This window comes from Silene latifolia, chromosome Y (genome assembly GCF_048544455.1).
Source record: "Silene latifolia isolate original U9 population chromosome Y, ASM4854445v1, whole genome shotgun sequence".
Lineage (NCBI taxonomy): Eukaryota > Viridiplantae > Streptophyta > Magnoliopsida > Caryophyllales > Caryophyllaceae > Silene > Silene latifolia.
The window spans coordinates 477,702,841-477,847,019 of NC_133538.1; the positions used below are offsets into that span (position 1 = coordinate 477,702,841).

The 144,179-nt window shown below is 37.5% G+C and overlaps 3 protein-coding genes and 1 non-coding gene across 4 annotated transcripts; 2 read left to right on the forward strand and 2 right to left on the reverse strand.

Annotated features, from left to right (window-relative positions):
• Positions 1 to 50,633: 50,633 nt before the first annotated feature.
• Positions 50,634 to 91,969, reverse strand: LOC141633000 (uncharacterized). Its single transcript, XM_074445497.1, has 2 exons — positions 91,965 to 91,969; positions 50,634 to 51,714 (listed from the first exon to the last, which is right to left on the reverse strand). Exons 1-2 carry the CDS (start codon positions 91,967 to 91,969, stop codon positions 50,634 to 50,636), a joined length of 1,086 nt encoding a protein of 361 aa, XP_074301598.1.
• A 3,221-nt stretch (positions 91,970 to 95,190) lies between these two features.
• On the reverse strand, positions 95,191 to 95,297 carry LOC141636746 (small nucleolar RNA R71). Its single transcript, XR_012541334.1, has one exon. It is a non-coding gene; the product is annotated as a small nucleolar RNA R71 (small nucleolar RNA).
• Positions 95,298 to 139,676: 44,379 nt separating this feature from the next.
• On the forward strand, positions 139,677 to 140,844 carry LOC141633001 (uncharacterized). Its single transcript, XM_074445498.1, has 2 exons — positions 139,677 to 140,364; positions 140,477 to 140,844. Exons 1-2 carry the CDS (start codon positions 139,677 to 139,679, stop codon positions 140,842 to 140,844), a joined length of 1,056 nt encoding a protein of 351 aa, XP_074301599.1.
• Positions 140,845 to 140,889: 45 nt separating this feature from the next.
• Positions 140,890 to 141,312, forward strand: LOC141633002 (uncharacterized). The gene has a single exon (XM_074445499.1). The coding sequence runs from the start codon at positions 140,890 to 140,892 to the stop codon at positions 141,310 to 141,312; it is 423 nt and encodes a 140-aa protein (XP_074301600.1).
• The last annotated feature ends 2,867 nt before the right edge of the window (positions 141,313 to 144,179 follow it).

A 144,179-nucleotide genomic window follows, 5' to 3' on the forward strand; every position in this document is an offset into this window, starting at 1 on the left:
AAGTCGATTGATCGTTGTTCAACACCATAAGGTCATACGTGATGACTAGTTGATTACATAGGCAGAGTGTGTGACACTTTGCCGGACAGTGACCATTTAGATAGTCCCTAAGTTCTATTATAGGCACCTGGTTGTGGCGGGGATCTCTAAGATGTTCTAATGAGTCGATTCTTTTGACTCGAGACTATTATCTGAGCAAGTGCAGTTTCTGAGTGACTGTTGTTTTTGTCCTAAGTCGTGCCGTGAAAGGAGGCCAAAAGGGCATTTACTAGGTCATGGTGAGCTGTATTGTGCAATAGGATAGATAGGGCATACAGGAATTGTCCACCCACGTTGGGTAACTATATCTCAAGGCCACTCAAGGAATTAATAACTACAAATGCGTGGCCACGCTCGGAAGTAATCTGTGAGAGATTTTTCCGGTTAGGTAGTCACACTCCCGATCGAGAAAACCACTCGCAATATGTTCGTGTGCAAGTGTGATCTGAAAGACACCTTGCATTGAGTGGGAGATTAAAACGGACAAGAGAATTGGTAGCACATACCTTGTGTTGGACAAGTGGGAGATTGTTGGAGTTAGTGTCCTCCACAATAGTGCGTTAACATAATAAATATCATTAATGGAATATCATCAGATATTTAATTATTTGATCCTCGTCAGTTGATTAACGTAAATCGATAACGGTTGGCTGACTAGAGTTTGACGTTATTGTCGTGAGACGGCAGTGATCAACTGACCCCTTTCGGTCACACCTATAGGAACGAACCCCAATAGATAACTAATTAATTGTATGAGATACAATTTATTTAGTCGCTTGATTTGTAGACTAAAAGGTTAGCCAATTGTTTTAAGAGAGAATTCGAGTTGCGAACTCGAGGAACGGCAGTTATTATTTAATTATGTGATAATTGAATAATAAATTTTGGGAGACGGGTTTTAGTTAATTAACTGTTAATTTACTAAAATTATACTAATTGATTAATGTGATTAATATTAGTACGTAAATAATATGTATAGTGGTACACATATATTTACGGAGTGATTTAGACGAAATTAATTGGAAACATTTAAACATGATACGATGTTTAAATAAAATTTACACGTATTTGTGCGACAAATATAAGAACCAAAATGGACCCGTAAATGGGACATTGGACCGTGTAAATGGAGTGTAGTGGATGATTATAGACATAATCATTTCACTTTACTTGTTGTTTCTTCCATAAGTCATCTTATGATCACTTGCATGTGATATAAGATTGGACAAAAATAAAAACAAGTGCACTCCCTCACTCCATATATTCCACCCGCCACTTTATCCCATCAACACTCCAATTGTTGTTCATTTTTACACTACTTCTTTTGGTGTGTTTTGCATGTGAAAAATAATTGGTCTTTCTCTCTAAAAATCATAAGTATCATCTTTACTAATATTGTTAGTAAATCAAAATAAATACTAAGAGTGTTAGTATTATTTTACATAATATTCAAGGGGTTATATGGTTAATTTCTAGTTAAAATTAATCATATGAGTTGGAGGTTTGTTCTTGGGTGCAACTTAAAGGAGCTCTTCTAATTTGAAGATTGGATGATCTTGTCATTCTCAATAGCTCAAGAACAACCAAGATGGGTGATATTGGTTGTGCCCAAATACTACCATTTCTCAATGTAAGGAAATTGTTTTTCCTTAATCTTTATGTTAATAGGCTTTTATATTGCATGCATGTTACATAGATCACATAAACTCAAATTATGAGATAATTTGTCATTTAATTATAGTGTCTAATTAGGATCTATGATCTTTCACCAACGCCATCGGAAACGCTCTGGTTGACCAAGTAACAAATAAATAGAGGCCGTTTGAACTTCAGTGCGCGAAATAGGAATTGTGCGCTGGAAAGTACTCGATCGAGTACTATCTTGTTCGATCAAGTCCTTTTTCGACTGGATCGAATGTGCCTTTTCGATAAGTGTTCGATCGAGTATCTAAAGTCTTCGATTGAGAGGTTTTAGCTTGGATTTGTTCGATCGAGTGATATAAAGTTGCTCGATCGAGTGACTAGCTTATTTACTCGGGATTTTTATTCCGTGTTAGGTTTATTTTATGTTAATAATCACCTCCCCATATAAAGGAAGTCGGGATTAGGTTAAAAACATCTTATCATACTGTTTTACTCTTAATTACTGCTTTCTCTCTTAATCTCAGCTGCTACCTTAATCCTTTTCCGGATCTTAATTTGTAATTCTCTCTTTACTCTCCCTTTAATTTGCGATGTTCATTATTTCTTCATCTTTTATTCTTTTTATGTTTATGCATAGCTAATCTCCCTTGCTAGGACATAGGGGAGTCATGATTTTAAGGAAATTGTAAAATAGGTGATTAGAATTGAAGCGAATTTGATCTATGTTGTTAATCGCTACATATAATTGTTCTTGTCTATTTGAGTCAACGCTATTAGGTAATAAATCAAGGTACACCTTAACCTAGATCGGAAGATTGGAAAAGGTAAGACATGTAGCGAACATTAGGGCATTCTAGTGAGGGCGGAAGTTAAGCTAGTAGTGTCTTAGGGTGAATTGAGACATGAAGGAGATATTCGCTACCCTGTAGATTGAATTTGCATTAACCTGAGACCCTACCCTGGATTACGTTTCCTAAAAAACATGGTGAACCAACTGTCTTAGCTACTCTCTCTCTGTTTATTATTATCGACTCTCTCCTTTATTTCTCTTATTCTCTTCCTCTCTTTTAAACTCATTAGATTAGAACAATCATTTAACAACGACCCAATTGTGACCTTAGACAGACTAGAATTGACAGTAGATAGTGACCGCCTCTCTGTGGAGATCGACCCTACTTACCGCTGACTTCTGTTAGTAGTACTTAGGTGTTTATTTTTGATACTAAAATGACGGTATCAAATTTTGGCGCCGTTGTCGGGGAGGCAATTAGCCTATTAATCTGTTCATTTTCGTTTGTCTTCCGCCTCAAGGGATTTATTCCATGAGGCAGTTCTTATCTTTTTCCTTTAAGTGTTGTTTTGATAGGTCCTACAGGTCCTACCTAGATAGGATTTTAGGAGAAAGATTGCCATGTTGGAATATGTGTCCTCCGACAATAATGCGATCACAACTGTCGATCATGATGATCACATGTTTATGTCTCGTTTTAAGAATACATGTGGGAAGTATTTTTTACAGTCAACTGGTCCACACATATCGTTAATGATTGGCTGACTAGAGTTTGACATTACTGTCGTGCGACGGTGGTGATCAGTTGGTCCCCTTAGGTCATACCTAAAGGGTAACACTCTTAATTGATTATTTAATTGATCGTATGACGATACGGGTTAATTAAATTACTTAAAATTGACGGACGATTTTGGAAGTAATATTTATGTGTCTCATTGTAATTTAATTAAATAAGATACGGTCTAAGTAATCGAATTGTTTTATTACTTAGATGAAATTATTGTTTACAGAAACAATTAAAAAGGAATGAATTGATTATTATAAATACAGAATGTTGTAATTTATGACTCGGGAACCCATTACGGTACAAGTAATTATGAATTACTAGGTTAACTTTATAAGTGACATATTTTTTTAATATGTTGATTTTTAATTGTTAAAAATACATTTTATATACCTAATGTCATGAAACATGTTACATGTGACAAATTGACAAACTAATGTGTAAAATGGATTTTCCATTTTACACTATATGTGCCGAAAATAAGGAGGAAGTATTAGGCTTATTTGTGTTAATTATGTTTAAGTGGAAGGCACAATCATAAGACCTAATACATAGCCTTACATGCCTATAATTCTTGGAAAGAATTGAAGCTCATGCATTGACCATAACCACCCCCCCTACCCGGTTTTCCTAGTGCAAGGCCAAGGGTTTTTGCTCTTTATTTTTCCTAATATACACTACATGCATACTAGTGTATATTCATTCATTCTAACACATCTAAAATATAGAGTTCTAGAGAAAATATTACTCCTTCTTCTCCCTTCTCTTAACCGAAAATAAGAGACCAAATTCAATATTTTGGGTCATTTTTATTTAGATTAATATTGTTCTAGTATTAATAATATTAATCTTTTAAGGGATTACTTTGGGTATTCATTTTTGAGAGAGATTCTACCCTTGAATCTTTCTTCATCCATATTAGGAGAGCTCAAGAACAACTAAGAAGGAGATTTTACTTGTGCCCTTTGATCCGAAATTTTATTGTAAGGAAAACGATTTCTTCTCTATATTTATTTATGTTTGCATGCATAAGATCTAAATTAATTTTATGACTAAATTAAATTGAAACATATATGAATATGTTGAGTATTATGAGATATAGATTTTCAACAAGCGGTATCAGAGCCTTAGGTTGTTTGCATGCAAATCGGTTATTGTTCTTCCGAGTTATACGATTAACAAACAAAACTTGTAAATTTGTGTTTATTATGATATATCATGAAATTTATTATGCATGCTAAAGTTTATGGTCCTAAAATGTATTTAGGATATTTTGGTTAATTTATGGATTTTTTATTGTTCAATTTATATTATAATGGCGTTAAAATGTGATTTTATGATAAAAATATCATTTTTGGACTACAATTAGCTAAACTTCGTTTTTTCTAGTGGTTTTTGGATATGTTTTCACATATACGTTATTTTGATGACCTGTAATATTTCATAATTTTAGGAGTTCTTATGCTCGAAATATGGATTTTTCAAGATAAAATCGAATTTAAATGGAAAAATAGGTTAATATGAGTTATATTTCGAATCTGGTCATAGAAATTTAGTATGTTGTCAAATTCAATTTTACAAAATGTGTGTAAAATAATTGGCTATAATGAAGTCTTTATGCATGATTTATGAATTTTTGATGGAAAATCGCATAAATAGTGACTTTAATTAGTATAAATTGCTAAAACATACTTCATGACTAAGAAAAAACGTCACATGTTGCATTTTATCACATATTTCAGATCTAAAACTGAAAATTTGATAAAAACAATTTTTCTCATATTTTTTATGGTTTAATTGATAAATCCGATAAACCGCAACATTGTTTTTCTCGATAATTTTCGAAATTTTTAACCTAAGTTTTTGAACATTATGAGTGTCATGGTTTTTTTTCCAGAATATTCATGAGTTTAAAATATCAATTTTTGAATTTATTTTAAATTTTTTATGATTTATTTGAAGTTTATGGCATTATATTGTAATTTTAAGTCTTTTATGAACAATATTAAGAAATATGAGTTAATTATTGTCAATATGTTAGTGGAAACTAATTTTGAGTCCTAAGATGGTTAGGGTAATTAACTAGTACATAAATATGATTTTATGTAATTATTGTGATTTTAAAAGATTGAATCACGCAAATCCGTAAAAACCGATTAATATACGATATTGGCTCCTTAAAGGCGATTTAGCATAAAATTGGGCATGTTCATACATATTATAATGCTGCATTTTATTTATGATTGTCATAATGTTATTTTATGTATTTTTTAAATTATGTAATTTTACTTAGTATGGGCTTAGTTTTTAATTGATATTACCCGAAATGTATGGGAATGTCGATTCGGTTGTAATTTATTGTGATCTCGTATCACCGTTTTGTAATATAATAGATTTATTTTAATTTTAATTACAAATGTATAATAGGAAATTATGTAATTTGTTATGTAATTTATTTATTACGGAGATCCTTGAAGACGGTGCCACTCAAGAAGGTGATCCATTAAGACGGTGTTACCACGAGATGTGTGCCAAAACCGAAGTTCAAGGGACCAATGGAGTTGGTTTCCGAATTTGTAATAGTTTATTAGATTTACTATTCTAGGAAGGTCATACTAGGATTTTTATGCTTTGCATTTTATTTATATGTCGCATGCATCGCTAAATCGCCATAACTAAAACATGCATTATCATTATATCGAGTATATCGACCGTTCAATTACAATTATCGTAGTTCACCGCTTTAGTTCACTTAAAACGTGATAGATAATAAATTGACATGACCTCTCGCTAAAAATAAACAATTGAGACACAGCCTTACCAAAAAGTAGAAACCATGAAAACCTATTTTGTGAGGGAGTGCACTCGGCCACACCGGGGTACAAACCTTGTTACGTAGGGGAAGTGGGTGATAAATGTCTATCCACTGAATTTATGTTAATAAAGGGTATTTCGGCACACCGTGCCATAAGTTAGTATAAATTTGGATAATGGACACATTTATTCGAAATTTGGGTTGAACTCAACGAAAGTATTCACGACGATTTCCGGATGTGTTTCGGGCTAGAGATAAATATTAATGTAATTTTATCGACCAAGAGTTCTAAAAGTACAATCGATTAAAAGGTTAATCCACCAAGTTATGTTAATAAAGGGTATTTCGGCACACCGTGCCCAAAGTTGATATGAATTTGGGTCTTGGAATCATTTATCAAGTTGGGTAGAGGTCACTAGATAAATGCAATAAAACTTGTTTAAATTAAATTTTTACGAGTGTTTTTATTATTTTGAAAACGACAAATGTTTTATTCCTTCTATCTCCGTTTTGTAGACCGCTTTTATTTCTCATAACAAATGGCCGCTCCAAACACCAACGCCACACCTCTCACTAATGCTTCATGGCTCCGATCCTTCATGGATCGTTGTAAACTTGAAAAGAATGGGTCAAATTTCTCCGATTGGGATGCCCAACTCAAATTAGCCGCCCAAGGTGACGACAAGCTTCGTTACCTCACCGAGGCCTCTCCACCCGAACCTAATGCTAGGTCGAGTGCCGCCACTAGGGAAGCATATGAGGCTTACCACAAGGAGTCCGCCGCAATGAAAAATGTGTTGATTTTTGCGATGGAGGCGGATCTCCAAAGGAGAGCCCTTAAAATGGGCACCGCTAATGAAATCTATTCCAAGATTGTGACAATGTTTTCACAAACTCTGAGGATCGTCCAATACGAGGCGGCCGCGACATTCTTTGATCTCGACTTTAAGGAGGGCCAAAAGGTTAGCCCTCACGTGCTCAAATTGATGGATCTAGTCGAGACTTTGAAGATTCAAAAGGTTGAAATCCCCAAAGAGCTCATTGTAGATAGGATTCTACACTCCTTATCCAAAGTCAAAGCGTATGTTCAATTCCGGGTGAATTTTAACATGCAAGACAAGCACGTGTCTCTTGAAGAGTTGCACAAGTTACTTGTGCAAGCCGAAAGAGACATGGGGTTAAATGTTAACCCACCTAAGGATGTGCTTAACATAAGCACCAAAAGCAAGGGGAAGTTCAAGAAGAATTGGAAGAAGGGTAAGAAGCAATCTCCCACATTCACCAAAGCTAAGAATTTTGAAGCTAGCACTTCCAAGACCAAAAAGGGTCCTCTTGACAAATGTCATTATTGTAATGGTGTTGGACATTGGAAGAGGAGTTGTTCCAAGTATCTTGGTGACATCAAAGCTGGAAAAATCACTCCAGTAGGTAAATGACTATCCTTTCTTTTATGTTTCTAATTCAACTATGGTATTGTGATACAAAGTTGTGATAATGTATCCCCTTTTTATTGTAAATAGGGCCTCCACCAAGCAAGGACAAGGGAAAAGAAAAGCAAGCTTGAGAAATCATGAAGGAGCTAGGAGTAGCTACCGATAACGCTTGGCTTTTATTATTGTCTTTATTTTAATGTTATGGATTTTTAGAACTATTTTGAATTCCGTGTTCGACATGGAAATGGTTGATCCTTTCTAAACAATTGTTGTATTTTGGATTATGGTGGCTTGGTTTGCAACCCAAGTCACCCGTTTTATTGTATTTTCTTTGTTCTAAAAATTCGTCTTTATATGCTTGCACATAGAAACATATGATCATCCACTTAAAGTGATCTAATAGACAACTATAATGATGGAATTCATTATATGTCCACAAGCTTAAGGCTTGTGTATGATCAATTATAAAGTGATGTTGAGTTGATGAACTCTCTTAAAGGAATGTCAATCACCAAGTACACTTATCAAATCTAAAACAATTAGTCGACCTATGAGATAGTCCTCCTTATACTTCAAAAATCATTATTTGTGTCTCATAAGCTATCTTTGAATCTTTAGTGTATTTATTCTAAAGATAGAGTGGGAGAAAAATGAAGGCACAGAGAACACAAAGCAAATTTGTATACTTGAGTAAATGAGATCTACGCAAGAAAGAATGATTTGTATACCTATATTGATAGTGTACACGAATAGATGAGATCTATGGTCTTGTATAGATGAGATCTACATGACAAAAGAGACCAAGTAAAGTAATCAAAAGAATATGTTCTCAAGATAACTACACGAGGAGACCAAAAGAAAGTTTTGGAAGAAGAATGACTAATGTAAAGTCTTATCAAGAGATTTGGCTAGTATATGAACAACCTTTGACCAATAGTTTCAATATTGATATTTACTTAAGAGCCTAAATGAAACAAAGTTCCATCCTCGAAAGTAAATATGATTTATAACTAAAAGTTGCAAAGAAAGATATGACGATATCTACAAAAGCTAAATTAATTTTTAACCACGCTAGTGTCATTACTTAACCTCATTATGAAAATGAAATGGTTAAACCTCCTTCCGAAAAGGGTATTTTGAGAAGGACGTGTATTAGATGTAATTCACATTTAAACAATGACATTGCTACACATCATTATAAAATGAATGAGTTAGAGATTAAAAATCTCTTTCCATGAGTTTAAGATTGAAACCTTTTTCAAAATAGGTATTTTGAAAAGATATGTTGGGAACATTTGGTTTTATCTTAATAACTTCACAAAGCAAAATATATTTCAATTTTTGAAATGTTTCGATTGAGTAGTCAATTACGAAACATGTGGAATTAAGTGGGAGTTGGAAATTATCATGTGAAGACATGGAATTTAGTGCAAGCAATCATCTTGTTAAAAAACTTTATAACTCATTACTAATTGAGAATGACGAACTAATACTATCTTTCAGAAAGAAGTATTTGAGTTTTCAATTCTGGATGAAAATGGACTATGATGAATCCAATCACATCATGGGATGTGGGATAGGTATTGAGATATACACATAGAATCAATGTGAAACATAGGTTATTCATGTCAATGAAATTGGAATTGCCATAAGCAGTCATGGTCATTCATTGAACCTAAGAATGGTTGATCACATGATTATAAATTAGTAATGTTTCCGCCATTAGAATAATCATGCACATGTCCAATAATGAATCATATGCATAAGAGCATGATGAATCATTGGCAAACCATAGAAGAATCGTCATGAATTCTCGACGAGAACCAATGAGCGATTCCAGTGTTGGACAGAACACTCTGTTATGTGACAAGAGGTTGCACATATTGAAGTTCGAACACACGTAAGGATTTATGAAAATCATAAGCTATTCAAGCTAAAAGGAGAAATAAGAAGTTTGGAAAGATACTTAGTTAAAGTAAGAAGTTACTCAAAACTAATATTTTCTAATATGCTAGGACTTATGAGAAGCGCTAGGCTAATCATCTTGGCAATTATTGCAAGACCCTACAAAATGTATACCTAGTGCATTGTGAGTTGATAGAACACTTGACCAGTGCAAGTTATATCATCCACCACAAATTCGTTGGTTATGTGATAAACAACAAGAAAGTTCTTTCAAGATAAAGAACTCAAACCAAGGTTGGGAACCTATACGTGTACTTGGTAAGGTTCATGATATGAGAGATAACATGAATATAAAGGAAAATGCAATTCAAGAAGTTTGAACACATGGACACATGGTATGTTAAACTTCTATTACAATCGACTAGTGTTTACACACTTACGATATACATCACAAGGTTGTAATATGGTATTAACTACCCGAATGTGATGTTGACATTCGTCGTTTGAGTTATTATTAACTCACCTTATACTTTGTTACATCCAAACGGGTTGTAGAGACAATTGAACCCCGTTAAAGTGAACACGGATTAGCATTTTATTCGCCCATAGTTACTTACATGAGGTGACGTCTCGAAGTGACTAGAGTGTGATGCGATTGATGGCAAGTTCAAGTGCCATGGAGTCTTGTGTGATGACTAGTCGATCACATAGGCAGACTGTTAGGAACACTTTGTCGGGCCTTATGATCGCTTATAGAGTTCTGGCAAATTTATATAGCCTGGACGTGGCGAGAGCTACTATAGTATTCTAATGAGTCGATCTTTGATTTGTGTTACTACGACCTTCGTAAATGGGGTCAAATGGGCATATTTTGGGTTATGATGGCTGTGGCTAGTCGAAGGGAATAAGTGCGATAGGAATTGTCCACCCCTTATTAGGGTTATAACAATATCTCAGGGCCACTCGAGGATTAATGAACTGGAAATGCGTGGCCACGCTCGGAAGATATCTATGGTAGATAAATCCGGTCAATCAGTTATTCTCCAGATCGAGGAAACCACTTTCGATATGATCACTTGCAAGTACGACCTGAAAGACACCTTGCATTGAGTGGGAGATAGTAATAGGACAAGAGAATTGGTGACGCACACATGTCGAGGACAAGTGGGAGATTGTTGGAATATGTGTCCTTCGACAATAATGCGCTCACAATTGTCGATCATGATGATCACATGTTTAAGTCTCGTTTTAAGAATACATGTGGGAAGTATTTTTTACAGACAACAGGTCCACACATATCGGTAATGATTGGCTGACTAGAGTTTGACATTACTGTCGTGCGACGGTGGTGATCATTTGATCCCCTTAGGTCATACCTAAAGGGTAACACTCTTAATTGATTATTTAATTGATCGTATGACGATACGGGTTAATTAAATTACTTAAAATTGACGGACGATTTTGGAAGTAATATTTACGTGTCTCAATGTAATTTGATTAAATAAGATACGGTCTAAGTAATCGAATTGTTTTATTACTTAGATGAAATTATTGTTTACAGAAACAATTAAAAAGGAATGAATTGATTATTATAAATATAAAATGTTGTAATTTATGACTCGGGAACCCATTACGGTGCAAGTAATCATGAATTACTAGGATAACTTTATAAGTGACATACTTTATTAATATGTTGATTTTTAATTGTTAAAAATACATTTTATATACCTAATGTCATGAAACATGTTACATGTGACAAATTGACAAAATAATGTGTAAAATGGATTCTCCATTTTACACTATATGTGCCGAAAATAAGGAGGGAGTATTAGGCTTATTTGTGTTAATTATGTTTAAGTGGAAGGCTTAATCAAAAGACCTAATACATAGCCTTACATGCCTATAATTCTTGGCCAAGGGTTTTTGCTCTTTATTTTTCCTAATATACACTACATGCATACTAGTGTATATTCATTCATTCTAACACATCCAAAATATAGAGTTTTAGAGAGAATATTACTCCTTCTTCTCCCTTCTCTTAACCGAAAATAAGAGACCTAATTCAATATTTTGGGTCAATTTTATTTAGATTAATATTGTTCTAGTATTAATAATATTAATCTTTTAAGGGGTTAATTTGGGTATTCATCTTTGGGAGAGATTCTACCATTGAATCTTTGTTCATCCATATTAGGAGAGCTCGAGAACAAGTAAGAAGGAGATCTTACTTGTGCCCTTTGATCCGAAATTTTATTGTAAGGAAAACGATTTCTTCTCTATATTTATTTATGTTTGCATGCATAAGATCTAAATTAATTTTATGACTAAATTAAATTGAAACATATATGAATATGTTGAGTATAATGAGATATAGATTTCTAACATGTCAAAGGGAAGGCTTGAGTACCTTTGATTCTTCTGCCAAGATGTCTAGCGTCTCCAGAATTATAGCATAGTTTGAAGCTCAGACTTCAAGATCTGACCAGCTGGAGAGTAGACAGTCTTGGGGTAGTCCACCTCAGTCCCATATTACGGCGCAGCAGGTGGTCCACTGTGAGAAATGTGGTGCTGCGGGGCACGATGCTGTCATTTGTCTAGAGGATGACGATGTAGTCTATGCGTTTAGGTGGCGTAGACAATCTAATCATCCCATTACATATGTGCCGCCACATCCGCTTCAGCAACGAGGCTATCAAAAGTCTCCATTTATTTGGCCGTCGCGACAACAAACTCCTCCTCTTGACAAGTAGAAAGAAGAGATTGCTGAATTGAAATCTTCAGTAAAGGCATGTGCACTGCAATTGCAAGAGGTTATGCAAGCTAAAGATGCCATTATCAAGAGACTTGGGACTCAGTTGGCTCAAGTAAGTGCCGAGCAAACTTCTAAGCAACCTGAGACAGTCTATGCTATTCGCACCTGGATTGATACTCCCTATGAAGGACCGGTTCTACCTATTGATGCTGAAAATGATAGCTCAAATGCTGAGGATACTGTTCAAGAGGGAGAATATATTACAGTCTCGCCTACCCATGTCCAAACATTCGATAGAGAGCCCTACTTTGCTCGATCGAATGGAATTACTGAGGAAGTACTCGATCGATAGGATTACTGTTCTCGATCGAGCAATGAGTAAAATCAGGTCCTCGATCGAGTGACACAAGTTGCTCGATCGAGTATAAATGCTGAAAAATTACTTCAATGGGGTTATATAAGTGCTCGATCGAGTAATTGTTTTGCTGATAATAACAAATGGTCGTTTAAATTTATTCCAGACGACAATTCTGCAATTAAGGTTAATTCCTTTGTTACTTCTTCCCCATGTACTGATAGGTTGACGGACCTAGGAGGTGGGCATCATACATTGACTTTGGAGACTGGAACAGTGTGGATTGATGACCCAGACGAAGGATTGGACGACGCTAGGCAGTAAAAGAAGAAAGTGCGTGAGGGAGCCAAATGTGGAGGCCATTACGCTGTGATAAGTTGTTGTTCTTCTGTTGATGCGATGGTATGAAGCCCTAAGGTCAAGCTGATGGATGCTGAGGGGACCTCATTCAGTCAACAGCCTTGTTGTGGGCCATTAATTATGTCGGGCGATGATAAGAAGATGGTCGAGCTAGGACCTGTCTGAAACTAGCACTGTCCGGGAGGCAACCCAGAGTTTAAGTTTTTAGTTTATTTTTGAACATTTTAGTTTTTTTGTGTGCTTAATAATTGGCTTACAAACCATAGACTGTAAACAATTTTAGACTTGGTTTTTGTCGCCATTTGTAGTTTGCAGGTACCCCTTCGATCGAACAATTATTGCTCTCGATCGAGTGATTCATATTTCCTCGATCGATCACTTTCACAGCCATTTTTACTCGATCGAGTGCCTTACTTTATCGGTCGAGTGCGCTTGTTTTGATTCGCTTCCAGTGATGCTGTTATGAAGCTGTTTGCGACCTCCCTTGTTGCTGGCTGGTTTGGGGAGGTCCCTACTTCGCGTTATCTTGTAAGTTTTCTCCAGCTTCACTCTCTCCTTTTTAGTTTGCATTTCTTTTCCCTATTTTTAGGTATAATGAGGACATTGTACGGTTTGGTTTGGGGAGGTTATGCATCCATATTTCTATCTGCATGTTGTTTTTATTACATTTATGTTGTCACGTTTAAATTCTGTATGCATTGTTGTTTATTTTTATAAAAAAAATCAAAAATATCATACAAATTAAAAATTAAAAAATCTCAAAAAATTTCACGTTTATTTTTGCATATAGATTGAGTTGGAACGGTGGATTTCAATGATGAAATCGCACTGCAATTGTCCTTTTGCTTAAGCATTGCATAAACTAATTATCTTTAACTTTGTCTTCTGCATATCAACGAGTTAATGTTAAATTAAGCTGAACAAATAGACTTGACCTGAGATTTTGGCAAACTACTTAAATTTCTAAGGATTAGAGCCTAATAACTGGTATCATTTATGACCAGTTTCAGGTAGGATTGTGAGTAGTATACTCCTTGCATAACATATCCATTAATTTGCACGTATATGAAATTTAAATGCTTTTTGCCTACATACATTCGGGTTAGTGGTTGGTGTCACATGCAGGGAGGTGCTTACATTCCCCTTTCTTTCAGTTTTACCCATTTAACTCCACTATTAGCCAAATTTGCCTTTTTGACCCTTAACTAAATCCCAAATTTAGCCTGTCTTGTCAAGCTAGTTAGTGTATGTTGTGCGGTATATAGTTTATTATGTGCCAAGTTTGGTCCGTGTTTCATTATAGGGAGTTGGTAATTTATGGAAAAAGGAGGATGATGAAAAAAAAGAATTGAAAAAATGAAAAAAACATGAATTAAAAAAAGAAAAAAAACCGAGAAAAAAAAAAGAATGAAAAAAAGGGAAGTTTGTTTGATGAGACGGTTTCGCTCCTATTCTTTATCATTATCTATTGAGGAGTATGTTTGATTTGGTTAGTGAGTATTTGTGCCAATTCAAGGGCACTTGTGCTTAATTTTGAGATGATTAAGAATCAGATATTGTTTAGTTTTGTTTTAATTAGGTTGCTAGCTTGACTATTAGCCTCACATTCCCAAAAACGTTTTGCCTTTTCTTACCCATTGCCTCACTTTTCCATACTTTTATAAGCCCTCGGCTGTGACGGGACCTTGTTTAGTTTGAATGTATGTGTACGGTAGCTAGAATTGTCTATCATATTAGTTGCATGCATGTTTATGTGGGTCATAGTTTACGTGAGCGACTATATTTCCTTCTCTCTTACACTCATTGTTGGAAAATGTGTCCTCCGACAATAATGCGATCACAACTGTTGATCATGATGATCACATGTTCAAATCTCATTTTAAGAATACATGTGGGATGTAATATTTTACAGTCAACTGGTCCACACATATCGGTAATGATTGGCTGACTAGAGTTTGACATTACTGTCGTGCGACGGTGGTGATCAGTTGATCCCCTTAGGTCATACCTATAGGGAAATACTCTTAATTGATTATTTAGTTAATCGTATGCCGATACGGGTTAATTAAATTGCTTAAAATTGATGGATGATTTTATGAGTAAAGTTAACGTGTCTTATTGTAATTCGATTAAATTAGATACGGTCTAAGTAATCGAATTGGTTTATTACTTAGATTAAAATATTGTTTACGAAACAATTGAAACAAAATGAATAATTTATTATAAATACAAGTTGTTGTAGTTTATAATTGTATGACCCATTTTGGTACAAGTAATTGTGAATTACTAATTATTTTTGTATGTAACATATTTAATTAATATGATGATTTTTAATATGTTAAAAATGCATTATATTGTAACATGTCTTGTAACATGTCACATATGTCACAATTTGACAATGACAAAATAAAATGGATTCTCCATTTTATGCATGTACCGAAAATAAGGGTGGGAGGATAGAGTTTATATTGTGTTGTATATATTTAAATGGAGACACAATCATAACCCTAGGTTGTAGGCATGCAAGGCTAAACATCTTGAGAAGAAAAACCCTAAAACTAGGGTTGCATGCCTAGTCTCTTGTGAAGAGCAAAAATGAAAAACATTGGGCATACTACCCAAGGCTATTTTTTCGGCCAAACAAAAGAAATAGAAGGAGTTTTCTCTTCTATGATTATTCATTCAAAAATCTATAATTTCTAGTGTAAGAAAGATATAGACTACACTCTCTAATTCTAAGAAACTTAGAGAAATAAAACTCAAAATCTCCTCACCTCTTAGTTTTAATTGATATTACCCGAAATGTTTGGGAATATCGATTCGGTTGTAATTTTTGAGATCTCGTATCACCGTTTTGTAATTTAATAGATTTTTTTTTATTTTAATTACAAATGTATAATAGGAAATTATGTAATTTATTATGTAATTTATTTATTCCGGAGTTCCTTGAAGACGGTGCCACTCGAGAAGGAGATCCATCAAAGAATGTTGCCTTGAAATGCGTGCCAAGACCGAAGTTCAAGGGACCAAAGGAGTTGGTTTCCGAATTTGTAATAGTTTATTTGATTTACTATTGTAGGAAGGCCATACTAGGATTTTATTTATATGTTGCATGCATCGCTAAATCGCCATAACTAAAACATGCATTATCATTATATCGAGTTTATCGACCGTGTCAATTACAATTATCGTAGTTCACTGCTTTAGTTCACTTAAAACATGATAGATAATAAATTGACATGACCTCTCGCTAAATAAACAATTGAGACTTAGCCTTACCAAAAAGTAGAAACCATGAAAACCTATTTCATGAGGGAGTGCACTCGGCCACACCGGGGTACAAACCTTGTTATGTAGGGGAAGTGGGTGATAAATGTCTATCCACCGAATTTATGTTAATGATGTTGGAATATGTGTCCTCCGACAATGATGCGATCACAACTGTTGATCATGATGATCACATGTTTAAGTCTCATTATAAAGAATACAATTGGGAAGTAATATTTTACTGTCAACTGGTCCACACATATCGGGAATGATTGGCTGACTAGAGTTTGACATTACTGTCGTGAGACGGTAGTGATCAGTTGATCCCCTAGGTCATACCTTAAGGGCAACACTCTTAATTGATCATTTAATTGATCGTATGAAGATACGTGTAATATCCCGTATTTCGTTGACTCGATTTGGTATTAACGATTCGATATTGACTCAAATTTTAACGAATGAACTTCGATTTGACTCGATCTTACTTGTATATTTATATGTCGATGTCGATTATGAGTCGAATTGCGATATAATGTTGTGTCGGGCTTGTATGGGGGTTTGGGTCGAGTCATAATAGGTGGAGTGTAGACTTTGGGCCTCGAAATGCGTGCCACACTTTTTCACAAACACAAAACCCTATTCCTAACCCTACCTCACCACCCCATCTCATACCCTATTTCGAACAAACCCTAGCAGCCAACTACTCACAAATCATCACACATTCATGAGAGGGCAGTGAGAGGTGGACGTCGGTTGTGTCTTGAGGGCGGTGGTGCACTGTACTGGTGTTTTGCAGGGCGGTTTTAGGCAGTCGCGCAGGTACAATTTCATGTAATACCTTTCTTTGTCTTTTTCTTGTTTGTTTGCGTCTTATGGGTTGTTGTCGCCCAGGGGGTGACTGTAGTAGTTATGGGGAGTGTGGTGGTGGTGTTCATGGGCGTCTGAAGTGTGGTGGTCGTCACGGTGGTCGTCGATCTGATTATTGTTGCTCCTGTTATGATTGTCGCGTGTCAAGGGTAGAATGGGGGCACCACCGTCGACTAGGGGGAGGTCGACACGGTGGTGCTAGGGTCGTGTGAACCACCGTGTGCCAGGCAAGGCCACGGTGGTGGTGGGTCACATGGAGAGTCGTGTCTGGGCCGTGGTTGCTGGTAATATCAGAGGGAGTCAAGGGGTTTTGAGGGGTTTTTGTCTGCGTCCGGTGGTGTTGGTGACCGTGGTCAGACTCACCTTCCTGAGTCGACCACGGTGGTGAGGGCCAGTGGGGTCCATGGCATATGGGGGACCACGGTGGCAGTGGCGGCAGCCACTGCCGGTGGCTGCATCCGGTCAGGGGTTAGGGTAGTTGGGGCCGGTTTGAAATGGGTTACAAAGCATTGTTTTCAAGTCGTAATTTGAGTCGGGACGATAACCATTGTGATAGTTTGTAAACGTGCTTAATATTAGTGCATGAGTCGGGTTTTGTTATTTATAAAATAAAGTGTTAATATTATTATTAGTGAACAAATTAATTGTCCTCGCTAAATTGCTTTTATTAATGTTTTCGTTATTACCATTATTAATAATGACGGGTGAGAATTTTAAATACGAATTTGTTAATAACATTTACTTAACTAAGAATCTCTGTAAAGTGGGTTAGTAATTGGATATTATTTATATTATTAGGTAGTGAATTCCGAGTCGACTATTTTTGAGCTGTTGGATTAAATTCTTAAAGCTATATATCGAGAGGGCGAGTTTGTTGTGGAATATTACTGAGCACCGACTATTTGACTGCAGTACTGAGGTAGGGGAATACACTGATTGAGTTCTTACGACTATAAAGAGTTGGCATTGATGCGTGTCTAAAATATGATGTTTCACACTTTATTCTACACGCATTTCAGAGCTCAAATGTGCAATATATGCCATTATTTCCCTATTTTCCTCTACTTTTGTGTTTTTGTCTATTATTGCAGAAATATGAAGAATTGAGCGGAAATCGAGCCAAATCTGTCCCCGAGTAATCTGCATTGCAAATGACGTAAAGGAATTGCTTAAGGAACGAGCTTGGTGCGCGATCCAAGGCCCAAAGACGTATCCACGAGAATAAAGCAGTCAACTAGCAGCTCAGCGTCGATCGACTAGACCCATCGATCGATCGACCAACTATCGGATCCGAAGCTACTCATTCTTTGAGATCCGGTCGATCGACCTCCTGCTTAGTCGATCGACCACATACTTGCCAGGCGAGAATTAAAAGATCGAGGAACTTAAAGCCCATTGTGTTTAGGTTTTGGAATAAGATGTTACGTATATTTCCTATATAACGTAACCTAGATCATCAGTTTATGAGGAGGTCTTTTATTCAGAATTTTACATCAAGTTTTAGCATTAAGTTTTCATTCAAGTTCTTTATCGAATAGTTAGGGTTTGGGATTATTGTGAGCATCGGAATTTCGGATCTATGGCACTGCCGTATGGGACACATTAATGAGAAACGCGTAAAACAGCTCATCAAACATGGAGCTATCTCGGCCTTTGATTTTCAATCATTTGGCACGTGTGAATCATGTCTCATCGGTAAGATGACTCGAATTTCCTTCAAAGGTGTTGGAATGCGCGCTGCTGACCTATTAGGGCTCATACACACGGATGTATGTGGTCCTATGTCAATCACCGCACGAGAAGGCTATAGGTATTTCATCACTTTCACGGATGATTTAAGTAGATATGGCTATGTCTACTTAATGAAGCACAAAAGTGAATCCTTTGAGAAATTCAAAGAAAACCAAAATAGGGTGCAGAACCTATTGGGTAGAAAGATTAAAACACTGCGTTCGAATCGTGGTGGCGAGTATCTTTCTCACGAGTTTGATCAACACCTAAAGGACTGTGGGATTGCCCTACAGTTAACTCCACCTGGAACACTTCAGTTGAATGGTGTGTCCGAACGGAGAAATCGAACACTACTTGATATGGTTCGATCCATGATGAGTCACACCGTGTTGCCTGACTCGTTATGGGGTTATGCTCTTATGTCAGCTGCTCTAATACTTAACCGAAGTCCGTCTAAAGCTGTTGACAAGACTCCATATGAACTATGGAAGGGAACGGTCCCTAACTTGTCCTTTATACGGGTTTGGGGCTGCGAGGCTTATGTCAAGTGGAGACCTGAAGATAAGCTCGGCCCGCGATCGGTCAAGACATACTTTATAGGTTATCCTAAAGGAACACTTGGTCATTACTTCTATTCGCCAACCGAACAACGTGTTTTTGTTGCGGCTAGTGCGACATTCTTAGAGAAGGAATTTCTCGAGAATGCAAAGAGTGATAGAACCTTCGACCTGTCGGAGATTCCCAGAACCAAACACCCCGAGCAACCATTGAAGGAACCTGTTCCTTCAATCCTGGCTGCGGTGAATATTCCTGAGGAACCTAGGAGGTCGGGAAGAGTCTCTATTCCTCCAGACAGATACATTGGTATGGTCGAGGAACATGACATAGATGACGTTCTACTCTTAACGAGTAGTGAACCCGCAACCTATAAAGGTGCCATGACTAGTTCTGACTCAAAGCTATGGCTTGAGGCCATGCAATCCGAGATGGACTCCATGTATGAGAACAACGTGTGGGATCTTGTTGACTTACCTGCTAAGGTTCGTCCCCTTCAATGCAAATGGCTTTACAAGATAAAGCATTCTGTGGAAGGTCAACAAGATATCTATAAAGCACGACTAGTTGCTAAAGGTTTCACCCAAGTGCCAGGTTTGCACTACGATGAGATTTTTGCACCCGTAGTCATCTTTGCGTTCCATTCGGATTATCTTAGCGATCGCCGCTTTTCATGACTATGAAATATGGCAAATGGACGTGAAAACCGCCTTCTTAAACGACTTTTTGGAGGAAGAGTTGTACATGGTACAACCCGAAGGTTTCATCGATCCACAACATCCTAAGAAAGTGTGCAAACTTAAGCGTTCCATTTATGGACTTAAGCAAGCATCTCGGAGTTGGAATCATCGCTTCGACCAAGTGATTAAAGAAAATGGATTTACTCGATCGGTCGAGGAACCATGTTTATATATCAAGTCGAGTGGGAGCAAGATTGTCTTCCTAATATTGTATGTTGACGACATACTCACGATTGGGAATGACATACCTCTCTTAACGGTGAAAGTATGGTTGAAGAACCACTTCCGGATGAAAGATCCGGGAGAGGCACAAAGAATTGCAGGCATCCGTATCTATCGAGATAGATCACGAAGGATGCTATCTCTCGATCAGAGTCTTACATAGACAAAGTCCTAGAGAGATTCAGCATGACTAACTCCAAGAAGGGGTTCCTTCCCATGGCTCCAGGGGTGCATTTGAGCAAGTCTCAGGCACCAGAGACACCGGAAGAGAAAGAGCGCATGACACGGATTCCTTATGCTTCGGCTATAGGATCAATCATGTATGCCATGATATGCACACGTCCGGACGTGGCATATGCATTGAGTATGACAAGTCGATTCCAACAAAGCATCCGGGTGAATCACACTGGTTAGTTGTCAAGAACATTCTTAAGTACCTACGGAGGACTAAAGATTGGGCATTGACTTATGGAGGCGATCAAAAGCTATGCGCAACCGGTTACGCAGATGCTAGCTTCCAAACGGATCGAGATGACTCGAAATCTCAGTCTGGATTCGTTTTTACTCTTAATGGCGCTGCGATCGGTGGAAGAGTTCGAAACAAACTGCTTACAGCAGATTCTCGACCGAGTCCGAGTACTATGCGCGTCGAAGCTACAAAGGAAGCGATATGGATGCGTCAATTCTTACATGGGCTATCGTAGTGCCTAGTTCGAATGACCCGATCACCATCTATTGCGACAATAGTGGTGCCATCTTCCAAGCTAAGGAGCCAAAGTCTAGCAACAAGTCTAGACATGTACAACGGAAAGCTCATCTAATCCGGGATTACGTGGAGCAAAAGGAAGTAGTGATAGAAAAGATTGCTACCGATGATAACATAGCAGATCCTCTCACTAGAGCATTACGACAAGATAAGCATGAAGGGCATGTTAATTCCATGGGAATTAAACGTGTTCCTAAGTTGTAGTACTCTTTTATGGATCAGATTCATTCGCTTTTGTACTCTATCTGACATCATCGTTTTGATACTTTATATATATTTTGTTTTTCATGTGGATTTGTACGACAAATTTTGAACACCACAAAGTGAACTGAACGAACATTATATTTTTCAGTCCTTAATTGCCCACATGAGCTGATAACTCTGGCAATTATTTTGTGACGTTGGTTGATGGTGGGTTCAACGAGCCATAAGTCAACCGGTTGAATGACCAATCACAGAGGCGATTTATACGGATATTTCGTAGGACACATTTGTGACATCGACGTGGAGTCCTAAATGTTTTATAACATTCGTTGCCCGGTCGTGGATAGGACTTCCATGGTGATCCTAAGAGTCGATTCTTTTGACTATCGACTGTCTCTTGAGACTACGGCAGATTTTGGGTGACTTTGGTTTCTTTCTCACGGTCATCCGTATAAGAGGGGGCCAAGTAGATTTTTTTCGGGTCATTCCATGTCTTTGTGCTTAGATCGGAAGGAGTCGAGTTGTAGGAAATATTCAGCCTTTATCAGGTACTCGATATTTCTCGGGGCCACTCGAGGAGTCAGAATCGAAATGCATGGCCATGCTCGGATACGGATTCGTTTTATCGGTTGAGTTACTCTCTAGTCGGGGAAACCACTCTAGATACAGATCGATTGTAAAATACGACCTTTGTGGATCCAGATACGCATGAAATTGTTTTACATTGAGTGGGAGAAATTTTAAATGAATATGAGAATCGGTTATCGCACATACACTTGTACGGACAAGTGGGAGTTTGTTGGGGCTGTGTCCTCCAGTTAGTGCGGATAACGTCATTGCACATGCACTTGTACGGACAAGTGGGAGCTTGTTGGGGTTAGTGTCCTTAACTTGATTAGTGCAAGGACTTATAAACCTCTAAAAGGATCAAAGGGCATACTTTTGGTATTATTATCAGTTGATCCACGTTTATCAATAACGGTTGGCTTGCTAGATAAGTTTGACGTTATTGTCATACAGATGGCGGTGATCAACTGGTCCCTAAAAGTCACACCTATAGGATACGTTTGAGAGATGTGACAAGTATGAAAATACGATCATGTAGATGCCAAATTTGACTAACCGGTTAGTCGAGTTACTTGACTAATAATTAGTCAAAATATGATCTTTGAGATATTATATTTGATACGGATTAAATATCATGGGCTAAGGCGAATTAACTTGATTAATTCGTAAAATTAAATATAAGCGATTTATATTTAATTAATGTATATTGAATATTAATTATACAATATTGTCTTTGTCGGACATGTATTAATACTTCAACTAATCCGTGTTATTAGTTGATGTATTAATAACCGATAACCGATGACAGTTTATAATACAAACCCGTCATATACATTTTAGCATTTGGCGAACTGGACCTCGAGCTAAAAGTAAGAGGAAGTGGAAGCCCACTTCCCCATGAGGGCTCTCGGTTTTGGCCGAAACACACAAAAGGAGAGCTCCTCTCCTTTTGTGACCTAGACAATTTCATTTTACAGAAAACTAGGGTTTTAGAGATTATTGCTCTCTGAAACTGAGATCTCACATCTCGAGAAAACCTCACATCAGTTCTCCCAATATTGCAAGGCAATCGGAGAACACCATCTAGCACAAGGGCATATCTCGGACAAGTCTTGGGTGCAACAATTAGGAGGGAATCTCGTTTGATTTTACATTCTTTACGCCGTGCATCAAGGACCCGAGGTTGATTCTTGTTCCTTATCGTTTCTCTATTGTATTTATGTTTTATGACGATAATCGCATGCTAAATTTACGTTATAGTCCTAAATTTAGAGGGTCTTATACGGATATTACCCCACACTCCCTGCTTAGTCGATCGACCACATCGCTGCTTCAGACGAGAATTAAAAGATCGAGGAACTTAAAGCCCATTGTGTTTAGGTTTTGGAATAAGATGTTACGTATGTTTCCTATATAACGTAACCTAGATCATCAGTTTATGAGGAGGTCTTTTATTCAGAATTTTACATCAAGTTTTAGCATTAAGTTTTCATTCAAGTTCTTTATCGAATAGTTAGGGTTTGGGATTATTGTGAGCATCGGAATTTCGGATCTTAATAATCAATCTTTCCCCTGCAATTCGGTATTCTTCCTGTTTACTTTCAGTTCATTTATTTTGCTAATAGATTAGAATTGCTAGTAGATTCCCGAAACCATCTTCATTATTGCATGTTAATTGCTTCCTTCCATGTTTTAAGCATGAATTCAGTAGCTAGTTTTATCGTTTATGTTATTGTTTCTACCCTTAGCATGAGTAGCTAAATCTATAGTGCTAGGATGTAGGGGAATTGTAGCATAGGCGGCATTAGATTGAACACGGACTGAACCCGCGTGTCAGTCGATCGACTGACATTGTTGGTCGATCGACTGACCTTGTAAGGTTATCCTTCGTTTTAATTGTTCTTAATCTTGTATTTAACAAATCGAATGCATGCGACCAGTTAAATACCTATTTTGTGACCTACCCATTAGATCGAAAGATAGGGAAGGTTATTTGACCGTCAATTAAATCGACTAAACTGTGCTAAGATCGAAAGATAGGTATAGTTTAGACCGTTAGTCACTTTTCAGGACGAAAGTTAGTATTAGTGGCATTAGGGACCTATAGCGAGATCGAGAGATGCTATATGTTAGGAGTGGACCGAGAGGACCTCTTATTTCCTGCCTTACCCGTGTTTAATTCAGACCGACTTAGTTTCTTTGCCGCCAAAGCTATAATGACCTGACCATCCTAGTACCCTTTCTTTTATCTGTTAAATTCGTATTTTTAGTTTATTATCTTTGTTTGCTCTTAGTCGTAGACCAATTCAAATCAACCCCCATAATAGTTACCTCAGACTGAACATAGATCAACTAACGTTTACAACTGCCTCCTTGTGGTTCGACCCTGTTACCACTAGCCTAGGTTAGTCTTAATAGGAGATTATAAATTTTATCTTTGGTACTCACAACGATGGGTATCAAATTTTGGCGCCGTTGCCGGGGAGGCAATAGTCCTAATTTTAGTTGTTTTTATTTTTAGTCTTTCTTAGTTTAAGGAACATCCGTTCCTTAAACCGTTCTTATATTTTGTTGTAGTTTCCTCTTATGCGCAGGTCACAGGGTGGTCCATTACTGCCATTTGATCCAGAGATTGAAAGATCTTTGCACGTAAAGAGGAGATTATTTCAAGAACAACAGCTGGAAGAGCCAAGTTTTCATTCTAGCTTTTACGAGAACGAGTACATTCGAGGAAAATCCACCATCTTCACCCGTTTCTACATCTTCAGCCGAGACAGTTACTTCTCCAGAAATTTCTGTCATGGCCGAGGAAGCAAGTATAGCTAGTTTTTCCGAGCCGACGGCAGTGACAATTTATACAAAGGGTTCGAGCACGGGAGATGCCGGGAAATTCGAACCAAAGCCGCTTACATTACTATGGTCGAGAGAAATCGGTTCGGGGGAGCTGCAAATGAAGATGCAGCAAGGCATATGGAGACCTTTATTGACTCCTGCTGCTCCATTCCCCCACCGGTGGCGTGACCCAGGATCAAATCAAAGAGACCATGTTCATCTTCTCCCTTCGTGATTCTGCAAGGGAATGGTATAGAGATTTGGACCGGACCGCTCGGAGATCACGATTGGAATACATTGGCATTGGCGTTCTACAAGAAGTACTTCTCTGCTTCAAGGACGATCGCTATTAGAGCTCAAATCACGGGCTTTAAACAAGGGCGGATGAAAATTTCCATGAAGCATGGGTCCGATTCAAGAAGTTGGTGCGAACCATACCGCACCATGGGTTTGAAAAGTGGAGTTTGTGCAACCATTTCTACAATGGGTTGTACGACGATCAGAGGGCCATTTTGGATCTGCTTTGCCAATGGAAGATTCGCATTTGAAAATTTGGGAGCAACTAAGGGGCGGAAGATCATTGTGATCTAGCTACCCACAAGGCCGAATATGGGAATTCGAGAGGGAACCAAAGGAGAGCTGCTGAATCTTCCTCTGTTCTTTGCGCTTGAGGCTCTCACCGCGAGATTTGACAAGTATGAGCTAGGGGAGCTTCTAAAGGTGGGATATACCAAGTTAATGCCGTGTCGAGGCGGTCCCTTCGTCTGTGAAAGGTGTGGAGTTGAGGGCCATGTCTCGAAAAATTGCCCTAGCCCCTTTGAATCTTGTCGCCTTTCAACACTATAGGCGGACAAACACCTACTACGAGCCACCGCATCCGAACTTGAGTTGGAGAAGCCAAAATGTCCAAAATCCAACCCAACATCCGCCCAAAGCAGCACCATATGTCCCGCCTCATCAAAAGCAACAAAGCAATACCGAAGCCTCCTTATGTGCCGCGGCGCAGCAACAATCACAAAACTCGAGTTCTCGGGCTTAAGAATCATTTGCTAAAGGAGTCCCAAGCAAGAGAGGCCGGGATAAAGTTACTTGAGAGCCAAATTGCTCAACTGGCTAGTAAAAGTAACACTCGAGCTCCCGGACACTTACCCACTCAACCCGAACAAAAGGAGACCCTAAATGACATCACTCTGAGGAGCGGGTCCACCCTTGACGGTCCTGCCATGGTTGAGGATGCTGTCGAGAAAGATGAGCCAGAAACAAGTCAAGAGAAAGCTTCAACGAACAAATCAAAGAAAAAGCGTCGCCAGGCATTTCGGTCGATCGATCAGAAGTACCTAGTCGATCGTCGACTCACGGGTTCTGGAGCTTCTCGAAGGCTGTACATCTCGTCGATCGATCGAGGAGAGTGGTCGATCGACTGAGATCGCTGCGATCTTGAAGAATTTCGTCCTTTAATGCCAAATAATCTACGAGACCACTTGTTTCGGGAAACCACCGTCCCGAAAAGTTTGGGGCGGACCGAGTTGATGGGTCGATCCGGCTCAAGTTCGATCAATGACGGTCAATGGTTCTCATTTGAGACAGTTTGAGGAGGGGTCTAGCTTCAACAAAGAAAAGGTGACGGACTTTCAGCCTAAGTCCAAGGATACCGGCACGCGCGACTTAGAGGAGAGGGCTAAGGTACTCCTTACAGCCCCATATCCGGAGAGACTCGTGCCGACGAAGGAACAGGTATCTTTTAGTAAATTTGAGAAAGTTATTCGTAGCTTGAATGTTCAGGTACCCTTCCTTGAGTTAGTTAACCAAGTGCCAAAGATACACTAAATTCATGAAACGATTTTGTTGTCAAAGAAAAAATCTCTTGAACATGTTCACACTGTTGCGTTAACTAAAGAGTCTTGCTCCTACTTGTCTCACACTGCGCCCCATAAGTTAGAAGACCCGGGCAGTTTTTCAGTTCCTTGCAGCATAGGTACCTTTTCTATCGAAAAGGCATTATGTGACTTAGGAGCTAGCATAAGTGTCATGCCCTTGAGTCTAGCTAGAAAGCTTAAGTTGACCAGGTTTGCAATAACTGAGATGACAGATTCGGATGGCGACCGATCTGCGGTCGAGCCTATAGGAGTCCTAGAGGACATACCCGTCCAGATAGGGAAGTTTTTCTTCCCTGTTGACTTTGTTGTCCTTGACATGCCTGAGGATGACCATATTCCCATTATTTTGGGTAGGCCATTTCTGCACACTGCTGGTGCAGTTATAGATGTCGGTCTAGGAACCTTGACTTTTAAAGTGGGAAAGCACTCTATTGTCTTTGCCCAGCCGGCTAAGAAAAAGGATCCCATGTGGCCTGTTACATGTAATACGGTCTCTGAAAAGAGATCGTACTTTGTACTTCCCGATATGCCTATTTCTATTCCTGTTGTAACCCCTCCGCCCCGGATTGGGAGCAAGAAGGAGGAAGAATCTGTTATTTTAGATAATGCAGGAGCTGGTTTGGGGAAGAGCAAGCTGCAAGTTATTCCAGCCGCGAGAGAGCCTATCACTCAAAGAGGAGGTCTTGGATGCCTAAGCTATGGGACCGATGAGGAAGTGGAAAATGAGCCAGCCAAGGTGAGATGGTCTGATTTGGAGTCTAACGATCCCAAGGAAGTCCTTGATTGGGAGATGACGGCCGATCGGTGAGTTCTCCATTATTGAAGCTAAGAAGGGTGCGGTGATGAGATGAGCACCATTGAGGCTACCTCTAGTAGTAGCGGCCGACGAAATGGGCCATACCGTGGTCCTTCTTGATCAACTATTAGTTGATCATGCTCGTTATAAACTTCATTCTTTTTGCTTTGTTAAGACATTTTTATTGCTTTTGTGTGCGCGAAAACTTCGCTTTTATTTTATTCTGCTTAGGATTTTTAAGTACTTTAGACCTCGTTAAGGTTTTGCGCAATTTTGGGCGCGTATTATTGTGCTTTTGCAGGTATTTAGAGCTTATTAGCTCAAATCATTGAGCAATTACGAAGAAATAAGACACTGCGGAAGATGTGTTTTGATCGATCGACGAGCGTACCTAGTCGATCGGCGAATTGCGAGTTTCTGAAGCTCTCGTTCACGTCAACCTGGTCGATCGATTGATCTCGGTGGTCGATCGACTACCGCTCTTTGCTATATTCGTTCACGACCTCTCCCCTGCTTTGTGTTTGGTCGATATGCGGACCTAGGGAGTCTTCTACTCCACTTTATTTTCCGTCGCATTATCTATTTCTTCGCTTGTCTCATTTGTGCACAACTTTTACGTTTCAAAATTGTTTCCTTCGGTCTTAAGCATGGTTTTGTTTGTCTTTTCGGTCTTTTTTATTGGTAGCTTTGCTAAGCTCTTTGAAACCTCTTAGCTAACTTATTTGGTTTGGGAGGTTTCCTTTGCTGCGCTCAAAGTCTTGTGAGTTCCATATCTTTCCTTTATGTCTTGCTTATTTAATTTCTCGCAAATTCCCATTTCTCTTTTCTTCATTACATGATTTTGCACAATGGGGACATTGTGCGATTTGGTTTGGGGAAGGGTTTTGCGTCGCATATCATTTGCTTGCATTCACGTTTAATTTTGTTTTGCATCGTTTCATTTCATTTCTCTTATATATACAAAATTCCAAAAAAATTGAAAAATTTCAAAATTTCAAAAAAATGCACGTTTATTTTAGCATATAGGTCGAGTCGGAACGGTAGTATTTCTATGATGATATTGCATTTGCACCTGTTTTATGCCTAAGCCTTGCTTGATTAACATGTTATTAGTAGAATCGTATATGCATATCTACGAGTTTTTGTTACATTCTTGCTGAACTTGAGACTTGACTTTGATAATTGGCAAACTACATCATATTTCTGAGTTATTAGAGCCTATAACTGGTGACATTCATGACCAGTTCAATTAGGAATGTGAGTAGTACTCCTTATGAGACATGTTTCCTTAATTTGCATAATTATGAATTTGATCTACTTAATACCTGTATGCATTCGGTTTGTGGTTTGTTGACACATGTGGTAGAGGTTTCCTTTTCTCATTTTACCCATAAGCTTCACACTGCCAAAAATATCCTTTTTGTCCTATTTACTACATCCTACACATAGCCTGCCTTTGTCAAGCTAGTAGCCTAGTTTTTGGGATTGTTACTCGTTTTTGGTAGCATTTGCTCTTATGAGATTTTGTTGGGAGAATGAAAAAAAAAAAAAAAAAGTAAAGAAAGAAACAAAAAGAAAAAAAAAGATGAAGAAAAATGATTCGGAAAAAGAAAAGAAAAAAATGTCCTGTACTGTTCAAAGCAGTCGATCGACTGCTCCTTTTGGTCGATCGACTGAAGATCCGAGGAAGAAATCAATTCGCATACTTTAATCCTTATCTTTTGGCGATTTTTGCTCCCATGTTTTATTCTTATTTTATGGGGAGTTAGTTGATTACTTTTACATCTGGAGATTGTGAGATTTGTGCTTGCTATAGCACCGTGTTGTTTGCCTATGAGCAAGAAGTTGGATGTTGTCCTTTGGTTCCGTTCTGGTACTAGCTTGATCACCTGTACCCTCACTTTACCATAAAATGTTTTGCCCCTTCTTACCCATACCTCACATATCCCATATTTACCTCAGCATGTGTCATTGGTCATCTGTTTGGTTGGAATGCATATGTACGGTCATAGAGGTCATCTTCATAATTTATTGCTGGCATGTCTTCATAGGTCGTAGTTAGGTGAGAGTCTTTACAAATTTAATTCTTTCTATCTTTCACATATTCACCTTTTCTTATGAGAGATTTGAGCGACCCGCGAGAGTCCAATTTGATAAGTCTCTACAGTTGACGATTCAGCAGTTTTTAACGACTTTATAATTCGTTTGCATGATTCACATTACTAATTGATTGTTGGTTGTGCATTAAATTGGTTTGGGCTTAACAGTTTGCATTTCACTCTGAGATCGAACTCGTTCCGTTAGGTCATTAGATCGAGTCTAGTTCTTGCTTGGGGACAAGCAAGGTTTGGTTTGGGGAGATTTGATGCGTGTCTAAAATATGATGTTTCACACTTTATTCTACACGCATTTCAGAGCTCAAATGTGCAATATATGCCATTATTTCCCTATTTTCCTCTACTTTTGTGTTTTTGTCTATTATTGCAGAAATATGAAGAATTGAGCGGAAATCGAGCCAAATTCGTCCCCGAGTAATCTGCATTGCAAATGACGTAAAGGAATTGCTTAAGGAACGAGCTTGGTGCGCGATCCAAGGCCCAAAGACGTATCCACGAGAATAAAGCGATCAACTAGCAGCTCAAGCGATCGATCGACTAGACCCATCGGTCGATCGACCAACTATCGGATCCGAAGCTCTTTGTTCATTTGAGATCCATCGATCGACCTCCCGCTTAGTCGATCGACCACATCGCTGCTTCAGACGAGAATTAAATGATCGAGGAACTTAAAGCCCATTGTGTTTAGGTTTTGGAATAAGATGTTACGTATATTTCCTATATAACGTAACCTAGATCATCAGTTTATGAGGAGGTCTTTTATTCAGAATTTTACATCAAGTTTTAGCATTAAGTTTTCATTCAATTTCTTTATCGAATAGTTAGGGTTTGGGATTATTGTGAGCATCGGAATTTCGGATCTTAATAATCAATCTTTCCCCTGCAATTCGGTATTCTTCCTGTTTACTTTCAGTTCATTTATTTTGCTAATAGATTAGAATTGCTAGTAGATTCCCGAAACCATCTTCATTATTGCATGTTAATTGCTTCCTTCCCTGTTTTAAGCATGAATTCAGTAGCTAGTTTTATCGTTTATGTTATTGTTTCTACCCTTAGCCTGAGTAGCTAAATCTATAGTGCTAGGATGTAGGGGAATTGTAGCATAGGCGGCATTAGATTGAACACGGACTGAACCCGCGTGTCAGTCGATCGACTGACATTGTTGGTCGATCGACTGACCTTGTAAGGTTATCCTTCGTTTTAATTGTTCTTAATCTTGTATTTAACAAATCGAATGCATGCGACCAGTTAAATACCTATTTTGTGACCTACCCATTAGATCGAAAGATAGGGAAGGTTATTTGACCGTCAATTAAATCGACTAAACTGTGCTAAGATCGAAAGATAGGTATAGTTTAGACCGTTAGTCACTTTTCAGGACGAAAGTTAGTATTAGTGGCATTAGGGACCTATAGCGAGATCGAGAGATGCTATATGTTAGGAGTGGACCGAGAGGACCTCTTATTTCCCGCCTTACCTGTGTTTGATTCAGACCGACTTAGTTTCTTTGCCAAAGCTATAATGACCGACCATCCTAGTACCCTTTCTTTTATCTGTTAAATTCGTATTTTTAGTTTATTATCTTTGTTTGCTCTTAGTCTTAGACTAATTCAAATCAACCCCCATAATAGTTACCTCAGACTGAACATAGATCAACTAAAGTTTACAACTGCCTCCTTGTGGTTTGACCCTGTTACCACTAGCCTAGGTTAGTCTTAATAGGAGATTATAAATTTTATCTTTGGTACTCACAACGACGGGTATCAGGCATGCTCGGTGATTATGTGACATATCTGTTTATCTTATTTATCTCGTTGAGCATCATTGTTTCATACGTCTCATACATTTCATATGCATCGGAGTTGGAGTTGGAGGAGATGAGATTATTGTGATTAAGGCCCAGGCGGGTTCTGCAGGACTTGCCCTGGTGACCTCAGCTACGAGCTGGTATATCGACGACGGTCGATTGATATAGTCTGCCGGGGATCGGTATGGCTGGGCGTTCCGGGGATGTGTGTGTTAGAGATGGACTTGGAGGAACATATCATTGCATCCCTTATTTATATATCGTATTACCTACTCAACCTCGCGGTTGACCCTGTGTATTCGTGTATGCCTGTGATGATCCATTTATTGGGGAGAGTTGATTGACAAAGTTGTTGAGACATTGGGAGTGGCGGGGAGAGAGCATAGATCACCTGACTTAGAGCTAGCCCACTTTTATTTCTGTTTAGTTATCAGACTTTATTTCCAGCTTGAGACATTCTTCATTTCAGTTATAAACATTTATAAACTTTTAATTTAAAGTACTGTTTATCTTTCCTTTGTTATCTACTGCCTCGGGTTCCGAGATGGTAACACCCTTCTTTATCTGAGGAGACCTAGTCCAGGCCTTTAAATAAATGGGGGTGTTACAAAGTGCTATCAGAGCGAACGATCCTCAGGCCTAAAACAATGAACCCAATGAATGTAGGAAGAGTCTAAATAAAATGAAACCCGGATAGAACTGTTAGGTGCCCTATGAAGGATTGGGATGAGTTAGAGGCCCCCTCACACCAAGCCAGTGGCCCTTTCAGTGTCGATCCGGGAACCCTATGGGAAAACTTGAAGAGTGGGGTAGCCAAGGAATGAATGAATAGGTCTGGTATGAATTGTACTAACCGTTGTGCAGGAGAAGATTGAGGTAAGTAACAAATGTGGTACTGAGTTGGACTAGTGAATGAGATTTGGATGATCATGTGATTGGATGTCTTGGAAGTTGTGTGGTCTTTGAATTTGATTGTGATATGAGCATGTCACGATTCGTGATTTAATGATGGTTGTGTGAAAATATGTGGTAGCATCATGTCTAGTGATATGCGGCTACGTGAACCCCAAAACCATGTTATATGTAATGTAATGCTTAGATTCATGTTATATATGCTTAGAGTAGATGCAAGTAAAATGTAGAAGTGGTGACTAAGTTGGGAATTTGTGATATTTTTTTATGACGTATCAATGAAACCAAAGATATGTTGGTGTCTATGATAAAGGAGTTCTATTGTGGTTAAGTATGGGTATTTAGTGTAAAATGTTAGAAATAATTGAAAATGATAATGTGACAATATAGGTTTAATGAATGTGTCGAAATTGGGTTAGAAGTAATATAAAGAAAGAGATTATGTTATCTATTGGGTGATGAGAATTATTAGTTGATCCTATACGTGTATGTATGTATACGATGGTAGCTTATCTGTAATATGGTCGGAATAGCAAGATAGACGGGTATGTGTAAGGATGGGATGACATGTATAATGTTGATACTAATAGATTAGTTGTTGATATCATGATTATTACTACGAGTAATAAGTGACTTAATTAAATGAATATGGTAATATGATAACATAAATATGTGATGACAAGGTCGGTTGATAGGAATTCGTAATTTGTACTCGTAAATAGTAGATGTGAGGGAGTTGTGATAATATGATCTGGTAAAATAAGTATTTAAGCGACCGTCAGTAAATAGTAATTGAAGATTTAAAGTTGCATATGGTCTATATTGTGACATGAATTGGCATATGGTGTAGGATTGAGTGAATGTGTGATGTTTCGTTGTTAATATATTATTTAAATTGTATGCTTAAGATGTGGCACATTCGTACAGGATAGTTCCTGACAATAAGGATTAGATATCACCTAATAATGAATTTCATAGTTTAAGAATAAAGCTTGATATTTGAAATGATGAAAAATGTTTGGATGTTTGTTGGCTCAAGGTGTTGGGTTCTGGTCTAAAGGTAGTAGTTATTCTGATTGGTGTGATTATTAAATATGAGTATGCATAATTAATCCCGAGAGATAACTTCATTTTGTGTATATTAAGGATGTTTAACTAGTTTAGAGACCTCGAAACTTGTCAATTGTGATGTGGATGTTAAAGCAGCTTGGTTGGTTATAAATTTATATGAAGTAATGAGGAATGTTAATCTTGGATTTATTGATAAAATGTTTGACATGGACAGTGAAAATAGAGTGTAGAGAAGAGCAAACCGCGAGTCACGAGTCAAACTGATTAATTTGTATACCAATAGTATACCATGTTTCGAATTGATAATTGTGATCGTTATAAGATATCGTGAAGCAACAAAGAACTAAGTTGTATTAAGCAAGTATGTGTAATATAACTATTAATACTCAATTGGAATTTCAGTTGTTTGACTTCTACATTATTAAGTTAATTACTCATGACGCACAGTCGATGGTTCCGTAAGGAGTTTAACTGGGAATTTTATAATGTGCCTCTGATCTAAACTAATAATCCTCTTATATTGACTATATGGTTAGACTCTTGTCTATTTCTTATGACGTGATAAATCGTTTTAAAATTTAACATGTGATTGAGTTGGTACTTATACTTTTGTGTGACCATGCAACCTGTGATAAATAGATCTGTAATAAAGAGGTAAAACTTTGATTGAACACAGTTAATTTGTAGTTACTTGCTTTACATTATGGTACGAATCGTATGCTTTGATGAGACGTCACCAGGGAATGTGTACTATCTAAAAGGTCTCCGATTAAATGATGTAGTCGTGTTAGCCGTGAATATAACTGAGTAAAGAAGTGCAACTAAAATCCTGATGTTGATGTAATAGTCGTTCATTAGTAAAGACAGGACTGAAATGAATAAGATGAACCGGTAAATTATGAAATATGAGTCGACACCTAAGCTTTTACTGTTTGAAGGAATTGAATTAAGTTTATCTGATTTTGAGTTTCGTAGTAAGCTGTAAATGGATTCTATGGACGGCTCTGTTATAAGATTTATGTAAGAAAGTTATTCACCGTCCAGTATAAAAGTAAAAGTTTTGAAAATGAAGTTAAATTTTGTCGTGTGAGTATAAATTCGGAATGAGATTTCCAGCCAGTGTCTGGTTGTATGGTTTCATGATATTTGCTAGTCTAGAGGAATGAAGCTAGAACGGAGTCACAATTTGTGGGTTAATTTAGTCATGTTGTTCGTTCATATAGTGAATTGGTGGGTTGTGGTTAGTTACGAATGTCAAAACGGGAAATGTAATTTGGTGATTTACGTGAGTTATGTGTTAACATGGTATGTTGATATTAGCATGATATGTAATGAATATTTGTAAAATTGGTGTAGTTTAAATACATTTAATCTTTTATGTCATTGTGTTGGGTGCAGTTTAAATATATTTAACACCAGGAACAAAATTTTATGTATGATAGTCTTGTATGTTAACTTTCCAATATCTCTGTTTACTCGCTTGATTGACTCGACCAATAAGTTTGTAAAATTTGCCAATCAATGTGCATTCGTCATTCGTGAATAAATCCCAAACCCTTTGTTATGAGGATTACAAATATTTCTAGGATGATAATCTTTTTAAACTGGTTGTCTTCATTTTATTGGTGATTTTGTGTCTTGACCTAAATCATACGATTATGTAAAGGAAAGTCGATTTGGACCTATTAGGTTACAAATTTTCATAAATCGATTTATTAGGTTTTGACCCTAATTCTTTTCTTATGTTGATTGATTCCCTATGTTTCTAAGGTATGAGATTACAATGATTAGTGAAATGAATAATTATTAATGATTTTTACTGGTAACCTTATAAAGCATTGTTCCATTCATAATTTGATTACTCACATGAGTAAATGTTACCAATATTTCTTGGAAAATATGCTGCCACGAGAATACGCCGGATAGGATTATCGTGATATGTTACGTTAGTGATCTTGCTTAGTAACCTTGATGAAACGATGTTATTTGACATGAACCATATGTGAGCACCTAGGCATCTTCATCTTTGTAACCTGAGTAGTAATGTATAAATTAGATTGACAAGCAGATCCTATGAATGTTATTGCATGTATTAATTGATATGAAGAGTGTTTAGATTAATACTGAAATGTCTTAAGTTATTCAACGTGGCTTTTGCTCCGATCCGTGGCGATGTGCTGTTGCAGCAGTAACTGTAGCTTCCTTGACAGGGCTTGTATATTGATTGTCTTTAGTAAGGATTAGTTAACTTGAGCGTGAGTTGTGAATCTTTTATCCTCATTCACTTGTTAGCAGTAGTTGGAGAACTTTTGTTATAATAATGAAGGTTACGGGGACGTAACCATGTTTAAGGAGGGTAGGATTGTAAAATCTTTATACCTTCATGTGTGATTTCTCAGTTTGGCTATATTGGTTATGCGTTGTGTGGGTTATGTTGGAGTGTTTCATGATGTGTTTCTGTTATGGTTAAACTTCGGGGACGAAGTTGTCTTAAGGAGGGTGGAATGTAATACTGCGTTTTAATACTTAATTTGGTGAGTGCATTTCATACTTTTGTATTTGCGTTTCATAAGTTCGACTGAGTTGGTTGGTAGGAGCGGGTACACTTCGGGACGAAGTTTCTTTTAAGGAGGGTAGACTGTAATATCCCGTATTTCGTTGACTCGATTTGGTATTAACGATTCGATATTGACTCAAATTTTAAGGAATGAACTTCGATTTGAATCGATCTTACTTGTATATTTATATGTCGATGTCGATTATGAGTCGAATTGCGATATAATGTTGTGTCGGGCTTGTATGGGGGTTTGGGTCGAGTCATAATAGGTGGAGTGTAGACTTTAGGCCTCGAAATGCGTGCCACACTTTTTCACAAACACAAAACCCTATTCCTAACCCTACCTCACCACCCCATCTCATACCCTATTTCGAACAAACCCTAGCAGCCAACTACTCACAAATCATCACACATTCATGAGAGGGCAGTGAGAGGTGGACGTCGGTTGTGTCTTGAGGGCGGTGGTGCACTGTACTAGTGTTTTGCAGGGCGGTTTTAGGCAGTCGCGCAGGTACAATTTCATGTAATACCTTTCTTTGTCTTTTTCTTATTTGTTTGCGTCTTATGGGTTGTTGTCGCCCATGGGGTGACTGTAGTAGTTATGGGGAGTGTGGTGGTGGTGTTCATGGGCGTCTGAAGTGTGGTGGTCGTCACGGTTGTCGTCGATCTGATTATTGTTGCTCCTGTTATGATTGTCGCGTGTCAAGGGTAGAATGGGGGCACCACCGTCGACTAGGGGGAGGTCGACACGGTGGTGCCAGGGTCGTGTGAACCACCGTGTGCCAGGCAAGGCCACGGTGGTGGTGGGTCACATGGAGAGTCGTGTCTGGGCCGTGGTTGCTGGTAATATCAGAGGGAGTCAAGGGGTTTTGAGGGGTTTTTGTCTGCGTCCGGTGGTGTTGGTGTCCGTGGTCAGACTCACCTGCCTGAGTCGACCACGGTGGTGAGGGCCAGTGGGGTCCAGGGCATATGGGGGACCACAGTGGCAGTGGCGGCAGCCACTGCTGGTGGCTGCATCCGGTCAGGGGTTAGGGTAGTTGGGGCCGGTTTGAAATGGGTTACAAAGCATTGTTTTCAATTCGTAATTTGAGTCGGGACGATAACCATTGTGATAGTTTGTAAACGTGCTTAATATTAGTGCATGAGTCGGGTTTTGTTATTTATAAAATAATGTGTTAATATTATTATTAGTGAACAAATTAATTGTCGTCGCTAAATTACTTTTATTAATGTTTTCGTTATTACCATTATTAATAATGACGGGTGAGAATTTTAAATACGAATTTGTTAATAACATTTACTTAACTAAGAATCTCTGTAAAGTGGGTTAGTAATTGGATATTATTTATATTATTAGGTGGTGAATTCCGAGTCGAGTATTTCTGAGCTGCTGGATTAAATTCTTATTGCTATATATCGAGAGGGCGAGTTTGTTGTGGAATATTACTGAGCACCAACTATTTGACTGTAGTACTGAGGTAGGGGAATACACTGATTGAGTTCTTACGATTATAAAGAGTTGGCATGTTCGGTGATTATGTGACATATCTGTTTATCTTATTTATCTCGTTGAGCATCATTGTTTCATACGTCTCATACATTTCGTATGCATCGGAGTTGGAGTTGGAGGAGATGAGATTATTGTGATTAAGGCCCAGGCGGGTTCTGCAGGACTTGCCCTGGTGACCTCAGCTACGAGCTGGTATATCGACGACGGTCGATTGATATAGTCTGTCGGGGATCGGTATCGCTGGGTGTTCCGGGGATGTGTGTGTTGGAGATGGACTTGGAGGAACATATCATTGCATCCCTTATATATATATATATATCGTATTACCTACTCAACCTCGCGGTTGACCCTGTGTATTCGTGTATGCCTGTGATGATCCATTTATTGGGGAGCAGATTGACAGGTTGTTGAGACATTGGGAGCTGGTAGGGGAGAGAGCATGGATCACCTGGCTTAGAGCTAGTCCACTTTTATTTCTGTTTAGTTATCAGACTTTATTTCCAACTTGAGACATGCTTCATTTCAGTTGTAAACATTTATAAACTTTTAATTTAAAGTACTGTTTATCTTTCCTTTGTTATCTACTGCCTCGGGTTCCGAGATGGTAACATCCTTCTTTATCTGAGGAGTCCTAGTCCAGGCCTTTAAATAAATGGGGGTGTTACAATACGGGTCAATTAAAATATTTAAAATTGACGGACGATTTTGGAAGTAATATTTACGTGTCTCATTGAAATTTGATTAAATGAGATACGGTCTGAGTAATTGAATTGTTTCATTACTCAGATGAAATTATTGTTTAAAGAAACAATTGAAATTGAATGAATTATTATAAATACAAATTATTGTGATTTATAATTGGTAAAATATTTTGGTACAAGTAATTATGAATTACTAAGTCGATTTTTGTATATGACGTATTTTTATTAGTACGTTGATTTTTAATATGTTAAAAATTCATAACAAATTTATGTTAACATATGACATGAGACATAAGACAAATTGACATTTTGACAAAGATAATATGGAGTCCATATTATCTTTGTGTGCCGAAATGAAGAGGTGGATTAGGCAAAAATTAAGTTGATTTTGTTAGTGGTAAGCACCATGATTACCTACTAAACTAGCCATGCATACTAGTTGTCATTGTGAAGACAAACTCAAGCAAGCATTATAATATTTTATCTCTCCCTTCCTCTTACCCGGTTTTGGACAAGGGTAAAACCAAGGGTTTTGCCTTATAATTTAAGATATACACATGATAATATCTTAGATATTTTTTTCATTCACTCATCATTCATCATATAATATTTTAGAGAGATAAAATATTTTCTTCTTCCTCCTCTTTCTCCTAACCGGTTTTAGGAGATAAAAACCAAATATTTTGGGTCAATTTTTCCACAAAAATTAATATTGTACTAGTATTCATAATATTAATTTTATTAAGAGTGTGCTTTGGGTATTAAACTTTGGGAGAGATCCTATACTTAGATATTTGTTCATCCATTGAGGAAAGCACAAGAACAAGAGAGAAGGAGATCTCTCTTGCGCCCTAATAAACCAATATTCCAATGTAAGATAAAGATTTCTTCTGTATATTGTTTAATAGTTTGCATGCATAAGATCACCAATTAATTTTATGACAAATTAGATTAAAACATAAATAAATATGTTATTATATAGATCTACTTTTCCTTCAATCGGTATCAAGAGCCTTGGTTGTTTGCATGCAAATCGGTTAAAAGTTTTTCCGAGTTATACGATTAACATATAAAACTTGTTAAATTTGTGTTATTATGATATATCACGAAAATCATTATGCTTGTTAAAATTTCTGGTCCTAAAATGTTTTTAGGATATTTTGGTTAATTTATGGATTTTTATTGTTCATATTATATAATAATGGCATTAAAAATATGATTTTATGAATAAAATGTCATTTTCGGACTAAAATTAGCTAAACTTCGAATTTTCCAGTGATTTTTGGATATGTTATCACATATATTATTTTAAGATGACCTGTAAATTTTCATAATTTTTGGACTTCTTATGCTCGAAAAATGGATTTTTCATTATTAAAATCGGATTTAGATGAAAAATAGGTTAATATGAGATAAATTTCGAATGTGGTTATAGAAATTTAGTATGTTGTCACATGCAATTTTATAAGATGTTTGTAAAATAATAGGCTATATTGAAGTCTTTATGCATGATTTATGATTTTTTGAAGAAAAATAGCATAAATAGTGACTTAATTAGTGAAATATTAATAAAACATACTCTATGACTAAGGAGAAACATCACATGTTGCATTTTATTATCTTTTTCAGATCTAAAATTGAAAACTTGATGAATATAATTTTTCTCATGTTTTTATGATTATTTTGTTAAAAGCGATAAACCGCAACATTGTTTTTCCGGATAAATTTCGAAATTGTTAACCTAAGTTTTTGAACATTATGAGTGTCATGGTATTTTTCCAGAATGTTCATGAGTTTAAATTTCAAATTTTGAATTTATTTGAAATTTTGTGATTTATTTGAAGTTTATAGCTTTTTATTATAATTTTAAGTCCATTAATGAACAAATTTTAGAAATATGAGTTAATTATGGTCAAATAATTAGTGAAGACTAAATTTTGAGTCCTAAGAGATTAGGGTAATTAACTTATGCATAAATATGAATTTATGTAATTTTTGTGATTATAAAATGTTGAAATCACGCAAATCCGTAAAAACCGAGTAATATATGATATTGGCTACTTAAAGGCGATTGAGCATAAAAACCGAGTAATATATGATGATCACATGTTTAAGACTCCTTGTGCAAATCATTTGTCCTTGTTAATTAGTCCTTGTGACTCGTTGTGTGAACCATTTGTCCTTGTTCATTAGTCATTGTGACTCCTTGTGTAAATCATTTGTTCTAGTTCATTAGTCATTGTGACTTGTTGTTTAAATCATTTGTTCTAGTTCATTAATCATTGTGACTCGCTATGTGAATCATTTTTCCTTGTTAATTATTCATTGTGACTCGTAGTGTGAATCATTTGTCCATGTTCATTTGTCCTTGTGACTCGTTTTGTGTATCATTTGTCCCTGTTAATTAGTCCTTGTGACTCGTTGTGTGAATCATTTGTCCTTGTTAATTATTCCATGTGACTCGTTGTGTGAATCATTTGTCCTTGTTAATTAGTCCTTGTGACTCGTTGTGTGAACCATTTGTCCTTGTTCATTAGTGGTTGTAACTCGTTGTGTAATTCATTTGTTCTAGTTCATTAGTCATTGTGACTCGTTGTGTGAATCATTTGTCCTTGTTAATTAGTCCTTGTGACTCGTTGTGTGAATCATTTGTCCTTTTTCATTAGTCCTTGTGACTGATTGTGTAAATAATTTGTTCTAGTTCATTAGTCATTATGACTCGTTGTTTAAATCATTTGTCTTTGTTCATTAGTCTCTTTGACTCCTTGTGCAAATCATTTGTCCTTGTTAATTAGTCCTTGTGACTCGTTGTGTGAACCATTTGTCCTTGTTCATTATTCATTGTGACTCCTTGTGTAAATCATTTGTTGTAGTTCATTAGTCATTGTGACTTGTTGTTTAAATCATTTGTTTTAGTTCATTAATCATTGTGACTCGCTATGTGAATCATTTGTCCTTGTTAATTATTCATTGTGACTCGTAGTGTGAATCATTTATCCATGTTTATTAGTCCTTGTGACTCGTTTTGTGAATCATTTGTCCCTGTTAATTAGTCCTTGTGACTCGTTGTGTGAACCATTTGTTCTTGTTCATTGCTAATTGTGACTCCTTGTGTAAATCATTTGTTCTAGTTCATTAGTCATTGTGACTCGCTGTTTAAATCATTTGTTCTAGTTCATTAGTAATTGTGACTCGTTGTGTGAATCATTTGTCCCTGTTAATTAGTCCTTGTGACTCGTTGTGTGAATCATTTGTCCTTGTTCATTAGTGCTTGTGACTCGTTGTGTAATTCATTTGTTCTAGTTCATTAGTCATTGTGACTCGTTGTGTGAATCATTTGTCCTTGTTAATTAGTCCTTGTGACTCGTTGTCTGAATCATTTGTCCTTTTTCATTAGTCCTTGTGACTCATTGTGTAAATAATTTGTTCTCGTTCATTAGTCATTGTGACTCGTTGTTTAAATCATTTGTCTTTGTTCATTAGTCTCTTTGACTCCTTGTGCAAATCATTTGTCCTTGTTAATTAGTCCTTGTGACTCGTTGTGTGAACCATTTGTCCTTGTTCATTAGTCATTGTGACTCCTTGTGTAAATCATTTGTTCTAGTTCATTAGTCATTGTGACTTGTTGTTTAAATCATTTGTTCTAGTTCATTAATCATTGTGACTCGCTATGTGAATCATTTGTCCTTGTTAATTATTCATTGTGACTCGTAGTGTGAATCATTTGTCCATGTTCATTAGTCCTTGTGACTCGTTTTGTGTATCATTTGTCCCTGTTAATTAGTCCTTGTGACTCTTTGTGTGAATCATTTGTTCTTGTTCATTGCTAATTGTGACTCCTTGTGTAAATCATTTGTTCTAGTTCATTAGTCATTGTGACTCGCTGTTTAAATCATTTGTTCTAGTTCATTAGTAATTGTGACTCGTTGTGTGAATCATTTGTCCCTGTTAATAAAATTTGCACAAGGAGTCGTAAACATGTGATCATCATATAAAGTTGATCAGTTGACAGTAAAAATACTTCCCAATTGTATTCTTTATAATGAGACTTAAACATGTGATCATCATGATCAACAGTCGTGATCGCATTATTGTCGGAGGACACATATTCCAACAATCTCCCACTTGTCCTCGACAAGTGTGCATCACCAATTCTCTTGTCCTATTACTATCTCCCACTCAATGCAAGGTGTCTTTCAGGTCGTACTTGCAAGTGATCATATCGAGAGTGGTTTCCTCGATCTGGAGAATAACTGTTTGACCGGATTTATCCACCATGGATACATTCCGAGCGTGGCCACGCATTTCCAGTTCATTACTCCTCGAGTGGCCCTGAGAAATTGTTATAACCCTGACTAGGGGTGGACAATTCCTATCGCACTCATTCCCTTCAACTAGCCACAACCATCATAACCCAAAATATGCCCATTTGACCCCATTTACGAAGGTCGTAGTAACACAAATCAAAGTTAATCTGAAACTGTGCCATCTTAGGCGAATAGTCTTTAGTCAAAAGAATCGACTCATTTGAATACTATAGCAGCTCTCGCCACGACCAGGATATATAAATTTGCCAGAACTCTATAAGCGGTCATAAGGCCCGACAAAATGTTCCTAACAGTCTGCCTATGTGATCGACTAGTCATCTCACATGACTCTATCGCACTTGAACTTGCCATCAATCGCATCACACTCTAGTCACTTCGAGACGTCACCTCATGTAAGTAACTATGGGCAAATACAATGTTTATCCATGTTCACTTTAACGGGGTTCAATTGTCTCCACAACCCGTTTGGATATAACAATGTACAAGGTGAGTTAATAATAACTCAAACGACAAATGTCGACATCACACTCGGGTATTCAATACCATATTACAACCTTGTGATGCAAATCGTAAGTGTATAAACACTTGTTGATTGCAATAGAAGTTTAACATGTCATGTGTCCATGTGTTCAAACTTCTTATAATCGCATTTTCCTTTATGTTCATGTTATCTTCTCATAACATGGACCTTACCAAGTACACATCAAGGTTCCCGACCTCGGTTTTGGTTGTTTATCTTGAAAGAACTTCCTTATCGATTATCACATAACGAACGAATTTGTGATGAATGATATGACTTGTACTGATCAAGTACTCCATCCACACACAATGCACTAGGTATATGTTTTGCAGAGTCTTGCAACAATTTGTCAAGATGATTGACCTAGCACTTCTCACAAGTCCTAGCATAGTTAGGAAAGATTAGTTTTGAGTAACTTCTTATTCAACTAAGTATCTTTCCAAAACTTCTTATTTCTCCTTTAAGCTTGAAAGGCTTAGGATTCTCATAAATCCGTACAAGTGCTCGGATTTTCTACAATATGTGCAAACTCTTGACACATAACAGAGCATTTTAACAAACACCGAAATCGCTCATTGGATTCTACTCGAGAATTCATGACGTTTCTTTTATGGCTTACCAATGAAACATCATGCTCTTATGCATATGTTTCACCATTGGACATGTGCATGATTATTCTAATGGCGGAAACATTAGTTACTAATAATCATGAGATCAACCGTTCATAGGTTCAATGAACGACCATGACTGCTAATGGCAATTCCATTTTCTTCTACATGAATAACCTATGTGTATGTTGATATGATGTGTGTCTAACAATACTTATCCAACATCTCATGATGTAGTTGGATTCATCATGGTCCATTTTCATCCAGAATTGAAAACTCAAATGCTTCTTTATGAAAGAAGGTATTAGCTCGTCATTCTTCAATGTGTGATGAGTTGTAAACATTCAAAGGATGATAGCTCCCACTAAATTCCATGTCTTCACATGATAATTTCCTAACTCCCACTCAATTCCACATGTTTCGAAATTTATTACTTAATCGAAAACATTTCAAAATTGGAATGTATGTTGCTTTGCAAAGTTATTAAGATGAAGCCATATATGTTCACATCATATCCTTTCAAAATTCCCATTTCGAAGTGGTCTCATCTAAACCTTATGGAAAGAGATTTTAAATCTCTAACACACACATATCATAATGATGTGTAGCAATGTCATTATAAATAATATCTAGAACACGTCCTTCGAAATACCCTTTCGGAAGGAGGTTTAACCATTTTATAATGAGGTTAAGTAATGACATCTGCGTGGTTTAAAACTTTGGCTATTGAAGATATCGGTATATCAATCCTTGCAACCTCTAGTCATAACTAGTATGTTACTTTGGTTTATTTAGGCTCTTAAGTAAATCTCAAGGTTGAAACTATTGGTCAAAATTTATCATAAACTAGTCAAAACTCTTGTTAAGACGTTCCAAAACTTTCTTTTGGTCTTCTCGTGTAGTTATCTTAAGAATATGTTCTTTCGATTACTTCACTTGGTCTCTTTTGTCATATAGAACTTACTTGAGACCATAGATCTCATCTATTTGGTATACTATATAAATAGATATACCTTCATTCAAATCATTCTCTCTTGCGTAGATCTTCATTTACACAAGTACACAATTTTATCTTGCCTTGTGTGTTGTGATCTCATTTTTCTCCCACTCTATCTTTAGAATAAATACTCTAGAGATTCAAAGATAGCATATGAGACACAAGTAATGATGTTGAAGTATAAGGAGAACTATCTCATAGATTGACTAATAGTTATAGATTTCGTAAGTGTACTTGGTGATTGGCATTCCTTTAAGAGAGTTCATATACTCAAAAATTACTTTATAAATGATCATACACAAGCCTTAAGCATGTGGACATATAATGAAACCCGTCATTATATTTGTCTATTAGATCACTTTAAGTTATATGTTTCTAAGAATAAGCATTTAAACATGAATTTTAGAACAAAAGGATAAAATGATAAAACGGGTGACTTAGGTTGCAAACCAAGTCACCATTATCCAAGATACAACCCATTATCCAAAATACCTTTCCATGTCGAACACGGAAACTTAAGGTTCTAAAATCCAAAACATGAATAAAATAAGACAATAAAAAGCGAAGCTCCATGAAAGTTATTCCTAGCTCCTTGATGGTTTCTTATGCTTGCTTTTCTTTTCCCTTGTCTTTGCTTGGTGGAGGCCCTATTTACAATAAAAAGGGAGATACATTATCCCAACTTTGTATCATAATACCATAGTTGAATTAGAAACATAAAAGAAAGGATAGTCATTTACCTCTTTGGAGTAATCTTTCCACCTTAATATCACCAAGGTATTTGGAACAATTTCTTTTCCAATGTCCCATACCATTACAATAATGGCATTTATCAAGAGGACCCTTCTTGATTTTTGAAGTGCTAGCTTCACAAGTCCTAGCTTTGGTGAAAGTGGGAGCTTGCTTCTTACCCTTCCTCCCATTCTTCTTGAACTTCCCCTTACTCTTAGTGCTTATGTTAAGCACATCCTTGGGTGGGTTCACATTTAACCCCATGTCCCTTTCGGCTTGCACAAGTAACTTGTGCAATTCTTCAAGAGACACATCCTTGTCTTGCATGTTAAAATTCACCCGGAATTGAACATATGCTTTGACTTTGGACAAGGAGTGTAGAATCCTATCTACAACAAGTTCTTTGGGGATTTCAACCTTTTGAATTTTCAAGGTCTCGACAAGCTCCATAAGTTTGAGCACATGAGGGCTAACCTTTTGGCCCTCTTTGAAGTCGAGATCAAAGAATGCCGCGGCCGCCTCATATTGGACGATCCGCGGAGTTTGTGAAAACATTGTCACAAGCTTTGAGTAAATCTCATTAGCATTGCCCATTTTAAAGGCTCTCCTTTGGAGATCCGCCTCCATCGCAAATATTAAGACATTTTTCATTGCGGCGGACTCCTTTTGGTAAGCCTCATATGCTTCCCTAGTGGCGGCGGTCGACCTAGTAGTAGGTTCGGGAGGAGAAGCCTCGGTAAGGTAACGAAGCTTGTCGTCACCTTGGGCGGCTAATTTGAGTTGGGCATCCCAATCGGAGAAATTTGACCCATTCTTTTCAAGTTTACATCGATCCATGAAGGTTCAGAACCATGATGTATTAGCGAGAGGCATGGCGTTAGGGGTTGGTGTTGCCATTTGTTATGAGAAAAAGAAGTGGTCTACAAAACAAAATAGAAGGAGTAAAACAAATGTCGTTTTAATAATAATACTCGTAAAAATGTATAATTTAAACAAGTTTTATGCATTTTTCTAGTGACCTCTACCCAACTAGATAAATTATTCCAAGACCCAAATTCATATCAACTTAGGCACGGTATGGCCGATGAAACCTTTATCAATATAACTCGGTGGATTAACGTTTTAATAGATTCTACTTTTAGAACTCTTGGTCGATAAAATTACTCTAATAATTATCTATAGCCCAAAACACATCCGACAAGGGCACGGTATGGCCGATGAAACCCTTATCCAAAACCTTTTGTTGAGTTCAATACAAATTTCGAATAAATGTGTCCATGATTCAAATCCACATCAACTTGGGCACGGTATGGCCGATGAAACCCTCATTAACATGAACTCGGTGGATTAACATTCATCACCCACTTTCCCTACGTAACAAGGTTTGTACCCCGGTAGGGCCGAGTGCACTCCCTCGCGAAATAGGTTTTCATGGTTTCTACTATTTGGTAAGGCTATTGTCTCAATTAATTGTTTTAGCGAGAGGTCATGTCAATTTATTATCTATCACGTTTTAAGTGAACTAAAGCGGTGAACTACGATAATTCTAATTGACACGGTCGATAAACTCGATGAAAGAAGATGCATGTTTTAGTTATGGCGATTTAGCGATGCATGTGACATATAATTAAAATGCAAACATAAAATAAGTCCTAGTATGGCCTTCCTAAAATAGAAAAACTATTTAACTATTACATATTCGGAAACCAACTCCATTGGTCCCTTGAACTTCGGTTGTGGCACGCATCTCGAGGTAACACCGTCTTTATGTATCGCCATCTTGAAGAACTCCGTGTTGGGGAACTCCGAGATAAATTAAATTACATACCAAATTACATAATTTCCTATTATACATTTGTAACTAAAATAAAATAAATCTATGAAATTACAAAACGGTGATACGAGATCACAATAAATTACAACCGAATCGATATTCCCATACATTTCGGGAAATACCAATTAAAACTAAGGCCATACTAAGTAAAAATTACATAATTCAAAAATTACATAAATTAAATTATGACAATCATAAGGAAAATGCAGCAATATAATATGTATGAACATGCCCAATTTTATGCTAAATCGCCTTTAATTAGCCAATAACGTATATTTCTCGGTTTTTACGGATTTGCGTGATTTCAACATTTTATAATCACAAAAATTACATAAATTCATATTTATGCATAAGTTAATTACCCTAACCTCTTAGGACTCAAAATTTAGTCTTCACTAATTATTTGACCATAATTAACTCATATTCCTAAAATTTGTTCATTAATGGACCAAAAAATACAAAAATAAGCTATAAACTTCAAATAAATCACAAAATTTCAAATAAATTTGAAATTTGAAATTTAAACTCATGAACATTCTGGAAAAATACCATGACACTCATAATGTTCAAAACTTAGGTTAAAAATTTCGAAATTTTTCCAGAAAAACAATGTTGCGATTTATCGGTTTTAACTAAAATAATCATAAAAACATGTGAAAAATTATATACATCAACTTTTCAATTTTAGATCTGAAAAAGATAATAAAATGCAACATATAATGTTTTTCTTTAGTCATAGAGTATGTTTTATCAATATTTCACTAATAAAGTCATTATTCATGCTATTTTTTTTTTCAAAAATCCATAAATCATGCAAAAAGACTTCAGTATAGCCTATTATTTTACACACATCTTGTAAAATTGCATGTGGCAACATACAAAATTTCTATCACCAGATTCGAAATTTATCTCATATTAACCTATTTTTCACCTAAATCCGAATTTAATAATGAAAAATCCATTTTTCGAGCATAAGAAGTCCAAAAATTATGAAAATTTACAGGTTATCTCAAAATAATATATTTGACAACATATCCAAAAATCACTGGAAAATACGATGTATAGCTAATTTTAGTCCGAAAATGACATTTTTACTCATAAAATCATATTTTAATGCCATTATTGTATAATATGAACAATAAAAATCCGTAAATTAACCAAAATATCCTAAAAACATTTTAGGACCAGAAATTTTAATATGCATAAATTAATTTCGTGATATATCATAACAACACAAATTATACAAGTTTTATATGTTAATCTTTATAACTCGGAAAAACTTTTAACCGATTTGCATGCAAACAACCATGGCTCTTGATACCGATTGAAGGAAAAGTAGATCTATATACTTACATATTCATATATGTTATTAATTTAATTTGTCATAAAATTAACAAATGATCTTATGCATGCAAACTATTAAACAAAATAAAGAAGAAACATTGTTCTTACATTGGAAATTCGGTTAATATGGGCACAAGAGAGATCACCTTTCTCTCTTGTTCTTGAGCTTTCCTTTTGGATGAACAAAGACCCAAGTGTAGGATCTCTCCCAAGGATTAATACCCAAAGCACTCTCTTAATTAAAATTAATATTATAAATACTAGTACAATATTAATCTTGTAAAATTGACCCAAAATAATTTTTATTTTGTCTCTTAAAAACCGGTTTAAGAGAGGAGAAGAGGAAGGAGAAATCTTTTTATCTCTCTAAAATATTGATGGTGAATGAATGAATAATCTCTTACAATAAAATTATGTATTGTTATATAAAAAATATAAGGCAAAAACCCTTGCCTTTCTTTGTCAAGAAACCGGGTAGGAGGAGGGTAGGGGAGCCAATGCATGCCTTTGTTTGTCTTCACAATGTAAACTAGGTTTGCATGGCTAGATAATTAGGGTAAATGATTGTGTTCTCCACTAATTAAACAAACACAATATTAGCCTAAACCTCCTCCTTATTTCGGCACCTTCACAAAATGGAACCCATTTTATTTTTGTCAAATTTGTCAATATGTCACATGTCATATGTAACATAAAATTGTTATGTATTTTTAATATATTAAAAATCAACGTATTAATGAAAATACGTCATATACAAAAATCGACTTTAGTAATTCATAATTACTTGTACCAAAATATTTTACCAATTATAAATCACAACAAATTGTATTTATAATAATTCATTCAATTTTAATTGTTTCTTTAAACAATAATTTCATCTGAGTAATAATACAATTCGATTACTCAGACCGTATCTCATTTAATCAAATTTCAATGTGATACGTAAATTTTACTTCCAAAATTGTCCGTCAATTTTCAATAAATTTAATTAACTCGTAACGTTATACGATTAACTAAATGATCAATTAAGAGTGTTTCCCTATAGGTATGACCTAGGGGATAAACTGATCACCACCGTCGCACAACAGCAATGTCAAACTCTAGTCAGCCAATCATTACCGATATATGTTGATCAGTTGACAGTAAAAATACTTCCCAATTGTATTCTTTATAATGAGACTTAAACATGTGATCATCATGATCAACAGTCGTGATCGCATTATTGTCGGAGGACACATATTCCAACACAAAGAACTCATTGTAGATAGGATTCTACACTCCTTATTCAAAGTCAAAGCGTATGTTCAATTCCGGGTGAATTTTAACATGCAAGACAAGGATGTGTCTCTTGAAGAATTGCACAAGTTACTTGTACAAGCCGAGAGGGACATGGGGTTAAATGTGAACCCACCAAAGGATGTGCTTAACATAAGCACTAAGAGCAAGGGGAAGTTCAAGAAGAATGGGAGGAAGGGTAAGAAACAAGCTCCTACTTTCACCAAAGCTAAGGCTAATGATGCTAGCACTTCAAAAATCAAGAAGGGTCCTCTTGATAAATGCCATTATTGTAATGGTATTGGACATTGGAAAAGAAATTGTTCCAAATACCTTGGTGATATTAAGGCTGGAAAGATCACTCCAGTAGGTAAATGACTATCCTTTCTTTTATGTTTCTAATCAACTATGGTATTGTGATACAAAGTTGTGATCATGTATCTCCCTTTTTATTGTAAATAGGGTCTCCACCAAGCAAAGACAAGGGAAAAGAAAAGCAAACATGAGAAACCATCAAAAAGCTAGGAATAGCTTTCATGGAGCTTTGCTTTTTATTGTCTTATTTTATTCATGTTTTGGATTTTAGAACCTTTAAGTTTCCGTGTTCGACATGGAAAGGTATTTTGGATAATTGGTTGTATTTTGGATAATGGTGGCTTGGTTTGCAACCCAAGTCACCCGTTTTATCATTTTATCCTTTGTTCTAAAATTCGTATTTAAATGCTTGCTCTTAGAAACATATGATTATTCACTTAAAGTGATCTAATAGACAAATATAATGACGGGATTCATTATATGTCCACATGCTTAAGGCTTGTGTATGATCATTTAAAAAGTGATTTTGAGTCTATGAACTCTCTTAAAGGAATGTTAATCACCAAGTACACTTACGAAATCTAAAACAATTAGTCAACCTATGAGATAGTTCTCCTTATACTTCTTTTTTTTGGTAAAATGTAAGTATATTAATAACCAAATGAACCGTCCAATTACATCAACAACACACTAATCAAAAAAGACTATTGGTGTAACCACTGTCTAATACGTGCTCTATCAGCTGGGTTGCATATGAAATCAACCCTGCTCATCACTTCCTTTCTTACGTGTGAAACGAACAACTCAGGACTAGCTATTACAAACTCAATCCTACAATGATTCCTAGCTTCCCATATTTTATAAACTAGTCCCTGTAAGAGAGCTGCAAGTATCTTCTTCTTTAGTAAGCTTCGAATTCTCAACTTAATCCACCATTGAATGACATCAACAGTGGGAATAATAATATCCACACACAGAGATAGCAGTTTCACACACCTTTTGCTGTAATTGCAGTTAAAAAAGAGATGGCTATAATCTTCATCCACCAATCCACAGAGATAACATAAAGAATCTGAGTGAGTATGGAAATGATTGAGTCTATCATTAGTGAGTAGTCTTTCATTTGCAGCAATCCACCCAATGAAACAATGCTTTGGTAAACACATATTGTTCCAAACAAACTTTGCCCAGCATTTTGGTACTTCCTCTTCACCCAGCCAACGATAGCCTTGTTGAATGGAGTAATCATTACCCTCCTTAAGCCACCAATGTCCATGGAATCCCTCTTGCAAAAGATCCTTAACAGCACAAATTTTGCGCCAGGACCAGCTAGAGTAAGGTTTAGGAGTATAAGACATCCAGTCAGAATTTTTGATGTAAATTGAGTGCACCCATTTGACCCACAAGTGGTCCTTTTTGTGACTGATCCACCAGATATACTTACCCAATGCAGCTCTATTCCACCTCCTCAAATCAATAATCCCCAATCCACCTTCTTTCCAAGTAGACCAAGAAATCAAAGGAGGCGAATGAGCAGATTCCTTACCTTGCCAGAGAAAGCTTCGACATAAGGCTTCAACTTTATTAAGGATACTTGCAGGAAGAATGAAAATCCTTGCCCAATAGCAATGTAAGGTACTCAGAACTGATTTTACAAGGACCAATCTGCCTGCATAAGACAATTTCCTCGTCCCAACACCTCTAATCCTTTCAATAACCCTATCAACCAATTTTGCACATTCAAGGGCAGAGAGTCTTTTAGATGCAATGGGAACCCCCAAATATCTAAAGGGAAAAAATCATTATTTGTGTCTCATATGCTATCTTTGAATCTATAGTGTATTTATTCTAAAGATAGAGTGGGAGAAAAATGAGGACACAACTCACACCAAGATAAGTTTGTGTACTTGTGTAAATGAGATCTACGCAAGAGAGAATGATTTGAATGAAGGTATATCTATTTATATAGTATACCCAATAGATGAGATCTATGGTCACAAATAGTTCTATATGACTAAAGAGACCAAGTGAAGTAATCAAAGGAATATTTTCTCAAGATAACTACACGAGGAGACCAAAAGAAAGTTCTGGAAGAAAAATGACTAATGTAAAGTCTTAACAAGAGTTTTGACTAGTTTATGATAAATTTTGACCAATAGTTTCAAAATTTACTTAAGAGCCTAAATGAATCAAAGTAACATACTAGTAATAAACGAGTTGCAAGGATTGATATACCGATATCTTCAATAGCTAAGTTTTTAACCTCGCAAATGTCATTGCTTAACCACATTATGAAAATGAATTGGTTAAACCTCCTTCTGAAAGGGATATTTTGAAGGACGTGTATTAGATATTATTTAAACAATGACATTGCTACGTATCATTATGACATGAACGAATTAGAGATTAAAATCTCTTTCCATAAGGTTAAGATGAGACCTCTTCAAAATAAGAATTTTTGAAAGGATATGATGGGAACATATATGGCTTCATCTCAATAACTTTGCAAAGCAACATACATTCCACTTTTGAAATGTTTTTGATTGAGTAATCAATTTCGAAACATGTGAAATTAAGTGGGAGTTTAGAAATTATCATGTGAAAACATGGAATTTAGTGGGAGCTATCATCCTTTGAATGTTTACAACTCATTACTCATTAGGAATGACAAGCTAATATCTTCTTTCACAAAGAAATATTTGAGTTTTCAATTCTGGATGAATATGGACTATGATGAATCCAATTACATCAAGAAATATTGGATTAGTATTAAGAAATACACATCGTATCAACATACACATAGGTTATTCATGTAAATGAAAATGGAATTGCCATTAGTAGTCATGGTCGTTCATTGAACCTAAGAACGGTTGATCTCATGATCATTAGTAACTAATGTTTCCGCCATTAGAATAATCATGCACATGTCCAATGGTGAATCATATGCATAAGAACATGATGATTCATTGGTAAGCCATAATAGAAACGTCATGAATTCTCGAGTAGAATCCGATGAGCGATTTCGGTGTTTGATAGAATGCTCTGTTATGTGACAAGAGGTTGCACATATTAATGAAAATCCGAGCACATGTAAGGATTTATGAGAATCCTACGCCTTTCAAGCTAAAAGGAGAAATAAGAAGTTTGGAAAAGATACTTAGTTGAATAAGAAGTTTGCTCAAAACTAATCTTTCCTAATATGCTAGGACTTGTGAGAAATGCTAGACTAATCATCTTGACAAATTGTTGCAAGAATCTACAAAACATATACCTAGTGCATTGTGTGTGGATGGAGCACTTGATCAGTACAAGTTATATCATTCACCACAAATTCGTTCGTTATGTGATAATCGATAAGGAAGTTCTTTCAAGATGAAGAACCGAAACCGAGGTCGGGAACCTTGATGTGTACTTGGTAAGGTTCATGCTATGAGTGATAACATGAATGTAAAGGATAATATGATTAAGAAGTTTGAACACATGGACACGTAACATGTTAAACTTCTATTGAAATCAACAAGTGTTTACATACTTACGATATGCATCACAAGGTTGTAATCTTGTATTGACTACCCGAGTGTGATGTCGACATTTGTCGTTTGAGTTATTATTAACTCACCTTATACTTTGTTACATACAACGGGTTGTAGAGACAATTGAACCCCGTTTAAGTGAATACGGATTAGCATTGTAATTGTCCATAGTTACTTACATGAGGTGACGTCTCGAAGTGACAAGAGTGTGATGCGATTGATGGCAAGTTCAAGTGCCATAAAGTCATATGAGAATGACAAGTCGATCACATAGGCGGACTGTTAGGAACATTTTGTCGGGCCTTATGACCGCTTATGGAGTTCTGGCAAATTTATATAGCCTGGTCGTGGCGAGAGCTACAATAGTATTCAAATGAGTCGATTCTTTTGACAAAAGACTATTCGCCTAAGATGGCACAGTTTCAGATTAACTTTGATTTATGTTACTACGACCTTCGTAAATGGGGTTAAATGGGCATATTTTGGGTTATGATGGCTGTGGCTAGTTGAAGGGAATGAGTGCGATAGGAATTGTCCACCCCTAGTCAGGGTTATAACAATATCTCAGGGCCACTCGAGGAGTAATGAACTGGAAATGCGTGGCCACGCTCGGAATGTATCCATGGTGGATAAATCCGGTCAATCAGTTATTCTCCAGATCGAGGAAACCACTCTCGATATGATCACTTGCAAGTACGACCTGAAAGACACCTTGCATTGAGTGGGAGATAGTAATAGGACAAGAGAATTGGTGACACACACTTGTCGAGGACAAGTGGGAGATTGTTGGAATATGTGTCCTCCGACAATGATGCGATCACAACCGTTGATCATGATGATCACATGTTTAAGTCTCATTATAAAGAATACAATTGGGAAGTAATATTTTACTGTCAACTGGTCCACACATATCGGTAATGATTGGCTGGCTAGAGTTTGACATTACTGTAGTGAGACGGTGGTGATCAGTTGATCCCCTAGGTCATACCTAAAGGGCAACACTCTTAATTGATCATTTAATTGATCGTATGAAGATACGGGTAAATTAAAATATTTAAAATTGACGGACGATTTTGGAAGTAATATTTACGTGTCTCATTGAAATTTGATTAAATGAGATACGGTCTGAGTAATTGAATTGTTTCATTACTTAGATGAAATTATTGTTTAAAGAAACAATTGAAATTGAATGAATTATTATAAATACAAATTATTGTGATTTATAATTGGTAAAATATTTTGATACGAGTAATTATGAATTACTAAGTCGATTTTTGTATATGACGTATTTTTATTAGTACGTTGATTTTTAATATGTTAAAAATACATAACAAATTTATGTTAACATATGACATGAGACATAAGACAAATTGACATTTTGACAAAGATAATTTGGAGTCCATATTTTCTATGTGTGCCGAAATGAAGAGGTGGATTAGGCAAAAATTAAGTTGATTTTGTTAGTGGTAAGCACCATGATTACCTACTAAACTAGCCATGCATACTAGTTGTCATTGTGAAAACAAACTCAAGCATGCATTGGCTCCTCTCCCTTCCTCTTACCCGGTTTTGGACAAGGGCAAAACCAAGGGTTTTGCCTTATAATTTAAGATATACACATGATAATATATTAGATATTTTTTTCATTCATTCATCATTCATCATATAATATTTTAGAGAGATAAAATATTTTCTTCTTCCTCCTCTTTCTCCTAACCGGTTTTAGGAGATAAAAACCAAATATATTGGGTCAATTTTTCCACAAAAATTAATATTGTACTAGTATTCATAATATTAATTTTATTAAGAGTGTGCTTTGGGTATTAAACTTTGGGAGAGATCCTATACTTGGATCTTTGTTCATCCATTGAGGAAAGCACAAGAACAAGAGAGAAGGAAATCTCTCTTGTGCCCTAATAAACCAATATTCCAATGTAAGATAAAGATTTCTTCTTTATATTGTTTAATAGTTTGCATGCATAAGATCACCAATTAATTTTATGACAAATTAGATTAAAACATATATGAATATGTTAGTATATAGATCTACTTTTCCTTCAAATGAAGGGTATTTCGGCACACCGTGCCCTAAGTTGATATGAGTTTGGATCATGGAAACATTTATTCGAAATTTGGGTTGAACTCAACGAATGGATTCACGACGATTTCCGGATGTGTTTCGGGCTAAAGATAAATATTAATGTAATTTTATCGACCAAGAGTTCTAAAAGTAGAATCGATTAAAGAGTTAATCCACCGAGTTATATTAATAAAGGGTATTTCGGCACACCGTGCCCCAAGTTAATATGAATTTGGATCTTGGAATCATTTATCATAGTTGGGTAGAGGTCACTATGTAAATGTTTTACTTGTTATTTACAAGTATTAATAAAACGATAAATGTTAAGTTTTCCACTATTCCGTTATCATATGTACTATTTCTTTACCACAATTCATATACGATATCATTTCGATTTTAGTTCAAATCTCCTTTAAAACATCGTAACTAAAGACAAATATGAATTTGCTTCTAAAACCTCATATGAACCATTGCTAAGGATCTCTTGTGAAGAGTATAGATAAAAGTTATTCGTGATCAAAAGGGTTTTTGATTCTTGACTAACATATCTACTAACAATGAATTGTTTCTCATATGCTTAATTAAGTTAAGTACTTTGAAACGCTATATCATTTTGGTAACTAGAGTTATTTGAAATCAAAATTGACCAAAATACCGCAACCACTTCAATGAAAGTTTTAAGACTAAACAAACGAATGAAGAGTAGTCTTCATGAATTTCAATTTTGCTTCTCTTGGCAAAGACTCATTGAAATGATAGGGAGCATTCTCTTAAACCGTTAAGAAAAGGATAAGGTTTTAAAGAAGTAAAATTAGAATGGAATTGATAGAAGGTAATGTTAAAAGTAAAGTTATTGAGAATAACGATACTAAACCTATCAATCCCAACCGATAAAGTTTCCATTGTCTTAATTGTTGGACGCTAGAAAGGAAACTACCCCAAATTATTGAAGAATCAGCAAGTTAGTTGTGGGACATCTAATGGGACCTTCTTCTTTAAATGTTTATTTGATTAACATAAATTTTGCTAGTACTACTTCGTCAATATTAGAAACCAGTGAAGGTTTTCATCATTGTATTCGATACATAAGATGATTATAATATGACGACTAGCATCAAATAATGTCGAGAGATAGAGTCATTGTGTACTCAATCTAGTTTTTGGGTTTAGAGTTGTACTTAATTGTGACTATTAAGTGCATAAACTCTAAATAAGAATATAAACTTGTTAAGATACAAAAGAGGTTTCACTTTTGTGACCCTATACCCCATGATTTGATGTATGGCTAGCCCATTATCAAGGTGATTATATTCTAAAACCAACTAGAATGATATATCATGAAGATGATGTAAGACTCAAATTGGTAACCCAAGATTAAACCTTAGATTCTGGAATGATGAACGCAAAGAGTTAATGAGTACTCTTGAAACCATTAGATCTTATGGTATATGCGTATCTTGTATTCAAAGCAAGATGTCTCGTGTCTTTTGGTTGAAATAGAGATCGAGGTTGTAAATCATTGATCCAAAATAGGTTGATCATTTTCTTTTACCAACGATTTAGGTTGGCACTAATGTGTTCATTTAATAAGGTAAATAGAGAAATCATTGAAGAAGTTCAAAGAGTTTAAAGAATCACGATTTAGTCGTGATGGGATTATCAAAGTGAAAACTTTGATATAAGCCAAAGGAAATGTGATATAGTATCACAAATTAATCTCTCTTAGCACGCATTATGGGATAATGTGTGGTTGGATAAAGAAATCAAACGCTATTCGATATGGTTTGGACTTCAATCAAGTTACTTTGAGTTACTTGATCCTTTTGGGGATTTTATCATTTTGTCTAAATTATTTTGCCACTAAATCTAAAACGAATCATATGAGATATGAAATGGTAGGGTACCATGTTTGTAAGTTTTTCAAAAGAAACAAATGCTCATTTTTCCTTACTATAATCACGAGTACAACGGGATTGTGGCTCGTGAAGCTGTCTTTCTAGAATAAAAGTTTATTTCTTGAAGACAAAGTGGGAGAATTTATTCAAGAGCCACAAAGAATGTTATGTCGCACGAAACTGGTCTTTCTTGGCTACATGAGACGTTTTGTGTAAAACGTTGTTTCTTCAAAACCTAGGAGGTTAAAGTCATCACTTGTTGAAGATGATGAATTAGTGTTACTTTTAGAAAGTAAATAGCTTGTAACTTACGAAGAAATTGTTTGATTCAAGTTGATTACTTCTGGAAAGTAATGAACATATGACTTACATGAGAGTGTTTAACTCACAACTCAATACAAGGCTTAGAGCCATGAAAATCCGAAATAAATTCCAAGTGAATTGTTAGAAATCAAAGCTTGATTGGTAGCAAAGGGCTTTGCACTAGTTGAAATGCTTAAGTCTATTAGGATCTTCTTAGGGATTGTGTTTCATTATGAGATATATAGCGAGTGATTCTAAAACCCATTTCTTCAATTAGAAGGAATGTATTCAATACATGTCTTGAGTTTTGTAGAGTCTTGCAATCCTAAGATAATATGAAACTTAAGAGAGGGTCTTGAGTAGGTGTAGATACCTAGTATCTGCTAAAACTCCAACAAACACCCGATGATTATCGGACTACAACATATTTTGGGATCACAGCGTTTGATCGACAGTTTGTGTACAACTTTACGTCGGAAAACTTAAAACGATTTCGAAAACAAAACATTTCAAAATATTTCAAAAATACCTGGAGTGTTTAATGCATGACGACAGGGTCGCGATGACACTAACTAGAGTCAAAACCGACACCGGACCAAAAACCTACTCGAAAATTCAAATCCCGACTCCAACAACGAGTCAAACCGAGTCAAACACAAAAACAAAATATCTCAAAGCCTTCTATGCTAAGTTTTCCCGGATTCATGTTGGTCAAGTACCAAACATGTGACTACAAAACCTAGGATAGAACAAATCATGATTGCGTTTGTTGTGAAAGCGACAACACAGCTCGAAGACCCGCGACGTGGCTCGCGCCTCTTTGAGCAGCCCAGGTGGCCACGTCGCTCAAAACTCACACAACCACTCATTCTCCTATAAATACCCCTCAAATGCCACCCATTTGGGATTTACGCGAGTGTTCGCCCCCTCTTTTCTCCCTTAAAATTCTCGACTCGACTTCTTAAGTCACAATCCGACGCGTATTTATGACCTACCGATCGTAAACACGAGCCTTACACATTGTTTGGTACCGTCATCGTGCATTAAATCACTTGACCGACCACTTCGACCACTACACCATCACTAAACTTTTAAAACACTCTTTTACTTACCAAAAACGGTTTTAAACAGAGTTTTTTCCGATCAAACAAGTTGTTACACTTACGTCGTTCACTCGTCATAACCAAACATGTAAGTATGAGGGTGTAAAAATCCTCTTTCATTATGTTTTCATTTGTTTCATGACTCTAACATGCTAAAACATGCATAACATGAACCAAAACATGGAATAAACGAGCCATAACCGATTTTTGGTCTTAGGCAGAAGCCCTTTAGGTCGCCAAATGGCTCGCGCCTAAATGGGGTACTCAGACCAGAGATCAACCGTGTTTGTTCTCGTCATTTCCCTTAATCCATTTTTCACATTTGTAATCGGTTTTTACCATTTCAAGTATTTTCGAAACCCTTTTGTTTAATTACACATGTTTTAACCATAAAACATTTTTCACCCTTGGTTCTTCATACCATGACGGTTAATTCCGTGTTTCAGTGATAATACTTGGTTAATGACATTTAAAAGGTATTTTAAAACATTTTATTTAATTTCCTCACATTTTCAAACAAACATATTAGTCACCAACACAAAATCATCCTTGGTTCTACATACCACGCCGGATTTTAACCCGGGTACGATGATGAGTATCGATTAATTACATTCAAAATGGACTTAAAACAATTAGTCCATAATCATTTTTCAAAACTATTCATGTCAAGTTTGCCAAATCGAACCCGACACCGAATATTATCAAGTAATGATGATTATTCGAGTCTAGTTCTTCAAATCAACAATGCGGTCTAAACGACCCTTTCAAAATCAAACCGGGTTCAAAAACCCATTTTTAACACGTTTTATAACGTTTTCTAAACAGTCAGAACACGGCATACAACCGTTGGCTAACCCGCGCCTCAAGCAGGCCTTTTCTTTCTCATTTTCAAAACCAGAGGGAGACTCCTTACACCGCCGGCTGGCTCGCGCCTCTTATAGCCGTCTGGTACAGGGCCTGTTCCCTTCCAGCATTAGTCTAGGACAATCCCGACTCTGGTTAACCCGGATATAGGACAGATCAGATGACTATTCAAACCATATTTGCAAAATGCCATACTAAGACAAATGGATCATGTTATGCACCCTAAACCTAATACGGTAAATGGATGTTTAATTTCCGTCTTACATGCAAATCAATCATTAATCCAACTCGACAACTTATACTTGATACTTGGATTAAATCAAAGCGACTCAGAAGGCTCTCACATGTTAGGTTTAAATTATTGTATGCGCATTCATGCATTTAAACCGTTTTATCAACTTTTGCATTCAATCAACCAAGATCGATCAGTAGAGGCCGCTAAACGCGGGCGGGATTGGGTGTCTGGTTAAAGGGCTTCCCAATACGTACCTTCACCTCTTACTCAGAAAATTTGGATAGTGGACGACCTTATCTAGGGCGTACGAGAGTCATTCTAGAGATAGGATGCTAAAGAGGGACGATTTCCTTATCTTTAGTACCTATGTCAAACGCTGATTTGTGCTTCGATTTGACCGAGGTATAAAGTGGAATTCGAACGGGTTCCAGGCATCCCACAAATGCTTGGTGGCGACTCCGAACATCTCTAATCGTTTCAAGACCCTTACCGAGACGAAATCGACCGATCTAAAACGATCCGGTCGAAAGCATTTTTACGCCGCCGAGCGTGGCTTTCAAAAGACCGCTGCATGTCCAACAGATCGGCTTGGCGTGCAGGTGGCCCGTGACTAAGGACCGGTAGGTGGCCCCAAATCCACAGGCCGGGACGTGGCCCATGCCCACAGATTGGCGACTCCGCTGGGGACAACTATGACACTTACGTCTTTGTGATCCCTAGATGGTGAGACTCGAACGAGGTCTTGGTTGGAATGCATTAATTGATATTACGGTCATGGTCGGGTTCCTTGTCCGGGCCCACAACCTAACCCTTTTCGACCAATTGGCTCGTCCCGTCGGCGTGAGTTTTCTCATCCCCGCGTTTCGAATCCTGATTGAGTCAAGCATAACATTGACGTTACACGTTTCTGTTTCGTCAAAGAGCTTTCATCACTTTCGAGCACGAGGCTAGGGCACCCTCCTTACACATTTTGTTTGGATTGGTATCCCTCTCGCAAATCGGGGTTTGATTGCTTGGTGTGTTACCCACCCTTTTAAGCCAAAACTCGTGTCAGCATGATGCATAATATAATGAACTGTGAGTGCTTATGTGCTATCTGATCATAAGTCCTTCTGTGTCATTTTCAAACTTTCAAAAACACCCTTTTTGCGCCGTTATAATGCCCATTTCAAACCTCGGTCTTTCGCCGACCGATGCACGCCTTTCTAGGCCGTCATAATGACGATTTTCAAACCCGGTTTTGTATAACCATTTCAACACGCCTTTCTAGGCCGTCATAATGACGATTTTCAAACCCGGTTTTGTATAACCATTTCAACACGCCTTTCTAGGCTGTCATAATGACGATTTTCAAACCCGGTTTTGTATAACCATTTTAACACGCCTTTCTAGGCTGTCATATTGACGATTTTCAAACCCGGTTTTGTATAACCATTTCAACAGGCCTTTCTATGCCGTCGTAATGAAAATTTTCAAAACCCGGTTTTGTATAACCATTTCAACACGCCTTTCTAGGCCGTCATAATGACGATTTTCAAACCCGATTTTTTATAACTGTTTCAAATCACCTTTTTACGCCGTTATAATCGCCGCGTCTAGACACGGATTTTAACCTGTTTCGCGCCGACAATGGCTCTTTCAAAACCCGAGAAAAGCACACACCCTTTTCTCGAGACACTTTCGGATCCCGAGGACCATGCACCGTCCCCGAGACCTTTTCAAACATTTCAAACTCGATTTTCAAAACATACAATTTTGAATTTCAAAACCGTCTTGGGAAGCAACACACTGTTTTCCGAGCCGACTCAAACTCAAACCGTCTTTGGAAATAAACTTAAGACAACCCCTTTCAACTGATCGGCTTGCGGAGATCTTTATCTTCGGAAGCCGTCCATCAAAGCGACAAATGAATCTTTTTGAAAATTCCTATTTTCGAAAACTTCAGTCCACCATTCCAATTCCGCCTCGTGTCTATCGAGTCAAAGCAAACGTACTTATGGGTCTTTACTTATGAGTCGTCTCACCACGAGACCCGTCCAATGGCGTCACGCCGTCATGTTGGACTCGTGTCAAAGGTTCGGTCAACACCGTCACGTCATAAATCGAGTCAGCACCGAGGGACCACACACGGTCACCACATCTTGTTGAGTCGATCTTTGTCTCGTCCTCTGTGTTGCCTGCGTTCAGTCTTGGAACCGTGTCGGATTGAGTTGTAATGTGAGCCGTTTTTCTGCCTCAGAGCCATGGCCCCGTCTTCAACTTAGTCTGTCAACCACAACAACAATGATAACAACAGAGATGTCACAACTGATCAGCTAGCCAGCCTGCTTACCGTTCTTAAGGTCACTCTGGATCGCGTCGAGACCCGTATCTACGCTCTCGAGAACAAGGAAATTGGGGAACATACTACCCCACCTATGGCTAAAACTGAGAAGAGGCTGAAACTCTTGGAAGAACAGCTCCTAGCCCGGGGTAACAATATCCACCTTGAAAATAACCGAAGGTTCGAACCTATTGGGGACCAGTTACCTGACAACTTCACCCTGACTGATGTGCCTAAGTTCAAGGGAGTGGATGACCCACTCAACCACATCCGTGCTTTCAAAAACTACATGGCCATCAAGGGGGTCAAACAGGAGCTCTTTACCCGGATCTTCCCATCCTCTCTGGAGCCGATTCCTCGCCAATGGTACTACTCCTTGGACCCGAAAAACCTTACCACTTGGGATGAGATCGCAGTTGAGTTTGCCAAACAGTATGCCAACAACTTCGAAATCCAGGCCAACACCCGTACTCTCGAGGTGCTAACCTAAAACGACAAGGAAGGATTCACTGAGTTTCTAACCCGTTGGAGGAGGGTGAGTACTCAGTTGGTCAGTAAGCCGAGTGAATCAACTCTGGTGGAAAAGTTTGTCAACAATCTCCGCCCGGTTTATGCCAACCTACTGAGGTATCAGAATATCAAAACTTTCCAAGATCTGATGATTCTGGGGACACGTATTAAGGACGACCTCCGAATGGGTGTCTTAGCAAAGACCACTGGCAGGGGTTATCAGGGATCCACCTCAACCGGATCTCGCCCTTACGGTCATACAAACAAGATTGATGAGGTCAACCTCGTTGAACCATCTGCCAAGAAAATCGAGCGCCCCCAGAGAGTGTTCACCAACATAGGGTCGACTTATGAAAGTGCCTTGAAAAGGCTCATGGACCAAGGGAAGCTACAACCGATCGGGCCCACCCCGGATCCGACCGATGCCAAGAAGTCCCGATTTTGGAACCCCAACGCCTACTGCCAGTATCATCGGGGGAAAGGGCATGATACCAAAAATTGTTTCAAACTCAAGCACCTCATTCAAGACATGATTGAGAAGGGAGATTTGCCTATACCCCCACCATCTAAGCCGAACAACAAAACGAATCCCCTTGGGATTCACGCCATCTCTGACGATGAGCCGACCCTTGACTTCTCTCATCTCATCTTGCCAATTGACGACGAGGTGAATGTTCTGGAAAAGGATCCTTCAGACGGAGTGTTCGTGTTTAGTGCTGCCTCCATGCTCACAATGTTTCAGCAAGTTGAGGAGGCCATAGCCAGCCTCTCAGAGAGAATCACCCGGCTCGACGACGCCTACCGTCGACTCATCTTCAATCCCCCAACACCACGTCCGAGGGAGAATTCCCCAAGCATTCAAAACTACCCACCCCAGGATGGATTGCTCCCGCGACCATTCTGGCATAGACCTCACGAAAATCACCCTCAAAATAGCTACCCTCAAAATAACTACCCCCATAAAAATCGCCCCCACAAAAATATTCCCCACAAGAACTACCCACCGAGGAATACCCCTCCAAGGTATCCTCGAGACCCTGAAATTAACGGCATATGGCGGGACGATGTTGAGGATGTCTATGTCATCCCAGGGAAGGAAAAGCGGACGAAGGAAATCGGACACCTCGCCCGGTCCGGACGTCCCTATCAGAATCCGAGCAACCCAGCGGTCGTTCCAACAACGAATGACCAAATCGTCCCAGAGCTGGACACTCAACCAAAGGCCCCCGAGAACTCAATCCTGAGACAGCTCCAGAAAGCAAAGGCCGAAATCTCAATTTGGCAATTGATCACAATGTCTTTTGAGCACCGACAGGCCTTGCTGCAGGCCTTGGGAAAATTAACCGTGCCCTCCACCTCTTCCCCAAAAGAAATAGTGGCACACATGACGAGAGACGCCCCTGATCTGAGTAACCCGGTCGTCTTCTCCGACGAGGATATCCCCCTGTTCGGAGCCAATCATAACCTGGCCTTGTACATCACCGTACAATGCCTTCAAAAGAATATACCAATGGTCCTCGTGGATGACGGTTCCGCCGTGAATGTCATTCCTCTCAAGACTACCCACAGGCTGGGTATCAAGGAATCTGATTTAATCCCAACGAATCAAGGAGTACGCGCCTACGACGGCACTCATCGCAAGGTCGCTGGGCTAGTCACTTTGACCGTCGCAACCGGACCCTTAGAAAGACAAACCAGTTTTCAAGTGGTCGACATCGACGCGTCCTTCAACATGCTCCTGGGAAGTCCCTGGATTCACGCCGTCAAGGCGGTCACATCAACGCTCCACCAAAATATTAGGGTCCCCTTCAACGGGAAAACGATCATGATCTCCGCTTCCCCAATCAAAGCAGTTATGAGAAGAGGGGTAGCCTCCCAAGCCATTGAGGAGGAGGACAATGAAATGTGGGGTTTCCAAGCCGTAAACGCCATAACTGATGAACCTGCAACCTCTGAGTGTGACCCGTTCACAACCCTCACGATCAACATTCCCTTTGGGCTGGGATACGAACCATTGGGCTGGGACGCGTCAAGGTTATTTCCCGGGTTTGCCGCTTAATCCACTAAAGGACCCATTGCCTCCCTTGAAACAGGCTAAGGTCCCCAACATTCCCTTTGGGCTGGGATACGAACCTACTGACAAAGACATCCAGGAGATGAACCTCTTAATCCGAAAACGCAAGAAGCACGGAGTCATCCTCCGTCCATACCACCTGACTCTCAACGGATACTTTGTCCCCGAGGGAGAGTCCGAACTCTACCATGGCTTTCCAGAGCCGATCTATGACTCTGTGGCAAGGGCTAGATACCCGGGCGTGGAAGTCTTCCAGGACTATTACTTTATTCCCGACAACATCGAAGCTGCATCAACTGAGTCCAAACCGTCACCATGCCTTGACGAACAAGCTGTCACACTCCTCTTCGGGGAAGATAACATCAAACACCTCGACTATGAGGACATCATCAACATCGCCCTGAAAGACAAAAAGTTTAATCCAACCGCCTTGATCTCCGATACTGACCCTGAGAAGGCTACCCAAGGCTGGAGGAAAACCATCAGGTGGACCGATCGCCACGGCCGCATTCTCAAGATAACATTTGGAGAAGGCCCTATGTTCAAGGAGGGAAGTGAAGAAGGATCCGAGTCTGAGTCTGAGTCGGAGTCAGAGTCTGTCATAGCTCCTAACACTCCTGATGTCCGAGTCAAGGTCCCCTTCCCGCTGTTTTATCGCAAAGTCGTGGCTGATTCAGAGGCTGAGTTTACTAGGGTCACCCCCACTCCGTTAAAGGTGACAACCTAAAGCCTGTTCCAGGGGCCACTTCCTCTGTCGTGTCGCCTCTGACTGACCACGAGATGTCTGTCCTTTCCGAGCTTTTCGCTCGTGTCAACTTAATGAACGCTAAGTTTGCTTATGACTCGTCTCAATTTAACTACAATGCAATTCTGAATGATTATGAGGAATTTGACTTGAGTGACTACTCACCTCACTTAGCCAGAGAACTTGACAAGCGGGAAACCAGAACCCTCATCATTGAGGAAACCGGGCCTATTAATGTAGGAACCGATAATACACCTCAAGAACATAGGATAGGGACAACCCTAGACCCCTCGGAAAGACAACAGTTCATTGACCTCCTTCACGAATACAATGACGTATTCGCCTGGTCTTACAGAGATATGCCTGGGATTGACAGAGAAATTGCAGAGCACCGGATACCCATTAAACCCGGGGCTAAACCTGTGAAACAGAAGCTACGCCGGATGCGTCTTGAATGGGCCCTAAAAATCAAGGAATAAGTGGACAAACAGTTCAAGGCTGGGTTCATCAAAGTGTCTGAATACTCTGATTGGGTGGCCAACATTGTTCCTGTACCAAAGAAAGTCAGGAGAATTCGGGTTTGCGTCGACTTCAGGGATCTGAACAATGCAAGTCCAAAGGACGACTTCCCTTTGCCACATGTTGACGTTCTGGTGGACAACACTGCCGAGCATGCTCTCCTATCATTCATGGACGGGTATGCCGGGTACAACCAGATTAAAATGGCTGAGGAAGACATGCACAAAACCGCGTTCACTACACAGTGGGGTACATATTGCTACACGGTCATGCCTTTCGGCCTCATCAACGCCGGAGCAAGCTATCAAAGAACCGCTACCACTCTCCTACATGATATGATGCACAAGGAGGTAGAGGTATATGTCGATGACATGATCGTCAAATCAAAAGAACGGGACGGCCAAATCAATGCCTTTCGGAAATTCATCGCTCGTCTGCGGAAATATAACATGAGACTAAATCCTCATAAATGTGCATTCGGGGTCACCTCCGGAAAACTCTTGGGACATGTCGTCAGTGAAAGAGGCATTGAGATTGATCCAACCAAAATCAAAGCCCTTCAACAAATGCCTCGGACTAGGAACGAGAAGGAGATTCGGGGATTTCTCGGTCAGGTTCAATACATCAGCCGGTTCATTGCCAAGCTCACTATGATCTGTGAACCGATATTCAAGAAGCTTCGCGCCTCCGATCACACCGATTGGGACGACGACTGTCAGAAAGCCTTCGACTGGATAAAGGAAATCCTATCCAAACCTCATGTCCTCATGCCACCTCAACCGGGGATTCCTCTATCCCTATACCTGACTGTTACCAACACAGCCATGGGAGCAATGCTAGCACAAACAGTTGGCAACGAGGAGCGAGCCATCTACTACATCAGCAAAAAGTTCATTGAGTACGAGACGAGGTATACCGAACTGGAAAAGACATGCCTTACCCTAGTATGGTCAATAAAGAAGCTGCGGCATTACATGCTCAGCTACACGGTCCACATCTACTCCAAGATGGACCCGGTTAAATACATCTTCGAAAAACCCATACTAAACGGAAGGCTGTCTAGATGGACACCCATGCTGTCCGAGTTTGACCTCAAGTTTGTACCCCTCAAGGTTATTAAGGGAAGAGCAGTTGCCGATTTCCTAACAGAAAATCCCGTCAACAAGGATCCTACGACCGACACATGGTCACTTCCTGACGAAGACATCCTTTATGTCGACTCCGACGCATGGGACCTATACTTTGATGGTGCATCTAATCTGAGAGGCTTCGGGGTAGGAATCCTTCTAATATCACCAGAGGGATAACACATTCCGATCTCATTCAAGCTAGACTTCGCCGTCACCAACAATGCCGCTGAATATGACGCATATCTCATCGGCCTACAGGCAGCCATCACACTTGGCATCAAGAGATTGAGGGTCCATGGCGATTCCTCACTCATCATCAATCAGGTATCCGGATCATGGAAAATTTATTTCTCACTCATCAATCAGTACAACGGGATTGTGGCTCGTGAAGCTGTCTTTCTAGAATAAAAGTTTATTTCTTGAAGACAAAGTGGGAGAATTTATTCAAGAGCCACAAAGAATGTTATGTCGCAAGAAACTGGTCTTTCTTGGCTACAGGAGACGTTTTGTGTAAAACGTTGTTTCTTCAAAACCTAGGAGTTTAAAGTCATCACTTGTTGAAGATGATGAATTAGTGTTACTTTTAGAAAGTAAATAGCTTGTAACTTACAAAGAAATTGTTTGATTCAAGTTGATTACTTCTGGAAAGTAATGAACATATGACTTACATGAGAGTGTTTAACTCACAACTCAATACAAGGCTTAGAGCCATGAAAATCCGAAATAAATTCCAAGTGAATTGTTAGAAATCAAAGCTTGATTGGTAGCAAAGGGTTTTGCACTAGTTGAAATGCTTAAGTCTATTAGGATCTTCTTAGGGATTGTGTTTCATTATGAGATATATAGCGAGTGATTCTAAAACCAACTTCTTCAATTAGAAGGAATGTATTCAATACATGTCTTGAGTTTTGTAGAGTCTTGCAATCCTAAGATAATGTGAAACTTAAGAGAGGGTCTTGAGTAGGTGTAGATACCCAGTATCTGCTGAAACTCCAACAAACACCCGATGATTATCGGACTACAACATGTTTTGGGATCGCTGCGTTTGATCGACAGTTTGTGTACAACTTTACGTCGGAAAACTTAAAACGATTTCGAAAACAAAACATTTCAAAATATTTCAAAAATGCCTGGAGTGTTTAATGCATGACGACGGGGTCGCGATGACACTAACTAGAGTCAAAACCGACACCGGACCAAAAACCTACTCGAAAATTCAAATCCCGACTCCAACAACGAGTCAAACCGAGTCAAACACAAAAACAAAATATCTCAAAGCCTTCTATGCTAAGTTTTCCCGAATTCATGTTGGTCAAGTACCAAACATGTGACTACAAAACCTAGGATAGAACAAATCATGATTGCGTTTGTTGTGAAAGCGACAACACAGCTCGAAGACCCGCGACGTGGCTCGCGCCTCTTTGAGCAGCCCAGGTGGCCACGTCGCTCAAAACTAACACAACCACTCATTCTCCTATAAATACCCCTCAAATGCCACCCATTTGGGATTTACGCGAGTGTCCGCCCCCTCTTTTCTCCCTTAAAATTCTCGACTCGACTTCTTAAGTCACAATCCGACGTATATTTACGACCTACCGATCGTAAACACGAGCCTTACACATTTTTTGGTACCGTCATCGTGCATTAAATCACTTGACCGACCACTTCGACCACTACACCATCACTAAACTTTTAAAACACTCTTTTACTTACCAAAAACGGTTTTAAACCGAGTTTTTTCCGATCAAACAAGTTGTTACACTTACGTCGTTCACTCGTCATAACCAAACATGTAAGTATGAGAGTGTAAAAATCCTCTTTCATTATGTTTTCATTTGTTTCATGACTCTAACATGCTAAAACATGCATAACATGAACCAAAACATGGAATAAACGAGCCAAAACCGATTTTTGGTCTTAGGCAGAAGCCCCTTAGGTCGCCAAATGGCTCGCGCCTAAATGGGGTACTCAGACCAGAGATCAACCGTGTTTGTTCTCGTCATTTCCCTTAATCCATTTTTCACATTTGTAATCGGTTTTTACCATTTCAAGTATTTTCGAAAACCTTTTGTTTAATTTCACATGTTTTAACCATAAAACATTTTTCACCCTTGGTTCTTCATACCATGACGGTTAAATCCGTGTTTCGGTGATAATACTTGGTTAATGACATTTAAAAGGTATTTTAAAACATTTTATTTCATTTCCTCACATTTTCAAACAAACATATTAGTCACCAACACAAAATCATCCTTGGTTCTACATACCACGCCGGATTTTAACCCGGGTACGATGATGAGTATCGACTAATTACATTCAAAATGGACTTAAAACAATTAGTCCATAATCATTTTTCAAAACTATTCATGTCAAGTTTGCCAAATCGAACCCGACACCGAATATTATCAAGTAATGATGATTATTCGAGTCTAGTTCTTCAAATCAACAATGCGGTCTAAACGACCCTTTCAAAATCAAACCGGGTTCAAAAACCCATTTTTAACACGTTTTATAACGTTTTCTAAACAGTCAGAACACGGCATACAACCGTTGGCTAACCCGCGCCTCAAGCAGGCCTTTTCTTTCTCATTTTCAAAACCAGAGGGAGGCTCCTTACACCGCCGGCTGGCTCGCGCCTCTTATAGTCGTCTGGTACAGGGCCTGTTCCCTTCCAGCATTAGTCTAGGACAATCCCGACTCTGGTTAACCCGGATATAGGACGGATCAGATGACTATTCAAACCATATTTACAAAATGCCATACTAAGACAAATGGATCATGTTATGCACCCTAAACCTAATACGGTAAATGGATGTTTAATTTCCGTCTTACATGCAAATCAATCATTAATCCAACTCGACAACTTATACTTGATACTTGGATTAAATCAAACCGACTTAGAAGGCTCTCACATGTTAGGTTTAAATTATTGTATGCGCATTCATGCATTTAAACCGTTTTATAAACTTTTGCATTCAACAAACCAAGATCGATCAGTAGAGGCCGCTAAACGCGGGCGGGATTGGGTGTCTGATTAAAGGGCTTCCCAATACGTACCTTCACCTCTTACTCAGGAACTTTGGATAGTGGACGACCTTATCTAGGGCGTACGAGAGTCATTCTAGAGATAGGATGCTAAAGAGGGACGATTTCCTTATCTTTAGTACCTATGTCAAACGCTGATTTGTGCTTCGATTTGACCGAGGTATAAAGTGGAATTCGAACGGGTTCCAGGCATCCCACAAATGCTTGGTGGCGACTACGAACATCTCTAATCGTTTCAAGACCCTTACCGAGACGAAATCGACCGATCTAAAACGATCCAGTCGAAAGCATTTTTACGCCGCCGAGCGTGGCTTTCAAAAGACCGCTGCATGTCCAACAGATCGGCTTGGCGTGCAGGTGGCCTGTGACTAAGGACCGGTAGGTGGCCCCAAATCCACAGGCCGGGACGTGGCCCATGCCCACAGATTGGCGACTCTGCTTGGCATCACACTTGGCATCAAGAGATTGAGGGTCCATGGCGATTGGGTGGCCAACATTGTTCCTGTACCAAAGAAAGTCAGGAGAATTCGGGTTTGCGTCGACTTCAGGGATCTGAACAATGCAAGTCCAAAGGACGACTTCCCTTTGCCACATGTTGACGTTCTGGTGGACAACACTGCCGAGCATGCTCTCCTATCATTCATGGACGGGTATGCCGGGTACAACCAGATTAAAATTGCTGAGGAAGACATGCACAAAACCGCATTCACTACACAGTGGGGTACATATTGCTACACGGTCATGCCTTTCGGCCTCATCAACGCCGGAGCAAGCTATCAAAGAACCGCTACCACTCTCCTACATGTTATGATGCACAAGGAGGTAGAGGTATATGTCGATGACATGATCGTCAAATCAAAAGAACGGGACGGCCACATCAATACCCTTCGGAAATTCATCGCTCGTCTGCGGAAATATAACATGAGACTAAATCCTCAGAAATGTGCATTCGGGGTCACCTCCGGAAAACTCTTGGGACATGTCGTCAGCGAAAGAGGCATTGAGATTGATCCAACCAAAATCAAAGCCCTTCAACAAATGCCTCGGCCTAGGAACGAGAAGGAGATTCGGGGATTTCTCGGTCAGGTTCAATACATCAGCCGGTTCATTGCCAAGCTCACTATGATCTGTGAACCGATATTCAAGAAGCTTCACGCCTCCGATCACACCGATTGGGACGGCGACTGTCAGAAAGCCTTCGACTGGATAAAGGAAATCCTATCCAAACCTCCTGTCCTCATGCCACCTCAACCGGGGATTCCTCTATCCCTATACCTGACTGTTACCAACACAGCCATGGGAGCAATGCTAGCACAAACAGTTGGCAACGAGGAGCGAGCCATCTACTACATCAGCAAAAAGTTCATTGAGTACGAGACGAGGTATACCGAACTGGAAAAGACATGCCTTAGCTCCCTACCAAGCGAAGATTAGTCAAGAGGCCGAATTCTTCGACCAAGTCGACTACTTCCACTTGCCACGAGAGGAAAATCAATTTGCTGATCCCCTGGCAAAACATGTCGCGCTCGTCAACATACCTGACAACATGACATCGATGCCCCTGTGTGTCGAAAGACGGAGGGAGCAAGCTCACATCTGTGCCATTATCAACGACGAGGAAAGCCATGATGAACCTTGGTACCAAGCCATCCTCAATTACAAAACCAAAAAAGAATTTCCTCCCAACTCTGATCAAAGGGGACAAAGAGCCATCCGTTTACTTGTATCACAATTCGTGATAAACCAAAATCAACTCTACAAAAGTACACCCCAAGGAATTATCCTCCTTTGCATTGACCATCACAAAGCCAAGAAGGTCATGGGAGAGGTTCACGACGGAGAATGTGGCCCTCACATGAGTGCAATGATGCTTACACGGAAAATCATGCGGCTAGGTTACTACTGGACAACCATGGAAGCCGATTGCCGTAACTACGTCAAACATTGCCACAATTGCCAAATATTCGCCAACATACAACACATACCACCATCCCTTTTGTACACCATGACATCACCCTGGCCATTCTCAACCTGGGGCATCGACATCATCAGGAAAGTCAACCCGATAGGCACCAAGGGGCATTGCTTCGTCCTCGTCGCCATCGACTACTTCACTAAATGGGTGGAAGCACAGTCATATGCAGTCTTGACCGCCAAACAAGTGGCCAAGTTCATTCAAAACAACATAATCTGCCGATATGGGGTACCCTATGAGATCATCAGCGATCAAGGCTCTCACTTCCGGGCGGAAACTCAAGCTTTGCTGGTCAAATACAAGATCAAATGACATCGATCTTCCCCCTACCGTCCCCAAACCAACGGAGCGGTGGAGGCAGCGAACAAAACTCTTGTTACAATTATCAAGAAAATGCAAGACAACTACCGCGATTGGCCGAGCAAACTCCCATTCGCACTCTGGGGATACCAAACCTCCATTCGAACACCGACAGGCGCCACACCCTTCTACCTAGCATACGGTATGGAGGCGGTTCAACCGGTAGAGTTAGAGGTCCCTTCTCTATGCATCCTACTAGAGAGTTAAGTCCCTGAGGCGGAATGGACCCGTCGAAGGTACGAACAACTCACTCTTCTAGACGAACGGCGACTCAACGCCTTGCACAACGTCCAGCTATACCAACGACGTATACAACGGGCATTCAACAAGAAGGTCAAACCCAGAAACATCCAGGAGGGCGACTTGGTCCTCAAGTCAGTTCGAGCACCATTACCCGTCGATCCGAGGGGAAAGTTCAAACCCAACTGGGCCGGGCCATACCTGGTCAAGAAAATACTTTCGGGAGGCGCAGTGAGACTGAGTGACCTAGACGGGGAGGACTTTACAAACCCGACCAACCTAGACCAACTCAAGAAATACTACCCCTGAACCCTATCAACCAGCAACCTAGCCTAGTTTTACAACTAGCATCCACCTCAACCCTTTTCAAGTAAAGTTCCTCAATACATTCTGATTTGAAATTGCATGTTTTATCGAGTCTAAGCTGCGGCACCATGCCCGTTTCGAATGTCCTTTGATCCGTCAAAGGCAACGTCCATTTGCACTACCAAAAACAAACCCCCTGAACTACGAGCATGGTTTGATTTCATCTTTTCAGGTGAATACGTAGGCAGTCCCTCTTATGCCCGAGGGATACAACCACAAAACCCCAATCAAATTCACAAATCATTTCGAACTACGATCATGGTTTGATTTCACCTCTCCCGGTGAATACGTAGGCAGTCCTTTCTTACACAAGAAGGATACAACCATCCCCACATACAAAAAAACATCCCCATCAAAAAAGAGAAAGGGAAAACCATTCCCTTTCCCACAAAAATACAAAAAAATGAGCCTTTATCCCTTCCCACAAAATACCACTTTCCCAAGTGCAATTGTTTAGGACAATTCAAATCGAATTGCCTTTACCAAACGGATGGAAGAAACAAGCGTTCACAATTTTCGACACGAGCAATCCTCTTATTTAATTAATAATGGGAAGGATTACAATTTCAACAATAAATAAAGCTCGACAAGTCTACAACTTGTCAAAAGCTAAGGTGTCAACTAACACACCTCACATAATAAAACTAGCACAAAACACACAATAACTAGCTAGTACAACATAATAAAAACCTACAACAATAATACAATATAATAATAAAGTGGGTAATGGAGGTCTTCACTCTTCCATTCTACCCTTGCCTTTTCCCTCGGGGTACATCTTCCCCTTGTTCTTCTTGTTGGCCTGCCTAGCATGGACTTCTTCCTCGGAACGGATCCTCAACGGATCTAAGACGGCGACGGCCTCCGGTCTAGCCAAGACCCCATGTTCGACCCAAGACGAGCCAATGCACGGCCCACCATATTCTTGGAGCCGGAACTCCTCCTCTTCGGTGGTCTCATCACATCGGGGGTAGCTCCATCAACATATTCCTCAAAGAAGGCACGGTTGGCCTTGCCAACCTCACGATACTTCAAATCGACAACCTCGTCCTTACGAAATTTGGATCTCTGTTCCAAGGACGGAGCACGTGACCATTTGACATAAGCGGGAGTCACCCATGTTGTGGTAACGGGGTTTGGCACCTCCCAAAGAGGCCGAGTGGCCCACCACCTTTCAAAGAATTCCACAAGCTCGGAGTTCCGGAAAACATTCTCTTGGACAAGAGTATCTTGAGCGGGCACCTTTTGTTGACGCCCCATTTGCCTCATGAGCCTTTCGGGATAAATGAAGGAAACTACCTTCAAGCCCACCACCATCAAAGAACGAGGGCTAGCACCCGAAGCGGGCAACCCCGTGAAGGACCTCAAGTGCCACCACGGCACCACCCAACGGATATGAGGACCGCCCTCCTCCGCCAATCTTGCGGCCCAAAAGGCCTCGGTGGAAGCAAAACTATCCGGGTACAACTTCTTCCTCATAGTAAGGTGACGGAAGGAGTAAGAAGAAGGATTAACCGGAGGCTCTACATACCTTAGCCTCTACAATAGCCACACTTGGAGGATCCTTGGCGATCCGAAAGAGGGAGCATCTCCACAAGAGCCTTCCTTGTCCAAAGCTTGGATAATCTCTCCTAGCATCAACCATGATGGATCTCTACCATGCTCCATTTGCTCAATCACATGGATAAGGGTCATGCTACCATGGCATCTCGGCCCCTCCTTCTTCAAGACATCAACAAAGAGGTACACATGGACAAGGCAAAATGCAAGAGCCCTTCTCCTGGCCGCCTCCGAGACATTAGCATCTAACCGATTCGAGAAGATGTTGATAAGAGCCAACATATCCACACCATGTGGAGCAAGAAGAAAGTTGATTTGGCTTGTTGATAAGCCCAACATGGAACGGAATTTCTCCTTGTAGCACAACCGAGTCGGAGGAAGCACCGGAGTACAACCCGGCCACCCGCCAATGACTCCAACTTCTTCGGCAAGAGGACAAATTTCACCTTTCGGGAAAACGAAAACATGATGTTTCGAATCCCAAAACCGAGAACATGCTTCAAGAAGCGAAGGTTGCACCTTGACTTGACGAAGCACCAACAATTGACCAACTCCCATGCAATCGAGTTGATACTTCTCGGGAGGCGACAAATCCCGGCACCATTGTCGCAAGGCGTTCTCGAAAGCATCCATGAAATATTTTTGTGGAAGAAGAGGAGGTTTTGTAGAGATGATTTTGTGTTTCGGATGATGAAACAATGAAAGCGCAAACGTCCCTATTTATACAAAATGATAAGCACATTTTTCAGAAAAAGAGGAGAGCCGGCTTCCATCGCCAAGACGCTCGCGCCTTTTTGAGGCTCCTCCAAGATTCCCGCTGTTGACTTGTCTCTTTCAACATGTGTTTTCTCCTGACACCTCAAACCTCCCGCCAGGAAGCTCGCGCCTCTTCGGGATGATTCCGGGAAGTTTTGTGTTTCTTCACACTCACATTTCCTTGTTTTTCGTGTTTTACGAAATCCGACACGGTTTCCATGACGCAGCTTTAAACATACGGATTTTTCTTTCTTTTTTTGAAGGGGGGAAGGCCTAGTCGCCCCGATCCACGATGGATCGTTTCCATGTCAGTCGAATTCCGAAAATTTTTCGCTTTTTCGCAATTCAAAAATTAAAACCGAAAATTGATAACACGACATCAATTTTCCTCAAAAATTCAAGCACTCACAAATTCGAGTCTTGACCTCAAAAGCCAAATATACTCGCAAAAATCCTTTTTTCTAAAAATTCTTTCCCGACGGTCTGAGTTTGAATTTTTCGAGTCAATTTTCAATAATTTCGATGCAATTTAATTCACGACACGAGTTAATTGCTCAAATTTTCAAATCAATTCCTTTTGAATTCCAAACGCGACGATTTGTCACGGAATTGGTGAAAAGGTTTCTTGTTACGTGAGCACACTAAAAAGCGGTCTCTAAGAATGAAATGTGCATGTCCCGTTCCAGGGAGCAATGTTTTTTGAAGACTGCGTATCTGGGTCAAGCTGGAAATGGCATTGACATTATGAAATGCAGAGCCATGTAATAAAAGGTTTGTTTGATAGATAAAAATCTGGAGCTTGTATTTGTGGTGTTTAGGTCGATGGGTTACGGCTTGTAATGTGGTGCGGAATAGGGCCTCAAAGTTGATGTGACCTGAGCACGAAATGATTGGTAAATAATGTGGGATCTGATTCCCATGTCTTGACCTTAAAAGTTAAGGTGTAATATTACGTGCTTGGGGAGAATCCTCAGAAGCCTAAATAGGTCTTCCTGTAGCAGTCTCTAGAAGGACTTAGTGGTGAAGCAGTTTTGTTTGAGGTTTTAGTGTTTGGTGTTTTAGACTTGTCGGTTCAGGATTTGGTATGTTGGACTCATGGGTCCTAGGTTTTGGACTTGGTGTTTTGGACTCATGGGTCCTGGGCTTTGGACTTGTCGGTCCTGGACTTTGTATTTTGGTGTTGGAGTTGTTGGTCCGAAGTTTGAAAAGTGACGGTTTTAATTCCGTTATTTTAAATTGTGGGAAAATAACGAATTTGAATTTCGCTATTTTGTTTTTGTTTGAAAAAGATTTTTTTTTTAATTCCTTCGTTTGGACCTGAGAGGAAAGAACGAATTTGAATTTCGCTATTTTTTTTTTTGTTTGAAAAGGACGGTTTTTAAATCCGTCGTTTGGAATTGTGGGAAAATAACGAATTTGAATATCGCTATTTCAATTTTGTTTGAAAAGGAAGGTTTTTTTTTTTTCGTCGTTTGGAATTTGTGAAAATAGTGACCTTGAATTTCGCTATTTCATTTTTGTTTGAAAAGGATGGTTTTTTAATTCCGTCGTTTGGAATTTGTGAAAATAGCGAATTTTAATTTTACTATTTTGTATTTGTGATTTGAAAATGGCGGTTTCTGATTCCGTCGTTTGGAATTTGTGAAAATATCGAATTTGAATTTCACTATTTTGTATTTGTGATTTGAAAATGATGGTTTTTGATTCCGTCGTTGAAATTCATGAAAATTGCGAATGTGAATTTCACTATTTTGTTTTGGCTTTTGCATTTGCTTTGGTTTTTGCTTTAACTTCGACTTTGGCTTTGGCCTTGAATGGCTATTGGCTTGGGTCTTTGATTTTGATCTTTTGCTTTGGCTTTTGATTTTCGTCTTTATTTTGGCTTGGGCTTTTTGTTTTGGCCTTGGGTAAATGACTTTTAGCTTGGCTCTTTGATTTTGCCCTTTTGCTATGACTTTGGGTGAATGTATATTGGCTTGGGCCTTTGATTTTGGCTTTTCGCTTTGGTTTTCGCCTTTGTTTTGGCTTAGATCTATTGGTTCTTTTCCGTCCGTTGTTCAAGGAAGGTAAAGGTGTAGACGAGGATGTGCCCGTTTGTGAGAGGTTGATACTTGGTGATGGGATGTTTTTGTGGGGAATGGGCTTGCCTTCGGTCATTGTTCATGAACAAGGAGATGTTCTTGTTTCTTATCGGGGTTCGCAATAGAATCCCTTTGATAGGAGCTCGTTCTATATTGGGTGCTAATGAAACGTTTATATTGCCATACATGGAATAGGTAAAGAAATGGGCACGGAGTTTCGAGGCCTCTGCTTACTCGGTACGGAACGTCACTCGAGTGTACATATGTTGAATTGGAACATGTTTTTTGTTTAAGATCAATTCTCAAATCAATTCTCGTTGTCAACAGGAAATGGTAAAGGGGAGAATATATGATAGTTGAAAATCATGCTTTTATTTAGATAATTAAGATGTCAGCACAGACTCGATGAAAACGTGTGACTCATGGGGACAGCCCCCAGTTTGTCACTTAGGTAACAAAAAGACAGACACTAGGACAGATATGAGAAGGCCTAAGACTCGGACTCGGACTCAGACTCAATCGTAGATACGGACTCCTAGTCATCAATTTCCTCCTTAAAGGTCTCCTTTGCAGCATCCAGCGGCTTGAATGTCTGGTCTTGAGCATTGACCCACTTGAGCTCTTCACTCTCGTTGTTTGGGACGATATGAGGGAAATAGTCCATGAGGCTTTCATCTCCTTGCAGAAAGAGATGTTCATTAGGGTTGTTTCCATCGCATGGTTGGCCTAGGGATGAAGCTATCAGTTCGTGGTTGTCGATCATATTTTGAATAACATGTTTCAGTTTGAAGCATGTTTCAGTATCATGAACCTTTCCTTAATGATATTTGTAATAGGCACTGCCATCCCAGAAACGGGTTTTCCTGCTTTCAGACAGGTCCGGAGTGGGCCTGATTGGTTTTAGTTTCCCTTCGGTCATGAGCTTTCGAAGGTCTGCGGCATAGGTTGTGCTGAGGTTGGTGAATGTCCTTTGAGAACTTTCAACCTGGCTGTTTGACTCGAGAAATCCAGAAGGATTGTCCTGACTGAGAGGTACAATTATGATTTTGCCAGCTTCAATCATATCTTGAATGGCATGCTTGATTTTGAAACAGGTTTTGGGGTCATGGCCCTTGCCTTGATGTTATTGGCAATAGGCATTACCATCCCAGGATCGGGCTCTTTTGTGTTCGGGTTTGTCCGGAGTCGGACCAATGGGTTGGAGCATTCCTTCTGAAGCAAGTATCTCCAGAGCGGTGCCATATGTTATTCCCAGATCTGTGAATACCCTTTAATGTTTTCCCATGGTTCCAACATTGGTGTTTTTGGGGATGTTTTTGTGAGTTTTGTTTTTGGTAATCCTGGGCGGAAACAGGAATTGGTCGTTGTCAATGAGAATTTTTTGGGATGTTTCTTGACATTTTGAAGGGGGTTTTGGTGAAGTGATTTTATGTTCTTTGTTGGTGGGTTCATGGATGTGGGAACCATCGGATGACTGCTTATTTTCAATAGTTGTTGGTTGGTGAACCAAGGGTTGGTTTCCTTGATGGTCAGGTTCATTTTCGGTACTACCAAACCTCTTCTCCAAATTAGCCATCCGGGTGTTCAAGTCATCGATAGCAACTTGCAACTTTGAGAATACGTTGTTGATGGAGACGGAGAGCATCATTATAGCGCTTTGTATGCCATCCTCATCAATTGCATGAATTTTCTCATCGTCAGGAGAGATGAGGTGAGTGCAGTCTAGGGAAGATTCCTGACTGTGTCCAATAGGGTTTTCTGAAGGGTTGTTTTTGTCCTTGTTGAAGGAGGTAGTGGTAATTCGTCCTTTTCAATCATATCATTGATGACAGCTTTTAGAGGGAGACACATTTCAGTGTCATGTCTGCGACCTTGGTGATATTGATAAAACAGTTTTCCGTCCCATGTACGTCCTCGCTTGTTTGGTAGAGGGTCTGGAGTTGGACCAATTGGTTTGAGCTTTCCTTTGGAGATTAGCCTTTCCAAGGCTGTGGCATAAGGCATACCCAAATCAGGGAAGAACCTATGAGGTCGTCTCGTTTTGTTTGGTGGAGTTCCCAAGAGATTTGCTTCAGTGGTTTTGGTAGCCCCCAACTAGGGCTGGTTTTGTCGTTGGCAAGTAGCCGTCTTTCAAGGAGCTTAACCCTTTGCTCAATATCAGAAGAGGTAAAATTCCCGGTTATAATTTTGTCCTCAACATGGGAGAGACGAGTGCTCAAGTTTTCCATGGTAGATAGGAGTCGAAGGACCATGTTGTTGGTTTCGGCAGAAGTCATTTTGATTGGCTTCTTGAGTTTCTTGTTGAAGATTGATGGCACCCAAGGGATTCCTATTTGACATAACGATAGGCATTATAACTTGTCTTGGCAAGGTATTGCACAAACAAAGGCAAGTGTGACACATATGTATAAAAGGCAGTTAGGTTGTGAAGACGCGACGATGTGACTAGGTCATGAGTTCATTAAAGATCGTGAATGCCCTCTTGTGTTAGAACTCTTGGTGCATGACTTTGAACATAGACTCGAGCGTCAACTTTGGCATAGTGATGCCTAGACAGACGACTTCTCACGGGATTTGGAGGTTTATTGCTGGCGTGACGCCGTTGGACGAGACATGCACACAAACTTGACCTTTGACCCATAATGTGGGGGAAAGAAGGGTTTAATATCCGAGTGGTTTTGACTCTGATAATACCATTGAAGATATTTCGACAATTAGGGGACACGACCTAGACCAGAAGGTAGGTACTAACTTCGGCGGAGACTCGATATTATCTAAACGACTTGACTTGAAATCGACTAGACTCTAATCGACTCGAGGCAGAATCAGAAAGGTGGACTGAAGTTTTCGAAAAAAAAAAAGATATTCAAAAAGTTTCATTTGTTGTTTTATGGACGGCTTCCGAAGAGTAGGGATATTCAAAAGGCCGGCCAGTTGAAAGGGTTGTCTTAGGTTTTTTTTCAAAAGACGGTTTAAGATGAGATTGCGTCGGCTCTGAAAACAATGTGTTGTTTCCGAAGACGGTTTTTGAAATTCCGAATTCCAAGTTTGAAAATCGTATTTGGAATCGTCATCACAATGGCCATGAAAACGGTTAAATTTGTTTTCAAAGATTGAGTTTTGATTTGAAATTTGAAAACCGTTAAATTTGTTTTCAAATACTTGATTTTGAATTGAAATTTGAATACTGTTAAATTTGTTTTCAAATGATTTGAAATTGGATTTGAAATTTGAAAATGGTTAAATTTGTTTTCAAAGATTTGATTTTGAATTTTGAAAACGGTTAATTTTGTTTTCAAACGGTTTGAAGTTGGATTTGAAATTTGAAAACGGTTAAATTTGTTTTCAAATGGTTTGAAATTGAATTTCAAATCTGAAAACGGTTAAATTGGTTTTCAAAGATTTGATTTTGAATTAAAATTTGAAAACGGTTACATTTGTTTTCAAAGATTTGATTTTGAATTTGAAATTTGAAAACGGTTAAATTTGTTTTTAAAGAATTGGTTTTGAATTTGAAATTTGAAAACGGTTAAATTTGTTTCAAATGATTTGAAATTGGATTTCAAATTTGAAAACGGTTAAATTTGTTTTCAAAGATTTGATTTTGAATTTGAAATTTGAAAACGGTTAACTTTGTTTTCAATGATTTTATTTTGAATTTGAAAGTTAAAAAAAGTTAAATTTGTTTTCAAAGATTTGATTTTGAATTGAAATTTGAAAACAGTTAAATTTATTTTCAAATGGTTTGATTTTGGATTTGAAATTTGAAAACGGTTAAATTTGTTTTTGAATGATTAAGTTTCGATTGGAAATTTGGAAACAATTTAAATTGTTTTCAATGATTTGAAATTGGAAATTATGAGGATTGAATTCGTCATTACGACGGGTTAACAAACCGTTTTGACCTTTGAAAAGTAGTATGGAAATCGAAAATTGTGAGAATTAAAATCGTCATTACGACGGCTTAGAAAAGCCAAATTTGATTTCGAAAACGTGATTTGAAATTTTGAAAGTTGCATGGGTTGAAATCGCCATTACAACGGTTCGAAAGACGATTTTGTTTGAAAACTAATTTTTAATTTTGAAAATTCGAGGGTATAATTTGTCATTACGACGGCGTAAAAAGGACGCTTTGAGAATGTAACGGTCGGCGAGAGACCGAGGTTTAAAACGGCTATTACGACGACGTAAATGGGTATTTTGAAATGGTTTGTGAAAACCAAGGTTTGAAATCGTCATTATGACGGCATAAAAAGGTGTATTTGAAATGGTTATAAAAATGGGGTTTTAAAATGGCCATTATAACGGCATGAAAAGGTGTTTTGAAATGGTTATAAAAACCGGGTTTTTAATTACCATTATAGCGGCATAAAAAGGTGCTTCGAAACGGTTGTAATAACCGGATTTGAAAATCGTCATTACGACGGCATAAGAAGGCGCTTTTGAAACGGTTGTGAAAAATCAGGTTTGAAAATCTCTTACGATAACCTAAAAAGATGTACAACGGTCGGCCAAAGACCGAGGTTTGAAATGGCCATTATAACGACGTTAAGGGGTATTTTGAAACGGTTGTAAAAACCGAGTTTGAAATTCGTTATTACGACGGCCTAAAAAGGGTGCAACGGTTGGCGAAAGACCGAGGTTTGAAATGACCATTACAACGGCGCAAAAAGGTGTTTTGAAAGTTTGAAAATGACACGGAAGGACTTATGATCACATAACTTATAAGCACTCGCAGTTTCATTATATTATGCTGACACGGGTTTTGGCTTAAAAGGGTGGGTTACACACCAAGCAATCAAACCCCGATTTTCGAGAGGGAACCAATCCAAACAAAATGTGTAAGGAGGGTGCCCTAGCCTCGTGCTCGTACGTGATGCATGCTCTTTGACGAAAAATAAATGTGTAACGTCAATGACATGCTTGACTCAATCGGGATTCGAAACGCGAGGATGAGAAAACTCACGCCGACGGGACGAGCCAATTGGTCGAAAAAGGTTAGGTTGTGGGTCCGGACGAGGAACCCGACTTATGACCGTAATATCAATTAATGCACTTTAACCACGACCTCGTTCGAGTTTCACCTCTAAGGATCACGAAGACACAAGTCTCCCGAGCGGAGTCGCCAATCTGTGGACATGGGCCACAAGCTAGTCCGCGGGCGAGAGCCGGCTACCGGTCAGTAGTCACGGGCCATCTGCACGTCAAGCCAAAATGTGGACATGCAGCGGTCTGAAAGCCACGCTCGGTGACGTAAAGATGCTTTCAACCGGATCGTTTTAGATCAGTCGGTTTCGTCTAGGCAAAGGTCTTGAAACGATGTTTGAGATGTTCGGAGTTGCCGCCAAGCATTTGTGGGATGCTTGGAACCCGTTCGAATCCATTTTATACCTAGGTCAATCAAGGCAAAAAGCGGTGCTTGACATAGGTACTAAAGGTAAGGACCCGTCCCCCTTTTAGCATTCTATGCCTAAAATGACTCTCGTACGCCATGGATAAGGCCATCCACTATCCAAAGATTCTGAGTAAGGGGCGAGGTTACGTATTGGGAAGCCCTTTAATCGGAAATTCAATCCCGCCCGCGTTAGCGGCCTCTACTGATTGATCGTGGTTGTTTAAGTGAAAGAGTTGATAAAATGGTTTAAATGCATGAATACGCATCTAAAAGTCTTAACCTAACATGTGAATATTTCCTAAGTCGGTTGTTTATGCATCTACCAACAAATTGGTGTCAAAGTTGGATTTAGATTGATTAGTATGTGAAGACGGAAATTAAACATCCATTTACCAAATTCGGGTCATGATGCTTAACACGATCCATTTATTTGAAAAAGGGTGTCGAATGACAAAGTGTAAAAACGTAAACTTGTCGATCTGATCCGTCACGTATTCGGGTTAACCATAATCGGGATCGTCCTAGACAAGTACCAAAATGAGGCAGAATAGTGCGAGGTAGCCCCATTGGGGAGCGAGCCTATTGGCGAGGGAAAGGGCTCTGTCCAGGTTTTAAAATACGAAAACAGACGGCCTATTGGGGCGCGAGTCAGACGACGACCAAAGGGGCGTCTCCTGGTTGTTAAAAAGGTTGTTTAAAACCGTTTTTGGTGATTAATGATTTGCAAGTATGATTTCCATGACTCGGAATAGTTACTATTATGTTAGTACTATTCGTTGTCGGATTTGCAATTTTGAAAAGCATAGTAAAAATGTGTAAAAGGAAAATGTTTGATTTGATCTAATTATGTTAAGTTTAATTATTTGAAATTAGTAAAGTTTGTTATCGTACTCGGATTAAACCGATATGGTATAAAGAACCAAGGATGATTATGAATTATGACTAATATGTTTGCAAATGTAAATAAATGAGAAATATGCTAAGTAAAATAAAAGGGGGTTAAAATACCCTTTAATTTATAATTAACCAATAATATCATCGAGTCACGGAATAAACCGTCATGGTATAAAGAACCAAGGATGATTTTTATAATGGTCAAAATATGTTTATCATAAAAATTAATTAAAATGGTAAATAAAAAAAAAGAATTTCCTTTAAAATGTAATTAACCAATTAATATCACCGAGTCACGGATTAAACCGTCATGGTATATGGATCCAACGGTGATTATGATTTATGGTTAAAAAGTTTGTCATAAAATTGATTTGTAACATTTGAAATGGTAAAAACCAATTGCAAATAAGAAATGAAGTAAAGAGGAAAGACGAGAACAAACACGGCCGGATTAAGGCCCGAGAGGGCATTGAGGCGCGAGCCTCCCTGCTATAAAAGCAGCCCCTGTCTCAGGCCAAAATCCAGTTTTGGTTCGTCTAACCTATATTTGAATCGTGTTATGCATCATTCATGCTTATAAACTCATAAAAACAGCAAAGACATGAAGTAAGTGTTATATTTACACCCTTAAACTTACGTGTATTGATGTTTGCGACATAGACGTCTTTAGAAACGGTTTTCTCGTAGCGACTACTCACGATCAAAGAAGTTTAATAGAGTGCCTTAAAAAAGGATTTTGTTTTGGAAATGAGTTTAAAACATGTTGTTGAAAAACATATTGATTAATGTTGAGTTGGTCGAATTGATCGGTCGAATGCACGGCGACTGGACCAAGCAAAATATGTAAGGCCTCTGTTTTCGATCGGTAGGTCGAAAACACGTGTCGATTTTGTGACTTAGGAAGTTGAGTCTAGAAGTTTAAGAGAGAGGTGAGGGGGCGGACACTAGCGTTAATATTATGGTGTGTGAACGTTGGTATTTATAGAGAAATGTGGGATGATAGGTCGGTTGAGTTTGCTTAGAGGCTAAGCAGACACCCCAAAGAGGCGCGAGCCATCTATTGATTGAAAGGGGTGTACTGTCCCTTTCAATTTGGACGTGGCCTTTGCTCTATCTATTATTTGGTTGGTTTGATTTGTGTTAATCAAATGAGATATCGTGTAACAATATGGGCATCTAATAAGATGATTTTAGGTGTTACTTGAGGTAGCTATTTTGTGTCCTTGACTCGAGTTTGACCCGTGTGAGTCGGGATTTGAATTTCGAGTCGGTTTTTGGCCCGGTGTCAGTTTTGACTCTAATTAGGGTCATTTTAATCAAAATGACATGATAAAGACATTCATGGCATTATTTTTGACATTCGAGACTCGGGTTGACTCAGGTTGACCCGAGTTGCGGGTTTCTGAGTCGGTTTTGGGTCCGAAGACGGTTTTAACTTTATATAGTGTTATTTTAATGCAAATGAAGTTAGAAAACCATTTATGAAATCATTTTTCATATCCGAGTAGTGCATCAAACCGTCTCATGTATAGCCAATCCACGCACGCATATAAAAAACACGTTATAGTCCGATCATCATTGGGTGGTTTTTGGTAGGTGCAGATAGTCGGTATCTACTAGGACGCGAATGCTCAAAATGTCCACTATAGCTTGAACTCGTAGGACCATGGTATAAATGTCTTGGAGAGACATGGTGATTGTGGCTTGAACTACTTCGTGACCTTGTTGACTGACGGAACTTATTGGATTCCTACTCGACAGAACTGACACGCATTACAACTCGATTCGACATAGGATCACGCATACTAAGGCAACAAACAAGGAGCACAGGAAGGGACAAGTAACCACGAGGGTAAAACGACAAATCCAGACTTGATTTGTGAATTCGTGAAACATCATGAGCTACTTCTCGTGTTTAAATTCACGGTGCTTGACTTTAAATTTAGACCCGAGTGTTGACTTTGACAGAGTGACCCTCATATGATTGACCTTATTGACGGGATTCATGACCCATGTTAATTCTAGACTCGAGGTTTGCATATAGGTGTTAAGAAGACTGCTGTAGTTTAGACTCAAACATTAGGCCCATTGAGACTTCTGTGTTGAGCCTTAGAACATGTGACTCGAGGTGTCGAAAATGTTTAGATCCCTAACTGAATTGGGGTATGGGGGTCCAAAATGACGGCGTGACGCCTTAGGACTTGATTTGAATTTTGAAAAGACCCAAAATGTAAAGTAATACGGGTTTATGACTCGACAGAGTTCCGACTAGGACATAGTCGATTTTGAATTTTGACTCTAACTTAGCCCAACTGAATTTACATGGTTTGAAAATATTTTTATTTTTTTTTTTAGCTTTTTGGGTTTGTTTTGTTTTTGCACGGGTTTCGACATGGGTTTGAGGCCCGAAGTTTGACTTGACATTTGGACAGAGTTTCGGCTTATTTTGCGCTATTTTGAAAATTTTATATTTTGAAAAGGATTTTATTTTACAAAATTTCATCATGGTTTTGTATACAAAAATGGTGATCACGTATATGATACAAACATACATATGGGCATTATAACGGTATGCTGAGTACATTTAAAGGGTTTTGGCTTAAAAGGTGGGTTGCCATACCAAGCAATCAAACCCTGGTCTGTGGAGAGGTCCGTCCCAAACATGAGTAAGGTCGGTTCCTAGTCCATTCCCTCGAGTAGTGAAATCCCTTGATACAAACACGAGTATGTACCACGGTATGGTTGACATCAATCGTTATCTATCCTTAGGCCCAGATAAGAATTTGGACCATCCAGACGGGACAATTGGTCCAATGGGTTCGGTTGGGCCTAAGAAGGTCGAGTAATGAAAACCACAACTGTCTCATATAAACTATTCCCTAACCTCGTTCAAGTTTCGCCCCGGGTAACACGTAAGTGTATCTTCCCAAGCAGGCTTGCCAAATTATGGACATAGGCCACGGGGGCGCTCGGGAACAAGCGTTTACATTTGTGGAGTCGCCACCAATTTTTATGGGAAATTGGAACCATTCGAATACCTTGTGTTATGTCAAGACACAAAGTAAATACATGAACACTAAGAACTCGTTACCCTTAGCATTCTATATCTATAATGACTCTCGTGAATGCCAGTGAGCACAGATGTTCACATAGATCTGAAGTAAGGGGTGAGGGTACGTAATAGGTAGTCCTTTTACTGAACACCTAATTCCGCCCGCCTCGATAACGGCCTCTACTAATGATTAGGGAAATCGTTTGTATTTGATATGTTGACGATTATATGCATGCAATGCAACATCCAACGTTTTGATCCGAGCATGTGAGAATTAACTAAGTCAGTGAACATGTAATTTAGCACTTATTAATGTCGAATTAGGGTTTAGAGTTGATTACATGTGAAAAAAAATAAACATACATCCATAATAAAATACAATAAATAAATTGCGATAATTACAATAAATTACAATGAATTAAATTGATTTACGTCAAAAATATACTTAAGACGGACGATTTGAGAAAAGAAAGAAAAATAAAATATGGGTTAGAAAATATGGACAGATTAAGAGTGATATTACAATTAATAGTCGATTAATTGCATAATTAAAGAATTAGGTCAAAGCAAGAACGGAAATTCAGAGACAGAAATCACCCCGGAATAGGGGCAGCATTGCTGCGTCCCTTGGAAGAGGCGTAGTGGTCACTGCGTCTGTTCTTGAGGTGAGTTCTGGCTGTGAAGTCAGAACTGCGTGTTATTTATATTCGTTTGTCTGTTTAACGATTGATTATTAATATTCGACTCGGATGAAAGTAATTTATCGTATTATTAACATATGAAATCGTCATAAGAGTTATAAAATGAATTAAAATGGATTAAAACTAATTAAAGATGAATTAAACTAATTATGTCAAACTAAGTTAAATTTATGAAGGCAGAAACGAGTTAAAGGGTGTGACAAACTGGAAATAAGCGGTAAAAATATGTACAAAAGCGAACCTCAGAAACTTGATATGAACAAATCGAGTCTCTAAAAATCCGGGTTTGATTTAATGACGAAAACCCGCAAATATGGATTATAAGGGATCTACATCGAAAGCAAAACGTGATAAGTATGAAGAGAATATTGAAATTTATCATGTAAGAAGAAAAAGAGAAGAAAATAAGAAACGAAAACAAAACGAACGAAATAACAGAAAACCGAGGAAGAAAAAGAAAGGCATGAACTGCGGCAGCCTCTGGAAGAGGCGCAACAGATGCTGCGACGCTTCGAAGAGGCGCAGCAGTTGATGCGTTTCTTCTCGACGTGTTATTACTGTCAATCCGTAAAAACAGTTTGATAAAAGGGTTTTAAAAGTCGATTTTAAACATACTTTTGATGTAAACCTTACATTAATTAGTACGAAAATAAAATACAATAATAAAGATGGGATTTACACGCTCAGACTTACATGTTTGACGAAACGAGATTAACTAAGTTATTGTTTAGTGATTGCTCGACTCGAATGTATGTATAAAGTGCCCTCGTTAGAGGATTTAGATTAAATTGATTTATGTGTTGTTGTCAAATTGGTCGGTCATGCAACGTTACTGGTACTCAGAATGATCTAAGCTTACGTGGTCGATTGATCAAGCACGTAGACATCAAAAGCTTAGAGCACGATCTTAGAATGCAAAGGGAGAAGTGAAGGCCGGACACTCGCGTGAAAAATATGTGGAACGAAGATCCCTATTTATACTAGAAAATATGGACAGTTATGGAATGACTCAATCTTTGGAAACAAATCACGGAAAAATCTGAAAACACGCAAAAAAGAGCTAGGGCAGAGGCGCAGCTGACGCGTGTATTTTATATAAGGTTTTTACCTTATTTTTACATGCATTTATGTACTATTTATGTAGCATCTAGCTACAAATACCCCAGAATAGTATACTTTGGTTTGTCTTGTGTAAATTGTAGGTACGGACCAGAAAGAAGATAAACCGAGCCTAAACTTGTCTCATTTGCATGCATTTGTGGAGAATAAGGAATCGGAGCTTGGAATCTATCACTTGAAAGACGCGTGAGCTGACCTCGGAAGGTGTCAAGGAGTCCTACGTGCTAATATAGCTCGATAGACCACTTTTCAGTCGATCGAATGCTCTATCTATTGAAGATTCACTCGATCGAATTGTTTTGATACTCGATCGATAGGTCTAAAACGAGAAGTACTCGATCGAACGGTTATTCTGTTCGATCGAGAAGAATTGCTGGATTTGATCTCGATCAAGTGGTTTGATTTCACTCGATCGAGAGGTTTTATCATTGTATACGTTTTTTTGCCTTATTTCGAGTGGGCTTTTGTTTTGTATGGATTTTGCGCAAGGAGAAATCAGGTTAGGGTAGAGTTGTGCAAGGTCATCTAGCTCTAGATAGTCTCTTGGTCAGGTCGTCAAGGTACAATAATAAGCTGTAAATGAAATAACAACAACAACAATAAGACAAGTAATTTTTGTGGGTATACATCCGTATAATACCCTTTAAATTTAGGACTATAACGTAAATTTAACATGCGATTATCGTCATAAAACATAAATACAATAGAGAAACGATAAAGGTAAAGAATTAACCTCGGGTCCTTTATAGTGCGGCGTAAAGAACAGAAATCAAACGAGATTCCCTCCTAATTGTTGCACCCAAGACTTGTCCGAGATATGCCCTTGGCTAGATGGTGTTCTCCGATTGCCTTGCAATATTGGGAGAACTGATGTGAGGTTTTTCGAGATGTGAGATCTAGGTTTCAGAGAGAAACTATCTCCAAAACCCTAGTTTTCTGTAAAATGAATTGTCTAGGTCAAAAGGAGAGGGAGTCTCTCCTTTTGTTTGGTTTGGCTGGACCGACGGTTTGCATGGGGAAGTGGGCTTCCACTTCCTCTTAATTTTAGCTCGAAGTCCAGTTCGCCAAAATGCTAAAATGTATATGACGGGTTTGTATTATAAACTGTTATCGGTTATCGGAAATTAAGGCATCAGCTAATAATACGGGTTAGCTGAATTATTAATACGTGTCCGACAAAACAGTATTGTATAATTATATTCAATATACATTTAATTAAATATATATCGCTTATATTTAATTTTACGAATTAATCGGTTAATTAATTTAGCCCATGATATTTAATCCGTATTAAATATAATATCTCAACATCACATTTTGACTAAATATTAGTCAAATAACTCGACTAACCGGTTAGTCAAATTTGGCATCTATATGACTGTATTTTCATACCGTCACATCTCTCGAACGTATCCTATAGGTGTGACTTTTAGGGACCAGTTGATCACCGCCATCTGTATGACAATAACGTCAAACTTATCTAGCAAGCCAACCGTTATTGATAAACGTGGATCAACTGATAATAATACCAAAAGTATGCCCTTTGATCCTTTTAGAGGTTTATAGGTCCTTGCACTAATCGTTAAGGACACCAACCCCAACAAGCTCCCACTTGTCCGTACAAGTGTATGTGCAATGACGTTATCCGCACTAACCGGAGGACACAAGCTCCAACAAACTCCCACTTGTCCGTACATGTGTATGTGCGATAACCGATTCTCATATTCATTTAAAATTTCTCCCACTCAATGTAAAACAATTTGCGGATCTGGATCCACAAAGGTCGTATTTTACAATCGATCTGTATCTAGAGTGGTTTCCCCGACTAGAGAGTAACTTAACCGATAAAACGAATCCGTATCCGAGCATGGCCATGCATTTCGATTCTGACTCCTCGAGTGGCCCCGAGAAATATCGAGTACCGATAAAGGTGAATATTTCCTTCAACTCGAACTCCTTCCGATCTAAGCACAAAGATGAAATGACCCGAAAAAATCTACTTGGCCCCCGTTACGGATGACCGTGAGAAAGAAACCAAAGTCACCCAAAATCTGCCTTTGTCTCAAGAGACAGTCGATAGTCAAAAGAATCGACTCTTAGGATCACCATGGAAGTCCTATCCACGACCAGGCAACGAATGTTATAAAACATTTAGGACTCCACGTCGATGTCACAATTGTGTCCTACGAAATATCCGTATAAATCGCCTCTGTGATTGGTCGTCAACCGGTTGACTTATGGCTCGTTGAACCCACCATCAACCAACGTCACAAAATAATTGCGAGTTATCGCTCATGTGGGCAATTAAGGATGAAAAAGATATAATGTTCGTTCAGTTCACTTTGTGGTGTTCAAAATTTGTCGTACAAATCCACATGACAAACAAAATATATATATAAAATATCAAAACGATGATGTCGTATAGAGTACAAGAGAGAATGAATCTGATCCATAAAAGAGTACTACAACTCAGGAACACGTTTGATTCCCATGGAATTTACGTGCCCTTCATGCTTATCTTGTCGTAATGCTTTGGTGAGAGGATCTGCTATGTTATCATCTGTAGCAATCTTTTCTATCACTACTTCCTTTTGCTCCACGTAATCCCGGATTAGATGAGCTTTCCGTTGTACATGTCTAGATTTGTTGCTAGACTTTGGCTCCTTAGCTTGGAAGATGGCACCACTATTGTCGCAATAGATGGTGATCGGGTCATTCGAACTAGGCACTACAGATAGTCCATGTAAGAATTGACGCATCCATATCGCTTCCTTTGTAGCTTCAGACGCGGCATAGTACTCGGACTCAGTCGTAGAATCTGCTGTAACAGTTTGTTTCGAACTCTTCCAGCTGACTGCAGCGCCATTAAGAGTAAAAACGAATCCAGACTGAGATTTTGTACGTGGAAAACACTTGAATGGGAAAAAACCACGGGCACCAAGCCAGGAGAGGATTTCACTATTTAATTTGGGAGAATAATTATATGATTATAACAATGCTTATTTCTCTCTAGGTATTGTGTATGCTTCTTCTTGCGTGTGAATGACCTGCCTCCAATATCTTCAAAGTATTCCTTATATAGGCTTCCTCCTTGAACGGCTGCCTGATACGGTATTAATTGCGGTTTATTCTCCATAATTACCAGTAATAATTGCCAATTATTCATCCCTTCATTACTGCATTTACTGCGTAATCTTCAAACTTAATGCTGCGTATATAATTCCTTTATAACACGCGTATTTGGTCTAATATCGTCCTCATTTTGACCGTTGCCCTCTCCATGGCCTGGCGCCTATCTTCAAGTGTCCTGATAGCCTGACAGCATGTCAGTCAGGTTCAGGTGAGATACAGATCAGGAAGGTCTGCGGATTTCAAGGCCTAACAATTGGCCCTTATCTCCCCATTTGCAATGTGCCAGGACGAAAAAATGAGGAGATAACTTTATTTTTAGGAAGATTACCCAACGGTTAAGTTTTGCTTAGTCAGTTTCCTGTAACGGCTACTTTACTGCAGTTGCTGACGCGTGTGATATTTACTGCAACTTCCTTAATGATTATCCACTTCGTTTGCGGCTGAAACCCTAATCCTCTTCATTATAAATACATGTGTGCTTCATTAAGTTGAACTGACCAAAGCAATCTCTTCTTATTTTCTCTCTTTGATAGTCTTTTTCTTCAGTTCTCTTAATTCTTCATAATCTTTCAAATAATGGCTGTAAAGAAAAAATCTACCAGGGCAGCGGTTCCTCCTCCTCAGAATCCTGAGAAAACTTCTTCTGAAAATCTGCCTACTTCTTCTGCTGCTCCATCTCCCACAATCAATAAGCCGAGTGATTCTCCATTGGAGATGATCTCAATATTTCATGGTGATTTCCAATTCAAGCCTACGAAGGCTTTAAATGAGGATCAGTCTCCTGCAAACCGTTTGAAGCCTGAGTTTGAGAAGATTTTGAAGGATAAGGGGATCATCCCTACTGATGCTGAAGTCTGGATCCCTGAGAATTCTTCTATCAGGGCCGACTGGGCTTGTCCTGGCTGGTTCTGCATCCATGACTGGCTTTCAGGGCAGGCTGTAAGCTTCCTTTTTCTCCTCTTATGGTTGAGGTTATTAAGGAGATCGGTGTTCCATCTTATCAGTTAATGCCAATGGTGTGGAAGGTTGTTTCTTCCAATGAGAATCTCTGTAAAAAAACACAATATTTCTTTTTTTTCTTGACGATTTGATGACCTGTTATGATGTTAAAACAAACAGTCCTCGCCGTATAAGTTTTAAGGTCAGGGCGTCTACTACTCCTCTTTTGAGTAATTTGGACAGTGGCCATGATAAAGGCTGGGCTGCTGGGTACATGTTTGTCAGGACCAATTCTGTGGGTCCTGACTTGGCGTATTTGAATCATGAGGCATGCGTTGCTGGTGAGTCTTTTGGTTTCTTTCTTTGCCCTGCATGTTTTATTTGTTAGTGAAAAATAAAAATTATAATAAGTCATACCTCTTATGTGTGCAGTTGATGACTGAGTTACTGAAACTGAGTATCCCACTCCCAATGTTTCTTCTTTCCTCGCTATTACTCCTCTGGAGAGTTCCTGGCCTCTCTGTTGTGGGGTTGGTCACCTTCCTTGCTGTTTGAAGGCTGACGGTGCTCCCAGGGCGGCTAAAGCTTCAGGGGCTGCTAGTGCCACTACCTCAGGCAGTAAGTCTATCTTAATCTTTCCTTTCTTTTTACTTAGGCTTTCTGATGATGTCTGGTTTATATTGCTGATACAGTATTTCGTGTTGCAGCCACCAGGTCGTCTATTCGCCTTGCCAGGTTTGGTATGGCTGACCTTTCAGCCAGGCTGGCTAAGATTAAGGAGGAAGGGTCCCAAGGAAGCGGGGATGCTGATCCTGTTATTGACTTGACTGAACAGTCTGATGCTGCTAAGGTCACTGTTGTACCTGCTGCCCCTGCTGAACAAGTTCAGCAGCCCAAAAAAGGAAAATTGAAGATGTTGATGTTTCTGCCCCGGTCAGGGAGGTGAGAGCCAGGTTGGACAATATGGAGGCTGCTAGGGTGAAGATCAGGGATTATGCTGCTTCTAAATCAGATGTCATGCTCACCCTTGACCCTGTTGAGACTGCTACTCAGGCAGTTGCTTCAGTGGATCATTCAGTCAGCCTCTTTTCTGGTGCCTTGGCTGCCGTAAGGGAGGTAGGTTGGAACAATTTTTATGTGTATTTTATTTTGGTAGTTTTCTATTATTAGGGTAAGTTACTCATTCTTTTCTCTCTGTTTTTGATCAGGGTGTTGTGACCTGTCTCCATAATGCCTATCAGGCTACTTCTTTGGTAGCCAGAATTGATCTGATGAGATCAGATTATGATAGGCTAATGTCTGAGCTAGATTTTGCACGAGCTAACCTGGCTGCTAAAGCTGCTGACTTGACAAGGGTGCAGGCTGAGAGGGATGCTGCTAAGACAGAGGCAGTTTCGAGCAAGCGGCTATTGCAGGAGGCCTTAGAAAAAAATGAGGAGCTCACCCAAGAGAGGGATGACTTGGAGTTCAAGCTGGATGATGCTTCCCTCTACTTTTATATCAAGGGAAGGGCGGCTGCTATGTCGGAGCTTGTCAAGGCCAGGGCAAAGTGGAACCCTGAGGCTGAGATGGCTTTTGTTGCCTCAAAGTATCCTGACCTGCATAATATGGAGAATGAACATGAGGTCGACTCTCCAGGGGAGCAGGACGTTGACGCTGATCCGGCTAAAAGTGGGGAGTAGGCTGTTGATGCTGCTGCTGTTTCTAAGGAGAAACAGTAATATATTTTTTTCAGTTGGTATTTTGGCCCATCCAGGGGGGATGTCCCTGGACAAACAATATTTTTATTTTCCTGTCTTGGGTCAGGGAGACTATCCCTGGCCTTTATGAATATTTTGGCGCCTTTGCCCCATGGGGTAAAGGTTTTTATTGATATAGGCATGGTGGCCTTCTTTTGGCTAATTTCACTTTTGACTTTGCTTGATTTGTGAGTTTCATCCTGTTGGGCATGTCAAAGATTTCGTTTGAATGACCTGCACATTATTTTCGTTTTATATTGTTATTCATGAGTAATTCAACCAAGTATCGTTTTTTGCTATAGTGGTTGAAGGGGTGGGGAAATCGGCCTGTCAGGAGGGCTTATGTCCCCTGCCTAGCTGGAGGGCTTGGTATTCGGCCTGTCAAGAGGGCATTTTAGACTAAATGTTTGGGAGAGAACACCCTTACACCTGTCTTGCTGCATCTAGACCAAATTCGATGGGTCTTATTTCCTTTTTCTCTAATTGGCACCACAAAACAATTGTTGAATAGCCTTGATAAGGCTACTCTTGACTCTTGGAAGAAGTTGGCTCTAGCTTTCTATAAAAAATTCTACCCTCCGAAAAAGACTAACATGCTAAGAGCTCAAATCACGGGTTTTAAGCAAAGGGACGAAGAATCTTCGTATGAAGCTTGGGAGCGATTCAAAGGAATTTGTCGCTCATGTCCTCATCATGGACTTAGCGAGTGGTTCTTGGTACAACAATTTTGGAATGGTCTTTATGAAGACTCAAGAAACATTCTCAACAAGGAATCAAATGGTATGTTCACCGAAGTTGACGATAATCAAACGTGGAACAAGATTGAGGAAATGGCGGTCAATAATAATTTATAATATAGTAGACCTCACAAGGCTACTAAAGGAGGAAAGCATGAAGTGGACTCTATTACTCAATTAGGTGCTCAACTTAGTGCTCATATTGATACCATGAACTTGAAGTTTGAGAAGGCTATGGCTAAGCTTGAAGACGCCTCAAAATCACCAAAGCATCATGTTAAGTCCATGGTGGCATCTTCATCAATCCCAAGTGGGATATGTGAGAATTGTGGAACTTTGGGACATGACCAAAGTGAATGTAGGGGAACGAATGAGCAAGTGAATGCTTTTAAAGCATACAAAAGTGGTACCCCTTATTCCAACTATTACAATGAAAACACCATATTCCACCCAAATCTCTCATACAAAAGCAAAAATGTTCAAAACCCTCAACCAACATACACCCCACCTCCCATGAGAAACTAAAATCAAAGACCCTTTTTCAACCAAAACCAAGGTTATCAAAATCAAACTCCATACAATCAACAAAATGACCAAGGTTTTTATGTTCAAAAAGCGGTCCTCCAAATGCAAAAGAATCAACAAGAATTTTTCACTCAAATGCAAAAAGATAGCCAAGCAAAAGACATCACCATCAACAACATCCTAGCCCACACAAAAATGTTCGAAACTCAATTGACCCAACTAGCATCTTAAAACTCTCAAAGACAAAAGTGGCAATTACCACCTCAAAGTAATCCCCCAAGACATGAAATGGTTAGTGCCATTCACTTGAGGAGTGGTACGAGATATGAAGGACCAAAGAAGCAAGTTGAGGATGAAGTTGTGGAAGCTAGTGACAAGGAAAGAGTTGTGCAAAACTCTAAGGAAGAAGAACCCACCAATCAAGAAGTTTCAAAGAAAAGTGAAGAAAAGGCCAAAGAGAAGGAGCCCATTGTGATTAGACTTCCATTCCCGAGTCGTCAAGCTAAGTCTAAGTTTGATGACCAACTTGGAAAATTCATGGAAATTGTGAAGAATTTAGAAGTCTCGATTCCTTTCACGGAATTGATCAATCACATTCCGGCCTATGCAAAGTACATGAAGGACATCCTTACGAAGAAGAAATAAATCCGGAAGCTTGAAACTATTGCCTTCACTAAGGTGAGTAGTGCCATCCTTCAAGGGAGTTCACCTCCGAAACTCAAGGATCCGGGAAGCTTCTCCATTCCATGCACTATTGGTGACACTACAATCAACAAAGCTTTATGTGACCTTGGGGCAAGTGTTAGTGTCATGCCATATTCGGTTAGCAAGAGGCTAGGAATGGGAGAACTCAAATGTACCAACATCACGCTTCAAATGGCGGATAGATCAACAAAGACACCTTTAGGGGTATGAGAAGATGTTCCCGTGAGAATTTGAAAATTCTTCATCCCGGTGGATTTTGTTATTGTTGACATAGAAGAAGACTCCAACATTCCTATTACCTTAGGAAGACCTTTCTTGCACATCGCGGGAGCAGTGATCGATGTGAAGCATGGAGAGCTCACCCTTGAAGTGGGAGATGAAACCATCACTTTCAATCTTGACAAGACCATGAGAGCTCCCCGATTGCATGAGTCGTGTTTTATGGTTGATCACTATAGCCGGAAGGATGATAGGAAGAAGTTGGAATTGCAATAGAAAAAGAAAGTGGATGATGCTCCATCAAAAGAGCAAGGAAATAGCAACAATGAGAGCTTAAAAAGCTCACTCATGACAAGTGAAGAAGATGGCCTCATTGGCCAAGACAAGAAAGAAGGAGAGTTGTCTCTATCAACTCAAGAAATTTTTAATGATCAAGTAGATGAAGTTTGCGATCTTTGAGATGTTGAGTTCGAAGGGATATTCAATCCCTATATTGGTAATGCTATAAACCAAGACCATCATGGAGAACAACAAGTGTAAAAATCTATTTAGGACCTTTATCATGATAATGATCAAGCTTTCGACTACTTCTTCATGGTGTTGAGTAACATCAACAACACCTTGAACATGCCCCCATGACATCTCACATTGGATGAGAGTTTGGTGGAGTCCTCCCTAATTCACCATTTGTAAATATTCTAACTCCCTAACTTGTATTTCAATTATTACATTGCATTTTTGTCATTTTTGGGTTTATATTTTTATACCTTGATCAAGATATTCATCATTTTGAGAGAAGTGAGGGAGGGACTTATGATTTTATTAATGTGTAGTGCTTTACCTTAGTGTGGGGATAGCAATTGCCCAGGCTATTCATGCCTTTGTAGTGCCCCTACAATGAAGAACATGAGAATTGAAGAATGAAAATGACACGGGTTATGATGTACCCACGGATGGACCTGAATCCGTGTGGTCAAGGAGGAATCCGAGCGTCCCGAGAGGAAGACGCTCGTCTAAGCAGAGAATCCGAGTGTCCCACGTAGAATCCGCTCATCCTACTGGAGCTGACAAGCAGCTGTTTAGTTCTGACCTGAAATCAGAGCGTCTAAAGTGCTGATCCGCTCGTCTAGTTGGCAATAACTTATGGGATTTCTCGCTGTAAGAAAATTCGAGCGTCTCCAAGAGAAGCCGCTCGTCCTACTATTGCAAGACGCTCGTCCCGACCTGATGACGCTCGTCCTGGCTGCTTCAAAATTTGGAATTTTTCTATGTAAGGGAATCTGAGCGTCCCGAAAGGAAGACGCTCATCCCAGCACCCAGAAATCCGAGCGTCTCGATGACGAATCCGCTCGTTCCCCTGCGTCTTTTATTCCCGATTTTTGCAATCAATTTTCTCCCCCACCACACAGTTTGTGACACCTCATCCTTCTTTCCACTTACAATATAAAAACCCCCTCTCTTATGACTCCAAAAGATATCCCAAGCTCTCATTCACTCCACAAAAACAAAAAACCCCCAAATTCTAGGGTTTCAAAAAGATTCAAAAGCAAGATCTAATTCACAAAGAGCATCTCCATATTTCAACAAATCAAATTCCAAATCTACAATCAAAGAATGGGATCAAGAGGATCTTCATTTAGGGAAAGAAGAAGACCAAGAGTGAGAGGAAGCTCATCTACTTCTCACATCAACACTCTAACGAGGGAACATGAAGAGATTGTGGATCTCACCAAGCTTGACAATTTTTCCAACATTGAGTTTGTGAACGATGTTCAAAGGCTTGTCTTTCACCGATTACTTGGTAAGAATATTCTTCCTACCAAATTTCTATGCCATGAAACATTAAGAAAGCTTGGAATATACAATCAAACGGAAGCCCTTTTTTAGTTGTTTGGTCTTTCTACCTTGTTTAACTTATATGAGCAAACCTACCGACCTCTTGTTCTTGAGTTCTTAAGTTTCTTAAAGATCACAACTTTGAACAAAACAATTTGCATAGAGTTAGATTGGAGAATGTAACAAGGATGATGACTCTTGTCGAGTTTACAAATGTACTCGGTTTGGATGTTTCGCCTACCCGAACATCAAAACCTAAGAAGTATAGTGTGGCACCATTGTGGATAGCCATGACCGGTCGAGACTTTTCGTATATCAAGGAATGTTTAGCATTTCACATCCAAAACCCTATTCTAAGGCTAACTTACCGGTTCTTATCCGGAACTATTCTTGCACGCCGAGACCCGGCAATTGTGAATGAGCATGATCTGGTATTCATGGAATCATATCTTGAGATCTAAGGAAGACGTGGATATCATTTTAATGCACCACTTGTACTCCTTGAGAAATGGGCTAAGTTTCAAAATGGGGACGACGATGGGATGAAGCATATCGTCAATGGAGGACTCCTTACAAGACTCGCAAAACACTTCAATCCAAGGTTTAATGAGAACAATGAGTACACTCCCCTTCCGGAAAATTCGAGGACAAATGAGGAGCTAATCCTTGTGCAACATCATTGGATAACCCACGAGGTTTTGAAAAGAAAATCAAATGGATAACAAAAGGGAGCAATCCTATCTACTTGCCAATGAACGGTTTACCGAGAATTTCACCAAAGAGGGGTCCTCTATCCCCAATCCCGTCATACCCGAACCAAGCAAATCAAGCGCCGCCAGAAACCCAACAACAACAAAACGAGCCACAACAACAAAATGAAAAGATCAAGATACCTCCCTACCCTTTTCAATACCAACCATACAATCACCCTAACCCCTTCATCCTTCCCCGAGACGATTTTATGATGGGAATTCTCCAAGACATGCATCTCCGTCGATATGAAGCCGCCGTGGATAGCTACTATGCTCTATACCCACAATTCCACAATTTTTTTCAACAAGGGAAGGTTAGCGAGGAGGGAATGTTTCCCTCTTGGGCCCAAATGGACATCGTCTTCCCAAACTCGGCAAGGGCCAATGAAGGACCAAATGGGCAAGAAGGTGAAGGGAGTGCTAAATCTTGTGGTGGAGATACGGTGGAGCTCAATAGTGAGGGAGATGAGTTCATGGACTTCAATGCAAGTGATGCATCCAAAGAGGCTTGGGATAGTGACTTAGAGGGGGATGACGGCAATCTCTAGAGATCTCTTCATAGCTTGATGGAGCGGGCAAGAGGCACCCATCAAGGCTTAAGTGAAGTTTCCCTTATCCCTTCTCTCTTTAACTTTCATGAAAAGAATTTGATGTTTTCTTAATTTATTGTACCATCTTTGTTTTGATCATTTATTTTGTGGAGTGCTAGCAACATTAGAGGACTAACACCTTGGCTTCATTAAGGTGTTCTTTATCTTTGTTCCCAACTTGTAAAATCCAAAATGACAATCTTTAGTTTCATGCATTGCATTCCATGTGCATAAACTCCCCTGAAATTCATGACGTTAGAAATAATGTCTATTTTGGTTTGGGGAAGTCCATGCATATGCATTGGGAACTAATTTAAATTATGCTCTCCGCCATAACAAAAACACATGCATCATGGAGTGTAGCTTAGTATAGTTTGCATTTAGTTTAGAAATCATGCATACTCATTGCATAACTTTCTATCGTATTGGCCATTGAGGACAATGCCCATACTAGTGTGGGGATGGGAAATTCTAACTTGACTTTAATTCAAAATCCAAAAAAAAATCAAAAATTTCGAAAAATCCCAAAAAATTGAAAAATTTAAAATCCAAAAACATGTTCATTCCTTTTTAGTATAGATTTGTGTTAGGTTCATATACCTATTATTAGACTCCTCTAATAGTGAACTAATTAACTTGTTAATTATATGTTCTTTAGATCTAGTGCATGCATAACAAAATAAAAATTTATAAGAAAACATTGTCCCTTACATTGCTAATTTCGGTTTTACGGGCACAAGTAAGGTCTCCTACCTTCACTTGTTCTTGAGCTATGATGAGTATTAGGATGATCCTCCAAAGACCTCAAGTATAGAAGTCACTCCTCTTGATTGCACCCAAGATTATCCCTTATCCCCACTAAATAATATTTGCTAGATATTTGTTTTGTAGTTTACCTTAAAATTGATTACTAATACTCATATATTACACTAATAATATTAGTAATCTTTATGAACAATTTGAATCAAAAACTCATGTTTTGATAGAAAGAAAACCATGAACAATGGAGGTTTTTTGCATGTGAAGATTAGAGAGTAAAAATAAGAACAAAAGTTGTTCTCTCTTACTCTCTAAAAACCGGCCAAATGCTCTAGATAAGAGCATATTTTTCTTCACAAAATTCTCATGCAAGATGCTTTATTGATAGAGTAATTTTTGGTAGGTACAACATTACAAGTGTTGCTTGTGTCATAAACTTTTATGACAAAATAGAAGACTTAGGACAAGTGTCCTATAACCTCCCAAAAATCGGTACCTATGCACTTATTATGGTCCATTTTTGTCTTATAATATTTGTCCCACAAATGCTTATCAGTCTTATGTTTAATTATCTTACATAATTAAATATTAATTTGATCATACAACAATTATGAGATAAATTAATAAACATATATTCACTCAACTTATTGAGTAATATTTTATTATATCAACATATAATGGGTCCCATAATAGCTAGTTAGTTAAATTTACAACTTTTTGTAAATGTAAATAACTAATTACCTCTTCCTCGAAACATTTATAAAACCTCAACATAATTTAGTGAATTAACATATTAATCCACTAAATATGATCTTATTTAATCACATTATAATAAGATACATATTTCCTCTCATAAATATAAATTGTTCATATTTAAGGAATTAATCAACTTGTATCGACATACAATTAATTAACTTTACAGATAAGGGCATCATCCTTTAGGTGTGACCTTAAGGGATCAACTGACCACCACCGTCCCACGACAGTAACGTCAAACTCTAGCAAGACAATCGTTACCGATTAATGTTGATCAGTTGACTATATAATTGAATCATCCCTTACGTATTTATTATATGAGATTTAATAATGATATTTAAATCTTGTGATCGCACTATTGTTGAGGACACATTTCCCAACAATCTCCCACTTGTCCTCGACAAGTGTGCGTCACCAATTCTCTTGTCCTATTACAATCTCCCACTCAATGTAAGGTGTCTTGCAGGTCGTACTTACACTTGATCATATCTTGAGTGGTTTTCTCGATCTGGAAATTAACTGTCTGACCGGAATTATCTATCAGAGATACCTTCCGAGCGTGGCCATGCATTTCCAGTTAACTACTCCTCGAGTGGCCTTGAGATTTCAAACAACCCTGACAAGGGGTGGACAATTCCTATCGCCCTATTCCCTTCGTTCAACCACAGTCCATCATAACCCAAAATATACCCAGTTTGACCTCATTTACGAAATCGTAGAGTATAAATCAAAACTAATCAGAAGTTTTGCCAACTTGGGCGAATAGTCTCTAGTCAAAAGAATTGACTCATAAGAATACTATAGTAGCTCTTGCCACGACCAGGCTTTATGAGTTACCAGAACTCTATAAGCGGTCACTGCCTGACAAAGTGTCATATACAGTCTGCCTATGTGATCGACTAGTCATCCCATATGACTTTATGGCACTTGAACTTGCCATCAATCGCATTACACTCTAGTCACTTCGAGACGTCACCTCATATAAGTAACTAGGGGCGAATACCATGTCAATCCAGTTCACTTTATGGGGTTCAATTTTTTCTCAACGACCCATTCGGATACGCTAGAGTAGCGGGTGAGTTTAATAAAACTCAAACGATAAATGCAATTATCACATATGAATAGTCAATACACTATTACTACTTCATATCTTTTAATATTTAGTGTATTATAAACACTAATTTAGATGCAATAAAAGCTTGGAAAGTAGTATACCCGATATCCATGTATTCCAACTTTTTCAATCGCTATTTCCATCTATCAATGTCATCTCCAATGACATGAATTTTATCTAAGTATTTTTCTAGACTACTTACTAGACTTTGGCTCTTTAACTTGAAAGATGCTCCCACTGTTATCACATAACATGTGACAAAATCATTTGTAGAGGGATTCACTCTTAATCCCTACATTGATGATTTTATCACAATTTACTTAGATTCCTTTTGTAGAATTTGCAACGCGCGAAACTAAAACACTTTTCTTAGTCTCTTACACCTTAGTCAATAGGTCACCCTAGGATTTCAATAAATCCCTTTTGAGTTTGAAAACTAAAGTTTGTGCAACACTTCAACACCTAACTTAGTTTGTCATCCAAACATGTGAACGAATCCTTAATTCTTCTCAAGAATCTCAAGGATGTTCTTTAAGGCTTTCACAAGCCATAATGTGGGAATTATCCCTTTAATTGACTTATTGTGCTCTCAGCATATATCACATCATGGCACGTGCGTCTGTTGGCATACATGATCATTCTAATGGCGGAAACATTAGAATTTGAATTCATGTGATCAACAACTTAATAGGTTTAGTGAATGGTTATGACTCCATCATAGTAATTCTACTTCCATCAATATGAATAGCCTATTTGACCTTGTTGTTGTACAACAGATGTGGAATATCTTATCCTCATAAGACTCTCAACACTATGACAATATTCTCTCACATAGATTCAAAATCTAGAATACTATGTATCCCTTTCCAAGTCTCCAATCACCCTTGCCAGAAGAGAGCATTGGTAGATTATTCTCAATAAGTAATATTTCTTCAATATATAAGACATGGAAACATGATAATGGCTCCCACTTAACTTCATGTATAATCATGATTCTACAACCATGTGAATGAAGACATTCACTATTATCACATGAAAAGTATAATCCTATAACACTTGCTTAAGACCATCCTAGGTTCACTTAAGAAAGCTACACATAAGATGTTAGGATTCTTAGATCTTCATCTAAGATTTTGTGTTTCAAACACTTCATTCTCTAAATTCCCATTTTAGAAAAGCGAATTCTATTTTCCATTCTTCATTAAAATGAAATGCGGCAATTCCTAACACAATTTATCTTGATCAACATCTTCATGTAAATCTTATGCATTTGTGTACTCTAAAGCTCTATTTACCTTTAAAGAGACCCTCACTTTAAAGTAAATCTACTCATGAGCATCAATTTTCGGATTGTAATGCTTCGGCTCGTATGTAAGAACGTCATGATACTATTACTTTCACAAAGTAATATTTTTAAACAATAAGACATGTGCGATAAACTCCCACTGAACTATACTTCCATTCAATCTTCATAAACTATAGTTCATCTACACTCTAACTCTATAATTCTATTACTTTCACAAAGTAACATTTCAACTATAAGAGATGTTTGTGACGATTCAATCTACTCCCACTCTATCTGTCAGAAATACATCTATATGTTAGAAATATATATCTCATTATACTCACCATATTCATATATGTTAAAATTTATTTAGTCATAAAATAAATTGATGATCTTATGCATGCAAACTTAAATTAAAAGAGAAGAAATCATCAACCCTTACTATGATAATTTCGGTCTTATGGGCACCAACAAGATCTCCTTCTTGTTATTTCTTGAGCTTTCAAATAATGGATGAACATTCATGACTTCAAAATATAAGCCCTCCAATAAATAGCACCCAAAACTATCCCTCAATCCCACAAACTAATATGTACTAGATATTTGTAATGTGGTTTACCTTAAAATCGATTACTAATACTCATATACTACTAGTAGTAGTATTAGTGTTTGATTTGTACAAATTAGATTCATAAAAATGAATTTTATGAAGAACAAGAGAGAGAAGGTAGTGTTTTTCATAAACCATAAGAAGAATGAATTAATTGAGAAAATCTCTCTATTCATGCTACAAAAAACCGGTGGCCTCAATGGTATAAAGACCATATTTCTTTATCCTTTTTGTTTTCACAAGACAAATTGTGTAAGTCTTTGTCCATTGTCATGTCACTATCAAGCATATTAGACAAATGAATAAGACAAATGGAAAAAGACAAAACTTCTAACATTTCCCACCTAATTTCGGTATATATGTAGTAATATGGAGTCCATTTTATTTCTGTCAATTGTACAATTGTATGTCATGTGACATGTGACATGTCTTATGTCATGTTTTAATTTAAAATGCATATTTAACAAATTAAATATCATTTACAAATTAAATAAATCACATTTAACAAATTGACTAGTAATTCAAAATTACTTTCACATAAAAATGGTCATTTAATTACTAGTTAGTATAATTCACAACATCTTGTAATTATAACTAACTTATCATTCTCATCTCGCGTGTTTCGCAAACACCGATTAATTTTAGTAATATAACTTCTTAAATTACTAAATAAAATCTTATTTAATCACATTATAATAAGATGTCATTTTCTCTCTTATGATGATAATTTGTTCAATTTTAAGGAATTAATTAATCTGTATCGACATACAATTAATTAACCTTTTTCAATTAAGGGAATCGTCCTTTAGGTGTGACCTCAAGGGATCAACTGATCACCACCGTCGCACGATAGTAATGTCAAACTCTAGCCAGCCAATCATTAGCGATATGTGTGGACCAGTTGACTATATATGTAATGTATCATCCCTTTCGTATTCTTGGTATGAGATTTAAATATGTGATCAATATGATCGACAATTGTGATCGCATTATTGTCGGGGACACTTACTCCAACAATCTCCCAATTGTCCTCGACAAGTGTGCGTCACCAATTCTTTTGTCCTATTACTATCTCCCACTCAATGCAAGGTGTCTTTCGGATCGTACTTGCAAGTGATCATATCGAGAGTGGTTTCCTCGATCTGGAGAATAACTGATTGACCGGAGTTATCTACCATAGATATCATCCGAGCGTGGCAACGCATTTCAAGTTCATTACTCCTCGAGTGGCCCTGAGATATTGTTTTAACCCTGACAAGGGGGTGGACAATTCCTATCGCACTCATTCCCTTCGACTAGCCACAGCCATCATAACCCAAAATAGTGCCCATTTAACCCCATTTACGAATGTCGTAGTAACACAAATCAAAGTTAATCTGAAATTGTGCCACCTTAGGTGAACGGTCTTTAGTCAAAAGAATAGACTCATTAGAATACTATAGTAGCTCTCGCCACGACCAGGTTATATAAATTTGCCAGAACTCTATAAGCGGTCACTGCCCGACAAAGTGTTCCTAACAGTCTGCCTATGTGATCGACTAGTCCTCTCACATGACTCTATGGCACTTGAACTTGCCATCAATCGCATCACACTCTAGTCACTTCGAGACGTCACCTCATACAAGTGACTATGGGCGAATACCATGTTAATTCGGGTTCACTTTAACGGGGTTCAATGTTGTCTCTACAACCCGTTTGGATGTAACAAAGTATAAAAGGAGTTTTTCAGCTTAAAAACTCGAACGACCAATGTTATTATCACATATGAATAGTAAATACCTGATTACTATTTCATATTCTATAATCTAATTTGATCTTTTATGTAGTTATTAATCTCAATCCAATTGAAATGACATGACTTATCATGTTAAGCCTATGAAAAGGCTTTGGTTAGTAGGTTTTATCAAATTTTTGTACCTAACTCAACCTTACTACATACTCGTTTTCCTTTGTAATGTTATACATTTGCATTACAAAAATTTCTGAGTACGTGTCAAGATCCAATCAAGACATAGGCCTTCTAGCCTTGGAATAGCTCCCACTGTTTTCACAGTGTGCGAGACTCATCCTTCTTGCACATCCCATGATTGCAAGTGTACTCAATTTCCGTTGTAAATATTTCTCATCGTTCATTATTCCCTAGAACGATTCTAGAAAATCTATTTCTTAAATAACATAACCACAATGGTATCTTAACCATTCTAATGTGTTTTGATTATGGTTTTGTCGGAAACCGTGTGCAATCTCAATTGTCAATTGTCACTTGTGTAACACCCTTACACAAAATTGCATCAAAAACACTTTGCATTACATCCTTAATGCTTCTATAAACACTTAAGGGTAATCTTTATGGCTTACTTGGTAACTATTACTTAAATTCGATTTGAAACAATTCATCATACTCAAAGTATATGAAGTGTTATACATCATTTCCTATTTAATTGATTCGGCAACGGAAGTAAATGGAATCAATCAAATGTGTTCAACTTGATTGAACTAGTCATGAATCTTATCAACATAAGACTTCTTATTTGACGCTAATATTATGTGGATTTATCTCCATAAATCCGGATATTAAGATGTATTATAATACTCCAAAAGTCTTAAATCATTCCCAATGATCAATATGTCATCCACATATAAGACTAATTAAAATTTCCGTAACTCCCACTAAACCTCATGTATAAACACAACTTCGAGAAAACTTTTATTAACATGATCAAGACAGTGATTCCAACTCATTGATGTCCTACTTAAGACCCTCTCTTAAGTTTCTCATTATCTTAGGATTGCAAGAATCTAAAAAACTCAAGACATGTATTGAATACATTCCTTCTAATTGAAGAAGTGGGTTTTAGATTCACTTGTTATATGTATATCATCATAATGAAACACAATCCCTAAGAAGATCCAAATAGACTTAAGCATTTCAACTAGTGCAAAACCCTTTGCAACCAATCAAGCATTGAAATCTCACTTTATTAGTGCAAAAACCCTTTGACACTAATCAAGCCTTTTAATTCGGAATTTTTTTTAATTTTTTTTTAATGGCTCTAAGCCTTGCATTGAGTTGTGACTTAAACATTCTCATGTAAGTCATATGTTCATTACTTTCCAGAAGTAATCAACTTGAATCAAACAATTTCTTTGTAAGTTGCAAGCTCTTTACTTTCTAAAAGTAACACTAATTCATCATCTTCAATAAGTGATGATTTTAACCTCCTAGGTTTTGAAGAAACAACGTCTTACACAAAACGTCTCATGTAGTCAAGAAAGACCAGTTTCTTGGGACATAACATTCTTTGTGGCATTCTTTGTGGCTCTTGAATAATTTCTCCCACTCTGTCTTCTTGAAATAAACTTGTATTTTAGAAAGACAGCCTCACGAGCCGCAAACCCGTTGTACTCGTGATAATGAAAGGGAAAAATGAGCATTTGTTTCTTGTGAAAACTTACAAGCATGGTACTCTACCATTTTATATCTCATATGTATCGTTTAGATTTAGTGGAAAAACAACTTAGACAAAATGATAGAATCCCCAAAAGAATCAAGTAACTCAAAGTAAACTTGATTGAAGTCCAAACCATATCGAATAGCGTTTGATTCTTATCCAACCACACATTATCCCATAATGTGTGCTGAGAGAGATTAATTTTGTGATACTATATCACATTTCCTTTGGCTTATATCAAAGTCTTCACTTTGATAATCCCATCACGACTAAATCGTGATTCCTTAAACTCTTTGAACTTCTTCAAAGATTTCTCTATTTACCTTATTAAGTGAACACATTAGCGTCAACTTAAATTGTTGGTAAAAGAAAATGATCAACCTATTTTGGATCAATGATTTACAACCTCGATCTCCTTTTCAAACAAAAGGCACGAGACATCTTGCTTTGAATACAAGATACGCATATACCATAAGATCTAATGGTTTCAAGAGTACTCGATAACTCTTTCCGTTCATCATTCCAGAATCTAAGGTTTAATCTTGGATTACCAATTTGAGTCTTGTATCATCTACATGATATATCATTCTAGTTTGGTTTAGAATATATTCACCTTGATAATGGGCTAGCCATACATCAAATCGTGGTGTATAAGGTCACAAAAGTGAAACCTCTTTTGTATCTTAACAAGTTTATATTCTTATTTAGAGTTTATGCACTTAATAGTCATAATTAAGTAACTCTAAACCCAAAACTAGATTGAGTACACAATGACTCTACCTCTCAACATCATTGTTGCTAGTCGTCATATTCTGATCATCCTATGTATCAAGTATAATGATGAAAACCACCACCGGTTTCTATTATTGACGAAGTAGTACTAGCAAAATTTATGTCAATCAAATAAAAATTTAAAGAAGAAGGTCCCATTAGATGTCCCACAACTAACTTGTTGATTCTTCAATAATTTGGGGTAGTTTCCTTTCTAGCGTCCAACAATTAAGACAATGGAAACGTTATCGGTCGGGATTGATAGGTTTAGTATTGTTATTCTCAATAACGTTACTTTTAACATTACCTTGTATCATATCCATTCTAATTTTACTTCTTTAAAACCTTATCCTTTTCTTAACGGTTTAAGAGAATGCTCCCACTCATTTCAATGAGTCTTTGCTTTAGGAAGCAAAATTATATTCATGAAGACTACTCTTCATACGTTTGTTTAGTCTTAAAACTTTCATTGAAGTGGTTGCGGTATTTTGGTCTATTACGATTTCCGACAAATCTAATTACCAAAACAATTTATGTTCAAGGTACTTAATTCAATTAAGTATATGAAAAACAATCCATTGTAAGTAGATGTGTTAGTCAAGAATCAAAAACCTGTTTGATAATGAATAACTTTTATCTATACTCTTCACAAGAGATCCTTAGCAATGGTTCATATGAGGTTTTAAAAGAAAAATCATATTTATCTTTAGTTACGATGTTTTAATGGAGATTTGAATTAAAATCGAAATGATATCGTATATGAATTGTGGTAAAGAAATAGAACAATATAATAACGGAATAGTGGAAAACTTAACATTTATCGTTTTATTAATACTTGTAAATGACAAGTAAAGCATTTACATAGTGACCTCTACCCAACTATGATAAATGATTCCAAGATCCAAATTCATATTAACTTGGGCACGGTGTGGCCGATGAATCCCTTATCAATATAACTCGGTGGATTAACTCTTTAATCGATTCTACTTTTAGAACTCTTGGTCGATAAAATTACATTAACATTTATCTTTAGCCCAAAACACATCCGACAAGGGCACGGTGTGGCCGATGAAACCCTTATCAAAAACTTTTGTTGAGTTCAATCCAAATTTCGAATAAATGTGTCCATGATCCAAACCCACATTAACTTGGGCACGGTGTGGCCGATGAAACCCTCATCAACATGAATTCGTTGGATAGACATTTATCACCCACTTCCCCTACGTAACAAGGTTTGTATTCCGGTGTGGCCGAGTGCACTCCCTCACGAAATAGGTTTTCATGGTTTCAACTTTTTGGTAAGGCTAAGTCTCAATTGTTTATTTTTAGCGAGAGGTCATGTCAATTTATTATCTATCACGTTTTAAGTGAACTAAAGCGGTGAACTACGATAATTGTAATTGAAATGGTCGATAAACTCGATTAAAATGATAATGCATGTTTTAGTTATGGCGATTTAGCGATGCATGTGACATATAAATAAAATTCAAAGCATAAAAATAAATCCTAGTATGGCCTTCCTAAAATAGAAAATCTAATTTACTATTACATATTCGGAAACCAACTCCATTGGTCCCTTGAACTTCGGTTGAGGCACGCATCTCGAGGTAACACCGTCTTTAATGGATTTCCTTTTCGAGTGACTGTTAGAAAACTATATCTCATTATTTAACATATTCATATATGTTCTAATTAATTTAGTCATAAAATTAATTGCAAATCTTATGCATGCAAACTAAAATAGATAAGATAAGAAAATCAATTTCTCACCAATAAATTTCGGTCATCATATGGGCACCAACAAGATCTCCTTCTTGTTAGTTCTTGAGCTTTCCAATAATGGATGAACATTCAAAATCCCAAAGTAGAGATTCTCCTCTTGATTGCACCCAAGACTATCCCTTATCCCCACTAAATAATATTAGCTAGATATTAGTTTAGTAGTTTACCTTAAAAATGATTACTAACACTCATATATTACATTAATAATTTTAGTAATCTTTTAGAACAATTTTGGATCAAGATTTCTCTAATTTTGGAGAAAGATAAAGAGTGTAAGATAGAGGTATGCATCAACTTTTGCATGTATTGAATGAATGAATATGTAAGGGAAATAATTAAAGAACAAAAGCCTCCCTCATAATGTGACTCACGGTTGGAGCACTACAATAATACCAAAGAAGGCATCTTACTTTATTCTTTTGTTCTTATCAAAACCTTAGGCATGTAAGGCTAGGTGTAGACTAGGCATCATTAGCTTATTTTATCCCATAAAATAATTCACCCACTAACACCCATCACTCTCATTATTTCGGTCCATGTACCATAAAATGGACTACCATTTTATTTTGTCAATTTGTCATTTGTCACACAATATGTCACATGTAGTATGATACATGTTATTAATTAATTAAATGCATATTTATCACATAAATATCATTTTATAAATTAATTAAATTACATTCAACAAATTGACTAGTGATACCTGATCACATAAATCAAATGGGTCATTTAATTATAATTCACAACATCTTGTAATTATAATCAACCATTCATTCTTATCTCTATTGTTTCTCAAACAATAAACAATTTTAGTAATAAAGCATTTTATTACTAAAATAAATTTTATTTAATCCCTTTACAATAAGATATCAATATTCTCTCTCAGAAATTGAATTGTTCAATTTTAAGGAATTGATTAACTTGTATCGTCATACAATCAATCAACTTTACGGATAAGGGCATCATCCTTTAGGTGTGACCTTAAGGGATCAACTGACCACCACCGTCCCACGACAGTAACGTCAAACTATAGCAAGCCAATCGTTACCGATTAATGTTGATCAGTTGACTATAAAATGAATCGTCCCTTACGTATTCTTAAAATGAGATTTAAACATTTGATTAATATGATCGACAATTGTGATCGCATTATTGTCGGAGGACACATATTCCAACAATCTCCCACTTGTCCTTGACAAGTGTGCGTCACCAATTCTCTTGTCCTATTACTATCTCCCACTCAATGCAAGGTGTCTTTCGGGTCGTACTTGCAAGTGATCATATCGAGAGTGGTTTCCTCGATCTGGAGAATAACTGATTGACCGGAATTTATCTACCATAGATACGTTCCGAGCGTGGCTACGCATTTCCAGTTCATTACTCCTCGAGTGGCCCTGAGATATTGTTTTAACCCTGACAAAGGGGTGGACAATTCCTATCGCACTTATCCCCTTCAACTAGCCACAGCCATCATAACCCAAAATATGCCTATTTGACCCCATTTACGAAGGTCGTAGTAACACAAATCAAAGTTAATCTGAAACTGTGCCATCTTAGGCGAACAGTCTTTAGTCAAAAGAATCGACTCATTAGAATACTATAGTAGCTCTCGCCATGACCAGGCTATATAAATTTGCCAGAACTCTATAAGCGGTCACTGCCCGACAAAGTGTTCTTAACAGTCTGCCTATATGATCGACTAGTCATCTCACATGAATCTATGGCACTTGAACTTGCCATCAATCGCATCACACTCTAGTCACTTCGAGACGTCACCTCATACAAGTGACTATGGGCGACTACCATGTTAATCCGGGTTCACTTTAACGGGGTTCAACGTTGTCTCTACAACCCGTTTGGATGTAACAAAGTATAATAAAAGAGTTTTAAAGAAAAACTCGAACGACAAATGCGATTATCACATATGAATAGTCAATGCCTGATTACTATTTCATGTTCTATAATCTAATTTGATCTTGTATGTAGTTGTTCATTTCAATTCAATTGAAATGACATGACTCATCATGTTGAGCCTATGAGAAGGCTTTGTTTAGTAGGTTTTATCAACTTCTTGTACCTTACTCAACCTTACTACATACTCGTTTTCCTTTGTAATATATACATTTGCATTACAAAACTTTCTGAGTACGTGTCGAGATCCAATCAAGACATAGGCCCTCTAGCCTTAGAAAAGCTCCCACTATTTTCACAGTGTGCGGGACTCATCCTTCTTGCACATCTCATGATTGCAAGTGTACTCAATTTCCGTTGTAAATATTTCTCATTGTTCTTTATTGCCTAGAACGATTCTAGAAAATCCAGTTCTTAAATATCATAGCCACAATGGTATCTTAACCATCCTTATGTGTTTTGATTATGGTTTTGTCGGAAACCATGCGCAATCTCAATTGTCAATTGTCATTTGTGTAACACCCTTACACAAAAATTGCATCATAAACACTTTGCTTTACTTCCTTAATGCTTCTGCAAGAACTTAAGGGTAATCTTTATGGCTTACTTGGTAAAGATTACTTAAATTCGATTTTGAAACAATTCATCATACTCAAAGCATATGAAGTGTTATACATCATTACTTATTTAATTGATCCGGCAGCGGAAGCAGATGGAATCAATCAAATATGTTCAACTCAATTGAACTAGTCATGAATCTTATCAACACATAAGACTTCTTATTTGACGCTAATATCATGTGGATTTATTTCCATAAATCTGGATATTAAAGATGTATTATATTTCTCCAAAGTCTTAAATCATTCGCAATGATCAAAATGTCCACATATAAGACTATTAAAATTTCCGTAACTCCCACTAAACTTCATGTATAAAGACAACTTCTCGACTTATCGAGAAATGTTTTATAATATGATCAAATCATTGATTCCAACTCATTGATGTCCTACTTAAGATCATCTCTTAAGTTTCACATTATCTTGGGATTGTAAGAATCTATAAAACTCATGACATGTATTGAATACATTCCTTCTTATGAAGAAGTGGGTTTTAGATTCACTTGCTGTATGCATATCCTCATAATGAAACACAATCCCTAAGAGGATCCAAATAGACTTAAGCATTTCAATTAGTGCAAAACCCTTTGCAACCAATCTTGCTTTGAAATCTCTCTTTATTAGTGCAAAACCCTTTGTCACTAATCAACCCTTTTTATTTCGGATTTTCATGGCTCTAAGCCCTGTAGTGAGTTGTGACTTAAACATTTTTATGTAAGTCATTTATTCATTACTTTCCAGAAGTAATCAACTTGAATCAAACAATTTCTTTTGTAAGTTATAAGCTCTTTACTTTCTTAAAAGTAGCATAAATTCATCATCTTTAACAAGTGACGAATTTAACCTCCTAGGTTTTAAAGAAACAACATCTTACAAAACGTCTCATGTAGCCAAGAAAGACCAGTTTCTTGCGACATAACATTCTTTGTGGCTCTTGAATAATTTTCTCCCACTCTGTCTTCTAGAAATAAACTTGTATTTTAGAAAGACAGCTTCACGAGCCACAAACCCGGTGTACTCGTGATAATTGAAAAGGGAAAAATGAGCATTTGTTTCTCGTGAAAACTTACAAGCATGGTAGCCTTACCATTTCATATCTCATATGATTCGATTTAGTGGAAAAGTAATTTAGACAAAATGATAAAATCCACAAAAGGATCAAGTAACTCAAAGTAACTTGATTGAAGTCCAAACCATATCGAATAGCGTTTGATTTCTTATCCAACCACACATTATCCCATAATGTGTGTTAAGAGAGATTAACTTGTGATACTATATCACATTTCTTTTGGCTTATATCAAAGTCTTCACTTTGATAATCCCATCGCGATTAAATCGTGATTCCTTGAACTCTTTGAATTTCTTCAAAGATTTCTCTATTTACCTTATTAAGTGAATATATTAGTGTCAACTTAAATCGTTGGTAAAATATAATGATCAACCTATTTTGGATCGATGATTTACAACCTCGATCTCCTTTTCAACCAAAAGACACGAGATATCTTGCTTTGAATACAAGATACGCATAAACCATAAGATCTAATGGTTTCAAGAGTACTCGATAACTCTTTGCGTTAATCATTCCAGAATCTAAGGTTTGATCTTGGGTTACCAATTTGAGTCTTGCATCATCTTCATGATATATTATTCTAGTTTGGTTTAGAATATAATCACCTTGATAATTGGCTAGCCATACATCAACTTATGGTGTATAGGGTCACAAAAGTGAAACCTCTTTTGTATCTTAACAAGTTTGTATTCTTATATAGAGTTTATGTACTTAATAGTCACAATTAAGTACAACTCCAAACCCAAAAACTAGATTTAGTACATAATGACTCTATCTTTCGACTTCATTGTTGCTAGTCGTCATATTCTAATCATCCTATGTATTAAACATAATGATGAAAACCACCACTGGTTTCTAATATTGACGAAGTAGTACTAGCAAAATTTATGTTTAATCAAATAAACATTTAAAGAAGAAGGTCCCATTAGATGTCCCACAACTAACTTGTTGATTCTTCAATAATTTGGGGTAGTTTCCTTTCTAGTGTCCAACATTTAAGACAATGGAAACTTTATTGGTTGGGATTGATAGGTTTAGTATCGTCATTCTCAACAACGTTACCTTTAACATTACCTTGTATCAATTCCATTATAATCCTTACTTCTTGAACCTCGTCCTCATCTTAACGGTTTAAGAGAATGCTCCCACTCATTTCAAAGAGTCTTTACTTAGAGAAGCAAAGTTGAATCTTATGAAGATTACTCTTCAATTCAATCGTTTTAGTCTTAAAACTTTCATTGAAGTGGTTGCGTTATTTTGGTCAATTACGAATTCTGACAAATCTAATTACCAAAACAATTTATCGCTTTAAGGTACTTAATTTAATTAAGTATATGAAAAACAATCCATTGTAAGTAGATGTGTTAGTCAAGAATCAAAAACCTGTTTGATAATGAATAACTTTAATCTATACTCTTTTCAAGAGATCCTTAGCAATGGTTAATTCGAGGTTTTTAGAAGAAAATTTATATTTGTCTTTAATTACGATGTTTTAATGGAGATTTGAATCAAAAACGAAATGATATCGTATAAAAATGCGGTAAAGAAATAGAACAATATGATAACGGAATAGTGGAAAACTCAACATTTATCGTTTTTTTAATACTTGTAAATAACAAGTAAAGCATTTACATAGTGACCTCTACCCAACTATGATAAATGATTCCGTGATCCAAATTCATATTAACTTGGGCACGGGATAGCCGATGGAACCCTTATCAATATAACTCGGTGGACTAACTCTTTAATCGATTCTACTTTTAGAATTCTCGGTCGATAAAATTACTCTAATATTTATCTATAGCCCGAAACACATGCGACTACGGTCATGAATACTTCCGTTGAGCTTAATCCAAATTTCGAATAAATGTGTCCATGATCCAAATCCACATCAACTTGGGCACGGGATAGCCGATGAAACCCTCATCAACACGAATTCGCTGGATAGACATTTATCACCCACTTCCCCTACGTAACAAGGTTTGTACCCCGGGATGGCCGAGTGCACTCCCTCATGAAATAGGTTTTCATGGTTTCTACTTTTTGGTAAAGTTATGTCTCAATTGATTGTTTTAGCGAGAGGTCATGTCAATTTATCATCTATCTCGTTTTAAGTGAACTAAAGCGGTGAACTACGATAATTATAATTGACACGGTCGATTAACTGGATTAAAATGATAATGCATGTTTTAGTTATGGCGATTTAGTGATGCATGCGACATATAAATAAAATGCAAAGCATAAAATAAATCCTAGTATGGCCTTCCTAAAATAGAAAATCTAATTAACTATTACATATTCGGAAACCAACTCCATTGGTCCCTTGAACTTCGGTTTTGGCACGCATCTCGAGGTAACACCGTCTTTATGTATCGCCTTCTTGAGTGACACCGTCTTCAAGGAACTCCGAAATAATTAAATTACATAACAAATTACATAATTTCCTATTATACATTTGTAATTAAAATAAAATAAATCTATTAAATTATAAAACGGTGATACGAGATCACAATAAATTACAACCGAATCGATATTCCTATACATTTCGGGTAATACCAATTAAAAACTAAGGCCATACTAAGTAAAATTACATAATTCAAATATTACATAAAATAAAATTTATGACAATCATAAAAAAAATGCAGCATTATAATATGTATGAACATGCCCAATTTAATGTTAAATCGCCTTTAAAGAGCCAATATCGTATATTAATCGGTTTTTACGGATTTGCGTGATTCAACCTTTTAAAATCACAATAAATTACATAAATTCATATTTATGCACAAGTTAATTACCCTAACCTCTTAGGACTCAAAATTAGTCTCCACTAACTATTTGACCATAATTAACTCATATTTCTAAAATTGTTCATTAAAGGACCTAAAATTACAATAAAAAGCTATAAACTTCAAATAAATCACAAAATTCCAAATAAATTTGAAATTTGAAATTTAAACTCATGAACATTCTGGAAAAAATACCATGACACTCATAATGTTCAAAAACTTAGGTTAAAAATTTCGAAAATTATCGAGAAAAACAATGTTGCGGTTTAATGGATTTATCAATAAAAATCATAAAAACATGAGAAAAATTATATTCATCAACTTTTAAATTTTAGATCTGAAAAAGATAATAAAATGCAACATGTGACGTTTTTTCTTAGTCATGAAGTATGTTTTAGCAATTATTCACTAATTAAGTCACTATTTATGCTATTTTTCATCAAAAAACCATAAATCATGCATGAAGACTTCATTATAGCCTATTATTTTACAAACATCTTGTAAAATTACATGTGACAACATACTAAATTTCTATGACCAGATTCGAAATATTTCTCATATTAACCAATTTTTCATTTAAATTCGATTTTTAACATGAAAAATCCATATTTCGAGCATAAGAACTCATAAAATTATGAATATTTACAGATCATCTAAAAATAATATATGTGAAAAAATATCCAAAAAACACTAAAAAATTCGAAGTTTAGCTAATTTTCGTCCAAAAATGACATTTTTATCATAAAAATCACATTTTAATGCCAATATTATATAAAATGAACAATAAAAATCCATAAATTAACCAAAATATCCTAAATACATTTTAGGATCAGAAACTTTAACATGCATAAATTATTTTCGTGATATATCATAATATCACAAATTTACAAGTTTTATATGTTAATCGTATAACTCGGAAAAAACTATAACCGATTTGCATGCAAACAACCTTGTGCGCTCATACCACTTGTTAGAAAACTATATCTCATTATTTAACATATTCATATTTGTTCTAATTAATTTAGTCATAAAATTAATTGCAAATCTTATGCATACAAACTAAAATAGATAAGATAAGAAAATCAATTTCTCATCAATAAATTTCGGTCATCATATGGGCACCAACAAGATCTCCTTCTTGTTAGTTCTTGAGCTTTCCAATAATGGATGAACATTCAAAATCCCAAAGTAGAGATTCTCCTCTTGATTGCACCCAAAACTATCCCTTATCCCCACTAAATAATATTAGCTAGATATTAGTTTAGTAGTTTACCTTAAAATTGATTACTAACACTCATATATTACGTTAATAATTTTAGTAATATTTTAGAATAATTTTGGATCAAGATTTCTCTAATTTTGGAGAAAGATGAAGAGTGTAAGAGAGAGGTATGCATAAACTTTTGCATGTATTGAATGAATGAATATGTAAGAGAAATAATTAAAGAACAAAAGCCTCCCTCATAATGTGACTCGCGGTTGGAGCACTACAATAATACCAAAGAAGGCATCTTGCTTTATTCTTTTGTTCTTATCAAAACCTTAGGCATGTAATGCTAGGTGTAGACTAGGCATCATTAGCTTATTTTATCCCATAAAAAAATTCACCCACTAACACCCATCACTCTCATTATTTCGGTCCATGTACCATAAAATGGACGACCATTTTATTTTGTCAATTTGTCATTTGTCACACAATATGTCACATGTAGTATGATACATGTTATTAATTAATTAAATGCATATTTATCACATAAATATCATTTTATAAATTAATTAAATTACATTCAACAAATTGACTAGTGATACTTGATCACATAAATAAAATGGGTCATTTAATTATAATTCACAACATCTTGTAATTATAATAAACCATTCATTCTTATCTCTATTGTTTCTCAAACAATAAACAATTTTAGTAATAAAGCATTTTATTACTAAAATAAATCTTATTTAATCCCATTACAATAAGATATCAATATTCTCTCTCACAAATTGAATTGTTCAATTTTAAGGAATTGATTAACTTGTATCGTCATACAATCAATCAACTTTACGGATAAGGGCATCATCCTTTAGGTGTGACCTTAAGGGATCAACTGACCACCACCGTCCCATGACAGTAACGTCAAACTCTAGCAAGCCAATCGTTACCGATTAATGTTGATCAGTTGACTGTAAAATGAATCATCCCTTACGTATTCTTAAAATGAGATTTAAACATGTGATCAATATGATCGATAATTGTGATCGCATTATTGTCGGAGGACACATATTCCAACAGTGACACCGTCTTCAAGGATCTCCAGAATAATTAAATTACAAAACTAATTACATAATTTCCTATTATACATTTGTAATTACAATAAAAATAAATCTATTAAATTACAAAACGGTGATACGAGATCACAATAAATTACAACCGAATCGATATTCACATACATTTCGGGTAATACCAATTAAAAACTAAGGCCATACTAAGTAAAATTACATAATTCAAAAATTACATAAAATAAAATTATGACAATCATAAATAAAATGCAGCATTATAATATGTATGAACATGCCCAATTTTATGCTTAATCGCTTTTAAGGAGCCAATATCGTATATTAAACGGTTTTTACGGATTTCCGTGATTCAACCTTTTAAAAATCACAATAAATTACATAAAATCATATTTATGCACAAGTTAATTACCCTAACCAACTTAGGACTCAAAATTAGTCTCCACTAACATATTGACAATAATTAAATTTTATTTCTTAAAATTTGTTCATTAATGGACTCAAAATTACAATAAAAAGCCATAAACTCCAAATGAATCATAAAAATTTCAAATAAATTTGAAATTTGAAATTTAAACTCATGAACATTCTGGAAAAATACCATGACACTCATAATGTCCAAAAACTTAGGTTAAAAATTTCGAAATTTATCGGGAAAAACAATGTTGCGGTTTATTGGATTTATCAAATATTATGAAAAAAACATGAGAAAAATTATTTTAATTTACATTTCACTTTTAGATCTAAAATAGGTGATAAAATGCAACATGTGACGTTTTTCCTTAGTCATGAAGTATGTTTTACCAATTTTTACTAATTAAAGTCACTATTTATGTTATTTTTTATCAAAAATTCATAAATCATGCATAAAGACTTCATTATAGCCTATTGTTTTACACACATCTTGTAAAATTGCATGTGACAACATACCAAATTTCTATGACCAGATTCGAAATATTTCTCATATTAACCTATTTTTCATTTAAATTCGACTTTTATCATGAAAAATCCATATTTCGAGCATAAAAGCTCCAAAAATTCTGAAACTTTACAGGTCATATAAAAATAATATATGTGAAAATATATCCAAAAACCATTGGAAAATTCGAAGTTTATCTAATTGTAGTCCGAAAATGACATTTTTATCATAAAAAATCTCATTTTAATGCCATTATTTTATAAAATGAACAATAAAATCCATAAATTAAACCAAAATATCCTAAATACATTTTAGGACCAGAAGCTTTAACATGCATAATAAATTTCGTGATATATCATAATAAACACAAATTTATAAGTTTTATATGTTAATCGTATAACTCGGAAAAACAATAACCGATTTGCATGCAAACAACCTAAGGCTCTTGATACCGCTTGTTAGAAATTTATATCTCATTATACTCAACATATTCATATATGTTAATATTTATTTAGTCATAAAATAAATTGATGATCTTATGCATGCAAACTCAAATTAAAAGAGAAGAAATCATCAACCCTTACTATGATAATTTCGGTCTTATGGGCACCAACAAGATCTCCTTCTTGTTAGTTCTTGAGCTTTCCAATAATGGATGAACATTCATGACTTCAAAATAGAAGTCCTTCAATAAGTAGCACCCAAAACTATCCCTCAATCCCACAAACTAACATGTACTAGATATTTGTAATGTGGTTTACCTTAAAATCGATTACTAATACTCATATACTACTACTACTAGTATTATTAGTGTTTGATTTGTACAAATCATATTCATAAAAATGAATTTTATGAAGAACAAGAGAGAGAAGGTAGTGTTTTTTCATAAACCATAAGAAGAATGAATTAATTGAGAAAATCTCTCTATTCATGCTACAAAAAACCGGGTCCCTCAATGGTATAAAGACCATATTTCTTTTTCCTTTTTGTCTTCACAAGAAAAATTGTGTAAGCCTTTGTCCATTGTCATAGTTAGACAAATGAATAAGACAAATGGAAAAAGACAAAACTTTTAACATTTCCCACCTAATTTCGGTTTATATGTAGTAATATGAAGTCCATTTTATTTTTGTCAATTGTACAATTGTATGTCATGTGACATGTGACATGTCTTATGTCATGTTTTAATTTAAAATGCATATTTAACAAATTAAATATCATTTACAAATTAAATAAATCACATTTAACAAATTGACTAGTAATTCAAAATTACTTTCACATAAAAATGGTCATTTAATTACTAGTTAGTATAATTCACAACATCCTGTAATTATAACTAACTTATCATTCTCATCTCGCGTGTTTCACAAACACCAATTAATTTTAGTAATATAACTTCTTAAATTACTAAATAAAATCTTATTTAATCACATTATAATAAGATGTCATTTTCTCTCTTATGATGATAATTTGTTCAATTTTAAGGAATTAATTAATCTGTATCGACATACAATTAATTAACCGTTTTCAATTAAGGGAATCGTCCTTTAGGTGTGACCTCAAGGGATCAACTGATCACCACCGTCGCACGACAGTAATGTCAAACTCTAGCCAGCCAATCATTACCGATATGTGTGGACCAGTTGACTATATATGTAATGTATCATCCCTTTCGTATTCTTGGTATGAGATTTAAATATGTGATCAATATGATCGACAATTGTGATCTCATTATTGTCGAGGACACTTACTCCAACACTTTATTCTTGAGAGATAGCTTTCTGAGTCACAAACATATATATTTAACAGAGTATTAGGAGTTTACCAAGACTATGTATTAGCTTTCAAGAGGCCATCCTAACATGGCAGCTTGATAATATACGAGTCTTATCCATGTCATTTGTTTAATAGACTCTCTATTCTAGGTATCTCATAGTTGACCATCCGTTTAAAATTACTTGTCCGTATTGGATTGCAAATTCCTAAAATTGAGTTCAACAACTCAAACCAACTCATATTAGTTTGATCTTATGGGTAGTGACACTAGGTCATAATCCTTCTTTAATAAATCAAATTTATTATTTAGATCTTTGCTTCTACGATCGGATCGTAATGCTTTCGTCTTTTCTTCAATTGGTTCTCTACATCATTTCGAAATTTCTCAAATTTCTCAAATGCTTCACTTTATATTTGATTAAGTAAATATATACCCATATCTACTTAAATCATTGTTAAAAGTGACGAAGTAGTCATAAATATCCTTTGCAATGATGCACATTTAGAACACATACATCAGCATGTATTAGTCATAACAAATCACTTACTTGTGTCCCTTTACCACTAAAGGAAGTAAAAATCATATTACAAAGGAGACAAGATTCGCACATTCCATATGATTGAAGTCATATGGTTTATTAAATCTAGTCGACACTAGCCTTTAATGCGTTTCTCTTTTACGTAACCAAATTGAAAAATCAAATGTACAAATCATTTGGATTGCTAGTTATGAGTCTTATGGTGCGTATTTATGTAGATATCTTTTCTTGAGTTGGAAGTGTCTAAAACATGAATATCATTAAGATAAGTGACATGGCTCACATCCATGTCTATTTTCAACAAAATACAACAATTGTCTTTGATGGCAAAATATAAATCCTTTCATATCTCACATAGAAATGAAAATAATGATTTAGACTAAGTGGATACATAATAACAATTATGTAAATTATAACTCAAAGTTATTAGCAAAAACAAGTACATAAATTTCTCTTGAAGTGGCGGCTACCCGAGCTCCATTTCATTGTCAGCGATCCACATCACCCTTGTTTAGCTTTTCCACATTTCCAAGTCCCACTTGGCGTAATAAGTCCAACTTTAATATCTTCCAAATACTTGGGGCAATTTCGCTTCCAATGGCCCATGACATTACAATAATGACATTCCTTATAGGATTTGGCACCCTTCTTGGTCTTGGTCTTGGTAGTCCCACTATCCATTTCCAATTCATAATCAGGTTTGGGTTTCTCGCCCATTTTTGCCTTCCCATTATTAATACCAACACTCCATTCATTTGCAAGGACACTCTAGCTAGAACTCCCACTAAATTTGATATTTCTCTTTGTTTCTTCAAACAAGAATGCCTTGGGTTTTGTAAGATTTTCTTCACAAGATTTTCTTTCCAAGGTGGTGGGCAATAATATTGGAGTGGCTGGTGTGGAGGTGGTAAAGAAGCAAAAATTTCCATCCTGACCAATGCCAATGCGTAATTCTCTAATCGTATCATTGTCATACTCGGAGCATTTTTCTTCAAATGATTGGAGCCATGTATCAACGGTGATTGGTGTAGGTGTAATACTCCGTATTTATGAGTCTTGGGGTACTCTATCGAGTAGGCCTTACTCTGTCGAGTAAGGGAGTTTTGCGAAATAGAATAGTTTCTGACCTGTTGGGTACTCGATCGAGTAGCTGGGGTACTCGATCGAGTAAGGGGGTACTCGATCGAGTGCCTTGGGTACTCGATCGAGTGTCCGGTTTTACGGGGGATTTTCTCGGGTTTTGTTAATTATGCGATTAAGGTATTTAAGTTCGCCGTCATTGTTTTAATTCACTTTTACCAAAACCTAAAACCTGTTTAAGAGAGAAAGCAAGCAGTTCATCTTCCTAATCGCATTCTTAGCAATTCCCGGAGTTCAGACGGTCGGTTCTTGTCGTTGTTTGTGTCGTTGGATTCCTTGCGTCGAGGGTAAGATCTGCGTACCTTTTTTTATTGTCTTTCCCTTGTTTTGGTTAAACCCTAATTTAGTAATTGGGGGGTTTTTATGTGTAGTATGTGATGTGTAGTCTCTGTATGTTATATGATAGGAGGAGGGTTCATAGAAGAGGCTTTTTGAGACAGCTGTTGATACCGTCTGTCTATTGTGCTTTCCAGGTAGGATTTCCTACTCAGTATTAGTCCCATAATGGGATATTGGTGATGTGCTGTAGTTAGTTGTTTGATATGATGATTGTGATTGTGATTGAGATTGTGTTTGCTGATGGTTCTCGAGATGCGTTCTCGGCTGAGTGGGGTCACTTGCGGGAGTGATCTCACGCCCTAGTTTCGCCCTTCGTGGAACCCGCCACGGAAGGGGATGTGCACATTAATGGACGGGGTTATCGCTCGGTATGATGAGCGGGGCTTAGGTGGGAACGGCTGCGGTCCCCCATGGGGTGTCATGGGTCCAGTGGACAGTCAGGATTGAGATGATGGGAATTGGTGGTGTGTGTGTGTGTGTGTGACAGTTCAGCTGTCTGTTTATCTTATTGTATATATATATGGTGAATTGTGTGATTAGTACTGACCCCGTTTAAATGTTTTAAAAACTGTGGTGATCCATTCGGGGGTGGTGAGCAGTTGATTTAGCAGGGTATATCTTGGATACGCGTGGGATCTAGTGGGGTTGGAGTCATCACATATCGTAGTCTTTAGTCTTCATTTGTGTTTATTAGAACAGTTCCTTTCAGTTGGTTTATAGTTTGAGAACAGTTGTATTTTGCTTACAGTTGATTTTGTAATGTAATCACTTAAACTTATTTAATAAAGTATGTTTCTTCATTGTCTTATGATTATCATGCCTCGGGTAACCGAGATGGTAGCATCCTTATACCTGAGTGGTCCTGGTAAGGCACTTGGAGTATGAGGGTGTTACAAATGGTATCAGAGCGACGATCCTGAAACCTGTAACCAATGAATCTAATGAATCTAGGGAGTCAATTAAAATGAACCCGGGGTAAGGGTTGTAGGAGCTAATGCAAAGACTTGGGAGACGTCCTAAAGTCGCGAACTCGCCCTACAATTTTGAACCGGTCACCATGGGATATGTGTCGGGATCGTTATGTGCTTATTGTGTGCTGTGTATCTATGTAGTAGTATGTTGTATGAATTGATGGATGTATGTATGTGGAGAATGGGGAATGTGTAGAAAAGATGGTGATAATGTGATTTCGTATGTTGTTGATTGAAAGCATGTTGCATGATAGTTGGTTTACAATGTTGGTTGGAATTGTTAGAAAAGTATATGAGAATGATGAGTAATGTGTTGGAAATGGATGAATTGATTGGAAAAGATGGAGTAGCAATTGCATGAGAATATGAATTTTGTGATTATGAATATGTTTAGGTGACGAAGTGTATTTGTATTGTTGTTGTATTAGTAACATGGAAATAGGATTTGTAATGTATGAGAATGTTGTGTTACGAAAAGTTATAAAATTTAAAGTATGCGGTTAGTACATGACTAATGAGTTAGATAAATCATGTGCATGATTAATGTTGTTGCTTGGCTTTTGAAAATAGTAACATATGATTATGAATACTGGTTTCATGAGTTTTGGACTGGTTTTGTTTGCTTGGTTGTTGTTTAAGTTGTTTGAAAGTAAAATCAAGTAGTTGTGTTTTTCGATTATAAAGAGGTTGTCTTTAAACTGTTATAACTTGAGATGCATAAATGATTTTGATGTGATTCTAATTGGAGGTGATAGCTTGTCCTTTTACGATTCTAATGATAGGTCACACGCCCAAAAAGACCAAGTAATGAGTGAGTTATGACTGTTTTACGAAAACTGGAAAGTGCTGAGAATTGGGGTACTCGATCGAGTATCCTTGGTACTCGATCGAGTAGGGGGGCACTCGATCGAGTACCTCAGTTACTCGATCGAGTAGCCCTGGCGATTTATTTTACGTGCTTCTGATCTTCACCTACTCGATCGAGTAAGTCCCTTACTCGATCGAGTGGCCTATACTCGATCTAGTGACCCCTATTTTGGGTCATATGCTTATCTTTTGACTTCGTTGCATATTATGTTTAATTCAAAGGCGTTATTTTGCTTCTTTATGCATTGTTTTACATGTAAGTTGGTCTTGATACGTAAGTTACCCAATCTTATGAGGTGGTGAGTGGCACCTTATGGTGAGTATGGGTTTGGTGGGAGGAGATGGGCTATATGTCGTTGTGCTGAGAAGTGGAAAAAGAAAAAGGATATTGATGAACTTAATTGAGGCATAGAGCATGTTGTGTGAGACGAGATGAGTGACATGATTGTATGTTGAGTAATGAAAATGTAAGTGAATGTGGGCAAGGCATGATGTAAGTTTAAGGAACGTGAGAATGAAAAGATTGAAAGAAAGGATGTGGATAGTAGCAACCTGAGATGTATAATAAATTATGGAGGGAGATGGTTCGAAATAGTGTTGAGTAAGAATATATGTAATGAAAGGTCGTTTTAGAGGAATTGAGAAGAGTGGTATATAGCGCATTTAATGGGACATGTCGCGATGTGGATTTGCAGATAGTGACTGAGTTTGGAAATTTGTGTTATCGAGAGACGAAACTAATGTGTGATTTCCTTGGGCAATTAACGGTATAAAAGAATTTTGATTTCTAGAGATGTAAAAAGGGAGATGTAATTGTTTGAACTTTAAACGTTGATTTTTTTTTATGGACAAATTAGTGACAAGTGTGAGTGAGTGGAGTGATGAGAGAGGACCCATGGTAAGGAAGAGTGAGATAATATCAATATGAAATAATGGGGTTTGAGTTTTGGAGCAATGAAAAGATATTCGGAGCACTAAAGAGTTAGATAGAAGTAATAAGGAGTTGAGCTATTAATGGTATTGTTGAGTATAAAGAGAAAAGAAGGATAAAAGTAAGCTGAGTAAAATGTTCACCGGAGTTATGTGAGATAAAAGTAAGGAATCATCGGGATGTGTGATTTTATCAAGAGTAAATTAGTTAATGGTTATAGAGGAGTTTCGGGACAACATGATTAGTCTTGAGTTTGAGGAATTCAGGAAAGTAAGAAGTTGGTAGAATATCTACAAGATATGAGATTTTGGTGGAGATTTAGATGATGATACAGTTAAGAATGGTATTGGGAAGAATGTTGAGGTAATTTTGTTGATGGGTTTGATGTTCGTTATTTGGGATGTTAACCAAAAATAGGAGAAAAACCGTGTTATTTTGATATGAGTGTAAGAGGTTTGATATACGAGCAGTGGTGGTATTGTGGTGTTGTCACTAGTGTTTAAGGGTGATGATAGATAAGAAGTACAACAGTCCCACAGAGGTTGATTTTGTAAAGGCTGAATTGATAAGTATGGTTGTGAGGAAGTATAAGACATAGTCTTGGGAGGCTGTTTCTCATAATGAGTGTTAGCTGTATGGTTATGTATGGCAGAAGCTGTTGGGTATGCGAATGGAAGAATGTGATGAGGGGCATGCAAGTTAAGCTCGGGTGACAGGTAACCTTTGTTGAGTGGTAACTTACGTGATCAGGATTGATTGGTTGGATGTGATTATGGGTCTATGTTATATATAAATGTTTGTGTGAGGTTCTGACCTCACAAGAAGTGGTATGGTGTGATAGTTATAATGTTGTTATCTGAATGTTCTGTAATATATGTTGGATACGGTAATTTAATTGAATGATATTCAAAAGGGTAATAATTTGATTGATCTGGCATGACTGGTTATACTTGTATGTATTCATGATATATGTTGATTCCGTGATGCGGTAAGGGGATGATATTCATGAGGTTATTATCTGTTTAATTCATATAAAATGTTGCTTTGTGGTTTAGCAAAGTGGATTTGAGTAAGTTTTTCTTGTTCAAGAAGTTATGTTGAGTCAGTACTTATGGGATTGTGTATGTTGGGATGTCTATCGATGCGGTTGTGGTGCCTCGGGTGGTGATCCGGGCACGATATTTAGTGTTGTGATGCGGGTATTTTCGCACTGCGGTGTGGCTGTTGGTGGCGGTGTTGTGATGCCGTCACCGGTTGTGATGGAGTAGGCGGGATGATTATGATTCGAGTTTCGAAAGTACATAGCAGTTATACATAGATTGTTGTTTTGTTTGATATTGTTCCCCTGCGAGTTTCAGTTTGTGCAGATAGACAGTTGTCTTGTTTATTGATGTTTTCTTTACCAGGTTAAGTTGGGAATGAGGGTGGAGTATGATATACATAGAGTTGTATATGTTTTCGTTGTTGTCATAGTATAGTGATATTCTGTTGATGGGACACGGTTGTGAGAAGTTGTTACAGTAATTTTGATCTTGTTCTAGATAAGGCTTTAGTGGACATGCTATGGCAAGTGATTCGTAAAACATGTGTGGTAATGACCTGAAAGATGCAGGTGGTCCATAATCCTTTGTTGAGACAGTGAGTGTAGGGTGTTGGGGAAATTAGTGTCATGTTAAGTTACGTTTGAGTTTTGCGATAATGAAGGAAAAAACTTGAGGATCTAGTGTGAGTATACGTAACGAGTGTGGATCGTGAGTTATGCTTTTGGGAGATAGGTACTTTACATAGAGAGGTATGTTGTTTTGCAGAAATAATGGAGAGTTAGTATGGAGATTTTGCTACGAGCCTTATGGTATAGGTTAGGGGTGTGCCGAATGAGTTGAGTTATGAGAAATGTTTAAGTAAGAGAGCCTTGGATATATGCATGGCAGTGTTTAGATTATAGGTGGTTATCTTTGACATGCGGTGGTGGTGAGGATAATGAGACGATATAGCTAGGATTTAGTATTAGTGAGTTACGAGGACGTAACATTTGTCTTAAGAGGAGTAGGATGCGATAAAAGAGAGTTTCATGGTGGTGCATGTTGTAATATAATTGGAAGTAGAGTGTTAGCGTAGCGTAAAGGAGGGATTTGTTTTGTGGATGATACTTATAAAAGGCCATGGCCGTGCTTGTAGTAGTGTGATGCTTCGGAGTATGAGAATATTTTGGATAGTGTTGACAGTTGGGTGATGATGGTTATGAGTTCGATAGTCTTGGCAGTTGGATGAGGATGTTTATGAGTGTGAGTAAACTTCGAGGACGAAGTTCCTTTTAAGGGTGGTAGAATGTAACATTCCGTTTGATGTTATGAGTATTTTGGTAGTGTATGGAGTTAGTGTTGAGAGAGATATAATGGAGTTGATACGATATCGTGAGCCATGTTGTGGAGGTAGGAATAGTTAGTGGAGTTGGTGTTACGAGTTCATGTTTGGGTTGGAGTTTTGTTTTGAGTTCTTAGTCACGTTGTTGTGTCTTGATCGAGTTAGTATGTTTGTTTTTATGTATGGGCTGAACTTCGGGGACGAAGTTCTTTTTAAGGAGGGAAGACTGTAATACTCCGTATTTATGAGTCTTGGGGTACTCTATCGAGTAGGCCTTACTCTGTCGAGTAAGGGAGTTTTGCGAAATAGAATAGTTTCTGACCTGTTGGGTACTCGATCGAGTAGCTGGGGTACTCGATCGAGTAAGGGGGTACTCGATCGAGTGCCTTGGGTACTCGATCGAGTGTCCGGTTTTACGGGGGATTTTCTCGGGTTTTATTAATTATGCGATTAAGGTATTTAAGTTCGCCGTCATTGTTTTAATTCACTTTTACCAAAACCTAAAACCTGTTTAAGAGAGAAAGCAACCAGTTCATCTTCCTAATCGCATTCTTAGCAATTCCCGGAGTTCAGACGGTCGGTTCTTGTCGTTGTTTGTGTCGTTGGATTCCTTGCGTCGAGGGTAAGATCTGCGTACCTTTTTTTATTGTCTTTCCCTTGTTTTGGTTAAACCCTAATTTAGTAATTGGGGGGTTTTTATGTGTAGTATGTGATGTGTAGTCTCTGTATGTTATATGATAGGAGGAGGGTTCATAGAAGAGGCTTTTTGAGACATTTGTTGATACCCGTCTGTCTATTGTGCTTTCGGTAGGATTTCTACTCGCATTAGTCCCATAATGGGATATTGGTGATGTCTTTGTAGTTAGTTGTTTGATATGATGATTGTGATTGTGATTGAGATTGTGTTTCTTTGATGGTTCTCGAGATGCGTTCTACTGAGTGGGGTCACTTGCGGGAGTGATCTCACGCCTAGTTTCGCCCTTCGTGGAACCCGCCACGGAAGGGGATGTGCACATTAATGGACAGGGTTATCGCTCGTATGATGAGCGGGGCTTAGGTGGGAACGGCTGCGGTCCCCCATGGGTGGTGGTCCGGTGGACATCGAGATTGAGATGATGGGAATTGGTGGTGTGTGTGTGTGTGTGTGATTCGGTGTCTGTTTATCTTATTGTATATATATATGGTGAATTGTGTGATTAGTACCGACCCCGTTTAAATGTTTTAAAAACTGTGGTGATCCATTCGGGGTGGTGAGCGATTGCTTAGCAAGGGTATATCTTGGATACGCGTGGGATCTAGCTGGGGTTGGAGTCATCACATATCAGAGTCTTTAGTCTTCCGATGTGTTTATTAGAACAGTTCCTTTCAGTTGGTTTATAGTTTGAGAACAGTTGTATTTTGCTTACAGTTGATTTTGTAATGTAATCACTTAAACTTATTTAATAAAGTATGTTTCTTCATTGTCTTATGATTATCATGCCTCGGGTAACCGAGATGGTAGCATCCTTATACCTGAGTGGTCCTGGTAAGGCACTTGGAGTATGGGGGTGTTACAGTAGGAGTATTAGATGAATTCATTGCGTATTATTTAACTACAAAAACGGAAAATGAAGGAAATAATTAACATCTATCGTTTTAATAATACTCGTATATTTGTAAACAAGTATTGCATCTATGTAGTGACCTCCACCCAACTAACATAAATGATTCCGAGATCCAAATTCATATTAATACGGGCACGGTGAGCCGATTCATCCCTTATTAATATAACTCGGTGGATTAACTCTTTAATTGATTCTACTTTTAGAACTCTCGGTCGATAAAAATTTACTCTAATTTTCATCTTTAGCTCGGAACACATGCGACTACGGTCACGAATACTTCCGTTGAGCTCAATCCAAATTTCGATGTAATAACTTTTTACTACCCCACTTCGCCAACGTAACAAGGTTTGCATTACGGTGAAGCCGGATTAACTACCTTATGAAATTGGTACTTCATGGGTTTCTACTATTTGGTAAGGCTATATCTCAATTATTATACGTGAGAGGTCTTGTCAATTTATTATCTATCACGTTTTAAGTGAACTAAAGCGGTGAACTACGATAATTATAATTGACACGGTCGATGACTCGATATGATATGCATGTGTTGTTATGGCGATTTGGCAATACATGCAACATATTAAAAGAAATGCAAAGCAATAAATAAAATTCCTAGTATGGCCTTCCGAAAAATAGAAAATCAAATAATCTATTACATATTCGGAAACCAACTCCTTTGGTCCCTTGAATCTTCAATTGGCACGCCTTCCAAGACACCGTCTTCGTCGGATCACCTTTCCGAATGGCACCGTCTTTGAAGATGCTCCATAATTACAAATAATAATAAAAATAAAAAGCTATTCCTATTATACATTTGTAGAATGGAAAAACTAATAAAAAAAAAAGTGATACGAGATCACATTAAATTACAACCGAATCAATATTCCCTTTCATTACGGGTAATATTGATTAAAACTAAGGCCATACTAAGATAAAATTACATAATTCAAAATTATATAAATAAAAGACATTCAGCAATTAAAATATGCAGCATTATAATATGTACCTATCATGCCAACTCATGTGCCAAATCGCCCTATTTAACTTATGTCGTACATAGAACCCGGTTTTATGGAAATGCGTGATAATAACCTTTTAAAATCACTAATTAACACTTAAATCACATCTAAGCTCACGTTAATTATCCTAACACTTTTTAGGACTCAAAAATTAGTCATCACTCAATTTTTGACAATAATTCAACTTGATTTAATTTTATGCTCATTTTTTACCTTAAAATCATATTATATATGAAATAAATCCAAATTAAATTGTAAAAATTTCAAATTTTAAATTTTAAATTTTTGAACATTCTGGAATAATTCCATGACACTCATAATGTCAAAAATCATGGTTAAAATTTTCGAATTAATTTTGAGAAAATATAGTTGCATTTTATCGGTTTTATCTCATAAAATATTTAAAGTATCCAAAAATTACTCCAATAATTTTTACAACCTTAGATTTTATTAGTGGGATATTAATGCAACTTAAAATAATTTTCTCAAGCTATGCAATACATTTTAGCTAGTGTTGCTAAAATAGTCACTATTTATGCCATTTTTACTCTAAAAATCCATAAATCATGCTAAAAGAGATCTTTTAATCTAGAAATTTACATACTCTCTGTAAATTATGCATGTGACATCATATTAAAAAATTTACATCCTACTGGAGCTGACAAGCAGCTGTTTAGTTCTGACCTTAAATCCGAGGGTCTCAAGTGTTGATCCGCTCGTCTAGTTGGCAATAACTTATGGGATTTCTCGCTGTAAGAAAATTCGAGCGTCTCCAAGAGAAGCCGCTCGTCCTACTATTGCAAGACGCTCGTCCTGACCTGAGGACGCTCATCCTGGCTGCTTCAAAATCTGGAATTTTTCTCTGTAAGGGAATCCGAGCGTTCCGAAAGGATGAAGCTCCTCCCAGCACCCAGAAATCCGAGCGTCCCGATGATGAATCCGCTCGTTCCCCTGCGTCTTTTATTCGCGATTTTCGCAATCAATTTTCTCCCCCACCACACAGTTTGTGACACCTCATCCTTCTTTCCACTTACAATATAAAAACTCCCTCTCTTATGACTCCAAAACATATCCCAAGCTCTCATTCACTCCACAAAAACAAAAACCCCCAAATTCTAGGGTTTCAAAAAGATTCAAATGCAAGATCTAATTCACAAAGAGCATCTCTATATTTCAACAAATCAAATTCCAAATCTACAATCAAAGAATGGGACCAAGAGGATCTTCATTTAGGGAAACAAGAAGACCAAGAGTGAGAGGAAGCTCATCTACTTCTCACATCAACACTCTAACGAGGGAACATGAAGAGATTGTGGATCTCACCAAGCTTGACAATTTTTCCAACATTGAGTTTGTGAACGATGTTCAAAGGCTTGTCTTTCACCGATTACTTGGTAAAAATATTCTTCCTACCAAATTTCTATGCCATGAAAGATTAAGAAAGCTTGGAATATACCATCAAACGGAAGCCCTTTTTGAGTTGTTTGGTCTTTCTACCTTGTTTCACTTACATGAGCAAACCTACCGACCTCTTGTTCGTGAGTTTTCTTAAAGATCACAACTTTGAACAAAACAATTTGCATAGAGTTTAGATTGGAGAATGTAACAAGGATGATGACTCTTGTCGAGTTTGAAAATGTACTCGGTTTGGATGTTTCGCCTACCCGAACATCAAAACCTAAGAAGTAAAGTGTGGCACCATTGTGGAGAGCCATGACCGGTCGAGACTTTTTGTATATCAAGGAATGTTTAGCATTTCACATCCAAATCCCTATTCTAAGGCTCACTTACCGGTTCTTATCCGGAACTATTCTTGCACGCCGATACCCGGTAATTGTGAATGAGCTTGATCTGGTATTCATGGAATCATATCTTGAGATCTAAGGAAGAAGTGGATATCATTTTAATGCACCACTTGTACTCCTTGAGAAATGGGCTAAGTTTCAAAATGGGGACGACGATGGGATGAAGCATATCGTCAATGGATGACTCGTTACAAGACTCGCAAAACACTTCAATCCAAGGTTTAATGAAAACAATGAGTACACTCCCCTTCCGGGAAATACAAGGATAAATGAGGAGCTAATCCTTGTGCAACATCATTGGATAACCCACGAGGGTTTTGAAAAGAAAATAAAATGGATAACAAAAGGGAGCAATCCTATCTACTTGCCAATGAATGGTTTACCGAGAATTTCACCAAGGAGGGGTCCTCTATCCCCAATCCCGTCATACCTCATCCCCACAAACCTGAACCAAGCAAATCAAGCACCGCCACAAACCCAACAATAACAAAACGAGCCACAACAACAAAATGAAAAGATCAAGATACCTCCCTACCCTTTTCAATACCAACCATACAATCACCCTAACCCCTTCATCCTTCCCCGAGATGATTTTATGATGGGAATTCTCCAAGACATGCATATCCATCAATATGAAGCCGCCGTGGATAGCTACTATGCTTTATACCTACAATTCCACCATTTGGTTCAACAAGGGAAGGTTAGCGAGGAGGGAATGTTTCCCTCTTGGGCCCAAATGGACATCGTCTTCCCAAACTCGGCAAGGGCCAATGAAGGAGCAAATGGGCAAGAAGGCGAAAGGAGTGATAAATCTTGTGGTGGAGATACGGTGGAGCTCAATAGTGAGGGAGATGAGTTCATGGACTTCAATGCAAGTGATGCATCCAAAGAGGCTTGGGATAGTGACTTAGATGGGGATTAAGGCGATCTCTAGAGATCTCTTCATAGCTTGATGGAGCGGGCAAGAGGCACCCATCAAGGCTTAAGTGAAGTTTGCCTTATCCCTTCTCTCTTTAACTTTCATGAAAAGAATTTGATGTTTTCTTAATTTATTATACCATATTTGTTTTGATCATTTATTTTGTGGAGTGCTAGCAACATTAGAGGACTAACACCTTGGCTTCATTAAGGTGTTCTTTATCTTTGTTCCCAACTTGTAAAATCCAAAATGACAATCTTTAGTTTCATGCATTGCATTCCATGTGCATAAACTCCCCCGAAATTCATGACGTTAGAAATAATGTCTATTTTGGTTTGGGGAAGTCCATGCATATGCATTGGGAGCTAATTTAAATTATGCTTTCCGCCATAACAAAAACACATGCATCATGTAGTGTAGCTTAGTATAGTTTGCATTTAGTTTAGAAATCATGCATACTCATTGCATAATTTCCTATCGTATTGGCCATTGAGGACAATGCCCATACTAGTGTGGGGATGGGAAATTCTAACTTGACTTTTATTCAAAATCCAAAAAAAAAAATCAAAAATTTCGAAAAATCCAAAAAAATTGAAAAATTAAAAATCCAAAAACATGTTCATTTCTTTTTAGTATAGATTTGTGTTAGGTTCATATACCTATTATTAGACTCCTCTAATAGTGAACTAATTAACTTTTTAATTATATATTATTTAGATCTAGTGCATGCATAACAAAATAAAATTTTATAAGAAAACAATGTCCCTTCCATTGCTAATTTCGGTTTTATGGGCACAAGTAAGGTCTCCTACCTTCACTTATTCTTGAGCTATGATGAGTACTAGGATGATCCTCCAAAGACCTCAAGTATAGAAGTCACTCCTCTTGATTGCACCAAAGATTATCCCTTATCCCCACTAAATAATATTTGCTAGATATTTGTTTAGTAGTTTACCTTAAAATTAATTACTAATACTCATATATTTCACTAATAATATTAGTAATATTTATGAACAATTTGAATCAAAAACTCATGTTTTGATAGAAAGAAAACCATGAACAATGGAGGTTTTTTGCATGTGAAGATTAGAGAGTAAAAATAAGAACAAAAGTTGTTCTCTCTTACTCTCTAAAAACCGGCCAAATGCTCTAGATAAGAGCATATTTTTCTTCCCGAAATTCTCATGCAAGATGCTTAATTGGTAGAGTATTTTTTGGTAGGTACAACATTACAAGTGTTGCTTGTGTCATAAACTTTTATGACAAAATAGAAGACTTAGGACAAGTGTCCTATAACCTCCCAAAAATCGGTACCTATGCACTTATTATGGTCCATTTTTATCTTATAATATTTGTCCCACAAATGCTTATAAGTCTTAAGTATAATTATCTTACATAATTAAATAACAATTTGAACATACAACAATTATGAGATAAATTAATAAACATATATTCACTCAACTTATTGAGTAATATTTTATCATTATATCAACATATAATGGGTCCCATAATAGCTAGTTAGATAAATTTACAACCTCTTATAAATGTAAATAACTAATTACCTCTTCCTCGAAACATTTATAAAACCTCAACATAATTTAGTGAATTAGCATATAAATCCACTAAATATGATCTTATTTAATGACATTATAATAAGATACATATTTCCTCTCATAAATATAAATTGTTCATATTTAAGGAATTAATCAACTTGTATCGACATACAATTAATTAACTTTACAGATAAGGGCATCATCCTTTAGGTAGATATTAGTTTAGTAGTTTACCTTAAAATTGATTATTAACACTCATATATTACATTAATATTTTTAGTAATCTTTTAGAACAATTTTAGATCAAGATTTCTCTAATTTTGGAGAAAGATGAAGAGTGTAAGAGAGAGGTATGCATCAACTTTTGCATGTATTGAATGAATGAATATGTAAGAGAAATAATTAAAGAACAAAAGCCTCCCTCATAATGTGACTCACGGTTGGAGCACTACAATAATACCAAAGAAGGCATCTTACTTTATTCTTTTGTTCTTATCAAAACCTTAGGCATGTAAGGCTAGGTGTAGACTAGGCATCATTAGCTTATTTTATCCCATAAAATAATTCATCCACTAACACCCATCACTCTCATTATTTCGGTCCATGTACCATAAAATGGACTACCATTTTATTTTGTCAATTTGTCATTTGTCACACAATATGTCACATGTAGTATGATACATGTTATTAATTAATTAAATACATATTTATCACATAAATATCATTTTATAAATTAATTAAATTACATTCAACAAATTGACTAGTGATACTTGATCACATAAATAAAATGGGTCATTTAATTATAATTCACAACATCTTGTAATTATAATCAACCATTCATTCTTATCTCTATTGTTTCTGAAACAATAAACAATTTTAGTAATAAAGCATTTTATTACTAAAATAAATCTTATTTAATCCCATTACAATAAGATATCAATATTCTCTCTCACAAATTGAACTGTTCAATTTTAAGGAATTGATTAACTTGTATCGTCATACAATCAATCAACTTTATGGATAAGGGCATCATCCTTTAGGTGTGACCTTAAGGGATCAACTGACCACCACCGTCCCACGACAGTAACGTAAAACTCTAGCAAGCCAATCGTTACCGATTAATGTTGATCAGTTGACTATATAATTGAATCATCCCTTACGTATTGTTTATATGAGATTTAATAACGATATTTAAATCTTGTGATCGCACTATTGATGAGGACACATTTCCCAACAATTTGTATATATTGTGTTTGTTCATCCTTGTTCCCAGTGTTTGACTACGCCACATCCGAGACATGAGGATATTGAAGACCGCATGGTATGATCTTTCCAATCTCCTTTTTCCTCTTTATGTTAATGAATATATGGCTTTATTTTGATTGATGCGGTATAAATAATATGAATTTAGGACTTTCATTTAAATTATTTGGCATATTAGTTGGTAGAAGCATATGCATTAGGATGTATATATGTTAGTTGCATCGTGGCATATAGTTGCATTTAGGAAAATATTTTGTGAAATCGTCTATTTGGGAAGCTTGACAAGTGTATATAGGCCGTAGTAGATGCTTTTTCTTCTTAAGACTTTGCATGTTAGAATACTTGTAAAACACCCTAGGATGTGTCATGCTATTATCCTTTGACCCATGTATTAAGGCCTAGTCAAGTGTATCTTGTGGTGTGACAACTTCTTGGCTACCGTTTATTCCAAGGGGACCCTTGAAACCATTCAAACATCATTCATCTATGTTCTACCATACATTTTGTCATCAAAGGGAATGGGCACAAAAATTATTCAAATTGAGTTCAAGAAATGAAATGAAAAGTCAAAAGGTTTGCAAATTGCATCAAAAGAAAAGAGGAGTAACAAAAATAAAAACTCCTATGCATCAAATATAAGGCACCCTCGTTACTAATAGGGGGGGGGTCGACAATCAGTCAGGAGTAACTAGATGCTCTCCCAATCCTGTTTACAACAATTGAATATAACCAACAATCAAGAACAATTGAAATGCATAAACAGTAAACATGCATGTGAGATCATCTATACTCATGAAAATTAAACTCAAACATACTACTAATGACATTATTAAAACTAGACGAATGAGGCTATATGAACTTAGACCATATACAACCACTAGACCATGGACAACTCCAAACCAAGCAGACACGATCCACAACACATAAGGCACAAAGCTATTAACAAAGCACAGCGAATAGAGCGAACGCCGCTAGAACATTTAACTGATGAACAAGCATATGGAACGTTTAACTAACGAACCATCGATTGTGAAATATTTAACTGATACTCCACAGTACTATGAATAGCGTATCACCACTGCCTATATGCCTAAGACCTGGCCAGACCTCTCGATGCATTAACTGTACACCGAAAGACACTCGGGACCCAGAACGTTTAAATGCCGAATCTGGCGACCCCCGAACATAGACCAAAGCAACCTCCGAAGAGCAGCTCTTGATTCATTCTGATAGTATTTAACTGATACTACCATCATCTATTCGACCAACCAACAAATAAAAGCACAGTTTCACTGACTGCACACGACATGCTAGATGAACCACATTACGACTCAATTCAGAAGAACAGTTTAACTGATTGTCCAACTCATACAAATGCATAGTTTAACTGACTGTACAACTCATGCGTAAATAACAACACGACTCAAGATAGTAGAACAGTTTAATTGACTGTCCTACCAACATATGAACTAGAGTAACCAACGACACATGCACACATTGTCATATAATAACCTTACACAACTCAACATGTGAAAGAAGTATCAACCATTCAATGTTATAGTACTCCAGCTATAACTTTAACATTAACCATTCAATGTTATAATACCCCAACTATAACTTCAACAAAAACCTTACCTCGTAACTCAACGATATATTAGCTCAGCTATAACATTGACTTCATTAGCCTAATTTTACATTAGCATTATCTATAACATCGACATGTGACGTAAGTTATAGTAGCCCAGCTATAACATTGAGCTATAATCTCAAAGTTATACGGCTTCACCCATAACTTTATCACAACCTCAGAGTTGTACCAACCCAGCTATAACATTAAGAAAAATAATTAGCGAAAGCTCTAGCTTCTCTCTAGAATAATTAGGGTTTCCTATTGTAAATGGCAAATAAACCTAAACCTAAATCATCCCATCTCAGAAAATCAATCAAATCTAAAGCAAAATTAAGACTTTCTTTTAATAATCTTAATAATCTTCATCTAGACGCATCACCTATAATGGATTCTCCAGGGCAATATGTTCCACAATCATCAGATGCGATGAGTACAAGAGCGATAAGTGATATGGTTCGAGCTCCTGCATTGGAGATGGTTACTATCATTGAATCTAAAGGTGTGTCTGATAAGGAAGTTGCAGAGGGGGATAAGGATGGTGAATGGACTCATGTGTTTTGTCGAAAGCGCTCTAATTCCTCTGTAAGTTCACCTAAATCGTCTACTTCATCTATGTTTCAAGTTTCCATTGATGATGTTCAACCGGAATTGGAGTATTGGTCTACGGTCGTAATCTGCTATGTTTTGGGGGGTAATCCGCCTTGGGAACTTGTTTCTGGTTTTGTGATTCGTTTGTGAGGAAAATAAAAATATGATAAGATCTCGTTTTTGCCTAACAGAGTGTTTCCAGTGCGGTTTCCCACCATGGAATGTAAGGAACTAGTTCTCAAGCAGGGTTTTCCTATGTTTGATAACAAACCACTTGTGGTTAAACCATGGACGGAAACTGCATCCCTAGCCAAGGAAAATTTAAAGCTGTTCCCATATGGATTCGTTTATGTGGTTTAGGCTTGAAATTTTGGGGGGAGAACTGTTTACCCAAGTTGGGCTCTTTGTTTGGGAAATTCATGCGTGTTAATTGTGCAACTCTGGATAAAACTAGGCTAGGATATGCAAGGTTAATGATTGAGGTGCACGTTGGCCAAGATCTTCCTGATAAAATTTACTTCAAGGATGAAAAAGGAGTGGAAGTTAGTGTTCTGGTGGAGTATGAGTGGCGGCCTGATATCTGTAACATATGCAAGGGTATTGGTCACATTTCAGGCAAATGCAGGAAAGCAGGTGTGAGTTCTGCTCATGGTGCTGCCCCTGCACCAGTCCCTGTTCCAGTCCCTGCTAGACCGGTGCAAGTATGGCGTCCTGTTGTGAGACCAAGGCCTGTAATTAATCAGAAGGGTAAGGCTCCTATGCAAGCTACTGTTGCCAATCCTGTAAGCCCTTCTCTGAAATTTGGTGTACCTACTTACCATGATTCCAGTGTGTTAGTGCCTGTTAGCCCTATCATTCAGGTGGTGAGACAGGAACATAACACTCCTGCATCTACTTCGAAAACTTATGCTGAATGTGTGAGTTCTGGTAATGGAAGTCCAGAAAAGAATGGGGGAACTATTGTGCCAATTATAAGTAATAATGGATAACATAGGATGTTGGAATGTAAGGGGCATGAATAATCCCAATAAGCAAGCTGAAATAAAATGGTTCTTGCATTTAAATAAAGTAGGACTTTTTGGATTAGTGGAGACTAAGGTTAAGGCTCAGGATTTCTTACTTATTTTAAATAACCTGGGGCAGAATTGGTATGGTATGAATAATAATATACATCACAATGGTGGGGGAGTCTGGCTTCTTTGGGCTTCTCAGGTGTTCCATGTTACTCATATAGCTTGCTCTGCACAACAAATCATTGTTGAAGTCACTAAGCTTGCTACTAGAGATGTTTTTTGGTTTACTGTAGTTTATGGACTTAATGATGAGGAAGATAGAAGGAGCCTATGGACTGAGCTTCAGCAGATTAAGGATATGACTGTTGTACCATGGTGTATATATGGGGACTTTAATGTTGTGTTGAATTTTAATGAAAGAAAAGGCAGGAGTGTTTTATAGAATGAAATTACAGATTTTAGACGTTGTGTGGATTACTCTGATATAATGGATATCCAAGCTCAGGGGGCGTTTTTCACTTGGAATAATAAACAAGACCCGACCACTAGGGTTTTTTCTCACATTAATAGATGTATGGTCACTGAGGATTGGATTCAGCAGTACCCTGACAGTTATGCATATTTTATGAATGAGGGTTTGTTTGATCATACGCCTGTTATTTGCTATCGAAGGAAGAGTTGTCAGACAAGAAAATCCTCATTCAGATACTTCAATATGCGGGGTTTGTATGAAGACTTCAAGAGTATTGTTAAAAGGGAATGGGATAACCCCATTGCTGGAATTTTAATGTTCCAGATTACCACTAAGTTAAGGAACCTGAAAAAACCTTTGAAGGAACTTAACAAGAACAAGTACTCTGAAATTGAAAAGGCAACTGATGTAGCTAGACAACAATTAGATGAATTATAAACTCAAATGCATAGGCAACCTGATGATCTTCTGATTATTCAAGCTGAGAAGGAGGCTGCCAAAACTTTCTACGGTCTTCAAAAGGCAATGTTTAGCTTTTATCAGCAGAAGGCAAAAACTGATTGGCTTAAAGAGGGAGATGAAAATACTGCTTTCTATCATAGGAAAATTAAAGCTAGATAAGTTCACAACAAACTGCTCTAGATCAAGGATATGCATGGTAATATTGAGACTGATCCTGAAGACATTGAGAAGGCTTTCCTGGAATTCTATCTGGACCTGTTGGGCACTAGCAAGGTTGTCAAGTGTGTTCATACTCCTACTGTAAGGACAGGTAACATGGTTTCTGATCAGCATACTATTGAGCTGCTTAGACCTGTGAGTATTGAGGAAGTCAAGCATTATTTTTTCTCTATCCCCTCTCCTAAGTCCCCTGGTCCTGATGGCTACTCCAGCCAATTTTTTAAGGACACATGGGAGATAGTGGGGTAGGATATCTTTGATGTTGTGAGTAATTTCTTTCATACTGGTAAACTACTTAAACAAATTAATACTACCAATATTACTCTCATCCCCAAAACTACAAACCCTGGTAGTGTTATGGACTTTCTACCCATCGCGTGTTGTAACACTATTTATAAATGTATTGCTAAACTTCTGTGCTCTAGATTGGGGAAGGGGCTTCCTGACATTATTAGTTGCAGTCAAGGAGGGTTTATCCAAGGAAAGAATATTGTAGAGAATGTCCTAATCTGTCAGGACATTGTGAGACTATACAATAGAAAATCTGCTTCTCCTCGCTGCCTCATTAAAATTGATCTCAGGAAGGCCTACGACACTGTAGAATGGGATTTTTTTTCTCAAATGCTTGCTGCTCTGAAATTCCCTAAGAAATTTATTGACCTTGTGATGGTGTGTGTGACTACACCGTCCTATTCCTTGTCCTTGAATGGCAATTCTTTTGGGTTTTTTAAGGGATGTAAAGGATTAAGGCAGGGAGACCCTCTATCTCCTATCCTTTTTACTCTGTGCATGGAGTATCTATCTGTATTTTACATGTTATTGGACAACAGAAGGACTTCAAATTTCATCCTTTATGTGGTTCACTTAGGCTTAATCACCTCCTTTTTGCTGATGACTTGTTAATGCTTTCTAGAGGTGATGAAACTTCTATTATGTGGCTCCTGAGAGCATTCTCAACCTTTTCAGTTTCTTCTGGGCTTTGTCTCAATAAGGACAAGTCTAATATATATTTCAATGGCAATAATCAAGGGCATAATGATAATATTTTGCAAGTATCAGGTTTTCAGAGAGGCAAGCTCCCTTTCAGGTACTTGGGAATCCCAATTTCCTCCAAGAAACTAACTAAGAATGAAGGGATGAAGCTCATTGACAAGATCACTACCCGAATAAGATCTTGGGGTGCTAAACATATATCTTATTCTGAGAGACTAGTGCTGGTAAATTCTATCCTTTCTGGTTAGCATTATTACTGGTGCTCTGTGTTCTTGATACCTAATGGGATCCTCAATAAAATTGACTCTATCTGTAAGAACTATCTTTTGGGGGGTAAGGATACCTATATGAAAACTCCTAATGAGAAGTGGGAGTCTTATTGCACTCCTAAGGATAAAGGTGGTTTGGGCATTAAAGCAACGAAGACTTGGAACAAAGTTTTGCTAGGGAAGTATGTATGGCGGCTAGCTAGTAAACAAGATCACCTATGGTTTAAATGGGTGAATCATGTTTATATGAAAGGAGGTGATTGGGCTAGCTATGAGCCACCTAGTGACTATAGCTGGTCTTGGAGAAAAATTGCCCACTTAATGAAAACTTTTGCACCTGCATACACCTCAGGGAAATGGTTGGGAGAGGATAAATAGTATACTGTTGTGGGAGGCCATGATTGGTTAAGAGCTCCACAGTCCAAAATCAGTTGGAGATACACCTGTTGGAATTCCATGAAAATTCCTAGGACCTCCTATATATTTTGGGCTGTAATGAAAGAAAGACTCCTGACAAAAGATCGACTGGTTAAGATGGGGTGTGGACTTGATACTACTTGCTTTTTGTGTGGTACTGACCCAGAATCTCATACACACCTTTTTTATGACTGTTGTTTTAGTGAGCAGTTTATTAGTTTGTCGCAGCAGCAACTGCAATTCTCATTCCCTGCTCCTGAACTATCCTACTGGTTTAGTAAACATCATGGGGTTTCAAGGATGCAGAAGAAGCTTATGTGCTTAGGTCAGGTAGCTGTTGTCTTTGCAATCTGGAAAGCCCGCAATAAGGCACGGGTTGATCAGGTTGTCATTCATTCGCTTGTGTTGGTGAAACAAGTTCTTAAGGAAGTTTTATCTCGGTTTTGGTCCAAGAATGCTGGTAAATTGACAAGGAAAGATTCAGAGTGGTTAGCAAAGATAGCATGCTAGACTTTGTTAGGTGCTCTGTATTTTTCTATTCTTTATTTTTGATACGATCCTGATACAATGAGGACATTTGTGATGTATATTGGTGTTTGATTTTAATATATACTTACCATTTACCAAAAAGCTATAACATTGAGCTATAATCTGAAGGTTATACTAGTTTATCTATAACCTTAGGCCTTCTCATAAACCACCACCAAGCCGGCACAAGGGTTTCCATTGGGAACCCTAGCCGCACGCCCCAAACACCCAAACGGAGCATAGGCAAGATACGTTGTGCAATTTAAACATTAGAACGCATACGTAAACACACAAACACAATTAAACATGATAATAAACAATCAAACACGTACCAAAACAAATCAATTATTAAATCATGTAAATTACATCATTTGGCATAAACACAATTAAAGGAAAACACCTAGTTACCTTATTACG

What these genes read in the sequence shown, in the direction of transcription:
- LOC141633001 (XM_074445498.1), top strand. Translation starts at nt 139,677, where the DNA reads ATGGACGGAAACTGCATCCCTAGCCAAGGAAAATTTAAAGCTGTTCCC. An exon ending in AACTATTGTGCCAATTATAA is followed by an intron (nt 140,365 to 140,476) that starts GTAATAATGGAT and finishes TTTTTGGATTAG; the next exon opens with TGGAGACTAAGGTTAAGGCT.
- LOC141633002 (XM_074445499.1), top strand. Translation starts at nt 140,890, where the DNA reads ATGGATATCCAAGCTCAGGGGGCGTTTTTCACTTGGAATAATAAACAA.